A 144,179-nucleotide genomic window follows, 5' to 3' on the forward strand; every position below is an offset into this window, starting at 1 on the left:
ATGCCCTCAGGTCTTAGTCCAGCACTCTAACCCCTACACCACATGGTCTGAGAGTTGAATGTACTGTTCTAAACTGAGGGCAGAACTAGACATGACAAATGGCACAGGGCTGCTACTGAAAGTCGTACAGTGACTAGATCCCCTTGGGATCCAGTGTGGAATTCTTTGTTCAGCAGACAGGCAAACAAACACCTGGCCACTTTTTTGAGAGGCAGGTGTTTCTCCTCCCTAGTTATTTGGCAACCCCACACCACAGAATTATGAGTTGCAAGGTTCCCCATGGAGAGAGAAAAAGAGAAAAATACTGTTGAACTAATTTAAGGTGTTGTGGATGGTGCACACTTCAGAGCTGGCATGGTACCAACCAATGACAAAACAAAAGACAGAGTGTCTTCCACCAGTTAAATTACCCCTTTATCAGCAACTTTCTAGGAACAATTGCATAGCATTATCCCACCCCAAACAAAAACAGCAACACCCACAAATGTAAATGATTGGTTAGAGATTAAACAAAAAAACAGAGCATGCACAAGAGAGGGAGGGAGATTCTTCTAAGCTACGCCAGGGATTTTATCTTATGGATTCAAGTTCCCAGTCCACCCACTGCAAATCCATTGGCATGCAAGCCTTTAATGCAGATGGATCTGGCTTGATAAACATATCCAGCTGCAAATGTCTGTACCACAGGTGCTTGGTTTTTTGTAACTCTGAGCTGGCCAAAAGCAGACAGATTTATTGGCCTCGGGGCTGCTTTTCACTGGCACTGGAAGCGGAAGCATGTTGGTAAAAATAGACATGATATCCTGCTTTGCACGTGCGTCTCCATGGATGGTGGGAAGTGTTGCACATAGACAAAGGCAGCCACTGTCAGTACATGAGCAAACGTAGTCAACTCAGCCATTTTTAATCCACAGATAGTGCAACTATCAATTGAAAAGCTATCACAGACATACAGAATTCAGAGTCAAGTTCAGGATCAATTTATGCATTGTTTCTGCTGCATTTACCAGTATATCCTACTTTCCCACCAGTTAGTGATCCACAAAATATTTCACAGTCAATATTCAATAAAATAAAATAAATCTAATATTAGAGTAGACCCATTGAAATAAATGAGTTGTACCCCACTAAGTTCTACTGCGAGAAGACCCAGTGAAATTAACACACCCAAGGTAATAATGTCAATTAATTTCAACACTAAATTCAGTTCAATGGAATTAAGACCATTGCTTTCAGTGAGTTAGTTGGACATCACCTATTGTTATTGATGCGTTGTCTGCAAACAAATTATACTCAGAGTAAACCCATTGAAATTAATGGACCTAAGTTAGTCGTGTCCGTTAATTTTAAAGGGCATGTTCTATGACTGATGTTGATACAAACTGTTATTGATATTGTAATTATTATATTTAGCAGTGCAATCACATGCAGGGCTCTTCTAAGTATCTTATGCTGAAGTGAGAAGAGCTCTTTCTTCCCTTGCTAAATACACAACCCTGTTGTTGTAATGGTTTTATTACATACATGATTGCCATGGAAGGATTTGGAGAATACCAAAAGCAGTGCTAACAGTTAAAGTCTTCTCAGTGTAGGGATTCAAACCCCCCCCCCACAGCATGGTTGAAGGACCTTAAATTGAAATATGGAATCGACAAATGACAGATCCATCATTATTATGTAAAGAAAGCAAATCAGGGATTTACAGCTGAGGACTTGTCTTCTGCTTGTGCATTTATATATGCTAATGGGGAAGGCGATTCTTCGGCGAAGAATTGATGCTTTTGAATTATGGTGCTGGAGGAGACTCTTGAGAGTCCCATGGACTGCTAGAAGATCAAACCTATCCATTCTTAAGGAAATCAGCCCTGAGTGCTCACTGGAAGGACAGATCGTGAAGCTGAGGCTCCAATACTTTGGCCACCTCATGAGAAGAGAATAATTCTTGGAAAAGACCCTGATGTTGGGAAAGATAGAGGGCACTAGGAGAAGGGGACGACAGAGGACGAGATGGTTGGACGGTGTTCTCGAAGCTACGAACATGAGTTTGACCAAACTGTGGGAGGCAATGGAAGACAGGAGTGTCTGGCGTGCTATGGTCCATGGGGTCATGAAGAATCGGACACGACTAAACAACAACAACAGCTAATGAGCCCCCAAATGGTGTGGTTTTCCATTTTGAATTTCAAAATTTAGTGAACTTTTAATTGCCGTCATTTGGATTCGGATTTCAAAATTTTGACCTTGGTCATCCCTGAACTGAAATTTGACCCCCAAATTCAAACTTTGACAATTTTGACTGATTGAGGCTGCAGGCTACTAAAGAAGTGCCATTCATCTCAGTGGAACTGAATAAAGGAGCATAAAATTGTGCTGTAAATAAACAACTGAAGTTAATAATACAAAAAAAAGTACTGAAATCTATTGCAAACCCTACTGCAATCTATCAATTAAATACTGTACTGCCAAAGCTGATAGCTGCTTGCCAGTTTGTGTCAGAAACTAATTACTACTGCAGATCAACTGTCAGAGAATATTCGGGAAACGTTTAGCAGAAAACTCACAGGAAATAACATGAAGGGGCAGTTCATTACAAGTCTGTGGGAAGATGGCCTGCAGAAATAGTAGATCACTGGGGAATATGAAAGTTGATGTGTTGAGTGCTCAACGTCTACAACTCGCAACTTGAAGTCAAGGTCTTCTGCCCCCTGGTCTTGCGATCATCTCCAGACTGCTGTTTCACATTACTGAAAGACACCTTCTAAAACACTATACAGTACATGTCTGTCACAAACTTGACTCTTATAAAGCAGTGATTGCTTAGATCGGCCCTACAATTAGTCAGAGAGAATTGACTGCCTCAGGCAACAAATTTGGGGTGTCAAGGAAAGTCAACAAATTATTAGTTATATAGTTCATTATTGTTGTATTTTCACTGGCAAGGAGGAGAGACGTCTGTATGTTATTTCTCATGTGCCAAAAATAATCAGTGCTATTTTTCGAGGAAAAAAAGGTGCCAGAACTCACCATGAACACCTCTGTCATAATGGCAATGGTGCCCACCTGAGAGGTACAGGAACTAAGTTCCAGCTGAAAAAAAGGCCCTGACTTGTATGGCTTTGGATATCAAGGTTTTTATTAAAGATTTTCGCAAAACAGTAAGATATAGAAAACTAATGTAAATTAAAAAAAACACCAAAGACATCTATAAAAATTACAAATAGAATACCGAGTCCTCACTTAAAGGTAGTTCTTAACCCTTACTACCCCAGAAAGTAGTAGCTCATTCCAGTTTTCACGTGGGATATTTCCTTTGTCCTCCCAGCCGCTCAACCTGGGGGACCGACATTTCCCTGCCTCCCAGCCGCTCAACCTGGGGTCCCTCCATCAACCATCTGCCGCGCCCATGGGTATACAATCCCTGGGCCCCAATCAATGCCCTGAGCAGAGGGCACCAAAGGAGAAAAAGGAGAAAAGAAAAGTATGAGAAAGAAGCAGTAAGGAAAAGAGGAAAAGGGAAAAGAAACAATAAAGGGGGGGGGAGGACTTCCAAATTTCCATAGGCCTGTTACATAAACAAAAGTTCAGCGCATTATAAAATTGAATACTATGTGTGTGAGAGAGAGAGAAAGAAAGAAAAAATGTAGGGAAATACAAAAATGTGTTTGACCAACCTTAGTGTTCATCCCTCTATAACGGGGTGGGGAAATCTCAGACTCCGGAGCCAAATGCAACCCTCCAGGCTACTATATCTTGCTTCGGGATTCTTCCCAGGCCAACCACCCTCCTGTGCTACACCTGTCACCAGTTGTTCTTTGCACCCTCCTTGAGCGATTTTGCCTTGGCTGGAATGTGTCCTTGAACTCTGATAATGACTGGGTGGAGGATCATGAAGAGTGGGGGAGTCCGTAGAGAAAGTAGGCTACTGTACAACGGCAGAATGAACATGTGTTGCTCTGCTCATGACTCTCACCCTGCCCACCCCTGACACACTGCCCTCAGAAGGTTGTTCAGAAAGGAAGGTGATCCTTGGGCTAAAAAAGGGTAAATGGATGTTGGATAAATTTCAGTAAGGGAGAAGTCCTGTGCACAAGAAGTCCCATTCAACCTTGGGACTGCTGCTGCTCTTCCTAAGCCTGGCAATGGGAAAACAAGCCTTGAAATAGTGTTCTACACTGAATTTCCAGGTCACGTGTCTGAGCTGAACCCTCTTAGGATCCAGCCTACATCTCCCTCTATAGCCCTACCTGCATCACACCCCTTTGGGAGAACTTACACTGGTCTCAGCTCAGCCAGCTGTGGCTCGGTCAACTGATCCCCAGCTGAGCCATGTATCTTAAGTTGAGCTGGATTTGGGAACTTAATGCTGCCCAAGGCCAGCTGAGCCATAAATCAGCCAGCTGAGCCAAAGATCCAATGCATCACAAGCTGCCCCACCTGGCAGATCCTTTCCATAGGATTGCCCCCTTAGTGTAGAATGAAACCAAGTAGAATTACTGTATTGAATGGACGGCGCAATATTTGTTATGATTATTTTCTAAGCATCCCCAATGTATCTTAAAAAACTCCAACCAATAACACTACACCAAGATCATCAACACTGACACACCAACATCTCAGCTGAATGGTTTTACAGTGAATTTTATTATGGTTATTTGGTTTGCTTTTGTCCACAACCTCTCCTTTTATTATTGTTTTTAAAACATGTGATTGCCTATAAAATTTGGAGAGTCTTACTCTCAAAATACACTCCTCATTTCAAGGGAAAGGTGAAATGAAAAGCGTGCAACGTTCTAAAGTAGCAATCTGCAATTTGCCAGTCCAAAACCTTGGTAAGGTGCCTGGGGATTCAAAGTTGGTACCAAACTCCATTGAGATTTATCCTGGATGGAGAAGAAAGACCCGAAGGGATGAACAGACTGTGAGATTTAAGTGAACAGACTGTGAGATTTAAGTGGCATTAAGGGAGCAATCTTTTACACGTGGCCGGCATAAAGGAAGCCGGCATAAAGGAAGCTGCTGTAAATTAAGTTGATGGAAAGTTACACCAGATCCAAATCCTGTTCAAAAGTGGGGCTGCTCCTCCTGCTTTGCATAAGCCTGGCAGAAGGAAAAGAAGCTACCAAGGAATTTGCTACCAAGGAGTGTGGTGGAGTCTCCTTCTTTGGAGGTCTTTAAGCAGAGGCTTGACAGCCATATGTCAAGAATGCTTTGATGGTGTTTCCTGCTCAGCAGGGGGTTGGACTGGATGGCCCTTGTGGTCTCTTCCAACTCTATGATTCTATGATTCTAAGCTTTTAAAGTAGTGTTTTATGCCTAGGTTGCCAGGTCACAGGACTGAGATGAATGAGTTTAGAAACCAGCCTAAGTCCACCCTCTGGTCCTGATCCCATCATGGAAAGGCCAGATCCCTTTTGGGAAACTTACACTGCCTGCTTCAGTCAGCTGAGCAAGTCACACCAGCATATCTTGGGCTCAACCAGGGTTGGAGGCATAACACCAGCTGAGCTAAGAATCAGCTGTCTGATCCACAGTTCCATTGTATCCTAAGCTGCTCATCCCTGGGGGGGTCTCACCATAGGATTTCCCCATTATCCATCCATTCCTACCTACTGCAGAAGGATGTTGGGAGACCAGATAAATTGGTGATTTCAAAGCACTTTCCAAGTTAAAAGTGCCAGATAAGCATCTGATAATAGAAAGAGTGCTCTTTGTCAGCAGATGATATGCTCCAGTGGAAGAAGGTGAAGGGGTGAAGAAAGGTTTGCCTGAATAGTTCTCCTTTGATTCAGTGACAGTGTCAAGAAATAATTCTGTTCTCTGTAGGGAAAATTGGTATAATTTGACAATGAGCATTTGGGTCTCCAGAATGTTTAGTTTTCAAGGAGCGAGACAGTCAGTTTTAAAAGCCTCTTTTGACTTAACAAGAAAATTGCATCTTTTTTTTTATTATTTCCTGTAACATTGGCAACTCTTGATATACTCCTAACAAGTAAATTACAGCTGAAGCAGGATTAAAATGTTGTGACATTGCAGTTGGAGATCTGAGCCAATGGAGCTTTTGATGGCAGTGTTCTGGAATACTGATATTTCTGCTGTGTCCTTTACGGTGAAAGAAATGTTGCATTTATCTGTCAACATACAACAAATATTTATTTCCGCTGAAACTTACTTGCCGCAATCCAGCTCAGGAGACACATGTCTACAAATAGGCTTACGCATGTGTGCCACTTCCTGGATTGGGAACAACAACCATAAATGGGTTGTGTATTTAGAAGTACAGATAAATACACACCCGGAGAAGGTTGCCATCTGTCTGTACAGCGCCACTTGGAATGGGTTGCAATTCCTGGTGTGCAATCAAATCTCCATCCTCATGCTTGTGCAGCTAGCCAGGTGGCTAGAGTTGGATCGGGGCCATTAGACATCTAACGATAATCCTCAGGTTTTAATCACACTTGGTCTGATTTTCATTTCTCAAAGCTTCAAAGGGGAGAAGGACTTTATAACGTTTATTGATATAAATAGAAATGGACCTGGGAGACAAGTATATTTGTGACGTGTCACTGAGCCTGCATAACATGCCTTATTGCTGGATATGCTACATTAGCTATCTCTGTGTTTGCCTTGATCTTTGACAATGAAGGCATTCCAGAAAGGCTGGAACTTTTAATTAGAGACCTGCACAGCTTTCCTTCTTACTAGTGTAATCATTAAATTGATTTTTCCAGTCCATCATGTAATTGTTCCAGCGAAGGAATCCTGCTTTCCACTCTCGTTCTGCTTCATCAACATTGCCTGTAAAACATGAAATGGGTGGCATTAATCTAAATTTAAATCTATTTGTACATTAATTGAAAAATAATTCTGATTACCAATGCCATTTCCCTCTAAATACACCACACAGCACTACACCCTCCCCTTTGTCACCTGATTTATTGCAAATTCGAAAGGGCAACATTTTATCTCTAAATCTTGAGATAATCAGTTTAAGTGTATAATTATTCTTATAGATCAATGTACAGTATCATATGGAATTTTGTTTTCAACATTTACACCCCTTTGACATTTACCAAGCAGTGTATAGTTCATGAGGGATAGGCAACTAGTAACTTAGGTCCAGATATTGGCTTCTAATTAGGATGGGGACATTATGGTCTTCCATAATGTATGCTATGTACTCAGCCTTAGTTGTAGGATATGAAATAGGAATAGGGTAAGCATCCATAATATTATCCGGTCAAGAATAGCTCCCTGAGCTGCCTAAACAGGTTGTTACTGTTCTCTGGTAGCTCTGACGTGGTGTTTTAACCTTAGATCACATGAGAGGTATTGAATTGCAAGATCATCTTTGTTCTCATGCTCTGTAGAAGTAAGGACATGTAAATGCCCCTCTCCAGTGAGTGAATACAGCTCCAGGCAAAATGGAAACTGTAAGGAGAGACAAACCTCTGATTTTAGATCTGTTTGGAGTATTTCATATTTTATTTCTAAGATGATGAGCCTGTGCTGGACTCCGCAAGATATTGTATGGAATCATTTGGATGTATCTTTGATGCTTTTGTTCTGCTTTGAAGAAAGTTCGACAAGTAAAGTTTTGAACAATCTAATGGGTCAGGGGTGTTTTGTTTTGTTTTGTTTTGTTTTTGCATCCAGTCACTTCAAGCTGTGCAATATTGATATCTGCAACATTTAGGGAGCAATCCTACGCACAAGAAGCTGGCATAAAGCAAGCCAGTATAGGTTGAGCTGCTATACAGTTACACCAGATCCAAGAACTTTTCAAGAGTAGGACTGCAGTTACTGTTTCACCTTTCATCTTACGTCCCCATTGCTGGATATTATTTTACTGGCCTATTATGTAACACAGAAGCATATCTTACTGATATTGGTTATTTCACAGAACATTTGGTTACATGCAGCACAGTTGCTCGTCAATATCATCCTCCAAACAGATGGTGTCTTCAGTTATGATTTCCGTGAGTAATGTCAGATGATCACAAGGAACATTTTGTCAGATCCACGATATACCCACATCTTGCTTGAAACTGGTCCAGGTTCACACAAAACACACACACAGGGTGCTTGTTTTTGAATGTCTCCCACATCCTACATATGATGGGATGTCATGATGCAAGAGATGATAAAATCTCTCAGACGTCAGATGGAAAACAATGTGTCAGATGAAGATGGCTATGCTCTTTTCCCCACTAGGAAGCCTTACGCATAACAGCTATTTGAAAAACCAACCAACCAAAGCCAGCTTATTTGTTAGCTTTCGCTGTCAGAGATACAGACAATCCCAAACACAACATAAAGATATGACATGCGCCACTTGGCTGAGTATAAGTACACCAGAGAATTCGAGCATACCAAAGAGAAATAAGATGAAGATGTTGCAGCAGCTCTTTCTCACTTTGTATAAAGATCTGGGCCCAGGTATAGGTTGCTGGGAGATTCATTCCCCATCTGCAATCATAGGATTATCATATGACTGTATGTGTTTTGTTCCCACAGAGTGGATGTGATGTAGACAGGATGTTTGTCTTACTGTTGTTCCTAAAGTGGGACTGTTGGCTCCTTTGTTCTTTCTCTTTACTGGCTGTGATGCCAGAGAGAGGGAGCCATAATGTAGAGCTCCCATCTGTTTATATGTAAATAAAGCAGTTAAGCCTTATTTACTGACTCGTGTGTGTTGTTCTTCACCTTTGTGAGAGCAATCGCATATTTGGCCTGTGGGACCAGTTTAGCCCCTGGCCCCTGGGACAGCTTAAATCAGGCATCCCCAAACTGCGGCCCTCCAGATGTTTTGGCCTACAACTCCCATGATTCTTAGCTAACAGGACCAATGGTCGGGGAAGATGGGAATTGTAGTCCAAAACATCTGGAGGGCCGAAGTTTGGGGATGCCTGGCTTAAATGCTGACATTCCCCAAACAGATATGCAATAATGACCACTGCCTCTACTTATGAGGCCCTAACCGGCCTCTCATGGCTAATGTCTAGTAACAGATCTATATCTCACAAATTTGTGTAATTCTTCTTTTTAAAAAAAAACCCAAAATGAAACCTAAGCTTGTGGCCATCATCACTGTTAACTTCTTACCGCTTACTCACTTTTGTAGGCCCAGAGAACTCTTGGAATTGTAGCTCTATGCAGAGAATAGGGGTCTCCAAATAACTCTCTACACTCTTAACAAACTAGAGTTCTCATGACTATTTGGGGGAAGCCATGACTGGTTAAAGTGGTATCATAGTGCTTCGAATGTACAGTGCAGATGGGGCCTTAGCTTCAACCCCGTACAACTGGAGACAGTTCATAACTATCATTACTCATTACTACAACTTCTGTTCGTGCAATGGAATCCTCTGGGGCAGATCTACGGAACTGCAGGAGTGAGGATGTGAGAGGGACAGGAAGTTCCATTGTGTGAACAGAAGGTGTTCTGTGAGCATAATGCCTTCACTGGCTGCAATGACACCCTGTTCTTTATTCTAATGGTTTTTACACCTACCATTGGTGGGTAGATCTTGGATTTCTAGTAGGAAAAAAAACCCTGAAGTAGTCCTGACAAGCCAGAAGTCTGCTCAGCCCATTTTAGAAGGCTTATCATTGCTGCTTCTAAGACTGCACTTCAGCCTAAATTAATTACAAAGCAAAGACTGCAAGTAATTCAGGTTTTGGCTTAATTACTGGAAAAGAAATGACAGATTCCACCCATCTCTGGCTGCAACCTAAGCACCCTTACTAAGATGAAAGTCCTGCTGATCTTAGTAGGGTTTGATTCCAAGGGACTATCACACTTCCATATTTTGCTTTTGAAATGAATGGAATCTGTGTAGGGATGCAGCTGTTCTCTCACCCTTTCATTTCAATGGGGCGCATGGAGCAGATGTTCTCAGCAGACTGTGCTCATGCAATGGACAACAAATCTTATGTGAATGAAGCTGAAGAGAGCATGTGAAACTTGCACAAAACTATATATTACACAAATTGATTGTGTGGGGGGGAGTGTTAGTTAAGTGAAGGAGGTTGTCTTTTTGGAAGGACCTCTGGATTTAATTTTACACAGATAGTTCTTGCTCATAAAAGCCTTGAAATTGAAATTGAAATTAAAATTTAGTAGCAGCAAAGTGACCTTGCATTAACCAATTTACTGTACATACATACATTTGCCACCAAAATTACCTGTCATCTCCAGGAGTTTGGGAAAAAATATATTCCAGAATCGGCACTGCTGGGCACGTAATTTTGTACGAATCTTTGAAGCGTCTGTGCTTAATGTTAAGTATTTTTGTTCAGCAGTGGTGAAGACTGGCCATCTTGTCCCATTAATCTGAGTCGCATTGGGTGTTCTAAAGGATTAAAGAGAAGCATTAGATCCCTCATGGGAAATTACCTGTGCACATCAGTAGTTTAAAATTATACTGCTGAAAAGTTATTTTATTTCAAAGATTGGTAGGGTTGCATGGAATTACACCAGTACTTTTGAAACTAGATAGGAATAAATATCAACATCCCCAAACTTTAAATGGGAATTTGGAAGAAGGAAAAAGTTTAATTAAGAATAGAGGAATATGCATACAGTAATAAAATCACTGCTCATCAGTTCCATGGATGAGCCCAAGAGGTCAGCGAGGAAATGCAATCTCATGGATAACATTAAGCACAATAAATTCACTAGCCTGGATTGCCCAAAGTTCTTAATAAGAATGCTAATGCCTTATTCAAATATGCAAGAATATTATATTTATTTTTTTAAGGTAGACGTTTCTGCAAAGATATGAGCCTATATGGGTGAAATGAATGAAAATTGTATCCTGATTAAAGTATGCTGGAGAAAGAATGAGTTTCCTAATGGGGAAAAAGGCATCTTTCTATGGTTCAAAATGATTAATGTGAGATGATGTGCAGAAATGAAGTGCTGTCATATATTGGAATTGATTATCTTGGACAAGATACAGTAATGTAGGGGTGGGTGATGTTGGGACTTGCAGGATCATTGCATCTGGCGGGGGGGGGGTGGACTGGTTCCTTCTTCTTGTTCCTAGCTAAAGAAAGAAAGTTTCTAGCTAAAGAAATCCTTCCATCCACAGGCATGCACATTAAGGGATCGTTCAGCACTTGAGTGACAATGTAAGAGCAAAAGGTGAATCTATTATGGTGCTAGAGGAGACTCTTGAGAGTCCCATGGACTGCTAGAAGATCAAACCTATCCATTCTGAAGGAAATCAGCCCTGAGTGCTCACTGGAAGGACAGATTGTGAAGCTGAGGCTCCAATACTTTGGCCACCTCATGAGAAGAGAAGACTCCCTGGAAAAGACCCTGATGTTGGGAAAGATGGAGGGCACTAGGAGAAGGGGATGACAGAAGACGAGATGGTTGGACAGTGTTCTTGAAGCTACCAACATGAGTCTGACCAAACTGTGGGAGGCAGTGGAAGACAGGAGTGCCTGGCGGGCTCTGGTCCATGGGGTCACGAAGAGTCGGACACGACTAAACGGCTAAACAACAACAACAACAACGTATAGGGCATGTAGGATCACAGCCCTTAATTATGCATGCTCTCTAGACCAGGACTGGAAAACCAATGAAGCATCCAGATGTTGCAGGACTGCATCTGCCATCATCCTTGACCATTGGCCATGCTGATTAGAGCTGATGGAGGTTGGCTGACCAACAGTATCTAGAGGGCCACAAATTTTTCCCCTCTGCTCTAGACTGTTTGTACCAGCCTTCTTCAACCTGGTGTCTTCCACATGCTGTTGTCTGACAACTCCTGCCAGCTTATTTTCCAAGCTGGCTGAAGCTTGATGGGTGTGTCCAAAGCAAATGGAGGACACCGTGTTGGGGAAGGCTGGGCTGTATAGTGTTGATGTATGTGCAAAAGGAACACATATAGGTTCCATACATGTGTTGAACCAGTCAAGTGAGCAGGCACAAGTGGGAACAGGAATTACTGATGTGATCTGCTGCATGTTTGCTCTATGTAGCTCAGTTGTAGAAGACACATATCACATGCTAACGGCCCCAGGTTTAGTCTCCAGCTAAAATGAGATCAGGTACAAATGTATGCATTTCTATGTATCCTTTGCCTTAAGACTGTAGGTGGATTTTGGTACCCATTAGTAGGCTGGAGAACTGCACTGCAAAATTCTGAGAACTGTGAATTTTGAAGGATAATTGCCTTTCAGTTTGCATATCATTTCAGAGAGTGCAACTTAGATAGTTTTGCGTTACATGACATCTTGGAGAGTTGCTCCCAGTGATAGGGTACCAATAGCCTGATCTGTTTGTTTGTTATTATGTTTGTTTGTTTGTTTGTTATTACATTATTACGAGAAGCCAAGTTACAGGGAAACAGGCAGAGGGCCTTCTCGGTAGTGGCACCTGCCCTCTGGAACGCCCTTCCACCAGATGTCAAACAGAACAACAACTACCAGACTTTTAGAAGACATCTGAAGACAGCCCTGTTTAGGCAAGCTTTTAATGTTTGATGGATTACTCTATATTAATATTTTGTTGGAAGCTGCCCAGAGTGGCTGGGGAAACCCAGCCAGATGGGCGGGTATAAATAAATTGTTGTTGTTGTTGTTGCTGCTGTTGCTGTTGCTGTTTCTGCAAGGAGCTCTTGGTGACTTACACACTACTCCCCCTCTCCATAGATTAGGCTGAAAGATGGCCCAAAGTCATCTGGTAAGCTTTACGGCTGAGTGGGGATTTGAACCCCTGTCTCCCAGACCCTAGTCTAGCACTCTAACCACCACATCAGCACCCTCAATGGGGCAGTTTCCCATCTCATCATCAATTAAGCAGCTGGGTATCAGCATGAATCAATAGGAAGAAGGAGCAGAGTTCTTTTTTGTTGACTTCTATTCATGATTATCAGCCATCTCTCCAGAGAGGGCTCTGTCCAAGCTTGTGCACAGCAAAGAAATCGCAAAGCAAATTCTCCAAAGCAAGGGAAAAGCTACAAAAGCTTTTCTTAAAAGAGGTTTACAAAATGCCATGAATGATTATTTAAACAACACTCAGAGAGGAAGAAGGCAATAAAAGAATTGAAAAGTGCAAGGGCTGAGAAGAGTAATTGGTCCTCCTTTCCCATGGTCTCCAGCCAGGAAAACCAGCGAGGGAAAGCTAACTCTTTCTGAAGACAGTGGGAGTTTCAGTTTGTTTACCACCACTGAAGTAGAGGTCAAGAGTGGCCATTTTAGGAAAGAGTACTGGACTGCAAATGTTTACTTCAGAGTGTGCTTTAGAGGGGGGGGGAATCTCCTAAGTGGCATGGTTGTTAATGTATGCTACGTTCAGCAGCTGGAAGGCCTCGAGGAAAGAGAAGTGGGTTTAAGGTTCATGTTCATCTAAGGAAAAATCACTTTTGCAGGAGGCTGTTGGAAACAGATCGTTCGATTTGTACATGGGCTGGGTAGTCATATTGCTGTTTTAAAACAGCAAAGGATGCTACAGCTAAATGTGTTAAACAGGTAAACAACCAGCCAATGCAAAAATGAAAAGAACACCAGCTGTTCTTGCTACAGGCCACTGGCTGGATGCCTGGAATATCTCAACTCTGTGAAGTGACTACCCAGATGTAGCAATGGGAAGCAACTTTCCTTGCTCCTCCTGCTGTTGCAATCAGTGAAGCTGGTGAATGTCAGGCTGTGGAGGGAGGGCAGGCTCAAGAATAAGTATGCACATATTTTGCCCACCCTAAGACCAATCCCATGTCTTTACACACACACACCCCATCCAAAGTTTGGGTCCCAATCAAAACTGGCATGGACTGTTGCCAGTGCTAACCATTCATCAAATCAAAGAATCATAGAGTTGGAAAGGACCTCCAAGGGTCATCTAGTCCAACCCCCTGCAATGCTGGAATCTCAACAAAAGCATCCAAGACAGATGGCCATTCAACCTCTGCTTTTAAAACCCCAAGGAAGGAAAGTCCACGACCTCCCAAAGGAGACCATTCCACTGTCACATAGCTCTGACAATCAGAAAGTTCTTTCTGATGTTTAGTCAGAATCTCCTTTCTTGTAACTTGAAGTCATTGGTTTGAGTCCTACCCTCCAGAGCAGGAGAAAACAAGCTTGCTCCATCCTCCATATGATAGCCCTAAATATATTTGAAGATGGCTATCATTTCTCTTCTCAGTCTCCTCTTTTACAGGCTAAAGATACCCAGCTCCTTCAACTGTTCCTCATAAGGCTTGGTTTCCAGATCCTTGATCATCTTGGTTGCCCTAATCTACACTCATTCCCTTTGCTAAGCAAAGCTCTACCTGATGGTGAAAGCCACTATGACAAGCATGACTGACAATGGGGTCTCCATTACGATCTTGAACAGCACAGTCACATAGTTTTCATGACTGGACATTTTAATGGGTTGGGTAGGACTTTTTATGCATTTTGTATTGTTCGGTGTTTCAAACTGTTATGGTTCCAAGTTCTTTTTATGTGTTGCGTTTTACCTTGTCAAGTCACTTTGAGACTTTTTGTTGCATAAAGTGACTGATAAATGTAATGGAATTCATGTCTTCTAGTCCAGATAATTACTAGAATCCTCCTCACTTTCATACAGATACACATAGAAGAGAGAGACATGTATGGAGAGAAGGGAGCAGTAACTATAGCAAACTAGCATCAAGGTCCAACTATAACTCATGGGTCGTTTCATAAGCTCTGCTTTTAGTTACTACATTCCGGGCATTTAACTCTTCCTGAAAGCCCACTGGACAGACACTAGTGAAGTCAAGCTTTTAGTCTAAAATATCCCTTAATCTGATCTGGCATGGCAATTCCTAGGTTCCTCAGTTGCCCACTTCTTTGCTAATTCTGCTCTGATTAACTTATGGCACCCATTTAATTGCATGTTTATTTGTGGCTCCTGAGAATAGTGACTTAAGCAGAGCTGACTAGTACTTCAGTTCAAGATCAGGACACTAATAGCACTGTCAGAATTCATTTAAGCACTCCTGCGCTATGAAGCAAGTCATGACATTCCAAATTGTACTTTACAGGTGGGAAGGGGGCTATGCTTGTGGATGCAGATATCACTTTGTAGGAAGTGATTGAAAACATCATGTGTTTAATATAATGCCTTGTCACATGAGACTTTGAGATATATGTATATTACTTGCATTGCTAGAGAATACTTATTACTTTAACAGGAGATACACAGAAATTCCCACTTATCAGATTCACCAAAAACACTGCAGAACTTATAACAGAGCTTTTATGCATGTTCAGTGCAGGCTGGTCTGTTCTAATGGGACAGCAATCTCCCCTCATCCATCCTACACCTGCCTGTCTTCTTACTGATGTCCAGTCCTTCTCAGTCAAGAATACCTGGATACATCTGACATCTGCCTCGATGAATTTAAATGTAGATTTTGCAACTCTAAATGCAACACATTGTCCAAGATTTCGTCTGAATTCCCACCAATATTTATCTTCCATCTGTTCTTTGATTTGCATGTCAATTTATTTACCCTCAGATTTGAGATAGAAATAATCTCAAATCTCATCTGGATGTCATGTTTACAGAGATTAAATATTTTTAGATATGGAGCTATTGAATATATTTTATATTTAGTAATCTCTCCGTATTTGCTGTGCTCCATTCATGCAGGGTCATATTCCATCAAAAGACAAGTCTATCTCTCCAACTTTACAAGTTAGAAAAATCTCAGTTAATAGCATTAGTCTGGCATTATGCTAGTGGGGGATCAATATGAGACCTTTGGGACACTGAAAACTCTGCAGAGGCAGTAAAACTGCCTTTAAAGGTTGCTTTTTAATAAACATTACATTTGTAAGCAATTGCTTATTAGCCACTAATTCCATAAGAAACTGTTTATTGGCAGCTGACTTTCATAGATTTGCTGCTGACAGATAAATACTTTTTGGTCCAACAAAGTAACCTTAGTGGAAATCTTTACTTGGGAAGGAAAACTTCCATAATTATTAATTTTTTTTTTTTTTACCATTATCGTTTTTGCACTAATATGACTAATGCAAACTGGAAGCACATTGTAAGCAGACATTAACTTTTTTTTATTAAAAGCCACATTGTTATAGATAGCTTATCATTCACAGGCAAAAAGGCAGTCAGCTTAATTTTTAATCTCTACAAACAACTTTCACAAGTTTGCAAGTCCTCTTTTTTGTTACAATTCACTGAGAACCCATTTCACCGAGGAAAATGATGTTGACGTAAGTCAGTGTAACATTTAAACCAGGGGGAGCCAATGTTGTGGCCCTTCATATGCTAATCACATCTCTCAACATCCCTGAGCATTGGCCATGCTGTCTGGCGCTGATAAGAGTTGGAGTCCCATACCGTACTGAGGGTACCATATTGCCTACCCTTGAGTTAAGCATGCCATGTGCTTCAGGAGAAAAGTGAAAAGATATAACTACTTTTATTCAATAATAACAATGTTCAAGTACATTGTAGTGCAACACTTGTGTCCAAAAAGCTTCTCCCATAAGGCTCCATCCAAAGAAAACCTGCCCACTAAGCTACCGGCGCAACAGAGAGATATTAATAAACTATAGCGGCGGCATGTTCTTGACACCTTAAGAAAAGGAAGATTACCAGTCCTTGTCACCTTCAGATACAAGCAAGCCATAGACCTTTCCTGGGCACTCCAGACACCAACAGAATAGGTGAACTGTCCTGGAATATATATTTTTTCCATTAAATTTTTATTCACTTTTCTTTTTCTATTATTACATACATCTCATATCAATAACATTTATATTACATCACCTCTTCCCTCCCCTCCTGGGCTTCCCCCAACTTCCATTTCTGGTGTGTTTCCCCCTTATTACATACTGCTGTTTCCTAAAAGTCCACTATATTATTTCCTTATCATTTTAAATGTTATTTGTTAGTAAAGATGTGAATGTTTATTTAAATCCTGCCATCATGTCAATATTCTTCCTTTGTTTCTGCAAGTATATTAGAAATGGTTCCCACTCTTTTTCAAATTCACTGTTGTCTTTTTCTCTGTCCGTCATTTTTGCCAGTTCTGGATAGTTCATCAATTTCTCTTGCCATTGTTCTTTAGTTGGTATTTCTCCAGTCTTCCATTTTTGTACTATCAGAATTCTCGCTGCCGTAGTAGCATACATAAATAGTGTCCTCTTCTCTTTCAGCCGATCTTGACCTAAAATGCCTAACAGGAAGGCTTCTGGTTGTTTAACAAATGTTATTTTCAACATTTTCTTCAATTCATTATATATCATTTCCCAATACAGTTTTACAATTTTGCAATCCCACCACATATGGTAAAAAGTACCTTCAGCCTCACACCTCCAACACTCTTTCTTTACATTTTTATACATTTTTGCCAATTTGACCGGTGATATGTACCATCTATACATCATCTTCATGTAATTCTCTCTCAACAATATACAATCCTTAAATTTCAAATTTACTTCCCACAATTTTATGCAATCTTCAGATTGTATATTGTGGCTTATATCTTGTGTCCATTTAATCATTGCCAATTTTACTTCTTCATCTTTAGTTTTCCACTCCAAAAGGATATTTTATGCCTTTTTTAATAGTTTTGAATTTTCTTCTATCACTTCCTTTTGGAATTTGGAAACCGAATATGAAAAACCTTTCATATTGTCCTCTTTAAATATATCCGTTAGCTGTCTATGGTACAACCAACTTTGAAGATGTTCCTTTATTTCTTCATATTCTTTCAATTTTAATTTTCCTTCTTGTTCTACCAATAAGTCTATATGTTGGCTGTTCTCCCTCCCCCCCCCAATGTTTTAAGTGACAATGCCTCAATAGGTGATAACCACCAAGGTGTCTTAGGTTCTATATATTTTCTATATACTTATCTTTATACTTTTCCCACACTCTGAACAGTGATCTCCCTTATTATATGATTGTGAAACCCTTTGTGTATTTTTTTTTCCATACTATAAATAAGCATGCCATCTGAACCTATTGTCATGTCCTTCCAATTCTGTTATTTCCTCCCTATCTAACTTGATCCAATCCCGGATCCATATTAGGGATGCAGCTTCATAGTACAATATTAAGTCTGGAAGTGAGAATCTGTCTCTTTCCTTCATATTATTTTTTATCCTTGGTTTTTTCCCATTCCAGACAAATCTTGAGATCTCTCTCTGCCATTCTTTGAAGCATGCATTCCCCGTTATTACAGGAATACTTTGAAAGAGAAATAACATCCTTGGAAGTACATTCATTTTTACAGTTGCAATTCTTCCCAATAAAGAGAGTTTCATCCTATTCCATATTTCCAAATTTCTTTTAATTTCCTGCTAAAATCTTTCATAATTATCTTTAAAAATGTTTATATTTTTGCTGTTATCCATACACCCAAATACTTTATTTTTTTTTGTTCTTCTATCCTTGTCATTTCTATTATTTCTTCCCTTTCAGATTCTTTAAGATTTTTTAAAATAGCAATTTAGTTTTGCTTTTATTTAATTTAAATCACAACAAGCACATCAGATGTCCTTATCCATTGTAGCTGGATTTTGCAGTAAACCTTTGTCAGTTCTCTGAGATAGTGAACTTACTTTAGATATAACCATGCATCTTTGTTGAACTGCGCACCACCTTTGCTAGTCTATTGGAGAAGATCGATAAATTGCGCTGTTTATGACTAGAAGTAGAGTCCTCCTTTTTAGACCATGAAGATGCTCCTAATTAGTTTGAAAGCTGGAAGAGCAAAACATGTGTGATTATTCTGCCCCCAAACCATCAAGTTACAGCTAGCTGTGTGTGCAAAGTCATCAATCAATCAGAGAATGGCAAGAAGTATTTGCGGCATTACAAAGACATAACACATCCAGATGTCTCACATAATTTCTAAAGGCCAGGAGGACACACAATCTTAAATGTAGACCTCCTATTCTGTACTTGCAGTGTAACAACCGCAGGGCAAGTAACCATCATGAGCCTTTGTGCAATTCCTGGGAGAGTTAAGAAGTAGAATTCCAGTGACAGAATGCACAACGCTTCCTGCAATTTCCCTGCTCTAAGATGCAGACAGGAAATGAGAGGTACTGAAGATTTACTACTGAGCAGTCTCTTTCTAACCCTCACAAATGGCTTATTTTAGCCCTGAGCTAGTAGGAGAGAAAGGAAAGCTTGTTTGTTTGGAGAGCTGAATCATATTCCTGGGCTGTTACCACCTTATATAAAAGTAAATTGAAGTTGTGCATATGCATGTTTAATTAGCAAGGGAAATCAGCTGTTGCATTGCTGGGATCATTGTTATGTGGTGCAGCTTCTGAGATTGGCCCAGGAATGGCAGCTAGTGCAAAATGCAGCAGCCCGACAGCTCATTGAGGCAGACTATTCATCATGTTACACCGCTGCTGAAAGAATCACACCAGCTGCCAATAAGCTGCCAGGCTAAATCCGAGGTGCAGGTACGAGCATGCAAAGCCTTGTGGAGCTTGGAACCAGGGTACCTTTGCCAGCCAGCCAGCCAGCTCTTACCTATGTGTTTCAATGTTTATGTAGTAATAAACCACCTTGTGATATTTTATATGAAAGTGCCATTGATAAGGCAGTACCTCGGGTTACAAACGCTTTGGGTTACAAATGCTTCAGCTTACAGACTCCGCTAACCTGGAAGTAGTACCTCGGGTTAAAAACTTTACCTCAGGATGAGAACAGAAATCGTGCTGCCGCAGTGTGGCAGCAATGGGAGGCCCCGTTAGCTAAAGTGGTACCTCAGGTTAAGAACAGTTTCAGGTTAAGAACAGACCTCAGGAACGAATTAAGTTCTTAACCAGAGGTACCACTGTATTTATAAATAAAAACATCAATGAATAGCACCTCACACCTTATATCATAGCTGCCAAGTACCCCGTTTTTCCCGGGAAACCCCCGTATTTTCTTACTGTTTCCCGCTGGTCTCCCGAATGGATTTATATCCCGTAAATCCCCTGGAAAGCAGCTCCTGCCCGCGGCCATGTTTTTGGTGCTGCTCTGCCCATGTATGGGCACTGGTGCGTAGAAGCGACTTCCGGTGCCAATCTGCCCAATTCCAAAATGGCCACAGCACCAGAAGCCGCTTCAACACATGTCCGGAAGTGTTTAGAAACGACTTCTGGCGCCGCTCTGCCCATTTCCAAAATGGCCACAGCGCCAGAAGTCGCTTCTGTACATGTCTGGAAGTGCATAGAAGTGACTTCCGGAGCTGCGCCATTGCTGGTCCCAGATTTTTCAATCCGAAACTTGGCAGCTATGCCTTATATATCCAACCCACCACAACACTTTTGAGGAGAGGGTGACCTTGGGCTAGTCACACTTCTCTGAGGTCTCTCAGCCTCACTCACCTCACAGAGTGTTTGTTGTGGGGGAGGAAGGGAAAGGAGAATGTTAGCTGCTTTGAGACTCCTTAAGGGGAGTGAAAGGCGGGATATCAAGTCCAAACTCCTCCTCCTCCTCCTCCTCCTCTTCTTCTTTCTTCTTCTTCTTCTTCTTCTTCTTCTTCTTCTTCTTCTTCTTCTTCTTCTTCTTCTTCTTCTTCTTCTTCTTCCCACCCCATCAGCAGATCTGTATTCATACGTGCAGAGGTTACAGATACTTGGAAAGTGTAGGATTTGTGAGAAATATATCTGCTGCTTTTTCATTGCTTTTTTGGAATAAATGATGCTTTTATTAATTGCTTTTTTATAAAGATCAAAAGGCATCCAAAGCAGCTGTTTTTCAGAATAATAGCGTGTGTAGATTTTTGACAAGAGTTGCAGTTCCTGAGAATGCTGTAACTAATGATATAACCACAAACTGCTCCAGGATGACGGATACACATATCTAGCAAAACTCGTGGTTAAAATGCTCGTAAGTCATATAGGTTGTGGTTGGGACCCAGACACAAAGCCTGGTTGTACATGTGGTACTGGAATAACTGGTGGTAAAAATGTGGTTTGCCCTTTTAGCTTCATAAGATATGAAACTCGCTTATGCTTGCATTTGGAACAAATGGTGATTAACACGTGTAACTAGAACAATCTGTGGTTAGATAAGGCTATACTGCTTACATCAATAGATAAATGTTGGGAGGCTTTGACCAAATACAGTAAGGGCAATAAGGAATGGGTGTTGGGGTTCTGGGAAATGAGTATAATCAGGTCATCTGATAGGCTGTAACCTCTGTGCCGCCCTCCAACCAACTGGAGGACAGGGAAGGGATTTTGCACTCAGGGGAAAGCTAAAGGCTCCTAGGACTTTAGGCCTTAGGAACCAGTGTTTTATATCTCACAGAGAGAAACCATACCTTCCAAAAAAAATTCTTGCAGGACCTTGGTGGCCATTTTGGATGCCACATTCTCCTGCGCTTTTGCACTGTGCTCTCCTTCTCCCCTACCAGCACTCTTTTTTTGGGGGGGGGACAAGAACAAGGCATGGGTCACGTGACTCGCCGGGGAGCACATCCAGGAAGGTGTGCATCCCAGAAAACGTGTGCCCTGGTTTTCCATCAGAAAATGTTGGATGGTATGACATTCTTTTTTCCCATCTTAGCTTCATGGGAAGTAATGGGCCAGCTCAACACATTTGCCTGCCTCAAATGAAGATCAAGAAGAAATTCCTCTCCTCAATTCCACCTGCAGAACTTGAACAGACTGCCATTTGATTCTTACTTCAACAGTGATGGTGGGACAACTTCCTCCCTCGTGCCCAAGGGTAGCATGCTAGTTTAAAGGGTGCAGAGCAGGACATCTTAGGAGACTCTGGGCCAGGCTTCCTCAGCCTCGGCCCTCCAGATGTTTTGAGACTACAATTCCCATCACCCCTGACCACTGGTCCTGCTTACTAGGGATCATGGGAGTCATACACCAAAAACATCTGGGGGGCTAAGGTTGAGGAAGCCTGCTCTAGCCCCCAGAAACTGCTTCCCAAGTTTCATTCTGCCTATTGACAGAACCAGACTCAAATCTTAGGAGGCTGACATTCTGAACTACTCTTAAAATAGCACTTGTTCGGGAAAGAGAATTCCAGCAGGCCAACCAGTGTGTGTGTGTGTGTGTGTGTTTAGAAACTGTGCTGCTTGACAGGTTCGTGAGACACTGAAAATTAACAGGTCCCACTTGACGAAAAACAGTACTTTTTCATACAGCGCATTGTTAAACTATGGAATTCAATCCCACAGGATGTAGTGATGGCTGCAATTAGGATGGCTTTAAAAGGGATGTAAAATGGATCTAGTATTAGAAGCAGTAGACCTTTGAATGCCAGGAGCAGGAAATCAGATTGGGAGACTGCTGTTGTGCTTGCGTCTTCTTTATTGGCTTTTCAGAGGCAACTGGTTGCTCAGTGCTGAACTGCATGGGCCTTTGGTGTGAGATCTAGCAGGACTCCTTTTATATTCCACAGAAAGCACTGATTATTTTGCAAAGTGTACCATCAAAAAAAGTGCCTGCAATCTACATTTAAAGAAAACGCCTGATGGTTATTATTATTTATAATAGATTATTGTACAGTGGTACCTCTACTTACGAATTTAATGCGTTCCGAATGCACATTCGTAAGTCGAAAAAAAATGTAAGTCGAATCCCATAGGAACACATTGGGCAAATGAATTCGTAAGTAGAAGCAACCCTATCTAAAAATTGATAAGTAGAAAAAATCCTATCTAAACCACATCCATGATGGTATTGTTTTCTGAACATTGGCAGTATAGTGGCGGTGAGAAGACGCAAAAGAATGAGAAAAACTATATGCAGTGGGGAGAGGGAGAACAAAGAACTTCTGTGCACAGCCCACAGGGTGGAATTTGCCACCACAAGACATCTTTTAAAAAATGACTGGGTTGTTGACCATAGCAATTGGCTGTGGTGGTTGGCTCTGGAAGTGTGGGTCTCAGGGGCATACTGGGGGAAGAACCTCTCCCTCTGGGGTAATTCCTGGGCTATTAATTAGGATCCTGACCTGGATTTTGGTATTATCATAACTGATCACCTCCCCCCCCCCAATTTCTCTTACCTGGCAGCACTCATCCAGTTCAAAGCTGTCTACCTCCTAAAGACCTAGATGTGCCAATGGAATCTTTGTTGTTTGAACCTAACTCATGGCTAATTCAGTCAGTGATGTGCGGTCCCTTGTCTTTACTACAAAGAAGCAAACCTTGAGACCGCTACGCGAGACAGCTCTCCACATAGCTGCCAAGTTATCCCTTTTTTTAAGGGATTTTCCTTTATGCTGAATAGGCTTCCTCGCGAGAAAAGGGAAAACTTGGCAGCTATGGCTCTCCAGAAGGTGACAGCCAGGAATATGGGTGCATTGCAAATACTTCAGCCAACTGGTGGCTGTAGCCAATTTATATTCCAACCAGCAGATGGCAGCAAAGAGATTCAGCCAATCAGAAGTATAGGCAAGATCCCAGCTACCAGCTCACAAACCTCCCCCCTTTAGCAAGTGATTGCCACAAGGCAGGATGCACTCACATATTAGTGATTTCAACTAATTGGAGCATAGGAGACTTTGTTGAAGAGTTGCACAAATGCCTGCTTCATGCACTCAACTCAACAGTAGATCAGCTGTCAGAGACCTAGTTGCAATTCAGACTAAAAGCAAGCAATCAACCTCTTCATTCCATGGAGAAAAGAATTCATTTCCAGTGTTTATCTCCCTTGCGGGGCAGATTTGCACCTCTGAGCATTCAGCGCTGCTAGTGATTTCTTATTTAATGGGGGTGGTAAGGAGAGTGGGGGGTGGTAAGGGGAGTGGGGGGTGGGAGGCACAGATGTCCCAAGCTGGTAAGCATATTGCAGCAGTTTCGATTCGGTGTTGCAACTCCTACCAACATGGTAAGTGGACTTCTTCACAGCAATGCATCTTGGGTGACTTCCCTTTTTCTCTATCATCTTATGATTCTCTGTGATGCTACATTAACACATGTGTTAATATCCTTCATATACATTTGGTTTACCATATGGAGATCTAGAAGCCTGGAGCCACAGTTTCTACAAATTGATATGCAAATATCTACATACACACAGAGAGAGAAATTCCTTCCAGCAGCATCTTAGAGACCAGCTAAGTCTGTCATTGGTATGAGCTTTTGTGTGCATGCACACTTCTTCAGATACCATGCACACGAAAGCTCATAACAATGACAAACTTAGTTGGTCTCTAAGGTGCTGCTGGAAGGAATTTTTTTATTTTGTTTCGACTACGTCAGACCAACACGGCTACCTACCTGTAAAACACACACACACACACACACACAGAGAGAGAGAGAGAGAGAGAGAGAGAGAGAGAGAGAGAGAGAGATTTTTTTCTTCACCAAAACCACCCTACACTCACATTGATCACAATGCTGGAGAAATATAACTTTCCTATTACAACTACAATATATGCCTGGCCACTTACTTTAGCTACCTTTTCTCTAAACCATCCTCTGTGGCATTCTCCATCTTGCTTTCCTGAACTGTGAGTTCCCAAACTCCTTTCTGTTCAGTCCCTTCTTTCTTTGTCACCATTGTACTTTCCCTCAAGCTGATTAACATTCCTTTGGGAGTCATTTCTCACTCCATTGCCTTGACTTACGAGGAGTACATGTGAAAAGGATCTGGGGGTCTTGGTGGACTACAAGCTTAACATGAGTCAACAGTGTGATGCAGCAGCAGCAGGGAGAAGAAGAAGAAGAAGAAGAAGAAGAAGAAGAAGAAGAAGAAGAAGAAGAAGAAGAAGAAGAAGAAGAAGAAGAAGAAGAAGAAGAAGAAGAAGAAGCTAATTCTATTCTAGGCTGCATCAGTGTCCACATCAAGGGAAGTAATAGTACCACTCTATTCTGCCTTAGTCAGACCACACTTGGAATACTGTGTCCAAATTCTGGGCATCACAATTTAAGAAGGATGTTGACAAGCTGGAATGTGTGCAGAGGAGGGCAACCAAGATGATCAAGGGTCTGGGAACTAAGCCTTATGAGGAACGCTTGCAGGAGCTGGGTATGTTTAGCCTGGAAAAGAGGAGAATAGGAGGAGATATGATAACCACCTTCAAATATCTTAAGGGCTGTCACATGGAGGAGGGAGCATGCTTGTTTTCTCCTGCTCTGGAGAGTAGGACTCAAACCAATGGCTTCAAGTTGCAAGAAAGGAGATTCCAACTAAACATTCAGGGGAAAAAACTTTCCGACAGTAAGAGCTGTTCAGCAGTGGAACAGACTCTCATAAGAAGTGATGGACTCTCAGTTTTTAAACAGAGGTTGGATGGCCATCTGTCATGGATGCTTTAGCTGAGATTCCTGCATTGCAGGGGTTGGACTAGATGACCCTTGGGGGTACCTTCCAACTCTAAGATTCTATGATTCTATGATGCTATGACTTGGGCCTCTTTGCTTCTAGAGCAGCCTTCTTAAAAGTTGGGTCTACAAATGATATTAGGATTACATCCCTCATCAACTCTGACTATTGGCTAAACTGGCAGGGGATAATGGGAACTGTGTTCCAATATCTGAGGATGCCAGAGTCTGCTGTAGGGTACCTGTCCCCCTGCTACCCAACAGGTTCCATGCACCATGCATTCTGAAACCTCTTCTCAATCCCCAGTTTTAACACGAGGCTTTAATCCCAGCCAAACTGACAACATTCCCTTCCCTCTTAGAAGTGCCACTGCTGCTTTTTAGTTGCCTGAGCAGCTGAACATTCCATGCCATCACAGCAGCTCAGTCAATCAGTGTCAGGAAGCTTCACTGATACAACCACAACAGAAGCATGATAATGCAAGATAATATGCAATAGTGGTGCGACCACAAACTGGAACCACCTATATGATGACTTATAAAAAGTGAAGTCCCTCTCCAAAGGTCTCTAATATCAGTTGTCAGATTGTCACAATCCAATATATTTGAAATGATAGGTTTATTGTGCAGAAAAGTTCCCTCTCGGATACACACTGACTTCAAGGGGTGGGTGGGGGGAGAGAATGTGCTATAGGTGCTATGTGAATCGTCCCCTCTGATTTCCTCAAGTTACTAAATGATGTCACTTGAAATAACAGAATTAGAATAAGCTTCACTCCAGAATGAATAAAATGGGAATCTGACACCCTCACTCTTTATGAATGCTCAGTTTCATTTGAAGTCACTTTTGCTGTCATTGGGGCCCATTGATGTGCGATTTGATATAATGAGCTCTCTCTCTAGATTTCTTTTTTAAATTCAGAGCATTTCTCCACTTCAGCTAGTCATTTATCATCTCATCAAATGATGTGAAGGATTCCCTGTGCAATTTCATCATGCCTTATACCTAATTCACAAAAAAAAAGTCTATTCGGGGTTTTCATACCTATAAGCCTAAAATAAAAGGCAAATGACAGAAATATTTCATTTTGCAATTTCAGATTTTATTCATGATGCTAGTTTGCATTGATGAGACTCCAGGGTTTATGATTTGTGGGAAAAGTAGAAGATTGAGCTCACCAACCTCTCTGCTGCCATCTCATTCTTGCCTAGCCCATTTCCATCCATCTGTCTTGTCCATTTAATGTAAGTTCTGTGAATAAAAGGCTGCACCACTACAATGCAATGCTTCCACTCCTTGGAACTAAAGAAATGTTTGATTTCAGTTCCTTTCACCTGAATGGGAAATTATGACTTGATACCATCTAGTCCAGCATTCTGGTCCCATAGAGGCCAAACAGATGCCTATAAGAAGTCCTCATGCAGGACATGAGGGTGAAAGCTTTCTCCCACTTATTTTGTCTAGCAACTGGTAATCTAAGGTAAAGGTAAAAGACCCCTGACAGTTAAGTCCAGTTGCAGACAACTCTGGGGTTGTGGTGCTCATCTCGCTTTACTGGCCGAGGGACCCGGCATTTGTCCACAGACAGTTTTTCCAGGTCATGTGGCCAGCATGACTAAGCCATTTCTGGCAAAACCAGAGCAGCGCATGGAAACGGCATTTACCTTCCTGTCGGAGTGGTACCTATTTATCTACTTGCACTTTGACATGCTTTTGAACTGCTAGGTTGGCAGGAGCTGGGACCGAGCAACGGGAGCTCACCCCATCACGGGGATTTGAACCGCCAACCTTCTGATTGGCAAGCCCAAGAGACCACAGCGCCACCCGTGTCCCCATAATCTAAGGTAGACTGGTGCGAAACTGTTGCCTGGTAAAACTTAAACCCTAAGAAGCTATGCCCCATATCCTGAGATGCCATCAAAACTCAAAATTAGGTGGCTCATATGCCAGAACTATCAGGTTCATAAATGGCTGAATGTGCACCAAGTCCAGTTATCTGTCTAACAGATCTTAAAATTATCATAATTCAAAACAGTCAAACTCACTGTAAGACCAGGACACAGGAAAACAATTTCTCGGAGAAGGAAGCTTTATGATGCGTGGCATCAAAATGTATGCCATGAGTCTATCGCACTGCAAATCACACATTGCCAGGATGAACTAACTTATTTGGTTGCTTGTTACTGTATTATACTTCACCTTTCCTCCCCAAAGAGCCCCACCACCACCACCAAATTGTATATGGTTACAAGATCTGGGAAAAACACAGAACTTTCATCCAAGTTTTTAATGTAGGATTTGATTAGCTAAGTACAGTTTCTGATGGGGTAAATTCACATTCATTGATAAAAGGGTTATCACAGCACTGAGTTTTGCCCAAAGTGACATTTTGAGATGAATTTGCTCTGCTGACCAACCAGTCCGATAATGTTGAAGAGGAGCAACAAGGTTTTCAATAACATTAGGAAACTTTGTGACCTAGTTTAAGACATCTTGAAGGGTTTCACCTAGAGCTCTTTTTAAAAGATCACTTTGGACAAACAATGCATTTGAGAAGAGGAACAAGATTTCTCAAAGAAGTACCAGATGTTAATACGTCCTGGGGGAGTTTTCCAAGTTACATTCAAGTCTGCTTTTTGTTTCCTATGACTAGCACAATAAAACAGAGCCAAATAAGCACATTTATGTAAATGTTTTTAATGTGTGTGATTCATACAGTCTGACACCAGGTGGACTTTTTAGCAAAGAATCAGAGTTACCCTAGTAGAGGTTTTTCTCTGTCTGTACATTGCCTTGACCTATTACTCTTGCTTTCCTAGTTACAGGTAGGTAGCCGTGTTGGTCTGAGTCGAAACAAAATAAAAAAATTCCTTCAGTAGCACCTTAAAGACCAACTTAGTTTTTATTTTGGTATGAGCTTTCGTGTGCATCCACACTTCGTCAGATACACTGAAACAGAAGTAGCTGTTTCAGTGTATCTGACGAAGTGTGCATGCACACGAAAGCTCATACCAAAATAAAAACTTAGTCGGTCTTTAAGGTGCTACTGAAGGAATTTTTTTTATCTTGCTTTCCTGTTATTGTATGAGTAGCCCTAAAGTGAGTTAAACCAACCACTGTACTACTCAAACTTAATGTTATCAGTTCAGGTCATTCACTTTTAACCCAGCCTTTTCCAGCTTGGTGCTATCCAGATGTTTAAATCTACATTTCCCATTGCCCCTGATGGCTGGCAATAATGTCCGGGGCTGATGGGAGTTGGAGTCCAAAATATCTGGATGGCACCAGGTTGGAGAAGACTGCTTTAACCACTGGCAAATATAGTTGTTTGCCAGGAGGAATTTGCAAACAACTGGTGGAGAAATCATGTCTCAGTAAGTTCAAACCCAGTATGCTGAACCTGCTGAATAAGCATACAAATGGCAGAAGAACCAAAATCTAGGTACCCATTGGCATCCAAGCCCACTGCCCCCCTAAAACCCTTGGCCAGCTGACTGGCAAAGGTCAGAAGAAACTAGCTCTGAATCTAGCTCTGAATATATTTCTAATTGATTCCTAGAATATCATTTTGAATCAGGGTTCCGTCCTCCCCCCCCCCCCCTGCTTCTTAACATCTATATGAAGCCGCTGGGAGAGATCATCAGGGGGTTTGGGCTGGGTGTTCATCAGTATGCGGATGACACCCAACTCTAACTCTCTTTTAAATCAGAACCAGTGAAGGCGGTGAAGGTCCTGTGTGAGTGCCTGGAGGCCGTTGGAGGATGGATGGCGGCTAACAGATTGAGGTTGAATCCTCAAAAGAAAAACAAACTGCAATCCCGATAAAGGATATTAAAAGCAAACATTATGCCATCCTCTGATCCCTTGAGAAATGTCTGTGATCCAGTTGGCTCTCATCCTGGCATCCAGAAACTTTAGAAGCCCTTGAGCATCTCAATTTTCTGATGCCTAGACATGCTAAATAAAGTTCGGACCTCTCCATTGACATTCCTACTAGGTGACAGCAATCTTAGCTATAAATTCCTTGGGACACTCAATTCAAAATGACATTTAGAGCAGGAAATGAAGTGGCATCAAGTTGCACATTGAGTGTAGTTGCCTAGGTATGATTTAGCTCTAGTCTGTCCTCTTGTAGGGCAGTCCAACTGTGAAGTTACCAGTGCATGAACCACATGTTAGAGCTGATGCAAGTTGAATCCCCGATCTGAACTGCTTTAGTGAATAGTCTTAAAATAGTTACAAAGAAATGTTACAAAATGCAAAGTAACACATTGCTCTTAAACAGCAAGAAATGTACACCCCTCTTCTTTAGGGAGAGAGATCACCAATGCAACCTATCATCACCACTGAACTTAATCATTACTGCTAATGCTGTTGCGTGCCGAGGTACCGAGATATCCCCCCAATAACTCACACATCACAGAATATTTAAGTTTGAGGTTTTTGGCATTAATTTTGGTCACAACTTTATTTAAATACAACTGAATGTGAGTGGTTGCTTAGACATTGGTTCTTGCCATCTGTCCCCCGCCTGGGACAGATTTGACTCCCACTAGCCTAGTAGGGGAGCCAGTAGGTAAGCACCCTTCCGGGAGAGATCAAAGCAGGGGCCCACGCCCTTGACCTCATCCCTCCGATGCTCCCCGAGGCTCATGCGCGGTCCTGGTCCCTAACAGGGATAAACAGACAAACATGTAGAGCCCCAGGTCTCCTTTAACGGAATACCCCTAAAAGCAGCAGCAACCATGAGGGGAAGGCCCAGCCAAAATCTGTACCCCTCCACCAATTAATTTGAACCAATGCCTAACCGCCAACCTTACAAGTTGTGACTTATTGCAGCGTAGTAGGCAAAAACCACCTGGCACAAGCCAATCAGCCAAGTGGCAAAATTCCTACCAGGCCCCTGATCCAAAACAGGCGACCCCATGAGAGGCGCAGCAAGGTCAAGCGAGAACACCTAAAATTAGAGGCGGGCGGGAGATTCGTTGTGAGGAGCCAAAGTGGAACTGAAAGCTGCTCACTAAGCATATATAGGGTAAAGCTGTTCATCAATCATTTGCTACATGCAATTTTCCCCAGCAACAGCACACCCGCCAATCACACATGTGGTCATCCAAACTGACCCACCTCTCCAACCCTGGGATGTCTTGTTAACCCTTCCGCAACCCATGTTCTCCTCTATGGGGAGAACCTGCTTTGTAGCATCCAATATTATCCTACCACGGAAGTATCCCAGTTAGAAAAATGAGCGTGTTGGTCACTATTCATTTATTATTTGATGCAAACAGCAAAAGTGGGGAAAAGCTGCTTGCTCAACCTATTTAAATGCAGAACCTGTCAATCAATCATTTGCTACATGCTAAATTCCCCAGCAACAGCTCAACCCACCAATCAACCATGTGGCCATCCAAACTGACCCGCCTCTCCAACCCTGGGATATCTTGTTAACCCTTCCACAACCCATGTTCTACTTTAAGGGTAGAACCTGCTTTGGCAAAGGTGCATTGATGTGGGGCACCCATTTCTGACTGAAGGCCCCCTCCATGGTGTAAGGGTAGGGCACATCTGTGTATCCTCTGTGTAAAGAGGCAGGGCTGAGAGTCTGATCACACAGCATTTTCCCCTACACTTCAAATATGTACAATATATTGATGGCAGCAGAGGTAGTTTTAGGGTAATGTGGCTGGTTTAGTTGCACTGGGTGCCATGGTGAAGTGGACACCAAAACAATACTGTAGAACAGAGCACGAGAATGTGGTTCCAAATTTTAGCATCACACAGGGCACCACTGAAATATGACAACCCAAAGTCCACCACTGATGGCAGAAGTTGTACACAGTTGCATTGACCCGAGAACCCAAGCCCTCTTTTTAAACAATGCTCCATTATACCCAGAAATTAAAGAATGCATTGTTCTGATGCCCTCTGTAATGAGTGGCCTCGTTAGAAGCAAACAATTTGCAATAATTCCCAAGGCCAAATGAGTCATTCTCCAATCACATTTATTTCAGGCCAATTCATTAGTCATGGTTAGCCAAGATAAGGAAGAAGGGTAGTTTTATAAGCAGCTACATTGCCTAAGACAGAAATTAACAGGTCTAGGAATTACGCAGAGCAGTTTGAGGCTATTGCCAATTGTTTGTTATGGCAGATGATGGAAGAATGTACAACATCCAGCAGAGAAGACACCTGTTTGTATGTCCTGATAAAATAAAATAAAAATATCTATAGCAGGGAAATGACTAGCACCTGGAGCAATGAATACCAGATCGTGGTTTGAGAATGCCCATAACAAAGTGCTCTCTTGTGTGTGTTCTCTTATATTAGTAGACCCCCTATTCATGGGCTTAACTAGCAGTGGCAATGACTGGCAAGAGTAGTATGAGTTGCTGTGTAAAATTTCACACAATGACCTGGGCCAATGTTACACCACAGGCTTACCTCCCCCCACCCCCCAATATTCTATTCAATTTGGAACCCCTGGTACTGAGACATAAAGCAAAACTTTCTCTACTGTGGCACCCTGGGTGTAGAAATCCTCCCAGAGATTTGATTGTCCTCTGCATTACTGTTTGGTGTCAGGCCAATGGTGCAGAGTTTTTATACAAGCTGTTGAACTGTTTGCAATTTCTCATTCTTAATTTAATTCTGTCTGCCTCTCTCACTATATTGATGTTCTATCTATATTGTTATATGGTTTTTATACATACAGTTGTACCTTGGAAGTCAAACAGCTTAGTTCCCGAATGTTTTGGCTCCTGAACATCACAAACCCAGAAGTGACTGTTTTGGTTTGCAAACTACTTTTTGGAAGCCGAACACCTGACGGGGCTTCCGCAGCTTCTGATTGGCTGCAGGAGCTTCCTGCAGCCAATCAGAAGCCACACTTTGTGTTGTTGTTGTTGTTGTTGTTGTTGTTGTTATTGAACATTTTGGAAGTCGAACGGACTTCCGGAATGGATTCCATTTGACTTCCAAATGTATTTTACATTTCATATGCAGAAGGTCCCAGGATCAATCCTTGGCTTCTCCAGGAAGAGCCTGGATTTCCCTTCCCTGAAATACTGAAAAGTCATTGCCAGTCTATGTGGACAATATTGCGCTAGATGGACTTTTGGACTGACTTGGTGTTAGGCAATTTCCCATGTTGCTATGTAACCCCCCCCCCCATGAATTTTAAATAGGAAGCTGCCATTTGTTGTTTAGTCATTTAGTCGTGTCCGACTCTTCGTGACCCCATGGACCAGAGCATGCCAGGCACTCCTGTCTTCCACTGCCTCCCGCAGCTTGGTCAAACTCATGTTCGTAGCTTCGAGAACACTGTCCAACCATCTCGTCCTCTGTCATCCCCTTCTCCTAGTGCCCTCAATCTTTCTCAACATCAGGGTCTTTTCCAGGGAGTCTTCTCTTCTCACGAGGTGGCCAAAGTGTTGGAGCCTCAGCTTCAGGACCTGTCCTTTCAGTGAGCACTCAGGGCTGATTTCCTTAAGAATGGATAGGTTTGATTTTCTTGCAATCCATGGGACTCTCAAGAGTCTCCTCCAGCACCATAATTCAAAAGCATCAATTCTTTGGCGATCAGCCTTCTTTATGGCCCAGTTCTCACTTCCATACATCACTACTGGGAAAACCATAGCTTTAACTAAGCTGCCATATGGAACATCAAACCATTGTCTCATCTAACTCAGTATTGTCTGGCAGCAGCTTTCCAGAATTTCAGGTCTCTTCCACCTTTATTTGGGGATGCTATTGATTGAACCTGGGGCCTTCTGCATGCAAAGCAGATGCTTGACAGGCATATGTCAAGAATACTTTGATGGTGTTTTCTGCTTGACAGGAGGTTGGACAGGATGGCCCTTGTGGTCTCTTCCAACTCTATTATTCTATGATTCTATGCTCTACCACTGAGCCATGGTGGCCTTACCTTCAAGCCTTGGGTGAAAGGGTAGTATACAAATTAAATCGACAATTTTAAAAAATTATGCTAATATAGAATAACACGAGGGAAAAGCAGAAGTCCTTTGTTGGACGAGCATACAGTTGAAAAAAAAGGGAAGACAATGAACGCAGGGCAGAGGAAGAAAATATAGAAAGAGCCAATAAAAGAGAGAAAGGAGGAGAGAGGAGTCATGACAAAGGGCAAGAAGGGGTTGATGTGAGAAGATGCAGTTCCAGCAATGAGGGTTGCAGTCAGGACTTCAAACCTGTAGGTGGTCAGTCAACTAAGCCAGTTTGACAAGAAAGGTCAGTGCGTAGGTGAACGGCAAAAAGCACTCTGCGTCAAACTGTGGCAATTCTTTGAGGTTATCTGAAATTACTGTGATGAGAAAGAGAGGAGTGGGGTGGTGCATATTAATAAAACTCTATAAGCACTTGAGGTTCCTCAGTGAGGAGAGATTTAAGTCTATGCTTAAGGCTACCATGCTAAACACACTTTCTAGGGAGTAAGTCCCACTGAGCACAGAAAGACCTGCTTTTGGATGAAAACGTGTTTATGCTGCTGCTGCTGCTGCTGCTGCTGCTGCTGCTGCTGCTGCTGCTGCTGCTGCTGCTGCTGCTGCTGCTGCAAATCTCCCATGGAAGCCAATGGGATTTGAAAGTTTTAAACTTATACTCTTTTTATCAAGGAAACCTCTAGGATATCCCCCCCCCCAACTTTTTTCTTGAAATAAAATAAAATGTCTCTGGGCCAAACTAGGTGCTATGCTGCAGATAAGACTATAAGAAGTCGAGCATATGGGAATCTCACAAGCAGAAGCTGAATGCAAGAGTGGTCTCCATACTTACAATTCCCAGCCACTGGGTAGATAAGTGTGCTGTGGGGGTGATTTGGATTGGCAGATAGTGGACCGAGGAGACGGGACTTATCCCTTTCTCCCTCCACCCTTTCACGAATAAGAACTAGTAGGAAAATATTTTTTTATATGCCTGTTGTCTTTGTCCATGGAGTTTTCTTGGCAGGGATACTGGAGTGGCTTGCTAGTTCCTTCTCCAGGTGGATCACGTTTAGTCAGAACTCTCCACTATGACCTGTCCATCTTGGGTGGCCCTGCATGGCATAGCTCATAGCTTCTCTGAGTTATTCATAGCTCATAGCTTCTCTGAGTTATTCAAGCCCCTTCGCCACGACAAGGCATTGATCCACGTGCCTGGTGTGCTATGGTCCATGGGGTCACGAAGAGTCGGACAATACTAAACGACTAAACAACAACAACAGGAAAATATTATGGGTATCTTGCCTACAATTGCAAAGACCAGCTTAGGAACTGAGGGTATTTTCATCAGGGAAACAATTAATACCTCATCCCTGTATCCCGTGGTCCCTATTAAGACCACCAGCTCTGCATCTGCATTTACCAAATAAAGCCAGGGTGTTGTAGTGTAGCCCTCCAATATTGTTGGACTCCCATTTCTATCAACACCAGCCAGCATGTCTAGTGGTCAGGGGCAATGGGAGCTGAAAACTAGCTACATCTGGAGGACCACCAGCCTGCCCCCTCCCTTGTTTTAAGGTGCCAGCGATCAAATCTAGTTTGGTACACCATTCTACATTGGCTCTCTTTAACTTTCTTCCTCTTCTTCCTACTCATCTACCTGGTTGTGAGAAGCTGGCAGGCTTTGTGCTTGTCCAATCCATTACTCTGGTGTCACCAACATCCCCTTTGATGACTGCCTCACAGCAGCCTAGAACTTTCACGAACGAAGAGAGGAAGGTCATCTAAAGGAGCTGAACAATTTGCAGATGCCCGCCCTCCTCCCAGTATCAACAGTCTGGTTCCCAAACTTATTTTGTCAAACAACAGCAGGTTCAAATATGCTTAATTATGAGAGTCTCTGACAGCTTGTCAGTGTGCAAGCCAGAACTTTATAGAATTGTTAAACATTCATCTCCAGTTACGGTGGTTCCCCCCCCCCCTCGTTGAAAACACAAATTTATTGAAACAGCTAAGTGGTTTTTGTTACCATTCCTCAGTATTAATTAGGTGTGGATAGCCATCCTGTTATGATAAGAAAGCCAGTAAATTCCAAGTAAAATGAAGAAAATATTATTTGTAGCAAAATCCAACACCTCTCATTTTCTAGTGTCCCTTCCCCTTTAAATACTCACCATTGTAACTGATCTGAACAATACTGATCGTATTATTATTTTTGTGATAGTGGCAATATATGCTGTGCTGTTTTTATTGTACCTTATCTGTATACTCTCTCTCTCTCTCTGTGTGTGTTCTTTTAACTCTACCGTATCAATATTATTTTTTTATTTTTTATGTTTTAAACTGTTCTTCTTTTTATTTGTAAGCTGCCTTGAGTCTCTGTCATTTTATTATAAAATAATAAAATGACAGAGCCATGTTCAAATATATGAAAGGATGTCATATGGAGGAGGGAGAAATATTGTTTTCTGCTGCTCCAGAGAAGTGGACATGGAGCAATTGATTCAAACTTCAAGAAAGAAGATTCCACCTAAACATTAGGAAGAACTTCCTGACAGTAAGAGCTGTTCGGCAGTGGAATTTGCTACCAAGGAGTGTGGTGGAGTCTCCTTCTTTGGAGGTCTTTAAGCAGAGGCTCGACAGGTATATGTCAAGAATGCTTTGGTGGTGTTTCCTGCTTGGCAGGGGGTTGGACTGGATGGCCCTTGTGGTCTCTTCCAACTCTTCTATGATTCTATGATTCTAAGAAAATTCTAAGGGAATTTCAAAAGTCAGCTTCCTCTGGGCCCCATCCACAACACACCCAGAGAGTGAAAGCAAGGTATATAGCAGGCATGTCCAACAGGTAGATCATGATCTACTGGTAGATCACTGGATGTCTGCAGTAGATCACTGGTAGATCATTGGCTCCCCCCCCCAAAGAAGCTGAACAACTGTGGCTCCCCTAAGAAAAGCTCAACATTTTACCTCCTCCCTGAAAAAACTCAACAACTTTGACCTGAACCCCCAAAAGGGGGGTAGATCACTGCCAGTTTTTAACTCTGTGAGTAGATCGCAGTCTCTTGGGAGTTGGCCACCCCTGGTATATAGAGTCTTTTGCTACTCGTCCTTAGTCCTGTTACTGCTCCCTTGCTTGGGGAGGACAAGTAGCAACAAGGCACACCAGGCAGTGATGTCAGTGGGCCTTGGGATAGGACAGGTGCCTTGACAGGTGCTATTTGGTCAGGGGGCTATCATTCCGATTTTTTAAACTCCAATGACTAAGCGAATCCAAAGCTTAGATAGGCTAAAAGTAGGTCTCTTCACGATGGTCTTTAATAACTCAATGAAAGCCTTTTGGGTGCCTTCACAACAGCAAGCAATGTGAAGATGTCTTAAAATATAAAAGGAGGAATATTTCAAATACTCAGGTCCCAATTAGAGCCTGCAAAGTATTTGTTCCCTAGAATGGAAAGAAAGAAAGAAAGATGGTATTCTGTCAGTTTGTCTAAATGAAGCATTTCCCAAAAGGCCTAGCAATGGTATTTTTGTGAGTTCCCTTCACTTACTTCTTTGCAGCTTTCATTTCATCCGATTTGTCTATCTTTTTGTCAGGGTTTTTTTTTTTTTTTAAACTTCACTCATGTCTGGAAAACGGTACTGAATAAAGATAATGAATAAAGTAATGGAAAAGCCATAACCTAGCAACTTCTAGTGTTGGTTGACAAGCATTTCCTTCCATGATAAATAAAGCTTTGGCTTGCAAGGGTTTAGCGGAGCATACCGCTGACTGTGATTGATCGTACCGGTTAGTGTCACTCATTTACTTCCAAAGGCTTTCTGAAGAACACCAAAAGTCAAGAAGAAAAATGCGGATAAAAATGTAGTTTTAAATAAATAAAAAAGTAACAAAGTTGTCATTGTGAATTTAAACTTAAAATAGATCACATGAGGAAACCACAGACAGAAATAGCCTCGTTCCAAGAAAACATGCCTTGATTAATATTCATATAAGTAACTGCAGAGAAGTTGTACAATCAAAAGTTGTACAGTGGTACTTCGGGTTAATTCTTTCTGGAGGTCCGTTCTTAACTTGAAACTGTTCTTAACCCGAGGTACTATTTCTGGGTTAGCAGAGTCTGTAACCTGAAGCGTCTGTAACCCAAGGTGCCACTGTATTGAGATACTGAGAAACCTTTACAATGGACAAAATAGCTTTATCAGCCCAAAATCATCCCACCACTATGACTGCATACAGGGCTAGTCCAACAGAATTGCTGCCTGAGGCGGAACAACAAATGTCACCCCCCAACACACATTCTAAATCAAGATGGCGCAGTAACTGAGACTAGCCATGATATTTTGCCATCTCAGACAGGAAACCGCCACAGGCTACTCTCTGTGGGGATATAGTTACAACAAAAATATATACGTTAATAAGTCAATATTGTCTCATGGATATTCTGACCCTGTGGAACTCTCCTGACAGCCCTTACGTTTTCAACCAATCAAGAGTAAGTCGTTATTTTGTCCCTCCCTTTTTGCTTTTTGGGGAGCCCCCGTTGCTACCCTCCGAGGCTTAGCTGTCTCCCGAGACTCACTACAAGTTAAATCTCTGACCAATAGCGCATATGGGAATGCTGGTGATGGGGCTTGGCCAGTGTTTCTTGAGTTGAAAATGAGTGTGTTGCTCACCTATCTCATCTAGGAAATGTTGAGTATGTTGATTTCCTAATGGTTGGGTAGAGGAAGTACCTGGTGGCATTGAAAAGGATTTCCTTGTCTTTAACATGGCCCAAGTTGAACACATTAAATGCTGTTCCAAACAGGAGGCACTTGACTGCTTACAAATATGTATCATTGTCCTAGGTTCTGGTTGGAGACTCTGCAGCAAATGAGGTAGCACATCTTGAGGATAGGGTGAGCTAGCCTGTCTTGACTCAACTAACCTCTCAATCTGCAGAGTGGGGTTGTCTGAACCTCTTAATGTCACAGTGGGAACAAGAAGCACGAGGGACTCAGGTTTTCTTCCCCCTCCAACATCAGAAACAGAACCTTTGCATCTCTCAAATTTGGAAAGGAAAGTAGGAATGGCCAGCACCTTGGGTAGCATTCACAGAGGATTAGACAAATTCATGCAAGATAAATCTATCCTTAGCCAGTAGTGTAGCTTGGGTTGTCAGCGCCTGGGGATGCACGGAGGGTGGGGTTGGAAAAAAGGGAAACAGGCGGAGTGTACATGCACCTAACTGCATTCAGGTCACCCAGGAAATCACAGCCACAGAGATAAGAAAAGTACAGTAGAGTCTTGAGATGTCATTTCCTGGTTTTCACGGAGAAGTCATTTTCAATGTAGCCCCATGACAGAAGCACACAGCTGTATTGAGGCAGCACCAAGTGCTGAAATTTTGAGTCCCTAGCAACGTTGTGCTTGGGACACCCCTAAAATGCAATATGCTACTGTACTTTGTCCTGTCTCTACCATCAGCAGTGAAATGCTTTTGAATACCAGTTGCTGGGAATTGCAAAATTGCAGAGTGTTGTTGCACTCAAATCCTGCTTTTGTAAGCTTCTCATGGGCATCTGGTTGACCACTATGAGAACAGGAACCTAGTAGACAGGCCTCTTATGTTCTCATGTAAATGGGGGGGGGAATAAGAAATTGATCTTCCCTCAAACTACTCTGTAAGACAGCTATTTCTCAGTCATGCAGATTCTGGGACAGTCAGAATCTGTGGAACTTGAAACCCTCCGTCCAAATACATTTCCATCTAATGAACTCCAGTTCCATTGACTAAAGGCTAAAGTGACTAATGGAGCAACAGAAACTGGCTATTGGCAAGGCTTTGACGCCCACTCATTGGAATCTTATTTACAGCTTAGAGGTATTTGCTTTCTTCTGCCCTTTAGGGAATGTAATGTCTGAGCTGCAGGAAATCACGTAATTATTGAAAAACCAAGACTCCTGAAGCATACCTAAAGGCCACAAAATAAAAATTAAAAAATTGCACCCTCCAAAGCATGAGAAACACTGAGACAGCTGCAGATCAAGAATGTGTCACATGATATCACTTCCTATCAGCTCTTCATTCATAACCACTTTCCAGGCAGTATTTTTTTCACTGTAATAAAATAAATTCATCAATGAGGCTGATGTCTTATGCTCACCCTGGGAGCACGTCCTATTAAACAGACTGGGTCCTCCAAAAAAAAGCTGTATAGGATTGCACATCTTAAGTGGGGAAGGGCCAGTTATCAATGCATAGAACTTCTGAATTCATCAGGTAATTGCTTTGCTTATATTATAATACAGAAAGGTGATGCAAAATGTCAGAATTAGCAGTATTTGTTTATATCCCAAACTTCTTCCAAGGAATTCTCCCCCCTCTCATTTATCAAACGCATAAAAACTTTTTGTGGTGGTCAAGGGACACAGAGTGAGCTTCATGACTTTGATTTGAACTTGGGTCTGCCCATTCCTAGGCCAACACCATAACCTAACTTCCCACTACCTGGTGGTCTCTAGATGCTTTCAGGCTGCAAATCCCATCTGCAAATCCCCAGTTACTGGGGCCAATGGTCAGGGATTTAACAGAATGAATATAAAAAGAGCCCAGCTGAATCAGAACAAATGCCTATTAGATTCAGCTTCTTGTTTTTCCACAATAGCCAACCAGTTGTATGTATAGGAGGAGCCCACAGCCAGGGCATAAGCATAGTAGCTGCCTCTGGTCCTGGAAGCTGTTCACAGCCTTCATGACTAGGGATGGGGGAGACATTTGATTCAATTCACACTTGTCTGCAAAACTACCTACTTCATAAGAACTAAAACACGGCCTTTGAAATTTTCACTTCATATTTTGCAATGCTATTTTCCAGCTAAGCAATGTGTACCAAAGAAAAGAAAAAGAAAAAAAGAGAAAGATTATAGTAGAGCAAAGGGAGCATGGCTTGGATTTATGGCCTACTTGAAATGAGGCTGCACTTTAAATTTTAATACTGTATTTTAATCTGTATTTTAACTAATTGTTTTTATGTTTTATTGTGGTTCTGTTGGTGTCAGCCACTTATGGCCTACTTGAAATGAGGCTGCACTTTAAATTTTAATACTGTATTTTAATCTGTATTTTAATTAATTGTTTTTATGTTTTATTGTGGTTCTGTTGGTGTCAGCCGCCCTGAGCCCAGTTTTTGACTGGGGAGGGCGGGGTATAAATAAAAATTTATTATTATTATTATTATTATTATTATAACTATGCACATATTCATTAAACTGATATGCATTACATTTGGGGAAATTGCTTTGCAAAAAAAAGTGTATATCAGGCAAAATTGCTTACAAAATGTGTATATGAGGAGAAATTTGCACTAAAATTCTGGTGCTTTTCATGAGGATTTCCCTCCCTCCCCCCCAAAAAAAAATAATTCACAAATTGCTGCAGTAATGTGGAAGACTAAATTTAAGATTGGAAAAATGCAAAACAGAGAAAAATTGAAATTGACAGATTTGTCCATCTTTACTCATTACTAGAAACATTGAATGCCTTTTCCTCCTTTGTCTGTTCTCTTTTTCAGCCCTTCTAAATTTGTGGCCATCGCCACACATTGTGGTTGCAAATTCCATAGTGTGACTTTATGAGAAAAAGAACTTTCTACAGCACAACACACATAGTTATAAACACGGTGTTATCGTCTGTGTTCTTGTGTAAAGAATTTGTGGCCTTCACTGCACGGGATCTCTCCAGGCCAAATGACAGATTCATTCTATTGCCAGATACAAAAGAGTAATTGATTCTATGAACAGCGCTAGAGTAATGTTTTGATGGAGTCATTTGTCTTTTCCATGATGACTTTTTTTGGTCCATTTGTTAATAATATTACTCCAGCTCTTAAGTGGGCATCCTAAAGAATTTCTTTACTTCTTTTTTTCCCCTTTGAACTCTGAGCATCCCAAATTGCATCCTACATGTCAAAATGAAATATCTTCTTCATTAGTCTCAAAGCAGGCAACCACATTTTGAAACAATACAAAAGCATTTCAAAAAATGCATAATGAAAAGTAAGGATTCCCCTTACAGCATTTCCTGGTATTAAGATGAACCAGTTCTAAAAATGCCATAACGAGAAAGAAGCTTTATTTTTCCTGGGAAATACTTGGGCTCTGATGATGTCACAACTCTGCAGAAGGTTTTTTTAAAACAACACATATTTAAATAATTCACACAAAATGTACATATTCCTTTCAGTTTTAAGAATGGCAAGGTCCCCCTCCCCCTAAACACAAGCAACAAACCATATTATGTATTAGGATTCTAAAGTAATCTAGGATGCTTGACAAATTTGTGGATATCAGGTAAGACTGGTCTGATCCACACCTCCTGGACTATGTGAAGCAGAACAAGATTATCCATCATCTTTCATGATGCTAACTTGGCTTTTGACTCAGAAAATATAGAGGCATAAGTTTGTGCTGGTTTGGGCCAATGGCCTATCTAGTCCAACGTCCTGTTCTCACAATGGCCAGCCAAATGCCTTTGAGAAGCTTGCAAGCAGAACATCACTCATAACACTTCTGGTTCTCAGCAACTGGTATTCAAAGGCATATTGTCCCTGATAATGGAAGAGAATATAGTCATAATGGCTATTAGCCACTATCCTCCATGAATTTGTCTAATATCCTTTTAAAGCCATCCAAGTTAGTGGCCATGATGACATCTTGTGAGAGCAAATTCCACCATTTAACTATGTGCTGTGTGGTGTACGTTCTTTTGTCTGTGTCAACATACTTACAAAAATCATATTTGAATAGGAAAAAAAGTTTAGAAATGTATTTGAAGGAAAGGATGTTCCAGTATATATTTCAATGTAAATAGACGTGTAAATAAATAAATCCTAGATCAATGCAGAAACAGGATGGGGTGCATTTAAAGATACCTGCATGTAAAGGAATCTGGAGAATAGATTGATTGATTCACCCATCTCTAATTTAAAACATTAAGAAGTCCAACAATAATATAGGTCTTAATACTACAATTCACATCCAAGTGATTTAGAATTAGTCCAATAACAGATCTTCATAACTGGAACAGCTGGTGAGAAGTTGATTCCTACACTATTAACTTAGCTTTCACAAATCTTGTGCCCTGTGGGTGTTGGTGGACCCCATCTCCCATCATCCCTGACCACTGGCATTGGTGGACTTTGGGCTCTCAGATTTGTACGATGCTAAAATTTGGTGGCCTCACCTCTTGCACTTCAATCTACAGCATTGTTTTGGTGCCCCTCTGCAGAGCGGTGCCCAGTATGACCACACTGTGCCATCCTAAAACCACATTTGCCATTGCCTATGCTAGCTGCCCTGAGTGCTCACTGGAAGGACAGATCGTGAAACTGAGGCTCCAATACTTTGGCCACCTCATGAGAAGAGAAGACTCCCTGGAAAAGACCCTGATGTTGGGAAAGATTGAGGGCACTAGGAGAAGGGGACGACAGAGGACAAGATGGTTGGACAGTGTTCTCGAAGCTACGAACATGAGTTTGACCAAACTGTGGGAGGCAGTGGAAGACAGGAGTGCCTGGTGTGCTCTGGTCCATGGGGTCACGAAGAGTCGGACACGACTAAACGACTAAACAACAACAATGCTAGCTGGAACTGAAAGGAGCTGGAGTCCAACCATTTGGAGAAATCTGCTCTAACTGTAGAGCACAGAAATCTCTATTTAAATGAAGACTGCAGTGAGACGTCACTAAAATGTGAGAAGTGTAGCTAGCATGGTGCCCTCCAGATGCTGTAGCACTCCAAGTCCCATTAGCTCCAACAAGCTTTTAAATTGAATTCAGATTTTTTTAAAGTGTGGGGTTGTTGTTGTTTTTAAAATGGTTCTATTGTATTGGGTCTTCTGCACACCACTTAGAGATGACTGTAAATTAAGCAATATATGCATTGTTGAAACAAATGCATAATAAATAATAAAATCAGAACTTTGCGGAAGGGGCTGGGGAGGCGCTTGACAATTACAGAACCATGAAACATGCCACTATCTTCCACAGTTGATGATCCAAACTTTGACAGCCTATCATCTCAGCTGGGTGCATACTCAAATGTTGGACTCTGCAAGGAAGTAGAAGCTGTGTTTGCAAGGGAAACACAGAACTCCTGAAAGAATGGGAACCTCTTGAGAAATCAAGGTAACCAGAATAGTTTTGCTTTCAGAAAAACACTCAGCAACAATGAACACACCATTTCTTTTACTTTGGAAGTGGCAGCGTGGAACAAAAAGAGAACTTTCTTCATTGTGTAAAGAGGGGCAACAATCCTGTCATTTGCATCTTCTTGACTTGAAGCCAAGTCTTGCCTGCAAATTGACTGTAGGGCTAAGAAATCCCATTTTGCACTACCGCTGCTGTTTCTAAAGGCAGATGAGAGGGGGGGTGAGAATTGTTTTTCTATTGCTCATTTTAAAGTAGCAAACTCTTCCCCCCTGTTTGAATGGCTGTCTTGCAAATAGGCTGCAGTTATCTGTGCTGAAAGTCTAGCATTAACTAGCAGGGCATTGCAAATGTCAGACACTCGCTCCTTTTGCATCCCAGGAAGACAGATAAACACTGTTATTTGAGTTGCCGCTGAATTGGGCCTAGAGCAACATTTTGAGTCAAATGTGGAGGTTCCTGATTGAAACCTCCAAAGAATTCTTCTCTCTCTCTGTGTGTGTGTTTGTGTGTGTGTGTGTGTGTGTGTGTGTGTGTGAGAGAGAGAGAGAGAGAGAGAGAGAGAGAGAGAGAGAGAGAGAGAGAAATGAGCTCTGCCTACTGAGTTCTGCCTAAAGTGAAAATTCAACATAATGTGGATGCTTCTTGGGTGAAATATTGAGGAATTTTGTGCCAAGCAAAAAAGAGTATCAATTTTCTTTCCAAGATGATGTTGCAAATCCCTACTAAAACATTAGGCACATTTTACAAATAGGTTTATACAATTAGGTCAACTGCATAGCTGTCAAGTTCTCCCTTTTTTAAAGGGAAATTCCCTTATGCCGAATAGGCTTCCTCGCGAGAAAAGGGAAAACATGACAGCTATTGACTCAACTGGGGAAGTACTATTACTGGTCCCCCACAGAACAGAACCAGAGCTCATATCAACAAGAAGTCATGGCTTCATTGTTGTGGATTCAAATCTGCTGAGTTTCCTCCCAGTAGAAGTCAGACAGGCACTGTTCCTGATAGGTTTCAGCAGTGGCGGAGCTTCATGCTCCAGCACCGGGGGGCGGAGAGCACGCGGGGGCAGTGCTGGCAAACATCCTGGGGTGCGGCACACCACCCACAGAGGTGTGACACACATCCTGGGTACATTGTCCGCAGGGGCATGGCGCCCAGCGCGGGCGGGGGGCACAGGCGCGATGGCACCCCACTGGGATCGCGCTGCTGGGGGTGGTGCGCTCCCCCCCACTCTTCTTCCTCTGCCAGTAGGTTTCAGATACCTAATTAAAATTGTAATCATTAATTAATGCATAGTTGTATCCCTTCTTTCTTTCCAAAATGGTAACCTCCACAATTAAGAAGAGGAATATCAAAGGTGCCCTTCATGATGCCACCACCAGAATAGATGTACAGTAACGGATTTGGGAAATAAAGCTTAGATTATTTGGGTGCATCTTATTTTACGTTTTATAGACATAGCTTCACCCCTATCCAACATCTATATAATGTGAGAATAGCAATATCAACAGCTAAGTTTGAGAAAATACATGGGGGATTTCTCATCCAATGTTTTCTTTCTCACGTCATGCTTTATGAACACTTCCTGAGCGCTTGCAAGAATGCAAGGTCATATAACCCAGTCATTATATCTGCCTTTGGGAAGAGTGGAGTTAATTTCTCTGTTTGTGTGAGAGAGCCAGAGAGGGTGGCTGTGCCAGGGGTCAGGGGGCTGTAAATAGAATACTTTCTTTGCAACTCAAAACTGTGTCGTTCATTTGCAACAGCTGTTACTGTGATGAAATAAGGTTCCGCTCTCTTGTAAGGTAAGCAACAAATGATCAAGAACGCTGAAACCGTATCCTGTCTTGTTATAAACACATCTGATACTGCCAGCTTCTGGAAATAATAGGAGACATCTTGCTTTGAGAGGCAATGGACACTTCCTTGCAGCCTTTGTGAAAGTGCATAACCAATCATATTGTTATTAAATGTTGCTCCAGCTATCAGTATCATAGCTGCCAAGTTTTCCCTTTTCTCGCGAGGAAGCCTATTCAGCATAAGGGAAAATCCCTTAAAAAAAGGGATAACTTGGCAGCTATGATCAGTATTCGCTACTACTTCCGCCACAACCTGTATCCTCTTTCTCCTGCTCTACTACTAAATGGCCCTGAACAATTTCGTATGATCAGCACACCTGGCCACTTCATTGTTCACCTCTAACTCTAGATCCTTTTTGAATGAGTTAAAAGTCATGGATCCCAATACTATTCCTTGGAGGACTCCACTTTCTATATCTCTCCATTCAGAGAACTGTCAATTTCCCCCTACTCTTTGATTCCTGTTGCTGAACCAAATCTTGATCTAAAGAGGACCTCTCCTCTTCTTCCTTAGCCAGGAGTCTTTGATGAGGTACCTTGTCGAAAGCTTTTTGAAAGTCTAAGTACACTATGTCAGCTGGATGACCACTGTTTGTATGATTGTTCTTAGAAACTCTGATGGGTTCCTGAGACTTCCCCTTGCAGAAGCCCTGAGGGCACTGCTTCAGCAAGACTTCTTCTACATAATACTTGGTTATTTTACCTTTAACAACACTGTGACATTGACCTATGATAGTGCTGGAAGTGAAATAGTTAAATGGGTTACCCAATAAGAACCCAGCGGGGTGGAGTCAGAGGGACTATAAAACCAGCCCTGAGGGGGAGTTCAATTTTGGTGTTGGAGTGGGAGTTGAATTGCAGGGGAGTCTGTGGGTAGGTTGAGTTAGTGTAGCGGAATATAAGCTGAGTCAGTAACAGCTGCTAAGAAGTTCATTAGATAACTGAAGGGTGGAACTGGATGCAGGAAGGAGTTTGGTTTAGGGCAGGGGTTAGGCAACCTCAGGCCCGTGGGCCGGATGCGGCCCAATCGCCTTCTCAATCCAGCCCACAGATGGTCCAGGAATCAGCATGTTTTTACATGAGTAGAATGTGTCATTTTATTTAAAATGCATCTCTGGGTTATTTGTGGGGCCTGCCTGGTGTTTTTACATGAGTAGAATGTGTGCTTTTATTTAAAATGCATCTCTGGGTTATTTGTGGGGCATAGGAATTCATTCTTTCTTTTTTTTCAAAATATACTCTGGCCCACCACATGGTCTGAGGGACAGTGGACCGGCCCATGGCTGAAAAAGGTTGCTGACCCCTGGTTTAGGGAGTGTTAGCAGGTATAGGAAGGTATAGACCGGTATAGGCACCAAGTGTTTATAATTGACTGAAGACCGTTTATGAAACCACACACTTGTTAAACTGCAATAAATAAACAGAAGTTTTATGTTCCAAGTTAACCCTGACTGGACTCAGTATTTTACCAAGTAGAGCCTGGTTGGTGGCAGAGGGAAATAAAGTGGTGACACAGGGATCAATAGACCATGAAATGTCCAGGGACCCTGTGTGATCACCACAAGCACTTCCCACCAGTTTTCCTGAGACAGTTGTTAAGCTAACCGATCTGTAATGTCCAGTATTCCCACAGATTCCCCACCGAATCGCCCTTAAAAATTGGTGTTGCATTGGCTACTTTCCAGTCCTCAGGTATGGAGGCTGTCCTGAGGGACAAGTTACATTTTTTTTTGTTAGAAGAACAACAATGTCACATTCGAATTATTTGAGAACCTTTGGGTGAATGTCATCTGGACCTGGAGGTTTATCAGTTTTTATTTTCTCCGTTAGGCCTAAAACTTCAGCTCTCATCATCACTATCTGCCTCTGTTCCTCAGGTTGTTTTACTGCAAAAGTTAGTTCATGCACTGGGATCTGCCTTTTATATTCTGCTATGAAGACAGATACAAATAATTCATTCAATTTCTCTGTAATCTCCTTATCCTCTTTTGGCACACCTTTGGATCCCTTGTCATCCAAGGGCCTAATCACCTCCCTAGATGGTCTCTTGTTGCTAATGCATTTAAATAACTTCTTGTTGTTGCTCTTAATGTTCTTAGGGATGTGCTCAAGTTCTTTTTAGCATCATTTTTTTATTACATACTGTTTACTGGCACTTTATTTGTTGCTAGAGTTTTTGTTCCGTCATCACTGCCACCATATTAATAGTGGGAATGGAGTAGGAATAATAGGATTCAGAGATTAGCCCCCAACTTCTGCAAGCGAGCACCAGAAAAATACTCAATAGCATGGAGGAATTATTCTGAGTTTTTGTAGGACGAATAACTAGGAAAGAGACTAAGCTGTAAACATAAAAATATTTTTCCCCAAACACCCCCACCTCCACACCCACAACTTACCCAGTTTTAGCAAAACTTGCCCAGTACTTCAGAATAGACCTACTCAGAGTTTCCTCCGCTTTGGTGTAATTAGCTCTTCTTTCTAGAGGTAGTCCAAATACAAATTCTATTTCATAGCCATGTGGTACTCCCATCCACTCTGGCCAAGGTAGTTTAGTAGATCGGTGCTCAAAGAAGTATAAGAAAGCGTTGTTCTGTGCCTCGACAAAATGTTTTACAAACTCCACGGTAGGACATATGAAATTGTAATCTCCAACGATATCATCCATAGCATCACGATAATTGAAAGGGTTCTGCTCTTCCTCCCAGTCCGTATAGTGAAAAGCAATAGATTCCAATCCCACTTCACTTGTTTCTGGGAAGGATAGTGCCAAGCCTGCTCGGAATTCTGTTTCATTGATAAGGCTGTTGTTATCTTTGCTGAAGCCAGGTGCTCCGTAGACAAGGAAAGCTGTACCTTCATCTTTGTTCACCCCCAACAAGATCTGTGTTTGTTTAAATTTCCCATTCTTCAACAAGGTTCCAGGAAGATCGGCAAGAAAATCGCCATCAACCACTGGAGTGAAGTACAGCTCTAAAAGAGCCCTGTATGGTAAAACAGACACTTCATTAGCAAGTATATCCTGGGGATCTTTGCTCTGAAGACAAATAATTATCTCTGTTTCATTGCTACTCGTACAGTGGAGGAGTTTAGCTAGAGCTAGAGTTCTCCGTGTTGCTTCAGAGGGTAGAAGTGCACCCCAAGGGGCATTTCCAGCACCGCTCTGCATGATTGCCCTAGTGAAGAGAGGATGGCTTTGTGGAGAAAGGAGATGGTAGCTGACACCTCCTGCTCCAGCACTCTCTCCAAACAATGTCACACTTTTAGGATTGCCACCGAAAGCTGCTATGTTGTCTTGGACCCACTGAAGTGCCAGCCGTTGATCAAACAACCCTGCATTTCCTGGAGCATCTTCATTCCCTGGCAAAGCCAAGAATCCTAATGCCCCTAACCTATAATTCATTGAAACAACGATGACTCTCTCAACACGGGCCAGGAATCTGCCATCATAGACATTCAAGGAGGAGGTCCCAGTCTGGAAGCCACCACCATAGATCCATACCATGACAGTTGCATTTTTAGGCTTGGGTGAAGGAACCCACACATTGAGGTAGAGGCAATCTTCACTGAGGTTTGTGTTTGGGTTCCACATCTCGGATCCTGAAAATCCAGGGAAAGTATTGTCTATGTTCTGATAGCAAGAGTTTGCATACTTGGTGGCATTCCAGACCCCTCCCCATTCTTCCCGAGGCTGGGGCTTTTTGAATCGAAGTCGCCCAACAGGTGGAGCTCCATAAGGAATCCCGAGGAAGGCTGAAACTGTTCCACCAAGCACAGGCAAAGTCAATCCTTTGACTCTTCCACTCTTAGTAGCAACAACGGTGTCATCTTGAGGGACCACCTTCTTGACGAACATGTACAGCACAAGAAGCCACATGAGAGTGCATGTTCCATTTGGGTATATCATGTTTCCTGAAATGAAATTGGGGGGGGGATATGTTTTCAGTGTAGGAAGGCAAGAGGTGACTGCATTCAGGGGGGAAATGTGCTATAGCCTTAAATCATTAAAAATCACAAAATAGTAGGCATACCCTGGGGAGACCAAGAAATGAGCCTTACACAGTAGCTAACTTGAGGACCTAATACCAAGCTCTCCTAGTGCTTTGAATTACAAATGTAGCCAAACAGGAGTGGAGAAAAATGAAAAGGGATGGGTACACAACCATTGTCCTCATCATAAGACCACAGGAAGTTGTTGTACACAGAGTCATGATATTGGTCTATCTAGCACAATCCTACCTAGAGATGGTGGTGGTGATTGAATTTGGGACTTTGTGAATGCAATGTAGATGTTCTACTTCAGCGATCCTCATCCTCCCTGAATGACCTCATATTGGGGGTTCTGTTGTAGTGGATTTCCTGCATTGGTAGGGCATGTAATGTTTGAGGTCCCTTCCAGCTTAATGAACCAACCATTTTCACTTATTTTATAGTCAACTTCTCCCATTTCTAATTAGTGTTTTCCCCAAGGGTGGCTAGTGCCCATTGAGACTGGTAAGGCAGACCAACACTAGTTGGAGCTTCGGACAGACAGGCAGAGCAAACTAATTCTAGTTTTGCCCAACCTGGTGAGGTCTACAAGGACAATACAGAGACTATGGAAGAGGATGGTTACATGGTTATCACTGCCTCCTGTTAGGATTGCTAAACAAAGGGTCTGCTGGTTTCTCTTTAAGGTTTCCAGACTCAAAAGAGAGCAGGGCAATTAAAGGCACAGAAGTTCTGTCCTCTATTGAGTCTGGCAACCCTACCTCCTGTGGGAAGGAGTTCCATAGTTTAGCTGTGTGGTATGAGGAAGTATTTTCTTGTATCTGCCCAGCTTGATTCAGAGGGACCTGTGGACTGAACCTTTTGGTTACTTCACAGGATCTAAAAGAATTGGTTTGACACCATTTTGAGGCATTTCATGGAGAGCAAAAGGAGAAATATCCATATCTTAAGCCAAACCATATTTTTACACCAAACTCTTTCCTGGAAACTTTGTGTGTGTTTATTCATCACACCACTAATGATTGTGCTTTCTTTCATATCTAGCTTTCTTTCAGGAGTTATGTTTGAGATTCAGGCCTTGATATTGACCTTAGTAAAATCCTCCAAAATGATATTGCAGTAACTTGGGCATTGTGAGTAATTTCTCCTTGAAGAGGGTGAAAAGATATGGGGGAAAGGAAAGAATTCTGTGTCCTCATTACTGTCATTGTAAACAGTCTGTTCTAGGTTATTGAGTAGTACTTCTATCCTTAAAAGGAGCAGAGTTAATTTCTGTGCAAAATACAGCTGTGTGGCTCATTGAGGGCCATTTTGCTGGCTGTCTGCTTACAGTTGAAAGCTGAGAGTGGAAAATAGGAACATTTTTGCTTGAAGTGCTTCCTAAGTATGCGAGAGCATCAAAGGAACAGAAGGAGAGGGGGATTATCAGAGACAATATTTCACAGATTCAGTCGAATGTGAGAGCAAATAAAAAGCCATGGCACACAGGCCGGATACTGAAGGAAAGGATTTAAAGTAATAGTAGACTTTATGTAAAGCCTCTTGGGGCGGTTCATAAAGGACTGTAGAGCATGATAAAGGAGCATTAACCTATCCTTAAACTTTGCTCACCTAAGATCTTACAGGAAACTGCACACCTGTGAACTTTGTGCTTTCCAGGTGCTGGGCGATGACAAAGCTGATCTGGGCTTGCACAAGGTTTTACATGGAGATGCACAGCCCTGTGTGCATGGTATTTTCATGAATATATGCATGTTTTTGTACATATCACTTGACTGGGGAAGATGTTCACTCACTTCTTTGTTCCCCTGGGTGGGCCATGCCATCCCCCTTGCCTTCAGTGTTCCTGAGAGTGTCCTGCTATGCCCATTGACTTCAACATGCCGTCACAACATTCCACCAAAAAAAAAAAAAAAGCTCACAGAGCAGTTTACATATCAATGAAAATATGACTGTCTCTATTCTCAGGCTTCCATTTGAAGATACCTGACACAAAAGGGAAATGGGTTGGGGCAGAGAAGGAGATAAGAAAACTCAAGTGCCAGTTGTCATTTACAAGTCCTTCTAATGACTGGACACAAAACATGATTTAGAGCAGGGGTGGCCAACTCCCAAGAGACTGCAATCTACTCATAGAGTTAAAAACTGACAGTGATCGACCCTCTTTTTGGGGGTAAGTTGTTAAGCTTTTTTTAGGGGATCCAAAGTTGTTGAGCTACTTTGGAGCAAGCCAGTGATCTACCAGTGATCTACCACAGATGTCCAGTGATCTACCGGTAGATCACTACCTACCTGTTGGACATGCCTGATTTAGAGCACATCCACATGGTGTTTTAGATGAATGATGTGTTCACAGAAGTGACCCAAATCAAGATCTGCTTATATTCTCTGTGTAGATGTTACGTTAAGTAATATGTTTGATTGTTGAATATGTTAGTGTATGTCTAGAGACAATGGATAAAAAAACACCATTAGCTGTACTGAGGGATAATTGTTTAATGGTTATTGTATTTACAGTTGTTTTTAAAACCAATAAAAATTATTTTAAAAAGACAAAAGCAGTGACATAGAAGTCAGTGGGTACAGTATCACATACAGTACTCACAGGAGTCAATAGGCATGGCATGGCATGCCCACAGGAACGTTATGGTCAGAGCATGGGTGGCCAGGCATGTGCATGGTTAGAGGCACTCATTTTATGAATTTTACTTTACAAATACACTGTCCCTTTCTACAGCAGATTGGAGCTCATTCCAGGGTAAATGTGTTTAGCATCAGGGCAGGAAACACAAATATTTTCCATTCCTAAGTGGGGGAAATTATGGTGAAATACCGAGGTGGGGAAAATAATGGTAAAATATATTATTTTGTTGTCCTGCAAATGCTTGAGAGGAGGAAGCAGGGGTAGCATGACACACACACAGTAGTAATGTGGCTATGCTGGTGAAATTCTGTTTCTTGTTTTTCTGTTTATAAATTGGTACTTTTAAGAAATTATAATGTGCATATGAGGGAGAGAAACAGGCGGCTCTCAGCCTTTTCAACATAGCTGACAAAAGACTGAGTGATTGATGGGGCTTTTTATGACTCGAGAAGAAAGCAAGCTGATTCCTAAGCCTATCAGATTTCAGCTTGCAGATTTCAGCCTGCCTACACCCCACCAGCTTCTTCAGTGAGGCTGCAGTCCTAACCCAACTTATTTGGGAGTAAACTATATTGAATTCAATGGGACTTCCTTTACTTCCAGAATGTTGATTTAATGTGGAGGAATCATCAAAAAAATCTATCAAGAATCTTGCCTGGTTTTGAGATCTCTCTCTCTCTCTCTCTCTCTCTCTCTCTCTCTCTCTCTCTCTCTGTCTCTCTCTCTCTGTCTCTCTCTCTCTCTCTCTCTCTCTCTCTCTGTGTGTGTGTGTGTGTGTGTGTAGAGAGAGAGAGAGAGAGAGACAGAGAGAGCATGTGATAAGAGAGCCTTGGTTTCAGTTCAAGAGGGGAAGATAGGTGTAAAATGAACAAGATTACCCGGCTCAAAGGTTGGGCTTTGGTTTCAAACTGCAGAAAGTACAACCGGCAATTTGATTCAAGAATTGATTTGCAAGTTAATTATTAACAGTACAAATACAAGAGCACTGTGGAGGCTGTCTTCTGAGCAAGATAAGGAGATAAAAAAGTGAAGAATCAGAAAAGGAGGAAAGGAGATTGTGAGAGGGGGGTATGGAGAACTTTGCACCGTATCCAATGCACATGTACTCAGAAGTCAAACCTATCCAGTTCGATCCTATTTATTTGCTAGCAAAGCATGCCTATGATTTGTGGGCTGTTTCACCTTGACTTCTTCCAGTCTTCCTGTGGCAAATAATATATACAAGATTTTTAAAAAAGAAAGCAACAATATATCCGGGCAACTCACCCCTCCACACACACTTCTTTTCACAAAGTGGACATGATCCTGTTAAAACTAACTAAAGCAGTGTGTTGTGATGACTTCACATTGCACACACCTCAAAACACATTTCAATGTCCCTGTGGGAATGCAAATGGATGGTGATGATGGGCAATTAACAGCCTAACAGCTACACAACTTCCAAATAGTTCTCTGAAGAATCCAAGGCAATGATTTCTGCAAATGGTGAGAACTGATCAAGCAGACAAGTTTTCGCAAACAATTTTGCGGTCAAATCGAATAGGCCATAGCAAATTGCAATTCATTTTCCTTTCTTTCTTTTTGCATTAGTCAGTGATTGCAAATCTCGTGCCAACAAGGAAGGACCATTGAGGTCAATGGGTTTCTTCTCAAGTAGGCGCAATGAAGCAACCCAATTCAGTTCAAATTCTACCAAATTTGCACTTCCTAAAACCACAGGCATCATTCAAAATCCGCAGTTCTCCGAATTTTGCAATGCAATTCTCCAACCAAGTATTGGATACAAAAGGCCATGTACTAGTGAAATGGGTATAAAATGTGTGTGTCAATGAAAATAACATTAAAATGCATTATATTAAGGGAAATTGCTTATAAACATGCATATAGCATGCAGAAACTCACACTAAAATGCTGAAGAATTTTCATGAGGACTTCATGTGGAATTCATGTGGAAATGTAAAGAGCTGAGTTTAAGATTGGAAAATAAGAAACTGGAAGAAATCAAAACTAAAAGGCTTGTCCATACCTATTCCCAAGTAAAGGCAAAGGAAGCTGCATCCTAATGGTATTCTAGAACAGTGTTTCCCAACCTTGTGCCTCCAGATGTTTTGGGACTACAACTCCCATCATCCCTAGCTAGCAAAACCAGTGGTCAGGAATGATGGGAATTGTAGTCCGAAAACAGCTGGAGGCACAAGGTTGGGAAACACTGTTCTAGAACACCATTAAATATACTTTAGTCTAATTAATTTCCACATGACGCAAGTACATAAAACAATGTGCTGGCTTGCAGCCAAGTGTCAGCTATTAAATATGCACACTGGAACTACACATAATATTGTTCATGCCACAATTATCCCCTATAACAGCTTGTGTGTGATGGAGCAAAGCACTGAAGAGCAGGTACTGTACAAATTCCCTTTCAAATATTTTCCAAAAGCCAACTCTCAACTAAAAGTTAAACTGCCATTGTTTGGTATGAAATATTTGATCCTGTGCTTAGGTTAACGTGAAACAGACTGAAGAAAATAAAACTCTATTACTTCCAGAACAAAAGATTCTTTTAGGCTGTCAGCCAAATGGAGATACATTGGTAGATGCATTTACTATACTACTACTTCTTTTTTAAGTTTATTTCCATTAGTCTTTATCCATGAAAGTTCAACAGAACATACTTCGGTATTCTCATTCAGTGAAGCAATAGAATTTATTCCAATGATTGTTTCCTCTCCTTGCCAATCTTTAGCCAACCAAGAAATCTATACACAAGGCTGTGTAATCTCTATTTAAATTCAGCAGATAGTTGAATTAATAAATGATTTTTTTTTTTAGTTCAGTTTAATTTACTTAGCCCAGAATCCATTGAATAATACTATGGTTCGATACACATGCCTGCTTATTTGTTCCATCAGTTCCATTTGCAGAATAGACTTTGTATTCCCAGCAGAGCAACAAATGGACAGAGCATAACGTTTTAGTAGACTGCAATTCCCATACAAATCGAGCTTAACTATAACTTATGCTGATAGAGATCAACGTAAATAGAGAATCTCTTACCCCGTTTCGTATTACAGAGATGCCAAAGTGTTTTTTTTTTTTTAAGATCCAAGATCTTTAATACTTCAGCAAAAGGCAGTGTTCAGCTGCTTCTTTAATGCTTGCAAATTGGACTGTGCTGACATTATAATGAACTGTTTAAGAGAAAGCTCGCGAGACTTGGCAACAGCAATTTGATCTGAAGGCAGGCGGTCTTAATATCTGACATCTGCTCAAAGGAGAATGCCATCGTTGTTGAAAGACTTTGCAGTTAAGTCAAGTAGGGAATTGGAGCATTCCAACTTTCAGGATTTCGTCAGGGACGGGGAAAATGAAGGAAGTGCCTGCATATTTAGAAGAGCCAGTCCATTGGAAGTACAAAATATAAAAGCAATGCAGCTTTTTTCATGCATTTTTCCATGTTTAGTAACATTCACATGCAGGTCTAAAGGAATCATTGTTATCATATGAGTGGTCTTCATTCAGCTGGCTGGTGGGACTTGAGACTTTGTTTGGCCCCATCACCAGTATGGGGTGGGGGGAAGGAAGTGAGAGACAATAAGAATGCAGAAGAGAAATAAATTTAAATTAAATTCAAAATAAAACACTACAGTTTTGTTTTGTTTTAGATTATTTTTATACTGCCCTTCATAGAAGCCCCAGGATGGTTTACAACAAAGTCAAACAAGCTAAAGATAATACATAAAATCCCAGGTGTGCAACCTGATATGTGGACCACCTAGCAGAGATTTATTTAGATTCCCCACCACCACCATGGTGTTTTTTTCCATCTCTTGGGTATGAAGGCTATCATTAAAATCCCCCACAATGCCCCAAAGCAACATTATGTAGGGGCAATTGTGAGGAATTAAAAAGGGAGCTGCGAGCCACCTAGTGCCAATTTCAGCACTGCTGTTGTTCATCACGGCTACCGCTGCCACTGAAATTCTTGCGACCCACCAGAGGCACTTTGCTGAGTTGTGGAGCAGACCCTACCCAAATGCTTTTCAGGAATGCTCTTATTTATAAGCCGCTTACATGTGCCTTTTTTGTATGTGTAAAAAGTGCAAGGCAGCATACAAAAGCACGAAAGGCATACAAGACATCATAAAGCATTATTAAAACAGCATAAAATACAATTCAACAGATTCACAAAGTGTGTTCACGTGTTACAGTCATTGAGTGTGCCATCTTTGTATCTGTGCACACATGGAGTTGATCCTTAAACTCATAGAACCATAGAGTTGGAAGGGACAACCAAGGTCATCTTGTCTAACCCCCTGCAATCAAGGTATCTCAGCTAAAGCATCCGAGAGCGATGGCCACCCAACCTCTTCTTAAAAACCTCCAAGAAAGAAGATGCTGGTTTGGCTGGTGTCGGCTGTGACATCATGTGTGTGTGAGAGAGGGGGGAGGGATTTGCAGATTGGAGGAGATGGAGGCAGGAAAGTATTTGATTGGATGCAGCTTTCAGCAGCTGTTCAAGTTGCACTCTATAAAACAGTCTTCTGGCTTAAATGAGTGTCTGTTTCTCTTCACTCATTGTGTGTGGGAGGACTACTCTCAATCTGAATTTAAACTTGTAAATTCAAGTCAGGAGAATGAATGTCAGGGAGGAAGAACGGCACAGTCCAAATAATACTGTGCCATCTTGGAACAAAGATGTCAACATTCTGGACCTTTTTAATTTGCATAAATCTGACAATTGTTGGAGTGACATCATTGTGTGCACGCAGTATAGATTTTTAAAAAAGTATTTCCTTCTTTCTCGTTAAAACAGCCTGTGCTCCTGCTTCTGTCACTTTAATTGGTCAAGGTGAAGACAGTTTAATCGGGTTTACTCAAAGCTGTTGACAAGGTATTCTTTTTAGATCCGTCCTTTTCTCCCTCTCTCTTTAGCTCCTAGTTTGTACAAAATTATGCCAGTGCTGTGGAGAAGTGAAAAGTTTGCACTTAAAACACTTTTTTAGCCTCTAGCTGAGTCTTTATATTTTCTTTGCTGCTCTCGGTGCATCTTTAGTGCATTTAAAAACTCTCCAATGAGTAGTTTAACACTTCCATGCTCCCATGAATGCAAATGATGCTGGAGATAATGTTTTACCTGAATAAAAGTAGTAAATGTAAATGCTTGGGAAGGGAGATTGGAACCCACAGTGGGGACTAAGTTGCAATTATTGTTGTGATTATTACTTATTCCTTTGAGCCCAGTAGTGCTGAGAATGGTGGAACCTACGCTTACAGAAACATCCTCCCAGGGATGGGAGTCTGTGGGCCAACTTTGACAGCTGTTAAAGTTCAAAGGGGTTCACTGTAACCACCAATCATAGAATCATAGTGAAATATACTCGGAGTCGAGAGTGAATTTCATGCTCTTTATTCAGCTCATAGTCATCAAGGAGAAGAAGAGAAGAATCGCTCTTTCCCCAAAACCATCTGCTTATATACATTATTTACACAATGGGCCTTGTGTGATTGGCTACTTCAGGGCTACACCTGTGGGCCAATCAGGTTGTGGATTGACTTCTGCCGGCAGCCTGATTGGCTGCTCCTACAGGCCAATCAGGTTGCAGATTCACTTCTGCCAGCCTCCTGATTGGCTGCTCCTGCAGGCCAATCAGGTTGCGGATTCACTTCCACCTGGAGTTGGATTGGGTAGCTCCTGCGGACCAATCAGACTGCTGATTCTGAATCCTATTGTTCTAGGATTCAGCTCAGTACATAACACATAGAATCATAGAATTGTAGAACTGGAAGGGACCCTGAGGATCATCTAGTCCAGCCCCCTGCAATGTAGGAATATGCACAGCTGTCCCACATGGGGATTGAACTTGTGACCTTGGTGTTATGAGAACCATGCTGGAACCAACTGAGCTACCATCTGAAGAAGGAAAATATCTGTTTGCCTCAGAGTTCAAAGGCATCAACGAGTTCCACTTGCAAAGCAAAATTTGGGGCCTTCCTTTGTTCCTCTGTAGCCATGTCTTTACTTGTCCCACACTTGATGTAGGACAGGTGGGTGGCATGGAAAATGGCCTCACGGGTCAAATTGAGACCTGTGCCAGGAACCCGCGGGCCAGATGTCCCCCACCACTACAATAAAATAACATAGTGATTGCGCCAAAGGCAAGGTTAATATGGTCTAAAATACTTAGGCAGAGCTATAGACTTTTTGGGGGGGGGGGTACTACATGAAAATTCCCCAATAATTTTCTCACAATGAAAAGGTGAAATAGATATGTGTTTCTGTAGAATAACTTTCCAATATTAGGAAAGTTCGCGCTACTTACCTGCTCATTTCAGCAAATGGGAATATCTTAAACTATATTACAACCAGTGAAAGACTTCTTTTTTATATATGTCAGTATATCACGCAGAGCTATAATTTTCTCTTTATTGCTCTAATTATAGCTTGTTGTAAAAAATATATTCATTAGTAAAATTGTAAGTTGCTAGTTTACAGAAAAAATCAGGAAAAAACTGTAGATGAAAAAAAAAACCCGCTTCTTGGTATAGTTCTTGTCATAACTAGGTATTTCTTATGAATATATTTTTCTGGTATATTTATTGCACATAAATAAATGTATTATTTTGCTGTTTACTGGGCACTTCTAAAAAGCTTCCTGGTTCGCCTGCATAGTCTTAAAATGTACCATAAACGAACAAAGCAACTTCAGAGTACAAATTCCTTTCGGAACAGAAGGCTCTGTCAGTCTGTGAAAATGCAATTGGTGTGTGATCATGAAGATCTCATTATAAACATCTGTGAAAAATTTCCAGGAATATGTCACGATTTCTGCATACTGTGTAAGTATATCACGGTACCATCTGCTTAGAAGACATGGCTTGTCAGAAGGGTGTGTTAGTGGGAAAATATAGTAAATGTCTTCAAGTATGCAGATATATTTGATACATAAAGCTTGTCACTGAAAATGACTTCAAAACAGGTTGGTGGTAGCGGAGAGCAAAACATCAACCAACCCAGTGAGGACATAAATAGCAGATATGGTAAGATCTTTGAAAATCTCCCTTCAGTGATGGTGGCCTGGTGTCCCGTAGTGACTACCTGTGCAATCTGAGTCTTGCCTTCTCAGAAGTACCGTAAATCCAAATTAGTTTAATGGGTCTTAGAAGGGCCTTTTCTTCTTCTTCTAGAAAAAGAGTTGTCGGAACTTGTTGACCTTTTAGGGGAGCACCCCGCCAATCAGAATGCACCAAAGAGGTGAGTTCTGGTTGTAAAAAAAGCCCTGGGTCTTAGTCTCATGTATGTACTAATACTGTGGCCTGTAATCCTATATACACTATCAGGGCCGTCTTAAGACTATCCAACGCCATGGTTCACAGATCCCTCCGGCACCCCGCCCCCCCTTTCCCAGCCGGAAAGCCGGAACCACACGCTGCTTTGGGGACGCACACACACACATGCTTCGTTCGAGCAACTGCGCCGTGCAAGGCGCCAGACCTGTTGCCTTGCTTTCGCATGCTTTCGCAGAGCGGTGGGTGAACGCAGGGCTGGCTCTGGTGTCTGCGGTGCTTCTCTCCCCGCAGAGGTGGCTGGCGCTGCCCTATAGCTCACCCTTCGCAGAGCCACACCCTTCCTCACCCTTCGCAGAGCCACAGCAGAGAGCCGAGGCGGGCTGAGCAGCTCCCTCAAGGAGTGAGGCCAAAGCGCCCGCCAGCTGCAGGGGAGGCGCCGCCGTTGCGTGCGCACGGGAGAAGGCCGCACGCACGAGGTAGTGAGCAGCCAGGAGTAATTGGTGGGGTTGTCACAGCCACCACCGCCTCTCCTCCTGCTGCTACCGCTGCCACAGCCTTAGGCAGCCACTGGGCTCATCTCCAGCCTCTGCCTGGCTGCTGCTGAGCACCAGGCTTCAGCAAGCCGAACCCCAGCGGCCTCGACAAGGCACTGAAGATGTCCTTGCAGAGGAAAACCAAGATCCACTCGGCGAATGAGGGCAGTGAGCCAATGCCAGAAGGTGCCATGTCTAGCCTCCGCCTCTTCCCAGGTGCCCTCTAGAACTGGGCGCGAACTTGCCTCTATGGGCAAGACGCCCCTGCACACTCAGGTGCTGTTGTTGGCATCCATCTGTCTTGAGAGACAATGGAGTGTGCCTCCAGGAGTGAAGTCAAACTGCTGTGGTCCTGTGTGTATGGAGTGTGTATGGAGGTCCTGTGTTGCGAGTCAAGACCCCCAGAAAAATTTCCCCAATAACTCAGACAGACACATTATTTTAGGGGTTTTTTTGGGGGGGGGGCATAATTTTGGCCACAACTTTATTCAAAAATTACAAATTAATTTGAGTGTTGGCCTTAGGCTTTGGTTAATCTTCTGCCCCACGGTGGGACAGGACCAGCTCTGACTTCCTACAGTAGGAAAGTCAAGTAAAAAACCCCATGGTGGAGGAGATAGCTGAGACCAGGCCATTTCCCCCACCAGAAATGTTCCCCAAGGCTTGTGCTCTGTATTGGCCCCAGCCCCGCACCATTGTGGGGGTGTAAGGACTAGAGCCCCGGAGCCCCAGGATTCCTTTAATGGAATACTTCTATAAGAGCAGCACTGAGGGGCATGCACCTCCATGCGATGCCCCTCCCAAACTCATCAACCAAAGCCTAACCTGCCAACCTAACAAGTTGTGACTATTGCTAAGCAGTAGGCAAAAAACCAGATGGCAACAGCCAATCAGCCAAATGGAAAAAAATTCCTACTGGCCCCTGAATACAGGCAGCACCATAGCAAGGTCATTCTAAACCTGCAAAGAAAAAGGAGGTGGGTGGGAGGGAGATTGAAATCACTAGCAGGAATGAGCTCAACCCCAAAACACTGAGTATTTATGCACTCACCCTGTCAATCAAGAATTGGATACATGCAACCTTCCCCAGCAACACTCTGCCCTCCAATCAACTTCTCTCTTTGTGCTTAGACCCACCCCTCACACACACACAGTCTTTTCTGCTGGGTCCGGCCGCAACCCCCATTATTCCCTATGGGGTTAATGAGCTCTGTCCAGACAACAAGACAACCACCCCGCAGCTTTGCTTAAAGCTTGTAGCAGTAATAAGTTTAGCCAGCCTTCTTTATTTGATTTTTATACTATCCTTCACCACAAGATCCCAAGGTGGTTCACAAGATCACGTGATCCGTGATCACAGATATCTCAAGACTACAAAGTGTGCATTAGTATGTGACAACGGTAAAGCCATCCTAGTACACAATGGATGTGTAGGGAGGTTCATCAAAATCAAAGCAGATTCCCAAACTACCACAAAATTTTAAGGAGAAAATAGGAATATGCCAGAATAGCCATATTTGTCCTGCATTATAGTGGTCTCAAATTTCAGTGGCCAGGGAATAGGTTGCAGAAAATGTAGGCTTAGCTTTGTGAGAAACTTGCATTCTGATGTGAATTAACAATAAGATATTGCCATGAAAATCCCTCTTGTCGTAATAATATGTGAAATGAATTGCTGGACACCTCAGCTCATCTGCCTCGGGCATTTGACATTACACACACACTTCTTTTTATTTTGTCACTTCATAGGTTGGAGCTGTTAACAGGGGGGTTCCTGACATTACATATCAAGTTGGTAATAGCTATGGAGCCGTTAACAAGCGGGTCTGTTTGTCATGAAGCCCTGCGCCAATGTGAGCTATGGAGCTATTAACACATCTGCCTTTGACAGGGGACCTTTTAACAACATCTTCACAAGTCACCTGATATAATACATGTGTCAATCCATTCTACAAAACGGCGAAATGGGTCTTTGAAGCAATGCAGGGGTGCAAGGACAGCGACTGCCACGAGGTAACCTCTCGTTAATGAATCCCTGACACAACAGGTGTTGCGGCCTCAATAACTGTGAAATAATGATAAAAGTGGGGAATGACCAAATCATAGATGAGGCAATAAGAAAAGATCAAATCACAAAGAAGGGCAGACGGGTGGATTAAGGTCTTCTTAACTCTCATCCTGTTATATCCAGAACAAGATGAGACAAGTCATTTATAATAAGTGGTAAGATATTCTTTTCCTTTCCTCAAAAGATTACCCATTACTTTTCTTCACTCCTTAAGGAGGGGACAGAAGTGCAGTTCAGAGGAAATGATTCAGGGAAAGGGTTAAATCTGCCCCTCCCCCCGGCTGCTGCTATTTCCCTCTGGATCACTTGATCCTACTGGCTATGCTCCCCTGACTCTGATGGCTCCAACCTGATGGTCATGTCTGAACCAGGGATATTTACGTTTCCCATACCTATGCATTTAGGCACCTTGATCATGCAAGGGTCAAATCACATGGGGAGCCTAGGCATGCTACAGGTGACTCCCAATTTCAGACCTTCACCAGTAGCATATGGACTGCTGTGTGACAGGGCCACTGGGAATGTGAAGGAGGTGGAAAAGCCTTGCAAAATGCAATGCTTCCTTTAAATGCCCGATGTGATATGAAGGTCTTCATCAGGTGCCTGAAGTTCCACAGGGAGGAAGTTCCAAGAATCAGCAATGCACTCTATGTGGGGCTACATTTGAAGGTGACTCAGAAACAACCAATCGAGAATGTGGAAGCTAGACTGGTGACTGGGAGCAGTCACTGGGACCATATAGAACTGCATTGGCTCCCAGTACATTTCCAAGCACAAGTCAAAGTGTTGGTGCTGACCTTTAAAGCCCTAAATGTCTTTTGCCCTATATACTTGAAGGAGTGTATCCACTCCCATTGTTCAGCCCAGACACTGAGAACCAGCTCCAAGGGCCTTCTGGTGGTTCCCTCATTGTGAGATGTGAGGTTACAGGGAACCAGGCAGAGGGACTTCTTGGTAGCGGTGCCCACCCTGTGGATCGTCCTCCCAGCAGATGTCAAACAGATAAACAGCTATGTGATGGTTAAAAGACATCTGAAGGCAGTTCTGTTTTAGTATGTGATGTTGTATTGTGCTTTTATAATTTTTTGTTGGGTGCTGCCCAGAGTGGCTGGGCAACTGACTAGGTGGGTGGCATATAAATTGTTGTTGTTGTTGTCATCTGGTGGATATGAGCCATGAGTTATCACTACAGTATATAAAAAAACCTCCCTAGGAGATCTCAGTGATTCAGGCAGGGATCTTATAAATCAGGCAGCTCTTAATGCCTGAATAGTCCTTGCAACTCTGGTACTTTTCATACTGCTGTGGCAACCGGTTTTACACTTTCTTTTTGCCTTTCAGCATTGTACACCCACATGGACATCAGTCCCTGGCCAGACTGGCAGATGCCTGGAGCTGGTATGTCAATTTGTCACTGCATAATTCATAGCGCATAATGCTACAATACCAAATGGTGTCAAAAATTCGGAGGAGGTGAGGACTATAGGATTTAGTCTGTTTGCAATAAAGGTGTCCACACTCCTACAAACTCTGGAAGAAAGTTTAACAGCACAGAACCTCATGTTGACTCATTGTCTTAAACCTGACAGACATTAACACTGTCAGGTTGGTAATTATTGTTGTCTCTGTCGATGCTAGAGTAAGAGAAGTTCTTCGGAGGGAACAGAAATAGAATAGAATAATTAATACATACTACCTAAAAAGGAAGCATATACTGAATGATCTCAGCAAGACTCAGAGAGAGAAGCATAACATCAAATTGAAAATGCATACACTTATCCAAACATAACAATTAGTCTGGAACCAGACTTACTTATTCTCATTCATTTAACTAAATGTATATATTGCTTGAATGAGGCAAAACCTCTAAGTGGTTTACAAACAAATACAGTCATACCTCGGTTTAAGTACGCTTCGGTTTGAGTACTTTCAGTTTAAGTACTCCGCGAACTCGTCTGGAACGGATTAATCCACTTTCCATTACTTTCAATGGGAAAGTTCGCTTCAGGTTAAGTACGCTTCAGGTTAAGTTCAGACTTCCGGAACCAATTGTGTACTTAAACAGAGGTACCACTGTACTAACATTATCAATAAAAAGATTGATTTTGTACAAATCTAAAATGAGTATTATTGTGGCTCTGAAACATTGCCAGCTCCATAGATTGAAGCAGTCAAGGGAGGACATACAGGGCAAGTCGATTACACAGACAGATCACCACCCACAGACAGAAAGAAACCTTCCATCCATGCAAGGCTTTCGATCCAGTGGAGGGGTTGTACTGGCAGAGAGCAGGGGTGACTTTTGTTGATTCTTTTTTACTTCTCCTGTCTCCACAGCCACTTCCCACACTGTTCTGCATAGTATCCCAAGCCAAGGGTTGTGGCGGGCACTGGGGTGTGTTATTGCCCTCCACCGCTAGAATGTCCTAGTGGATCTCAACTCAGATGATGCTCTCATGCAGCTCTGTGGGAGGGAAGAGGGCTCTCCTAGCAACTCTCAGTACTGTAAACAAGCTACACTTCACAGGATTTTGTGTGTGTGCAGGGGAACTATATCTGGTATATAAGTGGTATGATACCACTTAAATGTAGAGGGCAGATGGGGCCCAATGCAGAACGAGCTCCTGGAACACACAAATACACAGAGGAAAAACCCCTTGCCCCAAATCATGATTGCTGAATAAATACATACAAATGTTCCAATAGACAAATAATTTTGCTTGATCCTGTTCCCCCCACCATTCACAGAAAGAGCACTGTCACAATCTTCTCTGGCCTTGCCCTGATTCTAACATAGCTGTTGGGGCCAAAAAACCTCCTCCCACCCCACCTGTCAGACTACTGCCACCGACTCCCGGCTGGTTGCCCAGGAACGTACAAAGGCAAGGGAATGTTTCTTACCGTCCACTTTTAATTCAGTATTTACAGAGAGGCTATAGAACCCATATATAATGCCGTTATCCACCACCATCCCCATCTCTCCCACTTCCTCATTCATGATTCTCGTTGCCTCTTCTACAGGTGCTGCAACACACCCTCTGTCTTTCAGCTCTTTGCTCTCCTACTTTCAAGGCTTGCCGGGTTCTGGGAGGGGAGGATCTGGAATGCTTTCTAAAGACACTTTGTCCCTCAGCTGTCGCCCCCCTGGTGCTTCCTCCTCCTCCTCCTCTCCCATGATTTCCCAGCTTCCCCCCTCATCTGCCTCTGAGCTACGACCTCCCTCAACCCCCATTGTCAATCTAAACTGCCTTTCTCTTCCTCCTCCCTGGAAGGGTCAGGCTGGGGAGGCAGTCTCCACCATTCCTCCTCTGCCCAGTCCCTGACACCACCTTGCTTTCAGTATCATGTAGCATTACTGGCAGGTAGCAACTATACTAGAAATAAAAAATGAAGAAAAAGGTTAAAAAGAGAGAGAGAGAGAGTAAAATACCCTAGGATGGCTAAGTCCAATCAAAGGTGACTATGGGGTGCAGTGCTCGTCTCGCTTTCAGGCCGAGGGAGATGGTGTTTGCCATCAGACAGCTTTCCAGGTCATGTGCTCAGCATGACTAAACTGCTTCTGGTGCAATGCAACACCGTGGCGGAATCCAGAGTGCACAGAAACGCTGTTTACCTTCCCTCTGCAGCAGTACTTATTTATCTACTTGCACTGGTGTGCTTTCAAACTCTTAGGTTGGCAGGAGCTGGGACAGAGCAATGGAGCTCACCCCGTCATGAGGATTCGAACTGCCAGCCTTCCGATCAGCAAGCCCAGGAGGCTCAGTGGTTTTACAAAGAAAAAAGAAACAGCTGGCACGCATTTCATTCCGCTACCACCACATTGCTTGCAGGTGCATTTCGATCAGCCGCACAAGTCATCTAACACCAAGCAAAATAGAAAATCCAGTTAATTGTTTTTGAAAATCCCTTCAGAGCCCCATTTCTTTCCATTGTTCCATTCCAAAAACACAATCCAAGACCTGGCAGATACCCCAAAAAAGCAGAAGAAAGAGGAGGGGGGAAATCATATTTATTTTCTGTTCTGTTTGAATTTTTTTTTAGCCTATGCAAACTGCTCGTCTTCCGTTTCATTATGACATATAGAATCTAGCAAGATAAACTGGTGCTTTCTCCCACTAACCACTTTGAACATTTTTACCCCTTAATGTATTTTATAACTTATTGCAACATTTTCATGCTAGTCAGCTGCCTCTGGCAAATTGATTGGAACAAAGCAGAGCTCCAAACACATCCAGTCCCCCCAACACAGAATGCAATTGGCTACAGCTACAAGTCTATGGATCATTTAAAAAGGATGAGGTCTTTTTAATCAAACTCAACATTGTTCAGTGGACAAACTGCCTTAAAAATAAATGAGAAAACACAGCCCCCCACCCCCATTCTCCTACAGGATGTTTGGACTCCCAATGAAGTAGCCCAGTGTCCTACAACGGATTTAATTAAAAGCAGTTCTTTTCAGCCAGCTGCAAACAAATAGTGGCTAATAAATTTAAAAGACATGTTCCCCTTATTGATACATGATAATCAGATACCACCAGGTTGTGCTGTTGCACTTATGCACCATAAATATATACAATGGTAGAACTATGTTACCATGTTTCTCTGATGTTGACATTTGTCTCTGGGAAGGAACTTAAGCATCGGAGCACAGAGGCAAGGAATTATTCATTTTCTCCTTAGTTTAACTGCTTAGCATTCTCCTGGAGAGCTTTGGCTCCATCATTCAAGCACCAGCAGTGTTCACTGGCTGTGAACTGTGAACATACGCCACAGGAAACAAATAACTCACCTGGAAAAGCATATGATGCAAAGCTGCTCTAAAGATGGGCAACTACAAAGCTAACATAAACATGTCAAGTCAGAAGAAAGCTGCATTGAGTTCAATGGGTGTTTATCTCAGGTATATATTGGAGGAATGTAGTCTTAGGAGTCCATTCATCTTGCAGGACACCATTCATTGATTAAGACTAGTATTGCAACCAATGTTCTTTGAATACAAGAGGTGGTCATGGCTACCATCTTAAGTGACTTTTAACAAAAAAGATTGGACAAATTTATGAGGGACATGGCTATCAATGGCCAGTAGCCAGGCCCATCTATTCTCCCTCCACTGTTGGAAGGAATAATAATAATAATAATAATAATAATAATAATAATAATAATTTATATATACACCGCCCATCTGGCTGGGTTTCCGCAGCCACTCTGGGCGGCTTCCTACTGAATATTAAAAACAATACAGCATCAAACATTAAAAACTTCCCTAAACAGGGCCGCCTTCAGTTGTCTTTTAAAAGTAAAATAGTTGCTTATTGCCTTGACATCTGCTGGGAGGGCGTTCCACAGGGCGGGTGCCACTACCGAGAAGGCCCTCTGCCTGGTTCCCTGTAACCTCAATTCTCACAATGAGGGAATCGCCAGAAGGCCCTTGGTGCTGGATCTCAGTGTCCAGGCTGAATGATGGGGAACATGGGAGTTGCTGAGAGTCACAAATGTGGAGAGTGGAGGGGGCACAGAACATTATACCCCAAGAGTGTCTCTCATTGACCCTCTCAGAGCTTCAGCAAACTTGGCTCCAATGCAGCAGTCTGTCATGGCTCCTGGTCCTTTGGTGCAGCGTCCTCCAGACAGCACTACAATGATCTGCCTACTTCATCCTCCTTATTCCCAGAACACCTTTAGATTTCAAAAAAGACATATTTTTTCCCGTGACATCACTTTGGCAACCCAGGAATTTATTGCCTGGCACAGTTCTGCAGCTTGTATTCTCCTTCCATATCCCAAATACTATCTAAATACCAACATTTGTTAACTTCTACCATTCACTAAGAGACTCTGTACCTCAGATCTATGACAGTACAGTGATAGCTTTATGTCGCGGTCACCCTGACCTGCGCAGCACCCCCGGACGTTTTACGGTCTATTGATAATGCGCCAACGACAAAATAAATATCTGCTGTCACTCAAAACACTTCAGACCAGGATAAGGTGAAAGTAAAAAGATGTTGCTTTATTGTGCGTACATAAGCGTAATGGTTTCAGTATAAATCTTAGAATGTTCCAAATTTCAGATGTTTCCTATACCGGCCTATTACCTCTAATTAATACTATTACCGGCCTATTACCGCTAAAGACAACTAAATATATATATTTGTAAATAAGCTCACAAACTCTCTATCCTGTCTGATTATAATCCACCATCTATGCTTCACCACAATGTTTAAAACAGTTCTCTCTCTATTAATAACCAACCAACTACCTCACGAACTCTCACAAACTGACTACCAACTAACTCCCTCACAAAACTGACTAACTGACTCCAGGGGTGGGGTTTTTATACTCAGCCAGAGCCCTCCCCCTTGGGTTCTAACAGTTCTATTTTATTTAACCCTTAGTAACCTGGCTTAACTTTAGGCTGATTGCCACACTTGGGTAACAAGCGCTTCGGGTTACAAGCGCTTCGGGTTACAAATGCTTCGGGTTACAAACTCCGCTAACCCGGAAGTAGTACCTCTGGTTGAGGACTTTGGCCCAGGATGAGAACTGAAATCATGTGCTGGCGGCATGGCGGCAGCGGGAGGCCCCTTTAGTGAAATTACACCTCAGGTTAAGAACAGTTTTGGGTTAAGAATGGACCTCTGGAACAAATTAAGTTCATAACCCAAGGCACCACTGTATATTCATTCCAGAGAAAATGTATAAGCTTTTTAGAAGTTAACCAAGTTACATGTTTGTGTCACAAACTATCTCCCTGCCCCCTCCCCTGTGTGTGTGTGTGTGTGTGTGCGTTCGCGCGCGCGCGCCATTTTAAAATTAGGAATCTCAACTGACTTTCATGGTACTTTTCTTCCTCATCCAGGTATACACCAGAATGGGATCTGCTTCTTTGTAAAAAATATAGAAGCATCAAATGTCCTCCAGCTATTTTCATATTTACCTTGTGTCCTCAAATTTTCCATTATCCAACATAATAACTTTTAAAAGTCTACAAGGGTTGCTGAGCATGATATTTAGATGCCACTACCAGAAAAGGTTCTTAAGTTTAAACCTAGGAGATATATTTCTTATTGCTCAAAGACATAATTAAGGGAGAGTTATAGCTCCTAGAAGATTACAAGAGAATTGGTAAAAACCAGCAAAATTTTCACGAGGAAAATAAAAGCTGTGCCTAACCAGTACACATTCTGTAAAAGATAAAACCATGCAGAGTGCAATTTGAGCAAATTATTTATACTTTTCAAAGGCTCCTGATAAAAATCTATCACAAGATGTTATTACAGGAACTCAGTAACCACAGGGTAAAAGGTAAATGTCTGTACCATGGATTTAAAAAGTGGTTAAAAATACAGAGGGAAGAGAGGATGAGTACAAATGGCTAATTCTCAGCATAGAAAGAGGTTAATAGAGAAATGCCCTGAGGATCAGTAATGGCCGTGGTCTGCCTAAGTATAACATATGGACATGGTCAGGAAGCTTGCCCTGATTTAGTTAAATGATCTTTCTGTATTTCACATTATATTAACCTGCTTTAGTGACTCACATGTTTTTACTATTCAGTTTTGATTAAACTGCCTGAGTCATAGAATCATAGAGTTGGAAGAGACCACAAGGGCCATCCAGTCCAACCCCCTGCCAAGCAGGAAACACCATCAAAGCATTCCTGACAGATGGCTGTCACGCCTCCACTTAAAGACCTCCAAAGAAGGAGACTCCACCCCACTCCTTGGCAGAAAATCCCACTGTCGAACAGCTCTTACTGTCAGGAAGTTCTTCCTAATGTTGAGGTGGAATCTTCTTTCTTGTAGCTTGAATCCATTGCTCCGTGTCCGCTTCTCTGGAGCAGCAGAAAACAACCGTTCACCCTCTTCTATATGACATCCTTTTATATATTTGAACATGGCTGTCATATCACCCCTTAACCTTCTCTTCTCCAGGCTAAACATACCCAGCTCCTTAAGCCATTCCTCATAAGGCATCATTTCCAGGCCTTTGACCATTTTGGTTGCCCTCCTCTGGAGTCCCTTCTGTTCATTCTTGTTTAGCCATTTAAGAGTCAGAGGGACACATGTGTGTGATGTGGCAAATCTTCTGAATCTTGACAGCTCAACACATTGGAAGGTGAGGCAAAGTTTATTGCAATTTCATAGCTGGTGTAGCCAAGGGACTCAAACGCTGGGTGATTGCCATAATCTGCAGGGATGGGGATCCAGGGGATCCAAACCCACCAGTTCCCTGCCCCCAAATGCCACATTTTCAGAGCTGCTAAATAGCAGTTGCTGGGAATCACAGGTGAAGAGAGACTGTTTTTCTCAAGTCCTCCTTGTGCGCGTCCCATACGTATCTGGTTGGCCATGGTGAAAACAACACGCTCGAGTAGATAGGCCTTTGGTATGATACAGCAAGCTCTTCTTGTGTTCCTGCCATCAGGGAGAAACTCGGACTACCATGTTTCTCCGAAAATAAGCCATGTCCCGAAAATAAGCTGTAAGGGGAAGAAAGTACAGAGAACCTCCCCCTTGCATCAGAAGCAGCTCCTCCCCAAGCAGTGATGGAAGCGAGGGCTCTGAGGAGGCCAGTCAGGAAGTAGAGAGAGGGTGCCAGGGCTCTGGCAGCATGGGAGAGCCCCAACGACACAGGATGGAGGGAAGAGAGGGAGAGAATGGGGCAAAGGAAAGCATGGAGCGTAGACCCTTTCCTCCGGTTCCGGAATTACGCAGGAGAAAGAAAGGGAGGAGATTCACTGTCCCGAGACTCCTATATTGGAGAAGATCACGTGGGGGGGGGGCAGTGCCAGATAGACTGCACTAATAAAAACTGTTTAAAGACAAGCATGTGGAGCGTCATTGCTCTAGAGTAGTCGCGAGAACCTCTGACATAAGCCATACCCTGAAAATAAGCCATAGTGATAGGCAGTTTAATCTTGTAGGTTAAACTGTACCATACTTAATAAAATAATAATAATAAGGCATCCCCTGAAAATAAGCCACCGTGTTTTTTTTTTTTGAGGAAAAATAAATATAAGACGGTGTCTTATTTTTGGAGAAACATGGTAGTACTATGGCAGAGTCCCCTCAAATGGCGGTGCCAACAGAGACTGGAGGAAGGGCCAGTATGCACAATCTTACACTTCTTCACCAGTCCCCAGACCGCAACATCTAAGGAGGTGTTAGGAGTGCTCTCAAAAACTGGAAATTTGTCACATCTGTTGATGTATATGGCCAGAAATTTGTGGGGAGCCAAGTACCAGCCCAGAGTACAACAAAAACACAAACCTCTCTGACTCTGGGGGATTTGATTTGAATGCATTGCTACCGATGGGATCCTGTACCATGTCAGTATTCACAGGATTGGGTGGAAACCAACCACATGCCAAAATCTCCCTGAATATGAATACTTGGCTAGACCAGCGTTTCTCAACTGCTGTTCCGCGGCACACTAGTGTGCGGCGACGTGCGGCGACGAGAAGGGCGATTTGCATTGTCACGTGCCTGGCGGCCGCCAATACCCAGCACTAACCCGCCGGAAAGCAATATTTCTCCTACTCTTTCCCAAAGCTCAGTGCAAACGATATTTGGCAAGTGTTTCTTACAGTCATAATTACAATATAGGGCGGCACAGAGTTAAAGTTTTAAACTTTTTTAATGGTGGTGTGCCTCGTGATTTTTTTCACGGAACAAGTGTGCCGTGGCCCAAAAAAGGTTGAGAAACACTGGGCTAGACCTTTCCCAACATGTAAACTCTGCATAGGATGGTGATTTTGATGTGGGTGTGTTTTTGAGACACTGATCCCTCAGTGAAAGGGCTATTGGCATATCTGAGTAGGTCCTCACTCCAACAAGATACTTGATATGGTGAGCGTTTTGCTGAAATGGAGAAGAAGAAAAAGATCTTGTCTCTTGAGGCAAAGATCAGAAATTTGGTAGCAGCAGAAAGACTGTAGCAATGGATGCTTGTAAATTCGAATATGAAATGACAAGTTTTGTGCACCTCTTAAACCACTGTGTGGGAGAAAAACATGGCTATCTACCATGTTTCATACTTCTCCAACTATTGCAATATTTGGTTAGAATTTGTATTGTTACAGATTGAATTCAGAGCTAGTGCTAAGCATCAGACTCGGACTAGGCAGAATCTGGTTCAAATCTCCACTCAGCTATGAAGCTTGGGCCAGTCACTACCTGTCAGCCTAACAAAACAGCCTAAAGGGTTGTGGTGAGGCTACAATGGGTGCAGTAAGGATGTGCCCTACCTGAGCAGCTTGGAGGAAGAGTGGGAATAAAATGTAATAAATAAATAATTGATGGATACATCTTATTGAAAATTGTTGATTTTCTGTGGTATGTGCTATACATTTGATATGCTTAAAGAAGGACTGGAACAATCCCATGGAGGGCATCATCATCATCATGTAGGTCTATCTACATGATCTATCTTCCTTAGATGGTGTCCAAGCTTTCCATCACTATGGATGCCCCCTCAGTGGTTCTCTGCTAGCAAGGAGGGACATGGGGCAAGGAGGTGTGTCAGTGGCTTAGAGTGGCCAGTCTTTTGGGTATCCACAGGATCCTAAAAGGTAAAGGGCCCCCTGACAATCAGGTCCAGTCGTGTCCGACTCTGGGGTTGCAGCGCTCATCTCGCTCTATAGGCCGAGGGAGCCGGCGTTTGTCCGCAGACAGCTTCCGGATCATGTGGCCAACATGACAAAGCTGCTTCTGGCGGACCAGAGCAGTGCACGGAAATGCCGTTTACCTTCCCGCCGGAGTGGTACCTATTTATCTACTTGCACTTTGATATGCTTTCGAACTGCTAGGTTGGCAGGAGCTGGGACCGAGCAATGGGAGCTCACCCCTGTTGCAGGGATTCGAACTGCCAACCTTCTGATCAGCAAGTCCTAGACTCTGTGGTTTAACCCACAGCGCCACCTGGGTCCCTTCCCACAGGATCCTAGATGCCTTCATCTTCGTGACCCCCCCCCCCACCTTGCCCCACAAAAAGAGAAAGCCAGTAACTGCCTCAATCCGAGAACTGGATTTTTTTTATTTCCCTCCCATTGGAGGATGTGGGAACGAACAAAAGAAGGTCATTATAACCTTTTGCAGGGCTTCGGAAGTATGGCACAAACTCCCACCACCACACACACACCTCGCACGTGTGCGCCATTAAAGATATTAGGATTTAGGAGATGTACAAATCGAACAACCACTAATATAGAAGTGTGCAGGGCACTGTTGTTCATGTGGAGCTCTCTGTACATATCAGAGCCCTGCTTATTATGGGATCTCAGCAGCAGCAGCAGCAACAACAACAATAAAAGTACAGGTATGCCAAAGCAGCTGCTGTGAATTTACACTCTCTCTTGGAGGGCCTGTTGAAATATCTCACATCTTTTAATTACAGGACTGGAAGTTTTCCCAGACTAAAGAATGCATCTGGACACTGAGAAGTTTTAAAAAGAATAATTAGAATGGAGCTAGTAACCAGATTATTTAAAAAAAAGATTGCATAAGGAATGCTGTCACTTTTCCCCACCACACTTTCTGAAAATATAAGGAACAACTCTTGAATTGTGCAGTCATACAAAGCGTGTTCTATGTTCTGATCATAGCTGCCAAGTTTTCCCTTTTCTCGCGAGGAAGCCTATTCAGCATAAGGGAAAATCCCTTTAAAAAAGGGATAACTTGGCAGCTATGGTTCTGATCCAGGCAGTATCCAACACAAGCATACATCCAAATACCACCTATCTGTTATGGACCTTATCACCTTTGCAACAGTTGATCATTTTTTTCTTTAAAATGTCAATTTCATTTGAATATCTGTCATGAAATTTGGATGGCACACATTGCCTGATAGGTTTAAACTGAGATGGATGTTGTATTATTAATGTAAGCTGATGTTTTACCTTTTTCTCACTTTTTTTTTTTGGTTAAACTTGCTTTAAAAATAAATAAATGACACACTTTCCTGAGAAGTGCAATTTCACACATCCATCTGAATTGCAAATGTTGCTGTCCTTTGCATCTTCTCACCTCCTACACCTGACTAAATGCCACAACTCTGTTTTTACAGTATTAATTCATTAAGAAGTAGAACAAATGCCAGCATCTCCCACTGTTCTACTGAGCTGGCTTTGGTTCTGTTAAGCTGACCCATGCCTGCCCTGAAAACAGAGCAGACTGGAAGGGGGTAATGTCAGCCTTCTTTGTTCCACCCTCCTCAAAGTAATCAAGCATAAAACAGGGCAAGCAAGCAGGTGAGTCAAATGAGGACTTAATGGATGACCAGAGAGATAAGCTGACTTACCTGCAACTTTAAATAAAACTTCTCTGTTTACTAAAGCATCATCATCAACAACAGCATCAGCATCATGTACCAGTGGGTGGTGATTTAAGTAGCTGTACTGCCGAACGTTTTGATTCCTGGATATGAAACAGGTGTAAGAATGTTGTAAATGTTTCCAGTGGAACCCCAAAGAAGACAGGTGGGGAAAATGGGAACTGGATGCAGAAGTTCATACTCTCTCATTTAGAAAGCGGGTTCCCTACCAACTCTTCTGAAGATCACAGTACATCTCACAATGGGGTTTAATCTACAAAGGGATGTATTTCCCAGTAGGGACCACGATGCGACTTTCAGGCAGTTTCAAGTATTAACCTGCATCTATGTCCCTAGATGGATGTGTTAGTGGACCTTTGAGTTACATACCGCTCTGGATACGTAACTTTCAGGTTGCGATCACGGCAAACTCGGAAGTGTATACTTCAGGGGTTCACCACATGCACATAAATGTTCTGTGTGCTGCATGCATGCGCAGAAGCACTCTGCGCAATGCGCATGTGCACAAAGCGCTCTATCGCACCGTGCGTGTGCGCAGAAGCGGCGTGTCCCGTTACAGACTTTTCAGGTTAATTCATATCCGAAGGATCCACTGTACAATATGGCTTTATTCAGATCATAACATCCATCCATCCATATCTCTCACTGGAGCCTAGAGATCAGTTTCCCAATGGGAAGCATGCTGTGGGTTTTAGTCAACAGCAGATTTGTAAAATGCATGCAGGTTGCCCATTTATTTATTTGTTTATTTTAACGTTGCTTAGAATCTTGTTTTCCAGTGAGGAACATGATGTGGCCACACTTTGAGAGCGATACAAACAAACTAGAATGGGCGCAGAGGAGGACAACCAAGGTGGGCAGCGATATGGAAAACAAATTATATAGAAAATGGCTGCAAATGATTTTCAAATCTTATCTAAAACAAAACAGGGTATTTTGGGGTGGGGTGGGGGAGATAAGAAAAGTAAATACTGTCTAAGTAACCAGTATTATACAGACGAAGTGTGCATGCACACGAAAGCTCATACCAAAATAAAAACTTAGTTGGTCTTTAAGGTGCTACTGAAGGAATTTTTATTTTATTTTGCACAGACAAGAAAGTTTCTGTTGTTGTTTGCTTGTATAAGGATGTGATTGAGATTGCCTGGGAAATGATGGAAACTTAACAGGTATGAGGCTGGGTAGGATACTGTGAAGGAAACAAAACACAAGCTGAGCAAATGCCAGCAAACTTCACCGAAGTCTTTCTGAGAGACAGTGTACACTTGCTGCATTTTAAGGCTTCACCACCCCTTCCTTCAAGCACTGTGATTGGAGAGCGTTGACTGAGATTCTAGGCCTGGATTGGAATCTAGAACTTTCAATGAGCAAAGTTCAGGTCCCCTTGTCCCCCTCTCCTTACAAAGTGATTTAATTAATAATTGAAACATTTTGGAGACAGTCTGTCTGGCTTTAGAGAGATCATTTTTTTTAGTTCCAGATCAGTACACATTGTCACAGAGCAATTCAGGTCCATTTGACCCAATCTGTAACAATTTGTAGCTACCTCGACCTGATCTGGATACGGCACAAATTGGCCCACTTTGGTTTAGGATTTGGACAGGTCAGTTTTCATCAATACAGACAGTTTCTCTATTAGGTCCAACCCCCACCCCATTTATATTTACAATGTAACATTTTAGTTAACCTGGAATCTAGAGCAAGGTACCTGTATCTAGATTTTTGTCAAGAAAGTTTAATTAGTTTGCTTAGGTTGTGTTCCTGAACAAACTTTGATCTGAATTAAATGTGATTTTCAAACATTGACCCTCTCTATGAAATAATTTAGAGGCATTGTGTGGTTATTGCATCATTTTTAGCAAGGTACTTAAAAGAGGAAAATGACCTCTCCAGATAGATGGCCAGGACATATTTATATATAGAAATGAATAAGTGATCTGTGGTCTATGATACTCAAGTGCTCTAATAACACTGATATATGATGGAACCATGGCAATTAATCTCTTCTAAAGCAGCACACCTGATGATAAAGAAGTGTGCTTGCGATCTGCCTTAAAATCTACAAGTTTTAAGAGCAAAAAAATAAATAAATTTTATCAGCTAAAAAGCTGGAGACATGACATGAATGCAGGTTTGAGAAGGAAAAAGGGAGGATTGGCTATGTTGTGTGATTTATAGTACAGTGGTACCTCGAGTTACAGACACTTCAGGTTACAGACGCTTCAGGTTACAGACTCCGCTAACCCAGAAATAGTACTTTGGGTTAAGAACTTTGCTTCAGGATGAGAACAGAAATCGTGCGGCGGTGGGGCAGTGGCAGCAGGAGGCTCCATTAGCTAAAGCGGTACCTCGGGTTAAGAACAGTTTCAGGTTAAGAACGGACCTCCGGAACGAATTAAGTTCTTAACCCAAGGTACCACTGTATCTGCCTGAAAGGAAAGCATGCTTCCTAACTGATGTAGGGCCTTTTTTGTAATAGATCTGATTGATTTAAATGTATTGGGTTATATCTATCGATTATTAATTTCATTTGTACTCTACCTTTCTACCCAAAGGAATCCAGGGTAAGAAACACTTGAGGAGGTGGTTCAGAGAAAGGGTGTGCTCTTCCTGGTGTGCCTCAAAAACATCCACTTTGGAAAGGGGAGCAGGGATGCCCCTGAACTCCTGGCAGAGAGTCTCAGTGGTCACTGGGGAAAGTAAAGGTAAAGGACCCCTGGACACTTAAGTCCAGTCAAAGGATCCAGCATCTGTCCACAGACAGCTTTCTGGGTCATGTGGCCAGCATGACTAAACCGTTTCTGGCGCAACGGAACACCATGACAGAAACCAGAGCGCACAGAAATACCTTTTACCTTCCTGCCGCAGCAATACCTATTTAGCCTGGTATGCTTTCAAATTGCTAGGTTGCCAGGAGCTGGGACAGAGCAACAGGAGTTCACCCTGTCACGGGGATTCGAACTGCCAACCTTCTGATTGGCAAGCCCCAAAGGCTCAGTGGTTTAGACCACAGCGCCACCCGCAAAATGATACAAGTAGCATGGCAGTAGACAATATGTGCATCAAAAGGACCAAGTTGGTTCTCAATTCCCCCCCCCCCAAAAAAAACCCCAAACACCCCACTATCACATTGGATCCTGCAAAAGGATTGAATAATGAAGGAGAATGCTGAAATTAAATAAGCCTGGTGGCTTTTATTTATTTTGATGTTTATTGTAAATATATTTCAAGTCTCAATATGAGTTGTGTCCCTCCCTTCTTCTTCTTTTTAACTATAAAAAGGAAGTAAAACAACAGTTTATTGTGGCAATGCTTCATACTGCCCTACTTCTGTAAATTGTCTCGAAGCTCTAGGGTAAATACAAGAACATTCATGTTTTTAAATTGGATACAAAAGCGCTTTCTCTGCTGCCGCATAAATTGCTACATGGCTATCAGATATGTCTGAATATATTGCTGTTCAGCAAATTGCAAACCATGTTGAGCTTTGCTTTAACTTTGGTAGACACCCTCTGTGCTATTATCTATCTATCTATCTATCTATATCTATCTATCTATCTATCTATCTATCTATCTATCTATCTATCTATCTATCTATCTAAAATATGTGCTGGGTTCTAAGACAAATCAGTGCAAGAGTTCCCTGCTGCCAGCTATGAGGCCCTTGCTTGAAAACATCAGGGCAATGAAGCAGAAGACATGGGTGCCACAAATGGATTGTCTGCCATGTTCTCTCACTTGGCGGTCATTCTTTGCTCGCACTGTAGGAAAGGGAAGATGTTGCAGTAGAGGCAGGGGTGGGCAATTCCGTCAGTTTCAGTTTCTCAGATTTCCAATCTTAAGTTCTGTTCTCCACATTTTGACTTCTGTCTGATCAGCGTTCCAGGGGAAATTTATCCTAATATACATGGAATGGGAGAGGGGGTCCTCTTGTCCTCTGTTCCAGGTAGCAAAACAGCTTCGTCCAGCTCCACCCCAAAGAAGGCTGCTGGATCAAATTCACTATTAAAGTTCATCTCAAGCCATTTTATGTGACACACGGGATCATTTAAACATCAGTCTACTCTCAAGCTGAATTTCGTACAAGCTAGGAAAAGCTGTACCACATAGTTTTCTACTTTAATAGATTGCCTCTTATTCTGACAGGGGGCAGAGAATATTCCACACCACAACATATATTCTTATTTTGACCTGATTTGAGCTTGGTTTTTCCCTTTTTTTTCCTTGGTTGTTCTCTAGTTTAGGTTCAACATGCATGCTCGGGTTCTCTTGCAACACTGGAAAATGAAATATGAATACATATTATGGTTCAGGCCCTGGCTCAATTTGTCTTTCTGCTGAAAGTCTCTAATATTTATTCAGAAAAGGATACTCTTATTAATTTTTCCCTGAGATCTGTTATTAACCAATATCCTGTCCATGTTCTGTTAATGAAATTGTGGGACTGTAAAGGACTGGAAATAACTGTAATAGGCATCAGTAATCCCATTGCCATGAGATGCATTATTATTGGATTGAATACAATAAAACCCCTTTTGCTTGCAAGACCTATCACTGAGCAAAAGACAAATAATGCCTTTGGAGATTTGTAAAAATGCTAATCAGGGGAAAAAATGGAAACAAATTAAGCTTTGCCACGGATGAGGGGAAACAATACCTTTATGTAAAGACATTTTGAAAAATAGCTGCATTTCAAAAAATATAACCTATCCATTAACTTTGAGCTGGAAAGTGATGGAAAACTTGAAGAATGCTTTAATTTGCCTTTTCATAGCAGGAAATAGGTGCAGAACACTAACATTAAAAGACAATACTTTACCCTTGTGTTCCAAACTAGGTGTTCTGATTGAAGTTTGACTGAGAGGAAGGACTTTGGCAGAAGTATAATTCTCATGGAAACAGAGAGGGAGAGCTGTTCCTCCATTATGCTCCACAATTAAACATGTGGAGCCCTGAATTTATTGTGATAGGAAGAATAATAGTCTTCATAGCTCCTTTCCCCGCCCTGCCTTAAAAGGAACTGATAAACATGCCCATCAATCGCTGAAGAAGTTCTGGTGACATTGAAAACATGTTGCAGGTTTTGAAGATGCAGGAATACATTTTAGAACTATTGGACGAAAATTAAATTCTGAGTGTGCATGAGTTCCCACACACAGCTGTTGAGATCTGCTGAATGGGAGCCAATCTTGGAGGGTCACATGACACATGCGTATACCATATTGGCCTGAATATAAGCCACACTCGAATAGAAGCCGCACCTTTAAAATTCAGGGGGGGAGACAATACCTGAAAATAAGCCGCTCCCTTAAAATTCTGCAGGCACTCAAACCAGTTCCATTTTACTGTATGTCTGTTTTAGCAGTGATATCGTAAAAGCCAATTTTTGTAAGGTTGCGAATTTAAGCCACACTAACTTTTCATGGTCAGAATTTGGAGGGAAAAAGTGAGGCTTATATTCAGGCCAATACAATATATTTTTTCCCTAAACAAAATGCTATTGGTAGCCACTGTGTGTGAATGAATCACAGCATTTGGGGTTGGGGGTGTTGACTGTATTTGTCTGTTTATTTATTTCTTATTACTAGATAATATACTACTCCAGCTGTGCTAATGGCCTGGTTTGGGATAAGTGAAGATGAGTTGACTGTATTTGTTTTTATTATATTAATAGCATATCTTTCTTTCAAAAAGCTCAAGTTGTCTTACACTGCTATTCCTCTTCCTAACAACCTTGTGATGTGCATTAGATGGAGAGAGAATAACTGTTGCAAGGTCACACCATGAACTTCATGGTTGAGTGGTGACTTGGACACTGGTCTCCCAATGTCCCGGTCCTCTATAACCTCTATACCACATTGGATCTCATTTGTTTTATTTCCACTTCAGAAGCTTTCAAGAGAGATTACAAAACACTATTCAAATGCCAACAGTACAAGAAACTCAAACACTAATTAAATGCAGTCACAGCTAACATCTGTGTTCTCGAGCAGGGTAGACTTGACCTGGCATCTGAAACGTAACAATGATGGTGCCAGGTTAAAATGTCCAGGGAGAGAGTTTCCATGACGGGCACCATTACAGAAAAAGTTCCTCTCTCCAGTTGCCATCTGCCTAATCTATGTTGGCTGTTCATATTGATGCAAAATCCGTACGACCAAACCTTTGAGGCAATCAGCAGCATAATGGCCCTCTTCAAACATTCAATAAATGTAAGCAGGAGAAGGAACAACAGGCTATTCTTCCAACCTGCATGAATTCATCAAGTGGAGCTCCATGCACACAGATGAAGTAGGGAGGGCTCTAGATAAAAGATCAGGAGCTCTGCACACACAGGGGTGCCATTCTGATGCCCACAGGCGAACTAATATCAGTGTACTGGAAGAAGCAAAGATCACAGTGTTGAAGCAATGATTCTTCAACATCAACTTCGTTGGATTGGTCATGTTGTGCGGATGCCTGATGATCGTCTTCCAAAGCAACTACTCCATTCCGAACTTAAAAATGGAAAGCGTAATGCTGATGGTCAACAAAAGAGGTTTAAAGACTGTCTCAAGGCAAATCTTTAAAAAATGCAGTATAAACACTGACAACTGGGAAACACTTGCCTGCCGAGCTCTCCAATTGGAGAACAGCCTTTACCAATGGTGTCATGGGCTTTGAAGACACTCGAACTCAGAACACAAGGGAGAAACATGCTAAGAGGAAGGCAGGCATGGCAAATCCACACGGTGATCAACTCCCACCTGGAAACCAATGTCCCCACTGCTGAAGGATGTGTGGATCCAGAATTGGACTCCACAGTCACTTACGGACCCTTTGTTAAAATCATGTTTATGGAAGACCATCTTACTCGGCTACGAGTGATCGCCGAAGAAGAAGAAGAAGAAGAAGAAGAAGAAGAAGAAGAAGAGACATTGAGTAGGTTGAGATTAGTGTCTACCTCCATGATCTCCCCCACCAACATATTTAATGACCATGTTTTTGAAGGTTCTGAAAAGGACAAAACTCTCCAAAGATATCAAATAATAATAATAATAATAATAATAATAATAATAATAATAATAATAATACATTAATTGTGCCCAACCCATCAGACTGGGTTGCTCCAGGCACTTTCAAACGATCTTGAAATTGATCTTGAAATTGAATCCTCCCTAATATAATGCATATTTGTGCATTATTTTCACTAATACATGGCTTTATGTGCATATCGCTCCAGTGTTTGTCATTTTGTACACATTACATGGCTGGTGAACTGCATTGCAAAATCTGGAGGAGTGTGAATGTCAAAGGTTCAGTTCTTATATTGCTCCAGAAAATAGAAATTATGCAGGTTCGCTTTTAAATGTGAACAGACTTGAAATTCTCCACCATCACACACACCTGACCTCCAGAAATATAAAAGGCAGCTCCCTGTGTTCCTAATCAGACCATGGCTCCATCTAGCTCAGAGCTGTTTGCACTGACTGCCAATGGATCCCAGTATTCCAGACTGGGTCATGGGTGTAGCTGGGGGGGGCAGGGGGCAGCTGCCCTTTCAAATCAATAAAACAATACAAATCTGATGTTCTGCACCACTGACAAAAGCCTGCAACCCCCAACAAAATTCCTGGCTCTGCCCATGGTACATTTCCAGCCCTACCAGGAGATTCTGGCAATTAAATCTGAGACCTTATGCATCAAAGCTTAGCTACAGCCTTTCCTCAATATAACATCTGCAGGTGACCCAATGCATGCCATGTTTTTGATAGTCTTTTATCTCTTTTGTAAAAAAAATATATGGTTATACAAAATCCCATGGCAGTGTATGATGGTTTATAAATATATACATAAATAAATGTGCACAGGGCTCTCTTCATGTGATCAGGACCTCTCATTTTTCAAGGTCATTCAACTGAACACATGTAGGTTTGACACATGTAAACCCACTTTCACCTCCCTGGAGATTTAGATGAGCAGAAAACTCAGTGCATTGAAGAGGTGTGGAGAGATGCATTGTGTGTCTGGATCATGCCTTTCCTGTAAACCTTGGCCTTTTACATATAATGGTTTGAAAATAAATGGTAACAACATTTTAAAAAAGAAAATCTCAACCATCGTTAGTATGCATAACAGCAATTTGTTTTGGAAGGAGAGGAGGCAGGAAATGAAGGGATCTTCCAGTTAAGCTCTGAGAATGAGAGATAGGTTTCCATTTCTCGCTTCCAATTCTGTTACCAAGCTCAGCTCCTTTTGATTGGCATTGTGATTGTCCCCATCTGATGCTTCTCTCTGGGTTTATATTGGAAAAAGTAGCCCTTCATTTATCTCATCTCTCCACTGCAATGCCTTTGAATTTGCCAAATGAGAATCCCGTCAATTCACCAAAATTGTTTTCTCAATCTAGGATGAGCGATGCCATATCTCTGACGTGTTTCTTACCTTATTTTTTTCTCCACCATATGTTCTTCCCTTGTAGCCAACAGCATCCTAACCAGGGGATAGCTCTGTGAAAAATGTGACAATATATCACCCAGCGGTGAATTTCTGAAGTGCCCATGCATCATTTTTAAAGTTGCAATGAATCCTTTGATCCCATCTTATCTTATCAGTAGGCATAAGAAGTGCATTAGAATTTGGACAGCAGAACTGCAGGATGTCAAAGGTAACACACTATATTTGGCGTGTGCATGCTTTTGTGTGTGTGTGAGAGAGAGAGGGAGGAAGGGAGGAAGAGGGAGAGAGAGGGAGAGAGAAGTCACCTCCAAATTCTCAAGACCTCCTGGGAATGCAGGTTTATGCAATTAAAGCAGATTAAAGCACTCTGTCACCCTAACACGACAAATCTACTTTAAAGGAAATGCTTTTGTTTTTGTTGTTTTCCCGTTAGGAACATGGCAGGGAAGCTCACTGAAAAGTGTGAGATGAGCAAATGGTTATTGGGAAGATGTGTAAACACCATGCAAAACTAATCAGGATGAACGATCATTGTTGTATAACCACCCGGTTATACAAATCACAGTGAATGCTCAATAAAGACCAGACACAGTTAAAACCTCTGTGTAAGCTTTGCTCAAGCAAATCAGGATGAATGCTCAATAAAGAGGGGATCTGGAGAGAGGTAATATTTACAGTAAAACATTCAAAGTGACTCTCAGGTTGTAGATTAGAGGTGGCCTCCTGCTGTGTTACTTAAGGAGCAATAAATATTTTCAGCTTTGTCATTCTTATTTGTGTGTCCTGATTGCATGGAGCGCTTGTATGTAGGGCTCTGTGCGATCGGTGTATCCACACAATCAGGGACCTCAGTTGCCTAGAACTTTTAATAATGAGTCGCAGCTGCTCTACTCCATCCACAGGTATACCCTGCAAGCATGTAATGCATTCTTCAAGCTTCTTCTTCTTCTTCAGCGATCACTCATTATAGTCAAGTAAGATTGTCCCCCATAAACACATTTTTAACAATGAGGCCGTATGTGACTGTGGAGTCCAATTCTGCATCCACACGTCCTTCCACAGCGGGGACATTGGTTTCCAGGTGGGAGTTGATCACGGTGTGGATTTGCCAAGTGTGCCTTCCTCTTAGCACGTTTCTCCCTTGCGTCCTGAGTTCAAGTGTCTTCAAAGCCCATGAATCCTTTGGTAAGCTCACAGGCAAGTGTTTCCCAATTGTTGGTGTTTATACTACATTTTTAAAAATTTGCCTGGAGAAAGTCTTTAAACCTCTTTTGTTGACCACCAGCATTACGCTTTCCATTTTTCATAAAAGTGCGTGGTCCAAACTAGTGCACCAAAAACTCATTTCCTGCGGACTCCATACACAACAGCTCCTTATGATGGGCCAAAACAATGCAAAAAGGCTAATTGTACAGCGCCTAAAAGACCTTGGGCAACAGAACAACCTGGCCATCATAAAGAAATCCTGCCCCTGGTTTACCTTCTTTTCCCCCTCCCAGCTGGAACCCCTGTCACGATATCTGTATAAACTAACCATCTCAAAATTCAGACGTGCTTTTACCCTAGCCAGATTGGATGTGCTCCCCTCTGCCGTACTCAAGGGCAGATTTCAAAAGATTCCAGCAGAAAAACGACTCTGTCCCTGTGGAATCGGCAACACAGAAACAGTGGCTCACATCCTTCTGTCATGTCCTCTCTACAAAGACTTGCGGCTTGATCTCATTATACCCCTACTTCTAACTATCCCAGGCCGCCCAACTGAGGCCACGTTGTTCTTTCTTCTATCAGATTAAAATGACCTGAGAACAACAAAAGTTGCCAGATTTATCAAGAGTGCAATGAGACTAAGGGTTACCTTTTAAAGACAACCATAGTCATATGATCCTTTTATCCTTGTTTTTAATTCTATATTGTATGTATTTTGTTGCTATGGCTGTTGGCTATGCAAATAAAGTTTATTGATTGATTGATTTCCATTTTTATGTTTGGAATAGACTAGTTGCTTTGGAAGACGATCATCAGGCATCCGCACTACATGACCAGTCCAACGAAGTTGATGTTGAAGAATCATTGCTTCAGCACTGGTGATCTTTGCTTCTTCCATTACACTGATATTAGTTCGCCTGTCTTCCCAAGTGATGTGTAAAACTTTTCGGAGACACTGTTGATGGAATCTTTCGAGGAATTGGATAGGCGTTTATAAGTGGTCCATGTTTCACAAGCATGCAGTAATTTTGGTAGTATGATAGTTTTGTAAACAAGCATTTTGGTTTTTCTGCGAATGTCCCGGTCCTCAAACACATTGCCTGAAGCCATAGAGAGCCACTGCCCATCCGTGTAGGCCATATGGAGCAAGATGGACCCTAATAATAATAATAATAATAATAATAATAATAATAATAATAATAATTCTTTGAGCTAAAGAAGCAATGCCATGGCTGCATTTTTGAATGCAAATGCTATCAGTCCTACATGCCTTTGAACTTGAGAGCTGAACTGCATATTGCCACTGACATATGGCAACAGCTTTATAGATTTTACTATTGTTTTTCTATTCTGCCTTTCTCCAAAGTGGAATACAGAGTTCCCCCCTTAATGCAAAATGGAGAGACACCCAGACTGAAAGTTTCACCTACCTTTACAGTGTACCCATGTACATCTTCCCACTGCATTCTGGTCCCAGAAGGAAAATCAGGCTGAAAAGCTCAGAGAGAGATTTGCAATAGTTACAGCTGACTTTGGAAGCCTTTAAAAAATGCAGAAGCAAAGAAAAAAAAAATCCACCACATCACCTTATTTCTTCCCCCTCCCTGAAAAAAAAAATATTCAGTGAAATTTACCCCTTCCAAAGGGGCTGGAACTCCACATCCATTTTGGCCCAAATTTACTACAATATGCTCAACAAATCTCTGTGGCATCCTTATAAAATTGGGTTTCACTATTTAAAGTAATAAAGTGAAATGTGTTCCAAAAATTGTGATCTACATAAACTGCACAGGCCTTGTCTTTATTATGTTTTATTCAAAATTCCTGAACACAAAGTCAATTTTAATTTATTCAGTAAAATTGGGAAATTAATATTTTATAGAGACCATTGTGTATTCTGGAAGTGTTTCATTTTATGACCTATGCTATTTGTAATTATAAAAAACGCTACATTTTATACATCTTTAATGTTGCAATGCTGTTACAATTTGCCGGTCGCTTATGGTTCCTCCCACAAAATCCTGCCTTTAACTTGGAACATTTGACACATCCATTTCGTATTCTGTAGACTGATTTTTAAATGCAGGGAAACGTGTCCAGACCAGGAGGTTGGGGAACCCATCACAGCTGAACCAGGAATGAGCACTCACCACTATATGGTGGGTGCCTTTTGCGAGATCGCGTGCGGTGCTACAGTTCCTAGGGAACTTGCTAGTAGAAGGGGGCTGGCCTGCTTCTCAGTGTATTATTCAGAGGTTCATGCCCAGCCTCAGCTTTAAGTTTCATTTCTGGGAAGTGGGGCCAGACCCATTATAAATAGGGAGAGGAGTCAGTATTAGACAGGCAGACGGCTCTGGAGATTCACCTTCCCTACCCTCCCTTTGTTTACAGGTTGACTTTTTCTTCCTGTTTAGCGAGCGGTCTTTGACTGGTTGCTGTTGAAGGACTGGGAAGAAATTTTCCTGCACTGGCAGGTTTTGTCTTCCCTGTAGCAATTCCCTGTAGCAATTCGTCACAACTTTGGAGGTTTTGGCCTTGGGTGGAATCCTTTAGTCTTTTCTTCCCTATATGGTGTGTGTGTGTGTGTGTGTGTGTGTGTGAAGTGGTGACTCACCCCTCTGCAGCCAGGGCCATCGAAAGCGGGTCGGGCGCCCTGGCGTCATGGTGCGCGGATGGCTCCGCGCCCCCGCCCCGCCCCGTTTCTTCCCGCGGCTGGTGGGTGGGCACAGCGCACAGCGTGGTTTCCGTGCGGCTTCTCCGTGCAATGCCCCCCTGCCGACCCGGCGCCCCGGTGCCCCACGCCACCCAGCCTACCCCTAGAGCCGGCCCTGTCTGCAGCGGTGATTCCAGGGTCCCCTCTTAAGGGGTTACATAAATGGCTGTCACTGGCCATACACTGAAAGGTTGTCAGTGAACTACCCTGTGTGCAGGGATATGGGCTCAGCTGCCTGCCTACACTTACATCTCACAGAGCACCCCCATATCCCATTTACCCTGATGTGCCCCAGTTCCCTGGCTGGGGGACTGAGAGGGATACACACCCAAGGCCTAAGCCAAGGTCTTCCTACATTCGGAAGTTTAATAAAGTTGTGGCCTGATTTTAATTCCATAACGTTGTCAGAGCCTTTATTTCCTTTCCCACGTTCCATGAGGGCTGGGGCTGTTGTGCCTGGTCACACAAACAATATTTTAAGCTCAGACTAGAAGATAGTATATGAAATTGTGGTCTGAGTGTGGACAGCATGACAAGAAGCAATGGCCTGCTAGCCTCAACAACTGAGAACTGTTCCTACCCCTGCAGCTATTTAGATCATTTAAGCTGCTTTCTGTCACATCACCACATAGCCAAATCTGATGTTCCAAATAGTGCTCTGCACAGGTGGGTTTAGGGCAAAGCAAATGGGCACACAGTGTGCTGAGCTGAGAGGCTGCCTTCCTGCCTCCTTGCCTCTTTCCCAAAGCCCAATAAGCACTTGCTTTGGGAAGCAGGCATCAGGGATCTGGTAGGGTTCTAGAGTCCTCCTGTCTCCTTCCCAAAGCCTAGTTAGTGTTTGCCAAGCTAGACTTTGGGAAGGAGACAGGCAGACTCTAGGATCTTGCCAGAGCCTCATGCCTCATCCCCAAAGCCCAGTGTCTCCCGTACCCAGCTGTCGAAAGGCAGCTTTGGGCTGGGAGCAGGACATTTGGCCTCCCACAGGGGCTCATATTACCAAGGACTGCCTCTGTCTAGAATCACTCAAGAAGGAATGACATAAACAGGTATCCAAGCTTGAAACAGCTGTCAACAGCCATGAAATAGCTAGTTCCACCACCACCACCACCACCCTGCAACACACTTCAGAGTGAAAATTGTTCTCTTATAATGGCAATGGTGTCCACCTGAGAAGTGCCAGAACTGTGTTCTGTCTGACAAAAAGTTCTATCTGACAAAAAGTATCTGAAGAAGTGTGCATGCACATGAAAGCTCATACCAATAACAAACTTAGTTGGTCTCTAAGGTACCACTGGAAGGAATTTTTTATTTTGTTTCGAAAAAGTCCTGGGTTTCACATTCCCATTTATTGAATGTCTAAAGTATACAGTAACACGATGTTTCATCACCTACATGGTGAATTCAGACTTGGTTCAGATGTGAGACATCCACCACTGGAAAAAAAGGTAAAGGATCACCATTTGATTGGCAGACTCTATTCCCCACCAACAGGCTTTGTTTGCTGCTTGGGTCAGAGTGTTCATACAAATGTCTACTATGACAAAATTAAAATCGCCCTGAGCTGGTGGCTTCACTGCTTCCCTTGCCACTCCAGAGGCTTGTCTGAACTCACCTTCCATCTTAAGATGACAAGATCCATATTTTAAAACACCCTATTTGAATGCAAACTACAGACCTGCTGCCGTTCTGCCAGGAATAGAAAACTTTTCTGCTTGCAGAAGCTTTCCCCAGTAGCTGAGTAGATGATGTCTTGGATGGTAAACTGCTGAGGTTGTTCTCTGGGATCGTGATAGTTGACCATTGCTGCTATTATTGCCTCTCTTCAAGAAAAGGGTATTGTTGGAATTATAAATGGACTCGGGCTTTAGGCCTTAAGTCAGGCATCCCCAAACTGCGGCCCTCCAGGTGTTTTGTCCTACAACTCCCATGATCCCTAGCTAAGAGGGCCAGTGGTCAGGGATGATGGGAATTATAGTCCAAAGCATCTGGAGGGCCGAAGTTTGGGGATGCCTGCCTTAAGTCATAGGGAAAGCCTTGTTCATAGTACAAACCAGTATTTTTTTGGCGAGGGGGTGCTAGTTGCCCAGATTTTCATGGAGGAAGGGATCAAGGAACAGACAGTCTGTCCCTTCTACAACTTCCTCTATAAAAATTTGCATACAGCCTCCATATCCAGCTTCAGTGTGATTTCCAGAAGATTGTCCCATTCCCAGACTGATTTCTCCCACATTTATGAGGCTGAGGACATACTACACAATGCACACAGATACATGCATCCAAATTCCATGGGCCACATTGGATTTCGTTTTGTGCTTGCAAGTGCAATGTGCAGCCAAGAAATGAGAACCCTCACGGAACCATTTGCAAAAACAACAACAACAACAAACAAACAAAAAACTAGCAATGTTTAATATAAAGTCACACTATTGAATTATAGCAATTTCCTTTTGTCATTCTCTCAGAAATTTTTCATCACTTTGAATGCCAATCTGTTATTTCCCTCAGCCATCAGGAGCCTTTTATTTATGTGCTATTATTATTGGCTGGCAATAAAAGCACAATGTATTTTAATCACATATGCCATAATAGTGAAATTATGATTGGAACACCTGGACTGCATAAAAACTAAAGCAATACAAAGGCGTGTCGGGAAGAACAGCCTGCTAGCCCTAAGTGGTATTTAGAAGAGAGCTTTGATAAAGAAAAATACCTTTTAACGGCCCTCAGGCCTGCTTCTGAAACTACTAGCGTTATGGACCATTTAGGTATTGATTCCATTTTTTTGTGATTTACTCAACCTTTTCTTCCCAGGAAGACTTTCATATCCTTCTCCTATCTGTCAAAATCTATTATTCTTCTGATGACGGAATGCGTATGTGTTTTACAGTTGGTGGGGTATCTTGTAGAATGCTAACACTATTTTTTAACAATGTTGGTTGGAATTTATATTGCGTCCCTTTCTAGTAGTTAACTTATCTGTGCTGCAACAGGCAGAGCAATCTGTATCCTTTTACATTTGTTGTTTAGTCGTGTCCGACTCTTCGTGACCCCATGGACCATAGCACGCCAGGCACTCCTGTCTTCCACTGCCTCCCGCAGTTTGGTCAAACTCATGTTCGTAGCTTCGAGAACACTGTCCAACCATCTCGTCCTCTGTCGTCCCCTTCTCCTAGTGCCCTCCATCTTTCCCAACATCAAGGTCTTTTCCAAGGATTCTTCTCTTCTCATGAGGTGGCCAAAGTATTGGAGCCTCAGCTTCACGATCTGTCCTTCCAGTGAGCACTCAGGGCTGATTTCCTTAAGAATGGATAGGTTTGATCGCCTTGCAGTCCATGGGACTCTCAAGAGTCTCCTCCAGCACCATAATTCAAAAGCATCAATTCTTCGGCGATCAGCCTTCTTTATGGTCCAGCTCTCACTTCCATACATTACTACTGGGAAAACCATAGCTTTAACTATATGGACCTTTGTAGGCAAGGTGATGTCTCTGCTTTTTAAGATGCTGTCTAGGTTTGTCATTGCTTTTCATGCAGGGGACATTCCCAGCCCTACCTGGAGATACTGGGGATTGAAGCTGGAACCTTCTGGACCTGGAAACTGCATGTTATGTCCTTTACTCAGAGGCATCAAGGCTGTGAATGGGTATTCCTTAAACCTTTGTGGTTGGTGGGCAATGAAAGAAGCCCCTGGCACTTGCCTCAGGCGTTTTGGGACTCAAGGAGTAGTGAATTCAGTGGCCCTTCCTAAGTCTTGGAAAAGGTACATTGAGTTGAGGAGGATGCGGTAACCACACTGCCTCCATCTCTCTCCGCCTGCATCAGGCTTGCTTTCATTTAGATGGCAGGGAAGATCTCCAGGCAGACAATCAATAAAACAACCAGTTACTCACTGAACTGAGCTGGAATGAGGTTCCAGAATATCACTCAAGATGATCCCCTTTTCAGGTAACGCTGATTGCCTTGTGTTCCTTGTTCCCTGAATTGCACATAGGTAACTGCATTATTCCAGCCCTTCAACCTTTGTTGTTTATTTTAGTGTATCCTAGCTCTCACAGCTAATTATCTATCCTCCCTGTTGTTTTTCAAATTACCCATGCCTCTGTGTTGCAGTCTCTTGGCCTCCTTCCTTGTGGAGAACTAAGGGCACCAGGTTAAATTTACTCATGAATGCCTGAATGTGAATTTCCACAACGAATCTGGCCCTCCTATCTTGCACCTGCCCTTTCTTAACCTTGCTAACGGTACATAATGAACCAAAATTTGAAGAGTCTTCTATAAATGCCCTCACTTGACACTTCTGGCTGGCTGGAAGGGTGCCTGTGTGTCTGTATTCATTAACTTCATTTATGTATCCAATACTTGTGCTTCTTCCTGTTGTCCTGTTCCTCATTCTCCATGTCTGTGCTTAGAATTGTAGCAACCTATAATGGCATATGGTTATTTTGTCCCTTGAGAAAGGAAGGGTCAATATATGTAAGGATCAGTGCACCCTGATTTTGCTCAGAATTTGGCATATTGATGTACTAGTGGAGAAGACCAGAGTTCCTTCTCCTTCACAAACTAGAGCTCATTGCATATGAGTGTTGGTTATGGAAGAGGCAGAGCACAGGTTTGGGTGCTATTTCTGAGAGGAATGAACCGCAACATACAAAACTACTGTATATTACCCAGGAGCCAACATGGTGCTTTCTTTCTGCCTTTGATGGAGGCAACTCTGTGACTGCAGCAAAATCTCTAATCCAATTCATGGTGATGTGTCCAAGAATCATAGCTGCCAAGTCTCCCGTTTTTCCCAGGAAACCCCCGTTTTTCCAGCTTTCCCCAGCCGAAAAAACAGTTTTTTTTTTGTTTTTCCCCAGTTTATTCTGGCGCGGTGGCCATTTTGGAACTGAGCAGAGCATGCTCAGAAGCGACTTTTGATGCTGCTCTGCCCAGTTCCAAAATGGCTGCAGCGCGACTTCTGGTGCGGCAGCCATTTTGGAACTGGGCACAGCAGCATCAAAAGTCACTTCTGAGCATGCTTCTCCCAGTTCCAAAATGGCCACCACACTACTTCCGGTATGCTACTTTCGGTCCGGTCCCTTATTTTTCAGAGAGGAACTTGGCAGGTATGCCAAGAATCACAATTACTTGGCATTGTAAAAAGGCAGAAAAGTTCACCATTGCAAACTGGTATGCCAAATCATGACACCTACAAGCTATGGAACAGTTTGCATCCTATATCCGGATGAGGAAAGATGGTGTTTGGCATTGTATTTTATCTTGGTTGAATTTGTTCAGAGTGCTTTGAGACCCAAGACTCTAAGTTTTATGTTTATTTTAAGTAACTTTCTAGCCCTTCCACAAAGAACGTTATGCGACAATATGCACAGGTAGGCTACCTTTTACTTTATGTGAAATGGGATTGATGGTGTAGTGGCTACGTTGTATATTTTTCTTGGTACCAAGGAATGTTCCCTGCTGTAATAAACATGTGTGTGAGAGAAAGAAAGAAAGAAAGAAAGAAAGAAAGAAAGACAGACAGACAGACAGACAGACAGACAGACAGACAGACAGACAGATAAATCAACACTGGGAGCTTCACAACCAGGACCAGCATGATATAGCTAACATCCCCTTGAAAGCATTACATTGCCGGTTGGTTGTCTCTCTAATTGTGTTATGCCACACTCATAATTTGTGCAATTTTGTGTTATGCTCCCGCACCAGCTGTTTTGTGACTGGTGCCACCAGAACTCTTTTAAAATTCAAAATGTGCCCACTGCTCCAAAAAGGTTGGTAACCCCTGTATTGGGCTATTGATTTTTTTATTACATATTATTTATTTTTGTTTTAATTTTTTTAATTGGAATTGTTGCATTGATAGTCTGATTTTATATATAATGTGGCCCACACTGGGATCACTTGTCTGATTAAGCACATGTTAAAATTGGGGCGGGGTGAATAGATATGCATAAAATTGCTACTCCTTGTGTACAAGTGTGTGACACCATCATGCTTCATCAATTCTTCAGTAGAGAACCTTTTTACCCCATGCTCTTTGCAATGAATTACTGTCTAGCAGGACTTCTTAACTACCTTTACTTCCAAAACCTAAAATTTGTCAATCAGATTTACAACGTACAATCTCCCTTTTGTGAATGCATGCTGACTATTCTTAATTAAATCATAACTTTTTAGTTGTTCTCTGGCTTGTTCTGATGAATGTTGCTAGTGGAGATTTCAAGCACCGTAGTCAATCTTTTAAAACCTGGATCTTTCCTAGATTCTCTTTTTAAAGAAACCTTAAATCTTGATCAACGCCTACAGCTCCGTCAGCTTCTCACCAATCTACTGCACCTTCCTGGGATTCCAAAATGATTTAGGGGCCTGTTTTTCACAGCTGGTTTCTAATTCTCATTTATTATTCAACTGCAGTTGTGATTTATATGCTCAAGCATGCTAGCTGATTGTGTCTAAAAATTAGGAATGGTAGCAAGATGGCTTGCCTCCAATTTACATGCCTTCCATAATTATATGGCAAAAATTCAGGTGGGAGAATGAACGTTAAACATCGACTCAGGCATGTTCATCATCAACCAGATTTTAAGAACTTGATGGATATTGTTGAGGAACTTCCTGGTGGAATAGCTCCCATGTGGCCCACTGTGTCAAATGTTTTCGACAAGTCTCAGAAAGTTGGATTTCAGTTCATATTTTTCAACTTCTGAAAATACAAAAGAAGGATCATTGTTGTTAGCTTTGCGACATGGGAGGGAGATGATTCAGTGTGATATTGTCCCATTTTCATCAGGTAAGGTCAGAAGTCCTTGACCATGTGGGAGAAGTTATAATATCTGGGAAGGCCAACATTGGCATTGAACTAACTGTCAGCCCCCCAGAGTGGCTGGGGCAACCCAGTCAGATGGGTGGGGTAGAAATAAGAAAATTGTTGTTGTTGTTGTTATTGTAAAAGCTTTGAGAACGTAGTAGATGTGTGCTTACCCATCCAACCATTTAAGCATTGTTGAGCTTTTCTTTTCTTTTTTCCAAAAACTGGACTCGAAATCCCATCATACCTGACCATTGACGGGAGTTGGAGTGTGTAGTGATTATAGCAATGAAAAGACCAGTCACATAGTATCAGACTAGTTGATTTCTGCATGTGGGATGGAGGAGGGTCCATCTTGTCCTTTTGTCTCAGATGGCAAAATGTATTGGGCTGCGCCTAGTTCTGAACTATGGCTACTCTTTAGTTTCTGCTTTGGCAGTTGCAAAGCCTGTTCTGTTATATTAATATTTTAATAACTAATTATAGATTTGCTATAGCAGAACACCCTCCTGTTGTTGTTTTCAACCAGAACTGTTTATTTTCTTTCTTTCTTTCTTGTAAATCCACTTTTTGTCTTTTTGTTCCCATTTTATCAGAATGTGTCAAATCTATGAACGGCATATTATTTTCTCATATAGCAATCTTCATCAACACTAGGCTTATTGTGGACAAACATTTGCTCTGATATCTTTTAAAGTACTAGTGCCAGGGACAATTTTACCAGTACAGAAAACAGGGGGAGGGGAGCAATGAACTCCCCCCCCCCCGCAGCTTTATGCATGTGGCAAATAATAAATATATTATGTTTTTAAAAGGGAGGGGGGCAGAAGGAGGATAGGGTTCTGCCGGTAGGGGAAATAGCTTTCCCCTATCAATCTCACCTGCCGTTGCACCCAAAGGGTTGACTATATGCCATTCTGACTTTAGGCACAATACCCGGAACGTAACCTACATGTAAGTTGCAGCTTTACTCCATTTTGGGGACTTTGAGGAGCCGCTCTCCTGTGGAACACCATAACCTGCTGGATTTACAATGGATCGACCTATTGAAAGACTTGTGAGAGGGTAATGCTGGCAAGCCTATCCTCCTGGCAATGCCATGCCTGCTGGTGAAGCTGTGCATTCTGTGGTCATGTGAAGTGGCCCTACACATGGAAAGCCATACACATGTAGGGATCTGTTGAATACAGCCTAGTGGCAACTGCTGTCGGCAGTGAGGGCTATATAGAACCTCAAGGTTCATAGTTAGTGTGCCTCTGAAAACTAGTTGTTGGGAGCAACAGTGGGAGAGAGATACTGACATCACACCATACCTCCAAGTTTCCAGGAGACATCTTGTTGACTGTTATGGAAAACACGATGCTGTACTAGATGGGTCTTGGGTAGAAAACAGCAAGTCTCTTCTTTAGCTCACTTTCCCACATTTCCACACCAGTTTGCAGTTTTCTCATTTAAAAAGTCCTCATGAAAATGCACCAGCTTTTTAGTCCAATTTTCTCATAATATAAATAGTTTTGTATGTGATTCTGCCCAATATACACATTTTACAATGCATTTTACGTTACTGTGATACATTTCTGTATATTATCTTCACCAATGCATGCATTTTCGTGCACACTTTACCCTGATATATGCATTTATAGGCATATTAGAGAACTGCATTGCAAACTTCAGATAAGCCCAAATTTTGAACAATGACTCTGTTTCAGTTCACATATTGTTTTGGAGTGTGTGAATTAGGTTGGTTTGCCTTTCAGTGCAAACTGTATTGGCTTCCTCTCTCACACGCCTAGCAGAAGCATGGGAATGTGATAATGCCTTGTCCTGGAGTGTCTGTTTAGTTATATCTGGATATTTGAGAAACCTGCCTCAGGGATGTCAATAATGGACTAATCTGCCTACTGAATCAATTGCATCTGTTAATATACTCATTGTTTAAAAGAAAGGGCTTATGTTCAGCACAATTTGAAAATGAAGGGTGGTATCCAACTAAGTCATACTCAGAGTAGACCTACTTGAAGTCAATGAGCATAAAGTCGCTTAAGTGCATTGCTTTCAGCGGCTCAACTCTGGGTATGACTAACCATTTATATCACCCAGAGTTACTAGCTCAGTTACAGCTACCCCAGGCTCATTAAATTTTCGGCCAGCTCTTTTTACACTGATGCTTCCTGACACAACATGATTGGTACTTGGGAGACGCCACAATCCCAGCAAAGGAGCACTTGCTACAATGCCCTGGAATTAAACTATTAATGGGAAATGTAAGAGGACATAAAAAAGGGGGAATTTTATGTCCGGATTGTAAAGTGTAGGTGTGAACAATGTCCAGATTTGTAAAGGTCCATTGCATCCCATAGCTCAGGGTGAGCTATTTATTGTTGGGATTAGCTGTTAAAGGCTTAATAGAACTATTAATTGAGAGCACAGCACTGAGTAACCGGGAGGTGGGGAACACATGTTTGAGGAAAGCAATGCTAAAATTTTCAACAAATCCAGTCCCCTCTTAGCTGCTGGCTGTGTGTCAATACTGAATGCAAAGGACAAATGAGCCCCTTGGGTTCCTGTTGGTGTACACTTCAATGCAGAGCACACTTGGTCAAAATCTCTTCGGTAACAGTTGGTTTGCTTCTGTATGGGACATTCTTTGCATTTGGTTAACAAGGGAAATAAATCATTGGTTTTCTCTGTATTTCTTCATCACTGCAGGGGACATGGGGGCTGCAAGCTTGCCCTCTGAGCAAGAGAGACATGCTGCAGTGTGGAAAATAAAAGAGAGAGAGAGGAAGGAGGAGGGAGATGATGGAGGAGAAGCCAGTATAGCCTCTCCTCCCACACATGTATTCTGTTGTGAGATCCACAGGCTGCCAGGCCTATCTACAAGGACCAGTTTTCAATTTCAAGGAGCCCCCCACAACTCACTGAAATGTCCTCTGGGGGCACCCTTCTATATTGGTGAGCCCCTGGTTGTGGAGCTCTGTGGTAGGTGTCCACTGTAATTTCGCACAATGTCCCTGATGTAGCACTGCTCCGGGGCATTGTGGGAAGTTAAAATGGTATGCATTGCTTTAGGAACTTATACCAAGTTAAGTGATTGGTCTTATTGTTGGCATCCGTCTGTCTCATGAGACAATGGCTAAAGTCAAACACTTGGAGAGTTACAGCACCTGTTGTGGCTGTAGAGATTGATATGGGAGAGGCATGTTTTGTTGCAAGTGGGGCAGATGAAGGTGTCCAGTTTTGCTTGCACAGGTACACTGTGGCATCTCTTCTCTCTGTATTCCTTCAAGCAATTATTCCTCCTCTGCTCACTGCTATGGATACACGACCTGACTGTCCTTCTCCAGGCACTGCAATCACCTGCAAGAGATTCCCACATGGTGGGGTTAATCAGGGCCATCTCAAGCCGGTCGGGCGCCCTGGCGCGGAGATCGCTCCGGTGCCCCCGCCTTGGTGAGTGGGTGCAGCGCGCAGCATGGCTTCCGCGTGGCTTTGCCGCACAGCGCCCTCCTGCCGGCCCGGTGCTCTGGTGCCCTGGTGCCACCAAGACTACCCCTAGAGCCGGGCCTGGGGTTAATGTTGCCAGATTTCATGTCATATTTGCAGAGTGGGTCTGCCAACATTGCTCTATCTAGCTCCATATTTTATGCACTGACTGGCAGCAGCTCTCCAAGAGTTCAGACAGAGGACATTTTCAGTCCTACCTGGAAATGCTGAAGATTGAACCAAGGGCCTTTTGCATACAAAGCAGTAGCTCTACTGCTGAGCTGTGGCTCTTGTTCCTTGATCCATTCTTCTAGTTTGTATCCTGGCTTCATTAATTCATTTTATTTCTATGCCACTTTTCTACGGACACAAAAAGCATGCCCAAAGGAACAGGGTCTTGGCTACTGGCTTGACCCCATAGCTCTTGGCTCCTGACTTACCTCAGACTGTTGTCTATAGTCCAGCCCTGATGTCAGGTCACCTCAGAAAGGCAAGTAGTTTTCCACTTCTTTTTTCCTATCAACTAAAGAAAACCATTGTGATAAAACATTTCTCACCTTGTCGTTCATGGGAAAACATTTTTCTGCCTTGATCTTTTACTTCATTCAATCGGTTCCTGGGCTTGTTTCCCCCCCTAACGATTGGTTTCTTTGAATTGTTTTTCTGCTATGGGCAATATCTGTCATTGGTATAAAAACTTCAGAGCTTTCAAAGGGCAGCTAATACATATTTTTCATCTTGACTTGGTTTATGCCACATGCCATTATCAGATTGCATTTAAGCTCGCCATGACAGCATGTCATTGTTCAATTAGGGTTTTCGACATCCTTCCTAATTGTAAATATTTCAACTCCTCAGGTGCCTCCTACATTTCCCTTTCACATATTTGTCACTGGGAGCCATTGCTCAAGCAAAGGAAAATGTTCATGTGTTTTTTGAGGGGGAAGAGAGCAAAGAAACCACATTTACTGCTTTAATAAATATTATATATAAGTTTTTGAAGGAACATTTGACAAAGTTGACACAAGTTCTTGGCCTAAACAAAGAGGTTAGATTTCTGGAGCCTTGCAATGGAATCTTACACGATACTGATTTCAGTGGGGCTTACTCCCAGGTAAGTGGTTGCAGTATTGCAGCCTACGCAAACTAGAAGTGCTGTAGCTCACGTTAAGTATCATTGATTGATTGCACACTGAAATGGAGAATGCCCATATGTATATTGCTGAAAGGTTGAACATTTGAAAACTCCATTTGAGTATACTAAGCTGGAAGGAAGCTCCCTAAGCCTCTGAGTTGATAATTAACTGTTGATGTTCTCTGCTAACTTTCACTTGGTGTTTTAGCTTTAGATCATGTGCGGGTTTTCAATTACAAATTTCCATCTTAAAGGCCGTTGCCTGTTAGTCTTTCTCTGTACCCCACAGAGGGGAAAAAAGCATGTGATAATGACTCTCTAGGAGCTTCATAGCCTTAGGCTGGAGAGACAGATATTTGATTTTTACTGTGATCGCAATTATGTTATATATATTTAAGAAGAGCCTATGCTTGGAAAAACTTATGCTTTATGGAATTATCTGAATGCATCATTGGTGGGTGGTTTTTTTACCTGTTTTTAAGAAGTTCTGATTAGTAAAGCTTTGAATCATAATTATGGGCCTGGACAATTTTCATTCCAAAAGAAGTCAACTTTTATGCATCTCATCGCTTCAAGCTGCACAATATTAATATCTGCAATAGCCTTGCGTGCAGAATGTCCCAGGCTCAGTCCTAAATACCTCCAGTACTAGGAAAGACTCCCACCTGAAACCAGAGAATTGCAGCCAATCAGCATTGACAATACTCAGCTAGATGGACTACTTTTTCTGGCTTGGGAGAAGACAGGTTTTATGTTCTTAGACTTCTGTTGCCAGGGAGTTCCAGAGTGTGTTGGCCTGCTACACTAAAGGCTTGGTCCCTGGTAAAACTTCTCAGAGAAATTCTCAGAGAAATTGGGGACAACACAAAGGGCTCCTTCAAAAGACCTGCTGGGAAACTCCAAGGGTTCAAACTCTCTAAGACAGGCATCCCCAAACTTCGGCCCTCCAAATGTTTTGGACTACAATTCCCATCTTCCCCAACCACTGGTCGTGTTAGCTAAGGATCATGGGAGTTGTAGGCCAAAACATCTGGAGGGCCGCAGTTTGGGGATGCCTGCTCTAAGATCTCCCATGCCACGGGGTCCCAGTTCATCTCCCCTTCCCCATGCCTGCAATTTACTTGTAAAAAGTCATTCCTGTAATTGCAAATTTTGTGAATGGTGTCTTACTTAGTTGGGTTTTAAGACTATGGACACTTCTTAAGTACTTTACAGCTCCATTGAGTAAAATTATCATCTACATGTTATTAGTTCCCTTTAAGGCTTCTTCAAACTATCTCCATATTTTGTGGAACCGGGGAATTGTTTTTAGGCTGGAAATCAAAGTGTATATAAGAACAAGAATACATGAGTGTGCTTCTAGAACCTTCATAGATTTATTCAGCACCATGGTGAGGCCTTTTGCGGCAACCACCTGTATGTAGCGGCTCAGCAAAACCAGCCTGAAACACATTACACTTTTCATTTTGCTGCTGAAGCTCTTTCCTGCAAAAGCACTCGGAAGCAATTCATGAGTCTACTGCAGTGGATTTCCAGTCGACATATGGACAACTAATCCCTTCCCAGGGTATTCTGTGTTTACACCAAAAGTTTAACCAAGTACCACTTGGTGACATTCGAAGATTTCTAACTGAGTGCCATTATTTCTACTGTTCTCCTGGAGCGTAGAGCTTTTCTAAAAGAAAAAGAAGAGGACACATTTTCAAAAGCTCAACACGAACATGGAAAGGAAAGAAGAATGGTTTACTGGGTGATTTTATCAGCCTTTGCTACCAGCTCTCCAAGGCTATGGGTTACCGAGTGCTCCCAGCCTAAAATTAAAAATGCCATTCTTGGATAATCTGGCTTCTTCTTCTCGTCTGGTGGAGGAGGCATGGTCTCTGGGCCTCCACCTCCATCTCCATGGGTGCCTTCTCTCACATGAAAGATGCACGTGGAACAAGCAGAGGTTCCAGGAGGTGTCTCCTGTGTGATGGAAGCTCTCTGGTGCCTGCTATGATTTCCTCCTTTCCCCCAAATAAGGTTTTCCTTACCTTGACAGGGGGTAGCAGAGGCAGGAGATGAGCCCCTAAGAGGGAGCTGGTCTTCCTATGAATTTCGGGGTTCATTTGAGGAAGGGAAGGACTGGAATTTCACTTCACTTCTGAGTTCATTTCCAATCTTTGCTAAGCTCTTGTCATTCCATTATTTCAGTTCCTGCAGCTCAAAAGCAGGCCTCTGGGTTACCCACCTGTCGCTCATTAGATTTGCTTGGCCATTTGGTTCAAGGCAAATTGTGTGATGGTAGGAAGAGTTTTGACTGCCAGTCCACATTAGTTCCTTTACGTTGCTTCAGTTCTGGGCACCAACCACATAAAAAGAGTGTGTCATTGAATTTTAATGGGGGGGGGACGACCCAGAATTATTGAAAGCTTGTAGGCAGAGGCACGTGTGGGAGCCTGATCTGGATCAGGATGCAGGAGTGAGAGGGTCTTTAACCTTTTGCACCATGCTGCAGTCTGTATTTGAGCCCCTGCGTGTACAACAATAAAGCCCCCCAATAATGTGTGTGCGTGAAAGAGAGAGGAGGAGGATCCCACTCACCACTGGCATGTGGAGGCCCCCCCATTAACCCCTGAAGAGGAGGGAGGTTCCCACACTCTTACTTTAAATTATCCTTATTTTCTGAAATACAGGCCAATAATCTCTGGAATGTTGTACTATCATAAAACTGGAGTGGCATTTCATGAAGTTCCATTCAGTTCATTTGGTGGTATTAAATATGATCTCTCCTGCATGGGAAAAGCAAATGATTGTTCTCTCTCTCTCCCTCTCTCTCCCTCTCTCTCCCTCTCTCTCTCTCTCTCTCTCTCTCTCTCTCTCTCTCGCCGAGTGTGTAAAATGTACTTCAATAAAATCCAAGAAAATTAATATTCAATGATTTACAGTAAATCTCCTGAGTACAGAAGGCTTGCTCTAAGACAGGAAAGGCAAACACTTGTGGGCTACATTATAATGATGACTTATGCTAATTAAACTGAAGCAGAAATGCTTAATTTATGCCTTACCATCAAATGGATGGTGGGAGGAACACCCTCTTGGTTCAAGCTTTACCTTATTAAGAGGATTTACCTCCTCTTTCCTGTAATAAAAATCTATTTTTGAGTGTAGGCAGAGAAAGCAATGACTCGCAGTGCTTTGCCTCTAGTCGCTGTGCCATTTGGGATCTCAACCTCCATTCAGTGTAGTGGTTGCAATTAGGTTAATTAGAACATTATCTCAAAGTGCACAGCTATTGAGGAGTAAGGAGAAAAGAATGCATTCTCACCATCTCTTGCTGCCTTCTCACAAATAAATGGATTTTTGCTGGAAATTATTTTCTAATTATACCAAATAATCTCTTTCTCCCAGGGTTGGGTGACATTTAAATATAACAACTGAAGATCTCTGCAAAAAGAAGGGTTGTTGGCACAGAAGATCAGTGAGCAGATCACCTCTGATTTTGATCAGATTAACAGTATTAGTGGACGGGCATTTAACTCTTCCTCCCATGCTATTTCTCTGATCTAAATTGCCCCCCGAAGTTACTATGAGAACTACATGCAACAAGATATACAGAACTATAGCCCAAAATGCAGGGGTGTCAACTTGAATAAAATATTGTGGGGTCCCAGGTAAGCCCCACCCCTCATAATAGATCACATGATGCAGTACACACACACACACTATTTGAATGGGAATGCCCATCAACTTTGTGGAGGCCCTGCCCCCTCGAATATTTTATTGTGGGGGCCGAAGCCCCCACGGCCCCTAGGAGTTGGCTCCTATGCCAAAATGTCAGACCCCTTATAAGCCAGTCATATGAGTTGATCTCATCATGATCCACACTGTGAAGTCAATTTTAACCCATTGTCTGATATTGTTATGTTATTGGTTTCTCACCCATGCTCCAGATTATTGGTTGTTGATGGGTGGGGTGGACATTGAACAGTGTCATGTCAGGACATGGGGTGCTTTGTAACGTATAGCAAAAAGCATCCCCATTAGGGTGATGACTTTTTTACAACCTCATTTCCCTGTATCATAATTTGATGAGCTTTAATTAAAGATTAGATAAAATCTTACTTTCAAAGAGATTTGATTTTAAAAAAAGCCTCACGCACAAAATGATTTTAAATTTTTTATCAGTTTTTTGACCATTTTTGAAGTCACTGTAAAATTGAACCCAAGCTTTAGAGTCACATATATACAACATTATATAGGGCCATCAAACACACAAGGAAGCTTTTTTTAGTTGCAGTAGACGCCGCTAGAGGATGATGTTTTGCTACCTCTCCTGTAGGTTCTTTTCCCAGCATACCCGGCAGGGTCTGCTGGCTGAGTTTTGAGGTCCCAAAAAGGAGCTTTTACCTTGCGCAGGTGTGACATTTGTATACCCTATGTTGCTAAGAACACTCCTCATTGTGGAATGTGGCGTTGTGTCCAAATTTGATACGAAATATATTTGATATGAAATATAATATAGAATTGTTAATACAATTTTATGAAATGGTAAAACGGCATACAAAAAAATGTAAAAATGGTTTGTGCGTGACCTTTTAAAAATATTTCAATAGACTATACCATATTTTAGTCATTAATAGGCAAAAGTTCATCCATTTTTTGTGCTACAGGACATAATTTTTGAGAAAAAAATAGAAAAAGTCATCACCCTAATCCCCATGTCTTCACATTATGTTGTTCAGTATACACCACACCCACCACTGATGGCCAATGTTCTGGTGGGGGTAAGGGAGAAAGCAGACTTATGGTGGTGAATCCCATGTTTCACAGATAAAAATGGCAGCAACTACAATGATGTAGTGACTTCAGTTCCTTTGGAAGCATTAATGTTTCAAGGAACTGATAATACAACCTTGACAGAGAACATGGGCTGCAGATAATAAAATAATATTATCAGCAATATTAAACAGCAATAATAAAATCTGTTCTGCCGTAAACTGGATCTTCGCCCTCTCTCTTTCCTAGTTTGCAAAGTGCAATTCAAGCAGGGTGATCTTTCCCAAAGCTATCTGGAGATGCCAACGACTGAACCCGGGACCTTCTACAGACAAAGCAGACTCTCTCTGCCACTGAGCTATGGTCCTCTCCTAAAGTTACACCTTCCTTAACACCACTAGTAGTGTCCGTTCCCCCACCCCCACCCCCATGTGAATTGTGGCACACAAAGGAAGACTTTTTACAGAGATTTGCAGATGGGGAGAGAAGGCTTAAACTTCCCCTCTCCGTATACTTTGGTGTTGTTCTTAGTGTTTTTAAGTGTCAGGTGTAACTTCAGCCTGAACACAGCAGAGTTTGCGCAGGTTTTTCCGGAAGCTTCTGGTGGTAACTTAAATGACTAGACGTCTGGACGCAGAGTAAAACTATATACAGGATTTATTAAAATAAAAGAAAATCCAGAGTTTCTATGTACAGCTTTAGAACTCAAAACAAAGTAAAATAAATCCTTTCCTCTCTGTCTCTCTCTCAACCGATACAGCACCTCTCCTCCTACACTGACCACACTCACCACACCACATCTAGCTTTCTCTGATAACAGGTCTCAGTGCTGATATCAACCAATGAGAGCACAGTTACTATGGCAGAAGCAGACCTTGGCTTTCTGCCCAGTGTTAATTCCTTGTCCTAGAGTTGATTGTGTGAAGAAGTAATCTGATGGTTTCTCACGCTACTAATTTAGCAAAAACCCGAACAGTTGTTGACTATTGCTCCCCACACCTGGTATTTAATTAAAGAACAAACAAACAACAATGGCATTTGGGCCCCGGCACTATTTATATATGTCTCAGAATGTTTGCTCTTTTTTTTGCCTGGCAGCAAAAAAGATCACAACTAGATGCCAATGATACCTCTATGTGCTGAATATTCTTCAGGGAGGGCACACACACACACACACACACACACACACACACACACACACACACCACTTCGGTAGAGCATGAGACTATTAATCCCATGGGTTTGAGCCCCACATTGGGCAAAAGATTCCTGCATTGCAGGGGGTGGGACTAAATGAGCCTCATTTAGTGGGGGAACTCAGGTCCAGGGGAATATGTCCTCCCCGTACCTCTCTATTCGGCTCTTGAGATACTCTCCAGGCCACACCCTCTCCAGCCCTGCCTTGTGCATTCCCTTGAGTGCTTTTACCTGGCTTGAAAGCATCCTTGGTGAGATAAGATTTCAAGGCTTAGGCAGGAAGATCTGACATTGGACGCCTCCTCCCCCCTCCCACCACAGAACCTTCTAAGACATCTGCCCTGCCAAAGTTAAAGCTTTATTATTGGCAAGGTTGCCTGATTTGCCCTTCCTGAAATGCCGTACGAACTGAAACAGTTATGCTTTGAAATTCACTCTTCTCCATAGAGGACTATTGGGCTCAGGTCCTGCTTATGGGCATAAGCAATTCCTTGGCTACTATGAAAAGCAGGATCCAGGATGAGCCACTGCCCTGATCCAGCAGGCTCTTCTTTTGATGTCCTACAAGTCCTCCTCCAATTACACGAGTCTATAATTATTGCATTTTCCTTCCAAGGAGCTGGGAAATATGCCCCCCCTCATTCTGTTCTCACAATAAACACCTCGTGAGGAAGGTTAGGCTAAGATTTGCATCTGGCCACCCAGAAAATTTTAGATTTAAATGGAGATTTGACTATGGGATTCATCCCCAGTCATCAGGGCTGTTTTTACCTGGGGTGCAAGGGGTGTGGGGCACCTGGGCACCAAATTCGCCTAAGCATATTGTATTGAGCTGCACCTTTGACACAGCGGCACCTTTGACACAGCGGCACCTTTGACACAGCTCACCAAAGCTGGGAGAAGGGGGAGTGACAGGAAAGAGGGAAAGACAGCCAGGAAGAGAACATACCTATCTAGCTACGGGAGCACGCACAGGCTCCGGAACCTTCCCAGGAAGAACTCGTATATGCACTGAAGGGCCCTCCCAGTTCCTCTAGAAATAAGGTTGACTCCACAATGAAAGGCTGCCCAAGATGGCTCTCCCACGCATGTGCACAATGCCCGCCCATCTCATCTTTCAGACACCTCCCTACGACCGTAAGCGCATGCGTGGAGTCTTTACACCGACTCCCAATGTGTTCTTTGTCTTCTTTAGAAAAGCTGGTCTTAAACAAAAAACACAAAAAAACCCTCCTTTTGGAGCCGCTGGGCAGATCTTTGCACCCCTGCAGTGCATATGCTAAAGACGGCCCTGCCAGTCATATTCCAATACTCCAGCCATCCCATTGTGCCGACTCTCTAAAAATCTGATGATTGGAAGGGTCAAGCAAGGGAATGCAAATCCACTTCCCATATTGCTTTTGCACTGTGAATAGGACTTTACGGTGATGATTTTGGCTTCTGCACCTGAAATGAAAAAGTATAAGGGCTTATTGTTTGAAATAAATGAAACATCCCTCATGCAAGAGTAAAATGGCGATGGAGATCCAAGCACTCTCAAATTTCAGAACAGTGTAACTGTTTTACTCTTTATCCTATAAACAAGTCAAATGTGACGAGCTATGTAATAGCTTTTTTATGGTAATTATATCGGTTTGTTTGGTCTTTTTACCAGATCATTAAGCTGCTGAGGATGCTGGAGGAGTAGATTTCTTCTTCCAGTGTTTGAAATGGTCCTTCTTTGAGAGTATAGGAATATTTGTTGGGGGGGGGGTTGTTGTTGTAATGATTAAAAGCTTTTTAAACAGCGCGGGGGGGGGGGAGGTGATTTTTGACAGTGTTTTTGTTTCTTTGTTTGTTTGAGTTCTCTGTAGCACCATTTGTTCCTAAATTCCATTCAAGGATTTTCTCGTTTCTCTATTTAAAAATATGACATAAGTACTGCCCTGCTCCCCTACAACACAAAATGGGAAAGGAATCACCTGAAAAAGTGTGAAACCAGCATAAGTTGAGAATTTTCCTAGGGGAAAATTCTGAAAGTATTCCTCCATAATCCAACCCCAAAATGGATTCCTTCCTTAGCAAGTTCTGAAGCAGAAGCTTTACAGTAGCAATGCATGGGAAACATGACCCCCCCAAATCTACAACAGCTCTTCTATTCACACCAGCACTTGTAAATTTGGTTTTTATGCCCTATGTGATTGTAGAGTACTGCGACCAGCATCAGGGGGCAGGGCTTGGTCCAGAGCCTGGAGACGCCAGGGCCGTAAGGCACGCCCCTACGGTGGTCACAGGAGGAGTTCCGGTAGATGTACATCACTGGACTGGACTCCGGAAATCCTTTAATGGATTACATCTCCAATTTGGGCAGTTGATGACGTAACCTGCCCCCTCCTTCATCTTGTTGTTATGCTAATTTCCAACGCCTAACCGCCACTCGAGCCCCCCCCAACCCTCCACCGCGCAGGGGCTGAGCTCGCCGCTCCTACGCGATGGTTCAGTCGGTTCGCCCACAACTCCGCCTCCGTAGAATGCGGAAGCAGCTATTTGTCATGGAACTACACCTTGAGAAGCCCTCAGTTTGTGGTTACCCATGCATTCACAGAACATTCATATATTTTCTCTTTCTGCTTGTTGCTGTTCAGAGCCACACTTTTCAATTTTTCTATAGTCAAGATTTGGTGGTAGCTCTGCTTCAATGGTTTGTTTGTATTGCACATCTGAGTGATGACGTCACACCATGCCTGCTCATTGATATGTTAACACTATAATGATTTTAGAAACACCATCTTCACTGTCTTACTAGTGTAGGAAATGCCGCCGGGAAGGAAGTCCAGATGGTATATTTCGCTTTGGCAAGATTGTGGTAGGCCCGTCATCTTTAAGAGCAGAATATCTTTTTTTCTCAGGAACAGGAAAACTGTTCATCTACCAGCTCATTCAAATTAAATAGCCCCAATTCTAGGGGCTATAATTTGAATTCCAAATGGCTGCTCCTATTGTTACATGCCACATTAACTATATGCACAAGTTAAAGAATAAAACATATTGCAGGCACGGGGGAGGGGGGGGAACGGAACACAAATGGCTTTTTGGTGAAGAGGCTACAATGGAAGAAATCAACGTTGTAATGTGCGGTGTTTAAAACAACAATGCTCCATCAAGAAATCATTTCCAGCCAAGTTTTTAAAAACTTTGAGGATGGCACCACTCCTTGGCTCTTGTTTTCCCACACAGGATCTATCTGAGAAAAAGAGAAATATCACACTCACCATCCATTTCATGCATTCAGCCTGGACACATGAGTAAAAGACACATGTGGGGGTGGGGTGCACATCAGCCCTCCAAAAACATTGCATTTTCAGCAAGAATGTCAATCATTTTTTCCTGAGAATGTTTATTGGTGGTTATATTCAAAAGGGGGACCTAGGTGGCGCTGTGGTTTAAACCACAGAGTCTAGGGCTTGCTGATCAGAAGGTCGGCGGTTCGAATCCCTGCAACAGGGTGAGCTCCCGTTGCTCGGTCCCAGCTCCTGCCCACCTAGCAGTTCGAAAGCACATTAAAGTGCAAGTAGATAAATAGGTACCGCTCTAAGCGTGAAGGTAAACAGCGTTTCCGAGTGCTGCTCTGTTTCGCCAGAAGCGGCTTAGTCATGCTGGCCACATGACCCGGAAGCTGTCTGCAGACAAACGCCGGCTCCCTCGGCCTATAGAGCGAGATGAGCGTGCAACCCCAGAGTCGTCCGCGACTGGACCTAATGGTCAGGGGTCCCTTTACCTTTACCTTTATTCAAAAGGACAGGCTATGAAGAACATGTGGGCAAGCGGTTTCTCCCAATCATAATTTATTCAAACTGAAGAGCTGGGTCGAATTTTATATGATCTGGTAGTTTTCAGACTGGCACTGAAGCATAGAGCTTATTGCACTTGTTTTGCTGAGGAACCAGTGCATTGGTGGCACAGGTGGTAAGGCTGTGTGCTGGAGGCCTGGTCAGGCAGGCTCCAGCAATATTCAATATTGATAGGCAAAGATCTTTCTAATGCCTTACAGGACAAGAACCTGAATGCCTGAGGCCTGTGAGCTGCCTTGGGTTGTTTATGTTCCGAGTCAAAGTCCACTTGAAACATGGGCTTGTATCTCATAGCTGCCAAGTCCGGATCGTAAAGATCCGGGATCGGCAGCGCGCGCATGACCGGAAGTTGCGTGACACAACTTCCGGTGGCGCTTCGCCCTTCTATGGGCACCAGAAAATGGTGGCGCCAGCGCCGGAAGTCACTTCCACGCATGACCGGAAACACGTAAAAGCGACTTCTGGCGCCGGCGCCGCCATTTTCTGATGCCCATAGAAGGGCGAAGCGCCACCGGAAGTCGCGTCACACAACTTCCAGTCATGCGCGGAAGCGACTTCCGGCGCCGGCGCCGCCATTTTCTGGTGCTCATAGAAGGGCAAAGCGGCACCAGAAAAATGGCCGCCAGGAAGAAGCGAATTTAAGGGACAATGCCAGGATTTTTCGCCAAACGGGAGACCGCCGGGAAACGGTGAGAAAAAAGGGGTTTTCCCGGCGGATACGGGATACTTGGCAGCTATGTTGTATCTAGAAGATTCATAATATCTACCAACTGCAGGTATTCATACAAAGGGATCATCTATCTTGGACCTGGTCCTCACCAAAAGGGAGGATCTGATTGGAGAAGTATTGTGAACCTTGGGAGGAAGTGATCATGTCTTCTTGGGTTTCTTGATATTGAGGCAAGGGAAAGCCGAGTGCAGTTGGACATGAACTCTGAACTTTAAGAAGGTTGGTTTCAAAAAGCTTAAGGAACTACTGGATGAGATCTCATGGCCTGAAATACTCAAAGAGAAGAGAGTCCAATATGGATGGGAGTTTCTTAATGGTAAAAATATTGAAGGCAGAAATGCAGACAATTCAAGAAGAAAGAAAATTGGGAGGCCTCTAAAATAACTGCTGCAACTGCATAAGGAACTTACAGGTGAGCTGGGATTTAGGAAGAGCATGTATAAGAAAGGGGGAATCATGAAGGAAGAGTATACACAAGTAGACAACAGTTGCAGGGAGAAGGTCAGGCAGGCTATAGCTCAGAATGAGCTCATGCTTGCAAGAGAGGTTAAAAATAATAATGAAATATGTGTTTTCTGCTATGTTTGAAGCAAGAGGAAGAACAAACAAGTAGTAGGTCTTCTACATGGAGAAGATGGAGAAATGTTATTGGGTGACAGAGAGAAGGCAGAACTGCTCGACACCTACATTGCCTTAGGCTTCACCCAGAAGGAAAGCAGTGCCCAACCTGATGATAACAGAATAAGTGAAATAACAAGGCAGCTGATGCCCAAGATAGGGAAAGAGGTGGTAAGGGAACACCTACAGGTAAACGTAAAGGGGCCCCTGACCATCAGGTCCAGTCGTGTCCGACTCTGGGGTTGAGGCGCTCATCTCGCTCTATAGGCCGAGGGAGCCAGCGTTTGTCCGCAGACAGCTTCCGGGTCATGTGGCCAGCATGACAAAGCTGCTTCTGGCGAACCAGAGCAGCGCACGGAAACGCCGTTTACCTTCCCTCCGGAGCGGTCCCTATTTATCTACTTGCACTTTGATGTGCTTTCGAACTGCTAGGTGGGCAGGAGCTGGGACCGAGCAACGGGAGCTCACCCCATTGCAGGGATTCGAACCGCTGACCTTCTGATCAGCAAGCCCTAAACTCTGTGGTTTAACCCACAGCGCCACCTGGGTCCCTAAGGGAACACCTAGCTACTTTAAATGAATTCAGATCTCCAGCACCTGATGAGCTGCATCCAATGGTACCAAAGGAATTGTGGGAGTAATCTCAGAGCCTCTGTCTATTATTTTTGAGGACTCTTGGAGAACAGGTGAGGTCCCTGCAGATTGGAGGTGGGAAAATGTTGCCCCCACCTTCAAAAGGGGGGAAAGTACTGACCAGTCAGCTTGACATCAATACCAGGAAAGGAGAGGGAAGGAAAGTACCACTGTGCAAGCAAAAATCCTTGTACTAATGAAGCAGTTTTGTTAGGTGCAACCCCCAGAAGAGTCTAGAGATGGTCAATATCAACCTGCAGTTGATAGGTAGTACGAATCTTCTGGATCATCCAGGGTTGCTATAAATCAGGGATGTGGAACCAGTGGCCCCCCAGATGTTGCTGGACTTTTTAACTCATCAGCCCAGCCAGCATAGCCAGCGGTCAGAGATGATAGCAGCTGTAATGCAGCAACATCTGGAACGCTGCAAGTTCCCCATCCCTGGTATCGAAACTGGGATCCTGTCCATTTTGACTTTGCTTGATCATCAGCATAGTGCCATCTGCTTGCTGCACGGAATGCACCCTCAAAACAAAGTCACCGCTGCCCAGCCTGAGATATATTTCTCCACATCTGAAATATGACCTAGAATTTTTCTGAAGCAGTTCCCAGGTCAGCTATGAATGCTGAATTAGTTTGGTTTCTAGAAAAAGGTACATAGAGATACGTGTGTGTTTTTTCTGGGCATGGATATGGAACAACATGGGGAGAACACACTCTAGATGCGAGAATTAAGTTCAGCCAGAAAAAGATAACTGTGGGAGAAGTTAATCCCCTGCCATTCAGCTTCTTTCTTTTTTTTGATATAAGTACGCACTGATTCCCAACCCTGTTAGAAAATATTTTACGCTCATGTAACCCCATTGATTGATTTAATTAAGCCTGTTGGTAAATTAGGATTTTAAAGAGTCACTCATCCAAATAAACAGCAAATTAGCAAAATGGGCAGGCTCCAAGGTCACCTCCTGATTTTCAAGCTGGGCCCAGAATGCATCTTCTAGAAATGTGCCGGATAATGTGATTCATTAGCAAAATCATCTGAGTGGTTGAATTTGTTTTGGGGAAAATGGTGGAAGTTTTAAGTCTGATTTGCTTAATGCCCGAGACATCCTGATGTTGCTTGTGCTGCATTTGCTGGCGAACATTTCCATTTCAAGTTGTAAAACTCTAAATGAAGGCATCTCCGTTTTAGTGAGGTAACAAATTGAAACCTCATATGCTGCGGTATGCTGCGTGTTCCCCTGCTAATAAATTTGATTTGGTAAGCCTTCAAAACGGAGCATCAATTGAAAACAAGTTGTTTTTGCAGGCCTTTTTAATATTCAGTGTGCGCCAATGAGTTTTGCAGATTGTGCTGCAAAACAACGGAAGAAGAATAAACCTTAACTACCCCTCTCAAATGCTGAAGCAGTTAGGCAGAGCCGTAGACACCAAGAGAGGCATAGGAAGCTGCTTTATACCATTGGTCCATCTAGAGCTCAGTATTGTCTACACTCACTAGCAGTTGATTTCCAGGATTTCTGACTGGGTTCTACCTAGAGATGCTGGGAAGTGAAATTTGACCTCCCTCACAAAGCAAATGTTCTACCATTGAGGTGCTTCCCCAACAGGGTCGTCTTAAGCTCCCTCCGGTGCCCCCCTCCGTTTCCCAGAATTTTTTTAAGGGAGTACAGCACTGCCGGCGGGGCTGGAGGAAGCGGGCAGTGGCTGGAAGGCTGCTCCTCCGGCAGGGAAGAGGCAGAGGCTGGACATGGTGCCTCCCGGCTCAGCTGGCTGCTTCGTGCCGCGGTGGCCACGGCAGACGGAGGCTCCGGGCGCAGCACTGCTTTGGCACGGCATGGCAGAGGCAGCCTCTGCCTCTTCCCTGACACCCTCCGGAACTTGGCTCCCCGGCGCCCCGCGCCACTAGCCTCTATGGGTAAGATGCCCCTGTTCCCCAAGCAGGGGTGCCAACTTGAGTAAAATATTGGGGGGGGGACAGGTAAGCCCTGCCCCACATAACTGTGGGGAATATGTAAGCCCACACCTCTCAGATCTGAGAACTTGAAAAACATAACACCTATGCCCTATCAGGATTCAGCTTTGATTTATTGGCCCACGTCCAGATTATCACTATTTCCAAGCACCAGTGTAATACCTGCACAAACTCTCCTGACCTGGATGCAAAAGAGACGGAGAGGGAGAGAGAGAAAGTGTCCACGTATTGATAGCACGTCACTCCAAATCTCCTGTTGACAGCTCCCAGCAGTTTCAAATATTTAAAATTGAACTAAGGGAACAAAACAGGACAACTCATGTATATATAGCCAATTAATATAGCTAATTCAATTATAGTCCTGTCCTTAGGCTGTTTCTTGGTCCTAGATCCCACTAGTTCTTCTACAGGCATATGATTGGCTACTGTGAGATGGGGACGCTGGACTAGATGGGACTTTGGTATGAGGCAGCAGAGCGCTTATTTTCTTAATTCAAATGGGACTTGTTTCTGATAAGTGTTCATAAGATTGCTGCCTTAAGGAAGAGGGGAAAGGTGCTGATAAACTGAGAACATATTTAAGATTAGGATCTGCCTGCTAGACATTGGAAGGTGTGAATTAACCAGAATGTTTCCTCTGAAATCCTTTTATTCTGACATACTTCAGTGTAATGTCTATTGTGTTCCTTTATCTGTTTATCTACTTTACAATTCACAGAGTTGGTAAGTGAAGCAACAAAATCAAAATATCTTTACCACCATTTAAAATAATATTTGTGTGTGTGTGTGTGTGTGTGTGTGTGTACTGTATATATATTTCTCTCTGAAAATAAGCCATACCCTGAAAATAAGCCATAGTGATAGGCAGTTTAACCTTGTAGGTTAAACTGTACCATACATAATAATAATAATAATAATAATAATAATAATAATAATAATAATAAAGACATCCCCTGAAAATAAGCCACCGTGTTGTTGTTGTTTTTTTAGGAAAAATAAATATAAGACGGTGTCTTATTTTTGGAGAAACATGGTAGATATAGATTAGATATAGATATAGATATATGCATGAGAGTGTGTATAGGAATAGTCAGTCTTCTTCATTTTTACATAATCCAAATTGGCAGACATAAAAATCTGAGTTTCTCCCCCTCTACTACAGTAGCTATTTCCAGATAATGTCAGCACTGGAGTCCACGAGCATTTTGAGAATTAATTAAAGTGTCATGAAATCGTTCTTTCATTAGCATATATGTGGTCATAAAAATAATTATAATTATTTCTTAGAGGTGGAAGAGACTTAAATTTGATTGATGGAATTAATGAATATGTAGCCCATTCTGACATATTAAACAGCAGAATTACTGCCCGCCCCCCATTTCTAGAAAGAAAGGGGGAATTAAGTATATTAAATGACTATGAGAAATATGCTAGAGAAATCTTATCAAGTTAAAAAAAAAGTATTGCCCAATATTGTTCATTTATTTGGGAACCTAAAACAAAGACAATTTTAGTCTGTCAGTAATATTATAGGGGCACAGTCATGACCCCACATTAAGAGTGAGTTGGCTGAATCGTGTTCAGCCACTTTAATTACAAACTGCTTCAATGGATTGACTTAAAACATGGCAGTTTAATAGAGGCAAATTTGAGGATGGCCCATGCTGAACTTTGGGTAGAATGGATAATAAATTGATTGTGTTATGGGCAATATTATTCAACAGGATTTTATAAGGGTGCCTGCTAGACATGATGAGTAAGGACTTTTTATTTCTGCTAGTTAAGAGGAGGGACTGGGATGTTAGGTTAAGTGAGAATGAGTGACAGGCGGATGGGGTTAACTGGAAAATGACAGAACCTCTCACAAGTTTGTACTGAACATGTGCAAGGGAAATCCCTCAATGGAATCCCACTGAGTAACGCTGCCCACAAAAATGTCTTCTAGATTAAAAAAACACCTGCAAACATTACACTATCAATGGACAATAGCACATCCTAGATGTTGCCCATGACCTAACACATGGTTTCCCAAAACACATGGCAGAAATTACTTCTGGGAAGGGCATCCCAGCAAAATCTAGGAGAGAAAAAGCCACACCACCAGAAAGCTTCACGAACTCCCTTGCCAAAAGTTTAGCTCATTGAAAGCAATCCATTTCTTATCCTTTCCTCCCTAAAGATCAAGAAATAAAGATGAGAAAAATGCAATACCCAAGCATATTTTTATTGGTTTTTGGCAGGTATGCTTAAGGTATTTTTCCTATTAGCCATATATTTCCCTACTTCAAATTAAGTACTAGAAACTACTTTAAATGCTTTAGATTTCCAGATGCATGCAGCAAGTGCTAGTGCAATGTGATTTTTATTATTATTATGCATAAATTCTCAGCAGAGCATCAGAGGGCACCAGCTGAAACACACAGAGCAGAAACCAGATAAAGTTAAGCACTGTTTAAGTCTCTTTGATTTCACTTAATTTGACTAAATTATTCTCAAAGTTTAGTCACAGCTTCCTGAAGTTGGTTAGCAGCACGTTCAGCAGCCTACCTGATCTCAACAAGATGCCTTATTATTATTATTATTATTATTATTATTATTATTATTATTATTAGAAATTTGGTCGAATATCTTTCCATAAATCATAACACAAAATAATAGAACACAAGAGTTAGGAAAAACACAAATGCCATTCTAGCTAAGGTTTTTTTATTGTTTGTTTGTTTGTTGTCCAAGCTACAGAAAAACAGTAACGCCACTGGCTGAATTGAAAAGGTTTCTGCAGAGACTGGTGTATATTTTTGGGGTCTTAAAAAGAAAAAAACCTGGGAGAAAAGGATGTGATACACTTTATTAGAGCAATAACAAGTCACATGTCCACATTTTTTTTGGTATTTACTTCTACAATTTATATCTTGCCGTTTGATCGTTTAGGTGTCCCCAAAGTGCCTTGTATCATAAAACAACATAAAGACACACACACAAAAAATCAACATTAAAAATTCATTTAAAACCTTAAAAAACAAAAGCAGAAGAGCCCAATCGACACCTTAAGGTAATTGGAAGGGGGGGGAGAACAGACACTGTCGGTTCCTAAAACCTCTGAGCGCACTGAAGTCATCAAAAGTTGGGAGTTGGTTGCATGTCTTAGTTTACTGATTGGCTTGCAGACTGATGGTTAGAAGCCTGTCCACCAACCCTTAGAGGCTTGCTGGCAGCACCCTCTCTTCTAAAATTGTTATAGAACACTTTCCACAAGGATGCCTCACTGACACTAAGGCAACAATCCCTTAAAAAAGAATTAGACAAATTTGCGGTGCATAAGGCTATTCTTCTCCTTTCTTCTTCTTTGGCGATCACTCGTAGCCGAGTAAGATTGTCTTCCATAAACATGGTTTTAAAAGTGAGCCTGTAAGTGACTGTGGAGGCGAATTCTGAATCCACACGCCCTTCCACAGTGGGGACATAGGTTTTTGGGCAGGAGTTGATCATGATGAGGGTTTGTCAAGTGTGCCTTCCTCTTAGCATGTTTCTCCCTTTCGTCCTGAGTTTGAGCGTCTTCAAAGTCCATGACACTGTTGGTAAAAACTGTTCTCCAATTGGAGCACTCGCAGGTCAGTGTTTCCCAATTGTTGGTGTTTATACTACATTTATCTTTAGATTTGCCTTGAGAGAGTCTTTGAACCTCTTTTGTTGACCACCAGCATTACAATTTCCATTTCTAAGTTCGGAATAGAGTAGTTGCTTTGGAAGACGATAATCAGGCATCTGCACAGCATGACCAGTTCAATGAAGTCGATGTTGAAGAATCATTGCTTCGACACTGGTGATCTTTGCTTCTTCCAGTATGCTGGCATTAGTTTGCCTGTCTTCCCAGGTGATGTGTAAAATTTTTCGGAGACACCGTTGAAGGAATCTTTTGAGGGGTTGGAGATGGCGTTTATAAGTGGTCCATGTTTCACAAGCATACAGTAAGTTGGGAGTACAATAGCTTTGTAAACAAGCATTTTGGTTTCCATAAGGGGTTACTAACCTTGATGGCTAGGTCCTACCTCCACCGTTGGAGACAAGATGCTCCTGGAAACCACAGGAGAGTAGTGTTCTGTGGTGCTCAAGTCTTGCACTGTGAGAACAGGATTTTGTGCTAAATGGGCCACTGACCTGAACCAGCAGAGAGCTTCTTATCCTGAAACTGTGCTGCAAAATCCAGAGAAGTTTATAACCTAATTAGGAGTTGCACTCCAAGGCACAAACAAGTTTGAGATTGGGTTAGTCCACTGTATATTTTTCCTCCTCCGTGCTTTTAACTGAATGAAGTCATTCTGCTCTGCTATTCCATTGCTTTCTGCTGTCTTTTGGAGACTTGGTCATTGTTCTATTGCATTTTTCATATGGTTACTTGAAAACAAATTGCTGCCTCAGAATTGTATCCTGAAAAGTAAGGTAGCAATGTTTTAAATTGGGGGGGGGGGTGACTCTGTAGATGCTGTTGAACCATCCTTCATTCTAATTGGGGCTCATGGGAGTTGGGAGTCCAACAATAACTGGAGGCCAACAGTTTTCTAATCCTTGCTTTAACTAACTTGCTTACTTCACCAAACCTTTATTAGGCGTTACAAATATAGGCCATCATAAAATATCCATACATAAAATTTTACAATATATACAAATAAACAGCTTTGTAAAATATGTAATAATGAGGATTTTAATTTTGAATTAACTAATTAAATGTGAAGTTTCACCAGTCTTAGGGACACTTCTGGAACACAGAAACACCACCCACATTTATCTGGATTTTGCTGTAGGTAAAGTTGGGGTTGCAGTTCTAAGCAACAGCATCCATGTCACTTTTATTTTATCCCTGCTACCTGTCTATGCTCTGTGTGTGGTTTATCGCAAGCCTGGAGGAAGGAATAGCTTAATAAATTCTTGTTGGCAGTTACTGCCTGATCCGTCCTTTAAATCTTGTTATCAGATATGAAGCATCTGGATGACCCGATTTAACTGCTGTGATTATACAAAGCAATGCTCTGTAATAGTTTTCAAATGGTAGCTAGGAATTGTAAACTGTATTGTGCATATATATATATATATATATATATATATATATATATATATATATATACAAACAAACAGCATTAAAGGATGTGCAGTAATTAGTGCTGTTCACAAACCAGCTTCCATAGCAACAAGTAACCTAATCTTATTACTGTAGAGTTTGTATGAAAATACCTGTGCTCTGATTTCCCAAAGATATGATGATTGGCAGCTGTTAATCTTAGAAATACAGCTGCTGAGCATTGGTGAAATCAGGCAGGTCCCGCCGAAGCCAACAATTTGCATCTGTCTGGAATCTAAACTGTAATCTTCTGCATTTAATTCATATGAGGATCTTAGCATGGTAAGTTCTGAATTAGAAAGCCTCAACTATGTTATTATTACTGGGCTTGATCCAAATGTTCCTTTCCTATGACAGAAATAGTATTATTATTATTATTATTATTATTATTATTATTATTATTATTATTATTACAACAAAACAACAACAAATAATAATAATAATAATAATAATAATAATAATAATAATAATAGTAATGCACTGTGGAGGGGTTCCTGTTCAGGGTTCCTGTCAACAACCAATGCCTCCCTGCCCAGGATACTCCATTTTGTTCTGGAGCAATGCTACATTAGGTAGATTTTTGGAAAATAAAATAGCATGGCTCCTCTTTCCAAAGTGAACCTTGGTGGAAAGACAAGGTGTGTGTATTGGGGGGGGGGGACAAAGACTGCCCACCTGGTTCCTTCTGAGGGATTTTCCTAGACAGGTGTGGGGACAAGGCATGAGGAAGCAGTTGCGTGCCGAGGTACCAAGATGCCCCCCCCCAATAACTCACACAATACACCATATATTTTGTTTAAGTGTTTTTGGCATTAATTTTGGCCACAACTTTATTAAAATACAAATCAAATGTGAGTGGTTGCTTAGTCATTGGTTCCCCAGCCATCTGTCCCCCGCCTAGGACAGATCTGACCCCTCTAACCTAGTAGAGGAGCCAGTAAGTAAGCATCCCCTGAGAGAGGACGGGGCAGGGGGCACACACCCGTCATATTGACTTCTCCCCAGATGCTCCCCGTGGCTCATGTGCGGCCTGTCCCCTAGCGGGGTTAAACAGACAAACATGTAGAGCCCAGGATTCCTTTAACGGAATACTTCTATATGGTGGAAAGACAAAGGGGGGGGGACAAAGACTGCCCGCCTGCTTCCTTCTGAGGGATTTTCCTAGACAGGTGTGGGAACAAGGCACGAGGAAGCAGTTGCAAGTAACTGTAAATGCAAAGTATGCATTTCAGTAGCTTCCATTTATGTCTATCAGTATTTGCCTTGCTCTAACTAAAGGAAAGATAGAAAACGTTTCATTGGCATGGAGCTAAATCTGAGGGGAAGGTTTGAAGGAAGAACTTGAGTGTTCCTAAGGAGCACTTACTTTTGCTCAGAGTGTTGTATTTACCTCCCCAATGCCATTTCTTTCTTCTTGTGAAGCACCCTGTGTCCAATTACGTTTGCTGCCATGAATCATCATAATCTAGAAAACTCCTGGAGCATTTCCAGAGTCTCGGGTGTGCCTGCTGAAGTCAGGCAGGGTTGCCAACTCTGGGCCTTGAAGAATTAATTTGAGCAGGAGGCCTGAGGAGCAACTGATATCTGCAGCAAGAACTTCTTTCTATTGGCCATTTGAGGCTTATTAAGATTTGACTCTAGGGTTCCCCGGTTCAAATTTATCCCGCCCTGCTTCCACCTTCCTGTGTGAATAGTTGCACGGCACAAGAATATCCAGCTGGTGTAACATCTGCCAAACCTCTTTCTGCCCCAGAGTTATTGCTGATGGTGCCAGAGCGCTAGTCCTGAACTGACAGAAAATTGTGCCTGCACTCCAAGTAGTCGCTAGAATGCTGAACTTACACAGGGAGGCATCAATTAATTCCATGTCTAAATTTAAATAGTATTTTTTCCCTCATCTGTTTCATGAGACAAATCCACTTCATCGGTGTGCTTATTAAGGGCATATCTGTCTGTTGCATTCTGGAGGAAAAACAAAATGTAATAACCACAATTGTAGAATTTGTTGCTACATAAGGCAGTGATGGCTACCAACTTTAAAAGACAATTAGACCATTTCAGTGGCTATGAAGCACCACAACAGTCTAATCTACATTACGGTTAGCCAAGGAAGCTATAATAGGCAACATCTCACCATCCTACAGAATTTCTGTGCAACTGATTTTCTTCTTCTTCTTCTTCTAGAAATGTCAAAACTCAGCCTTTTCTCATTTTATTTTAATGGGATTTTTCTTTCCTAATTTTCTTCCAATCTGTCAGAACCATTTCCTGGTTAAGAGTGCAGAGAGTTCACTGAGGTTCAAAGGACCTCAATTTATTGTCTAAATAAGATTAGCAAATCCTTAATCCTGCTCCAGGTTTTATTGCAAAGCGGAGGCTGCAGTCCCAAGTGCCTTCTTAGGGAGCAAGCTATCACTGAGCTCAATGGGACATACTTCGAAGTTTTGGCTTTTTTTAAAAAAAAGCAATGTTAAAAGTGCACAGCTTGTTCAACAGCAACCAACTATTAAACATGGAATCAAAGTCATTTTACCGTCTATTACGTCTGATGGAATTGCTAGTCTTCAGCCCTTCTACCTGAACTCCTTCCATCTTGAGATGCTGGTGACTTCTCAAGGTTCACCCCTGTTCAGCCCTGCAATCTGAGATATCCTTAGAGCAGCAACAGTGGAGAGCAGGAACCTTGAGAGATCTCCACATTACCAGTGACCCATGCCCCAGGACTAGAGGTAACCACACCAGCTACAGTACCTGGTAGATTCCAGCCACTTTAATCTTCACTAGGCCCACAGGAGCAGAGGAGAGGATGAGCTAGGTAAGGTCTTCAGAACCACCAGAACAGACACATACCTTCCAACTCCCGGTTAGAAAAATCCGGGATCAGCAGCGCCAGCACCAGAAGTCACTTCCAGACATGCGTAGAAGCAACTTCCGGTGCCAGCGCTGCCCGATTTCTGGTGCCCAGACATGGGCAGAGTGGCACCGGAAGTCGCTTCTATGCATGTCCAGACATGCTCAGAAGCGACTTCCGGTGCCGCTCTGCCCAATTTCCGGGGCCCAGACATGGGCAGAGCACCCGAAATTGGTTCTGCACATGTCCAGACATGCGCAGAAGGAGCCTCCCTGGCAGGTACTGAAATCCAGGGGATTTACGGGACTTTTTCCAATCCAGGCTGCCAGCGGGAAACGGTTTAAAATACGGGGGTTTCCCGCGAAAAATGGGAGACTTGGCAGCTATGAACAGACAGGAATACCTGGAAACTTGCTACAGATATCTAAAGCATGTGAGCTATGGCTTGCTCACAGTGGTCTCTTGCAAGTATTGAGTGAGGCATGTCAAATGTACAAATTCCACATCATGTCACATCAGATTCATTGCTTTTCAGTTTAATCATTCAGCAGCACTATATACGGTAAATTGTGTCGTATCCAGCAGAATTCATCTGAGCCTTGAAAAGGACATAAAGCTGAAAGAGGGAGTGGGAAACAGCACCACTCCTTCAATTTCCTCCTTCCCCTCTATGTATTTTTTCAAGGGAGGAAAACAATGCATTTGCCACCTCTTACCCAATGGGGAGAGGGGACGCAGGTGGTGCTGTGGGTTAAACCACAGAGCCTAGGACTTGCCGATCAGAAGGTCGGCGATTCGAATTCCTGCGACAGGGTGAGCTCCCGTTGCTCGGTCCCAGCTCCTGCCAACCTAGCAGTTCAAAAGCACCTCAAAGTGCAAGTAGATAAATAGGTACCGTTACAGCGGGAAGGTAAACGGCATTTCCGTGTGCTGCTCTGGTTTGGCCAGAAGCGGCTTTGTCATGCTGGCCACATGACCTGGAAGCTGTACGCCGGCTCCCTCGGCCAATAATGCGAGATGCATGCCGCAACCCCAGAGTCTGGACCTAATGGTCAGGGTTCCCTTTACCATTACCTTTACCCAATGGGGAAGTAAGGTGGGGCTCAGAGGCTTTGTGGGCACCAAAAGAGTACATCAACAGCCTTATTGCACCCACAGATGCCACACTGGCAAGCCCTGTTTTAGCATAAGGCACATCACTTTGTTTTCCATTGCGTATTTCTATTAAGTTAAACCAAACCAAAAAGAAAACTCTCTCACAGACCTGTCAGTTTGGAAATGTGCAGGTACCTGTAACCCGAGGTATGACTGTACTTGCATCTTTGAAATCCTTTGTTAATATAGCAGAATTTTCAAGGCTAACCTACTTATTTTGTCTTTCCTCCCCACCTACAAAAGTATGGCGGTCCCTTATGGACGTTACAAAATTATCCACACATTTCTAATCAATGTATAAAGTGGGAAAAAAAAATACCCCAACCCATCTCTCTGAAAATGCCAAGGAGCTGGGTGGAGAGGAATTTCCCCCAGCAGACTAAAATTGATAGGACTGCCTTTAAAGGGAATTTTTAAAATACTCAAAATGACTTTTAAAAATAGTTATGCAAATTATTATGCATCTCTGGTGAACAGTTACCTTCTCTTTTATGGATAAAAGGGATGTGCCACAGTGCACTAAATAAAATGTTCTGTATATAACATTATGCTTTCTGTCTCATGTAAAAAAAGAGTAAAATACCATGTTGTATAGAAGCTCCCCTGGTAATACTCCAGTATTAAATATATGTAGGGATATCTTCAGCATTTGATCAAAGGCCCTCTCCAATGCAAAGGGCCCTGATCAAAATGCTTGAGATCAAGATGAGGGAAAATAAAGCACAGCTTTTCTCACAGCCTGTTTCCCACTTCTCCTGCCCCAAAGTGAAATGAACCAACGGCGAGCAGTCCAAGCAAAAGGTAGAGGCAACAGCGATGGCTGCAGGTGCCCCTAGTCCCAAGTGGAGCATCGCTTTCCCCAAGTGGGGATGCAGCTGCCAAGTGACACCATCTACGGTGGGAATATGGCACACACTGTTCCGACTGTCGGAGAATGTCCCCTGAGCCTGCTGCTTTGACAGGAATGCAGCATAGAGTGTTTTCCCATTGGGATCTGACTAGAAATCAAAGGGGTCTTTTCCTTTGGTGGGAATGGTGCGCACAGCATCACTTGGATGGTAGAGAGTCCTGGTTGCATCCTTTGGGAGTCCCAGTTGGGGAATCCCAGGGGAGTCCTGCTTGCATCCTTTGGGAGTCCTAGTTGGGGAATCCCAGCTGCAGCCTGAAGCATTAAACCTTCATCAAGTAACTGGAAGTGCCTACATCCCATTCTGTCTCCACTTGACTGGAGGTTAAGTTTCTTTCACCTTTGGGAACGGGGATGAGAAGAGGTACACATCAATAAAGTCACTTGATTCATTAGTATTTTTAGCAATGTTGCTTCCCTGTTGTGGAATATTATCCAACTATCCCTTGACAGTCTTACTGGGGGGGGGGGGGACATCAATCTAATTGCTCCATTCTTTTTTTCTTTTTGCAAGATTAGAGGTTGAGCATCGAGATTATGTCCATATGTGATCTCACTCAGAACAACGTTAGAAAAATACGGTGGTTTTGTTTGTCAGTCTGCTGAAACCTAGCATTTGGGGGAAGTTGGCATAGCAGTTGTCAGAGCATCAATATCAATAAGAAAGCTGGAAACCAAATAAGTGGCAATAGCAGACGCAGCTGCGTGTGCCCACTTCCACCTGCTACAGCCTACTACTAAGTGCTTTTTTTAGTCAGCATTTTTTTTACAAGATTGGGGAAATATATATCATCTAGTACCACTTATTGCAAACTTTAAATATAGCAGCCATGTCTGCAGAACAGATCTCGAAAGACGTAAGTGGAAAAGATTAATTATTTGAATAACTTGCATAAAGATGAGCAGGAAAAGGATTGGGTGAGGGGGACATGGGAGGCACTTTTCATTTCCAAGGATGTTGTAGCTTTCACCAAGCCATGCTAAGGGAAAGGAGGGCAATGGGTGTCTCTTGGCTCCTCCTCCTCCTCCTCCTCCTCCTCCTCCTCCTCCTCCTCCTCCTCCTCCTCCTCCTCGTTCTTCTGCATGCAATAATTCACTCATACTAGGATGCAAATTTGTGTAGGTGGCATCATTACATTTCAGCAAGTTTAGTATAGTGAATGGATATATTGTCATAGACTGGCTGGATGCAGAGGAATGGTGGGAGGAACCAGCTGGGGAACCACCAAGGGAAGAAGGCTCAGAGCCCAGGGAATGGTGATGGGACAATAATGATTGGTCACAGGGCACAAGACTTAGGACATAACATTCAAATGGAAGACTGGGGGAAATTATGGAAAGTGGACTTAAAATTTACTGGCTGCACATTGTAAAGAGAGAATCATATGAAGGTGATGTATCGATGGTACATTGCACCTGTTAAGATGGGGAAAATGTATAGAACAGGCTCCAATAAGTGTTGGAAGTGTGAAGAAAAAGAAGGCACCTTCTTTCATGTGTGGTGGAATTGTAAAATGATTAAAAAGTACTGGGAAATTATTTATAAAGACCTGGGGAAAAATGTTTAAGATAACCTTTATTCAAAGACCAGAAGCTTTTTTACTAGGCATTTCAGATCAAGATGTGCCAAAAGAGAAGAAAAAATGATTCATGTATGCTACAACTGTGGGTAGGATTTTACTAGTCCAGAGATGGAAAAGTGATGAAATACCAACCAAAGAACAATGTCAAGAAAAAGTGATGGAATATGCTGAAATGGTGAAGCTAACTGAAAGACTTTGAGACAAAGACAATAGAGACTGAGGGAAGTTGAGGGAAGTCATGGGGGGAGGAATGTGAGGAATTAAATTTGACATTATTTGTCATGATGTAATTATGGGGGGGGAAATGTAAAACTCAATAAAAAATTTTTTTTTAAAAAAATGAGTGGTCACGGGGAGAAGAGGGAGAAGACTCAGAAGAGGTGGTGTCAGAAGCTGAAGAGGCAACAGGGCTTAGTGAGCTGAAAGAGTCTACAGAGAGCAGTCCAGAATCAGGGGCAGAAGCTGAAGCAGAAGAGTGGGGGGAAGGAGGCTGAGAGTCACAGAAGGGTCCCTGCTTGTCTCCCAGAACCAGAAGAGGTATGAAGAGGGTGGAGGGGAGATTTGTGATATGCAGACACAGCCTCTGGTTGCTTGGAAAAACCACTGGAGAGGCAGGGACCTAGGCAGCTGTGGGGAGGTGAGGACTTTCAGTCTCAGCAACTGCTTCATAGGGGTTGTCTTGCTGTTCTCACTATGTTCCATTGCATTTTTTATTAACTATTGCAATCTGCCCTGGAAGTTGGGAATGTAAGTGCAAATAAAAATATCTTAAATAAAAATAAACTACATAGCTGTGTGCATAAATAGTGTTCTAGTGCTGAAGTCCTGCTAGCAGGTTTCCCACCGACATCTGGGTGACCACTGCGAGAACCGGATGCTGATACAGCAGGTCTTACTTGTGTTCTTAAGTCAAGCTGCCACATGCGGAGAGCAACAAGGAGCCTCCTCTACTCATCATGTGCAATTTAAAACACTCTGCTATCATGCACCATAATGTTGGCGTGACTTTGACTTTGCTCTACATTCCAAACTCTCAAAAGAATCTTAATTTGCAGGAACTGCAAGCAAGTGAATAATGTCTGTCCGTTGATCCTGCGCAGGAATTCAACAACAAGGATCTGAAAACGGCTATGTCATGCGTCTGCAACCTCCCATGGTTGTTCATATTTTAAATTGATACTGCTGGACAGCGGAACAGAGATGAAATACTGTATCCACTTGCCCCACTCCCTCCATATGCATAAAACCAGGGGTCAGCAAACTTTTTCAGCAGGGGGCCGGTCCACTGTCTCTCAGACCTTGTGGAGGGCCGGACTATATTTTGAAAAAAAATAACGAACAAATTCCTATGCCCCACAAATAACTCAGAGATACATTTTAAATAAAAGGACACATTCTACTCATGTAAAAACATGCTGATTTCTGGACTGTCCGCGGGTCGGATTTAGAAGGTGATTGGGCCGCATCCGGCCCCCGGGCCTTAGTTTGGGGACCCTGCATAAAACCTTTCCTCCCAATGTTTGCTTTAACAAATGCACGGAAACAAATAAATCTGGCTATGAGGAACGAGGCTTGCTTACAGAACCCTGCGCCATGCAATCTTTACAGCCAGGTTTTACAAAGCCGTTTTTCTACAGCAGGAGGCAAGCTGACAGAGCCTTAAACCTGTCACTGCTATCATTTTTGAGAGTACTGAAGCTTCAAATATAAGCCTTCGGTCACTCAAATTGTTCCAAGGTCAAAGAAAGGGAAACGTGCCTTCTTCATTTGTCACATAACCTGTCTCCCTTTCTATGGAATATCACATTAAGGCGGCCGGGGGGGGGGGGGACGACCCATCAATGGGACTTCAGTGGGTCCACACCTTTCATTTTCCAACTCGGAAATGTGTCTTATTTCATGGTATCTAACTTGCCCACCTGCCCAGCAATGCAATAAACTGCTGATAGATACAAAAAACGTGAAATGGGGGGGGGGGTTATGGACACTGATGGTCTGTTCTTCTTATACTCAGGATTGTTTTATGGTCCTCTGCTCTGAGATATATATATATATATACTCCAGATCTTTGATGATGCTGCCATCAGCAGCTTTCAGGACATAAAAGGACAAATGACAGGTACTGTCAGATAGTCAAACGAGAATGGTAGAAATTCACTGAGCATGTAATATGGTAGATTTCAGCAAAGCTAAAAACCCATGGCAGCTCCGACTGACATGATCTTTTTTTAAAAAAAAAAAAACCACAACGGAAAAACCCATGCTATTTGAAGAGCAGGCTCTTGAAATAATGAATTGGATGAAGTCTTACATAACCACTTATTCCCCAGGCTCTCGTCTCCTGCCTCCTTTCAGAAATTGTGCGGATTTTCATGCTAGATCAATGAAGAGCATACAGCAAAATGGAGATGAAAACAACCTGTCCTTGCCCACAAGAAAAATTCTGGTGTTTGTATGCTTCCCCCCCCCATTTGTTTGTTTGTTCTGAAAAAAAAAGCATATCCTTCTTTAGATATATCCCTGGATAGGCTTTCCTTAGGCAGCAAGAGGGAAATGTGTCATTTTGTACAGTGGGAGTTTCTCACTTTGGCGAGGATCATATGCACTGCTGGCTTTAAAATATGACAACACTCTGCGAAGGAGGGAAACTTTTTGGTCAAATCATGGAATTGCAGGAGGTTACATGGACTTCCACACTTCCCAGCAAACATTGGATTTCCTCAGTTTGTCCATGTGTTCTGATCTGTTATTCAGATTATCTTTGGCAGGACCACACGTTCAGTCCTGGTTGCTGTGATCGGGTGTGCCACTGCCTGCCTGCCTGCATCCTCCTCTTCCTTCATCTCAGTGTTGCCCTTGCAGAACTCAGCATGGAGAAAATGGGGACAAAACTAGAACCAGTTGACTCTGCAATTAGCTCTGCTTCCACCTGCCTTCTGCCCTCCCAGTACCAATGAGCGACAGACACAACTGCTGCTGCTGCTTAGCATACAAAATGCAATATTTTGGAGTGCCATGTGGATCCTTTGCATCCCACGGAGCAGGCAGCTGCTGGCTATAATCTTGTCAAAACTATGATGCAGTGAATACCCATGATTTCCATTCATAGCAAAGTCCTGACTATAACAATACATTTCCGAACAGCCCTTGGAGGTCTGCAGGGAGAGGGGAATTAAATTCTGTGGTGCAGAAAATCTCTGGTGCAGCTCATTGCACCGAAAGGGGAGGAATGTGCAAGTCTCAAACAGCAACAGAGTGGTGGACTATGATGTGCATTAATACAGCAGCTGGTGAAATAGATGTGTAAACAGTTGAGAAATAATGTGCATTAGGTATACTGGATGGATCTCCAATAGCTATTCAGTCTGCAGTTTAAATGGCAAACCTTGTTAAACGTTGGTTAGGCCACAGACATCCACAGAACTTGTGTTGGATGAGGGTTCTTTGGAAATGCCCAACCTTTGCTCTGAATGGGAAACATAATGAGCATGAATTAGACTGAATTGAAGACCACCAACTAGCCGGTCATTGATAAGAAATCATGGCAAGAGGGATATCAACCTGGATCCATCCACCAGGCAGTGAACCTGGAGCTTACCCCCACAGAAAGAAAGCCAGAGCTCGGCAAGTGCAGCCTTCTCCTGATTGAAGTGCAGTTTGAGGACCAGGACATTCACAGGGAAACCAAAATGCTTGCTTACAAAGCTATTGTACTCCCAACTTGTGAAACATGGACCACTTATAAACACCATCTCCATCCCCTCGAAAGATTCTATCAATGGTGTCTCCAAAAAATTTTACACATCATTTGGGAAGACAGGCGAACTAATGCCACAAGCAAGACTTGAGCACCACAGAACACTACTCTCCTGTGGTTTCCAGGAGCATATTGTCTCCAACAGTGGAGGTAGGACCTAGCCATCAGGGTTAGTAACCCCTTATGGAAACCAAAATGCTTGTTTACAAAGCTATTGTACTCCCAACTTACTGTATGCTTGTGAAACATGGACCACTTATAAACGCCATCTCCAACCCCTCGAAAGATTCCTTCAACGGTGTCTCCAAAAAAAATTACACATCACCTGGGAAGACAGGCAAACTAATGCCAGCGTACTGGAAGAAGCAAAGATCACCAGTGTCGAAGCAATGATTCTTCAACATCGACTTTATTGAACTGGTCATGCTGTGCAGATGCCTGATTATCATCTTCCAAAGCAACTACTCTATTCTGAACTTAAAAATGGAAATTGTAATGCTGGTGGTCAACAAAAGAGGTTCAAAGACTCTCTCAAGGCAAATCTAAAAAATAAAAAAGTAGAATAAACACCAACAATCGGGAAACACTGGCCTGCAAGTGCTCCAATTGGAGAATAGCCTTTATCAAAGGTGTCATGGACTTTGAAGACGCTCGAACTCAGGGCGAAAGGGAGAAACGTGCTAAGAGGAAGGCACGCTTGGCAAACCCTCACCATGGAAACCTATGTCCCCACTATGGAAGGACGTGTGGATCCAGAATTGGCCTCCACAGTCACTTACGGACTCACTGTTAAAACCATGTTTATGGAAGACAATCTTACTTGGCTATGAGTGTTCGTCAAAGAACCCCCACAGAAAGAACACTTGGCTCTGCAACAGTTGAAGGACAACAGGTGGAGAGTGGTCAAAGCTCAGAGATGGAGCATCTTCTTTGCATAGAGAAGGTCCTAGGTTTACTTCCTGGCATCTCCAGGTAGGGCAGGGAGAGACCCCCCACCTGAAACCCTGCAGAATCTCTGCCCCTATGGACCATTGGAATGAGGCAGCATCCTATGTTTATACTGTAGATTCACATTCTGGCTTTTGCCATCAGCCAAGCAACTAAGGCCTATGCTTCTCAGGAAGAACATTACAGGAAAGAGGAGACCAGTCTGGCTCCATCTACCAGCCCAAGAAGCAGCAACTGCATTGAGCTCCTGTCTACTTCCTATAAAAATGATCCCTGATCATTGCTACACTGTCAGCTTGACACAGAAGCAACTACAGTCTGAATCAGCCAGGAGTCTCCCAGACACATGTGGCAGGAAACATAGATTTAAATGCAGAATCAAATGCAACATATATTGTAAAATTTAATATAGATTTAGACATAGATATTGATCATAGAAGGACTATCATAGAATGATTAGAATCAGTAGTGGTCCTTGTAGTGCAGGCATGGCCAAACTCGGCCCTCCAGCTGTTTGGGGGCTACAATTCCCATCATCCCTGACCACTGCTCCTACTTAACCCGAAGCATGGGTGTAATTGGTTCCAGAAGTCTGTTCATAAACTGAAGCATTCATAAACTGAAGCGAACTTTCCCATTGAAAGTAATGGAAAGTGAATTAATCCGTTCCAGATGGGTCCCGGGCGTTCGTAAACCGAAAATTTGTAAACCAAGGTGTTCGTAAACCGAGGTTCCACTGTACTTGCTACTGGGAAGTGAAAAGGATGTAGTCTTGTAGCATGTAACTGCAAGCACAGCAAAATACTCTCTTGAGGAAAAAGGAAAAGTGGACTTCCTTCCAATGGATATTTCAAAGATGCTTTATAAAATTAATCCAAGCACCCTGCCATTTTCTTAGAAATCTATGAAGTTTTGTAACATAATAAAAAGTGCATAATAAAAAGTGAACATGTGCACAGTAATTGTCTTTAGATCCTAGGCTCTTAGATCTTGTTGCGGCAAATTAAATATTAAGGGACTAAAAAGCAGGGTGATTTTTTGTGTCAGGGAGATAGAAAGAGGTGAAAGGAAATAATTTCTCATTTTCTTCTCTTTTCTTTTTCTTGTTCATTTTCTTCCTATTTTCCCTACCTCTTTCCCCACCCAGCTACATTTATAATTGTGTCTCTATCCAAACTGTTTGCCCTCCTTTCTCCCCCCCCCCCGCTTTGTTCTGTTTAATGGTTTTTTCCCTGTTCCTAAGGCCATTGACTCAGATGTTTAGAAAAATCTTGGCAGTTTTCAGGCATTGATTCTAAAAGCCATTCAGTTCAGGTATCTGCCCTTATTATTATTATTATTATTATTATTATTATTATTATTATTATTACCCAACCTAGTAAAACAATTATATTTCCTCCATATTGCAGCCATTAAAATATCTTTTTGGCAATATTTACAGGTAGGTAGCCGTGTTGGTCTGAGTCGAAGCAAAATAAAAAAATTCCTTCAGTAGCACCTTAAAGACCAACTAAGTTTATATTTTGGTATGAGCTTTCGTGTGCATGCACACTTCTTCAGATACACTAGAAACAGAAGTGTCAGACCCTATATATATATACAGAGGGTGGTGGGGGTGGGTGGGAATGGGAGATGGGCTGATGGGAGTGGTACAGACAGAGAATTTCACCTAAGAGATCTACAGCAAACCTTTTTAGAACTAAAATATCCACCTGATGAAGTTAAACAACAGATCAACAGAGCCAGACTGATACCTAGGGAGAACCTGCTGCAAGACAGACCCAAAAAAGAAAATAACAGAACACCACTAGTCATCACATACAGCTCCCAAGTTAAAACAGTACAACGCATCATCAGAGATCTACAGCCTCTCCTGGACAATGACAGCTCCCTTTCTCAAGCTCTGGGAGGAAGACCTTTCATTGCCTACAGACAGCCACCCAATCTTAAACAACTCCTCACCCACAATAATACAACCACCAGACTTAACATGGACACTGGTGCCAGAGCCTGCAATAAACCCAGATGCCAACTTTGCTGCCACATACACCCGGACAACATCATTACTGGCCCCAACAACATCCAACATACCATCTCAGGACTATTTAATTGCTCATCTTCTAACATTGTGTATGCCATCAAATGCCAACGGTGCCCTTCAGCTCTCTATATTGGACAAACAGGCCAAACCCTACGCCAAAGGATAAATGGACATAAATCTGACATCAGGAACCATAAGACTGAAAAACCAGTAGGAGAACACTTCAATCTCCCAGGACATTCTATACAAGATCTCAAAGCAGCTGTTTTATTACAGAGAAATTTCAGGAACAGACTGGAAAGGGAAGTTGCTGAATTGGAAATCATTACCAAGCTTAAAACCATGGAAGCACCTGGGATGAATAGAGACATTCTTATCTCATTATGCATGATCAAGCTTTCTTTAGCACCTCAGCCCAGGACTAATTGCAGCCATCAGCAGCCATTAACAGCCATCCACAGGCTTACCACTCCCATCAGCCCATCTCCCATTCCCACCCACCCCCACCACCCTCTGTATATATATAAGGGTCTGACACTTCTGTTTCAAGTGTATCTGAAGAAGTGTGCATGCACACGAAAGCTCATACCAAAATATAAACTTAGTTGGTCTTTAAGGTGCTACTGAAGGAATTCTTTTTTGGCAATATTTCATTCATGTGGTTTCCCTTCAGATAGGAGCCATTCTGCATGGATTCCCCCCCCCCCAAAAGGAAGGCAGCAAAAGATAGAGAAGGGCAGGGGAATGCTGCTGGGAGACTTCTAAGCCACATCCACTGGCTACTTGAGCTCAGGGCTCAGATTAACCCTTCCATGCATGCATGTGTGCATCAGTCACATATTACAACATATCAGAGTCCCCAATCCAACTCATGAGGATGCTGGCAGGTTATTGTCATCACACTTTGACTCATATGTCAAACTCTGATTTGCTTTGTTATTTTCCCCACAAACAAGGCCAGTATATACAAGTTAACATAAGACCTAAGCTACTCACGACTGATGAATGTAAAGGGAATTGTGTTTTAGATTATTTATATAACTCAAAATAAAGCTTTCGTATTATTTCTTGATATAACCAAACAAAATTTTATTTTTTGGAAAAATAAATAAAACAAAGCTTATGGGATAAGTGATCCTAGGTAGTACAGAAATTTACATGAATATTCCATGGTTAGCATTGGATGTGAATGGATTTGAGATGTAACATGAATCAGAGGAGAGAGAAAAGGACAAGGGATGTGAATGTTTTGAAATCTCACTCCATTTGCATTGAATATGGGTGATGTGTATACAGAGGACAAATACAATGATGCAGCCTGGGCTGTATTTATTTTACAGTACCAGATGAGGCTGTTATAACATTGTGCAGCAGACTTAAATGTATGGGAACCCTGTACACTGTACAATGTGGAGAATGGGGTGACAGAGATGAAGCCCCCCCCACTCTTGCTATTGGTGAGATACAGTTGAAAAACAGGACTATCAAAATACAGATAGAAGGCACTCAGAATGGGGGTGGGGGAGTTATTTGCACATTGTAGTCATCTGCAGCTGGGTGGGTGAAATTACTAAATATACAATGAATTCACACTGAATAATTAGAAAATCTTTTAATACCACACCCCCGCAAAAGGGGGAAAGGTTCTTAGTTCACCCGAACCAAAATAACAGTTTTAGAAAATGACAATTTTGCCTGGGATTAACATCTGTAAAATTTGAATCATCGCATGCCACTACAAAATTATCCCCCTGCTTCATTAAGGCGAACACTCAAGGAACACAAGCGCCACAACTATTTATGCATCTCTTGCAACCGATGTGCTTTTCCAGATCTCCTGCACTCACACTAGGCAGACCATTGTGTGAGATACATTGTGTGAGATACATTGGCCATCTTCAGATATCTTAAGGGCTGTCACATGGAGGAGGGAGCAAGCTTGTTTTCTCCTGCTCTGGAAGGTAGGACTCGAACCAATGGATTCAAGTTACAAGAAATGAGATTGTGACTGAGCATCAGGTAGTAAGAGCTGCTCAAGTGGAATGGACTTCCTCAAAAGATGGTGTTGGTGGTTTTTAAGCAGAGGTTGGGTGTTCATTTGTCATGGATGCTTTTAAGCTGCAGAGAGTTGGACCAGATGATCCTCAGGGTCTCTTCTAATTCTATGATCCTATGATTCTCAGATTCTTTTCATCATACAGTACAATAAAAAAGCAATCTAAATAAAAACAAAACAAAAAGAAGGAAGGAAGGAAGAGAAAAAGAGCGTAGAAAATATAAAGCCCTCTCTGAAAGGTAGAACTTAATCATTGTCTCGCACAGAAGGGGGTGGTATTCCCAGCTCTTATCCAGAAGCTTCCCTTTCTTCTCCAAGCCTCCTAGCCTGTGATGTGTTCCCTTCCCTGCCTCTCTCACAGGGTCCTTCACCAGCCAGCCATCATCTTCATGGGCGTACAAACCCCCCAAAGTTTTTTCATAACACCTCTAGTCCCATGCCACTTAGTGGTTTCAGGAACAAATCTAATTTTTGCCCAAATATAATAGACCCTCATATTACTGTGTTTGAACGATTAGTAACAAGGGATATAGCCAGACTAGAACAACAGTCTAAACATAATTGGTCTGATTTAACTAGAGATGAACACAGAACCTTGAAGAACCTTTTAGTGGAAAAGGGTATTATTATTAAACCAGCAGATAAGGGTGGCGCTATAGTTGTGATGGATAAAAAGGATTATTGCCAGGAGGTGTTACGCCAATTGAATGATGAAAATTATTATAGGAAACTTGCCTCGGATCCATCGAAACATATTGCAAGACTTATTAATATCATCGTGGAAGAAGCCAAAATAATAGGCATTATTGATTCATCCCTAAAGCAATTTCTTTTGAACAACAATCCACGAACAACCTTATTTTATATTTTGCCTAAGATTCATTAAAAAAAAAAAAGGTTTCCCTCCTCCAGGTAGACCAATAGTATTAGGTACAAACTCAATATTGGAACCTTTATCCAAGTTTTTAGACTCCTTTCTGAGTCCTCGGGTGTCCACATTACATTCCTATTTACATGATGCAAGGGACTTTATCAGGAAAGTTGAGGGCCTAAAAATTTCCCCTATTGCTATCCTAGTTACTATGGACGTCGCTGCATTGTACATGAATATTCCATTAGATGAAGCCCGATCTATCATAGATGATGTCCTTCGAGATAGGGATGACCAGCATCCCCCCACTTTTTTCTGATGGAATTAGTTGATTTGATTTTTAAATATAATTATTTCAAATTTCAACAAGATTTTTATTTACAAATTAGAGGGGTTGCTATGGGTAGTGCATGTGCTCCCAACATAGCCAATCTATTCATGGGCAAACTGGAGGGAGAATTCTTTTATAATCATTTAGTTAATCCTTTTTTTTAGAAATAATATTATATAAAATATTTGTTGATGACTTATTTTTAGTTTTCAGGAATGTCGATAAGGTTGACAGCTTTTTTTGCATGGTAAGGTAAAGGTAAAGGGACCCCTGACCATTAGGTCCAGTCGTGACCGACTCTGGGGTTGCGCGCTCATCTCGCATTATTGGCCGAGGGAGCCGGCGTATAGCTTCCAGGTCATGTGGCCAGCATGACAAAGCCACTTCTGGCGAACCAGAGCAGCACACGGAAACGCCGTTTACCTTCCTGCTGTAGCGGTTCCTATTTATCTACTTGCATTTTGACGTGCCTTCGAACTGCTGGGTTGGCAGGAGCTGGGACCGAGCAACGGGAGCTCACCCCGTCACAGGGATTCAAACTGCTGACCTTCTGATCAGCAAGCCCTAGGCTCAGTGGTTTAACCCACAGCGCCACCTGGGTCCCTTTTTTGCATGGTGCCAGGAGATAAATCCTAATATTAAATTTACCACTCATTACCACAGTCAATACATAACCTTTTTGGACACGGTCGTATATCGGAATAACAGCAATAAACTGGCAATCAGACCCTATAGAAAACCTACAGACAGGCTTTCCTATCTTCATTACAAATCATTTTATCCACCTCATCTTAAATGGAATTTACCATACGGACAATTTTTGAGAATTAAAAAGAATTCGACCACTCTGGAGGATTATACCAAAAACTGTGCCCAAATGGTGGGTGAATTTGCCAATAGAGGCTATCCCCAACAAGTGATAAGAACAGCGCAGTTGAGGGTGAATATTAGGCCTAGATATACAATTTTTGAAGAACGATCCAAACTTGAAGATCACCCCTTAACCTGGTCCTTAGATTTTACTCCCTTATCAAACTCAATAGCCAGAACAATTAGAAAACACTGGCACATTATACAGAACGTTCCAGGTTGTCCATCTCCACCACCACGTTTTGGTTTTCGCAGAACCAAGGATCTTAAGGATATTCTAGTACACGCCGAGATGACTGGAAAAAACCAACCCCAAGCAAGTGATATAAAGGGCCACTTTAAACACGGGGGATGTGCAATATGCAGCCTGACAATCAAACAAAAGGAGTTTTCCATTCCTAGAACCAATAAAGTGATCAAACTAGAAACATTTACTAATTGCAACTCCTGGGGAGTGGTATACGCTATTCAATGTATGGTATATAGATAGTACAATAAGAACTGTCAAGACTAGAATATTGGGGCGCAAGAGCCGCATTTTTAATAAAGTTATAGAGGCCCCGCTTACATCCCACTTCATAGAAGCTAATCACAAAGCTACAGACTTCAGATGGTTCGTGATTTACAAACATAGTATTAATGAACCAAATATGGATATTTTGCAAAAGAAATTATTACAGAAAAAGACATACTGGATTTAGAGATTTGCATCCCTGGCGCCAGCAGGTCTTAATACAAATATGGACTTTAGTTCTTTTTTTGTAAATAAAATCAATTCCTATTAACTCCAAGCATGCCCACGTATGAAGTTTTAGTGTTCTATCTCTCCCGTTGTTCGGTCCCAGCTCCTGCCCAGCTAGAAGTTAGAAAGCACATCAAAAGTGTGCTGCTCTGGTTTGCCAGAAGCAGCTTTGTCATGCTGGCCACATGACCCAGAAGTTGTCTGCGGACAAACGCCGGCTCCCTTGGCCTATAGAGCGATATGAGCGCCGCAACCCCAGAGTCGGACACGACTGGACCTGATGGTCAGGGGCCCCTTTACCCTTTACCTTTAAGGTGCTACTGGAAGAATTAATTTTGTTTCTACTACGGCAGACCAACACGGCTACCTACTTGTAACTAGAACTATGGTGAATAGTTACTTTATCCTCTCCGAAACAGCAGTAAGTGCATATTCTTTTAATATCATCATTATCTCTCAGTGCTTTCTGGATAATGAAACTGTATTAAGTTTTCAGTGCTGGCTGTTCCAAGGGTTCACTATTTCAGACATTGAGAAATTTAATCTAATCATGGCTTTTTTAATCATGGCTTCTTCTTTTTTTGCTTTTTGCTATTTTTTAAAGAAAAACTCATGTCCTGAGATGGGCTTGAATTAATTATCCTACCCTCAGCCTATCAAATTCATACTTAAATATAGTTCCCAGGTAGATTAATCCCAACAGGTGACACGAATAGGGGCATTTGAAATGCAAACTCCCCCACTGAAAAAAATCCGACCCCATTTTGAGTTGGGCCCAAAGCCCTTCAAGTTCTGCCCAACCAAAGTCTGACAGTGGAGGAAGCTGCAACAACCTAGCCAGTATTGTTGACACTAGCTGGCAGCAGACCATTGGGGGGGGGTATTGAGATCAGATCCTTTTCCAGTCCTCCTTGGAGATGCCAGTTTTGGAACCTGAGACTTTTTCTTGCAAAACATGTGCTCTGAGTTGAAGCCTTCCTCCATAGGCTCTTTCCCAGGGGTGCCAACTTCAATAAAATATTGCCGGGTCCCAGGTCAGCCCTGCCCCACATAATCGATTACATGACACAGTGAGCTTCTCAGGGGACTTCTTCTTTGGTGATCACTAAAAGCCGAGTAACATTGTCTTCCATACACATGATTTTAACAATGGGTCCGTAAGTGACTGTGGAGGCCAATTCTGGATCCACACGTCCTTCCACAGTGGGGACATTGGTTTCCAGGCGGGAGTTGATCACGGTGTGGATTTGCCAAGCGTGCCTTCCTCTTAGCACGTTTCTCCCTTGCGTCCTGAGATCGAGTTTCTTCTCAGCCCAAAACATCTTTGGTAAAGGCTGTTCTCCAACTGGAGCGTTTGCATGCCAGGGTTTCCCAGTTGTCAGTGTTTATACTACATTTTTTTAAAGATTTGCCTTGAGACAGTCTTTAAACCTCTTTTGTTGACCACCACCATTACGCTTTCCATTTTTAAGTTCGGAATAGAGTAGTTGCTTTGGAAGACGATCATCAGGCATCCGCACAACTTGACCAGTCCAACGAAGTTGATGTTGAAGAATCATTGCTTCAGCACTGGTGATCTTTGCTTCTTCCAGTACACTGGTATTAGTTCGCCTGTCTTCCCAAGGGATGTGTAAAATTGTTCGAAGACACCGTTGATGGAATCTTTCGAGGAGTTGGAGATGGCGTTTATAAGTGGTCCATGTTTCACAAGCATATAGTACAATTGTTGGTAGTACAATAGCTTTGTAAACAAGCACTAAAGTTTCCCTGTGAATGTCCTGGTCCTCAAACAAAGCCCCCACGGCCCCTAGGAGCTGGCTCCTGTGGCTCTTCGTATCATCGCTCTCCTTGTCAGCTCCCATGCCTTCTCCAGGCCAAAAAGAAAAAAAGAGTGAGAGACTTACATTGGAGAAAGGATGTACTGTACAGTGAGAGCAGCAAGCCTGCTCATTATATAACACCTGAGAGGCTCCCAGAGGCCCCTCTTGAGCTGGAAACAATGCTCAGAGTTTGATTTACTGCAGGAAACCATAGGGTTTGTAGTTTTCCAACTACAAGCCCCATGATTCCCTGTAGGATATGATGTGTTGTGCTGCCTGCCTTGAAATATATGCAGTTACTCACAGATAACAGCTACTGACACTTAAACATTCCCATCCGCACCAGCAGCCCCATCTAGCTGTGCAGCAGGACACACGCAGGCATTGCAATGCAGCCCGGGGTGCAAAATCTAGATGCTTATTTTGGGAGGCACATCTGCAGCTAATGGTCCTGCGCACTCCCACCAAAATTCAAAAACCTTTCTAGATGGTTCAGTGGAGGGGCCACATCATTGCGATACAGATATGGATGCAGCTTTAGTGCATATTTGGAGTTGCATCTGTTCCCCTACAATTGGATGTCTGCTTCCCTACATGGACAGCAGGGGGAAGAAACCGAAGCAAGTGGGAAGGATGAACAAAACACTTTCTCTTAGCATCCATTCCTATCTTCCACCCATAAATATTGAGCACCAATCTGTTGCAAATGCTGATTGTTCCTCAGTATCATTCCCATATCACATTTGGCTCAGTGTGGGTAAGGGAGAAGCCCTCCAAGAGGAAAGGACATCATCCCCCAGTCTCCAAACAATATGTAGCACCAGCACCAGCAATCCAGTTGCTCCTTACGAGGTTACTGACTCCTAATTCAAGCAGGGAACACAGGTGGTGCTGTGGTCTAAACTACTGAGCCTCTTGGGCTTGCCAAGGTGAGCTCCCGTTGCTCTGTCCCAGCTCCTGCCAGCCTAGCAGCTCAAAAGCACACCAGTGCAAGTAGATAAATAGGTACCACTGTGGTGGGAAGTTAAACGGCGTTTCCGTGTGCTCTGGTTTCCGTCACAGTGTTCTGTTGCACCAGAAGGGGTTTAGTCATGCTGGCCACATGACCCGGAAAGCTGCCTGTGGACGAATGCCGGCTCCCTCAGCCTGAAAGCGAGATGAGTGCCACAACCCCATAGTCGCCTTTGACTGGACTTAACTGTCCAGGGGTCCTTTACCTTTTACCTCTACACAGGGCTCTTTCATCATTGAAACCCATTTCAAAGCTCAACCAGGTATCTCAGGAATGACGCACTGTACATCCTGGTTTACTTACTAAAAAAGAATGCGGACAATTGCCCAACTTTCTCAGGAGCTGCCAGTATTATGTTTCATTTACATTTGCAGCCCTATATTATTCCAGCTCAGGGATGGGGAACCTCTTTGACTCCAACTCTCATCGGTTTTGACCACTGGATATTCTGGATGGGGTCAATGTGAATTGGAGTCCAACAATATCTAGAAGGCCAAAGGTTCCCCATGTCCTGTCCTGACTCAATGAACTTTGTGGGACTTACTTCCAAGTCGGGATTTTGCTTTAGTGTAGGCCATTTTGCTTTAATGTAAGCAAGCAAAAATGAAAATGAAAATCAACAATCAACAATATCCCAAACTGTAGCATTCCCCCCCCACACACACAACTCTGATTTTTGCATTTTCATAAAAATAAAATGGGAAGGGAAATATCTTCGTTGGTATTTATGATCACCAGACCATATAAATGGCTGCTGGTTGCCACATGAACAATTACTTTAATTTCCAGTGCCTTCTACTGGAACTTTAATTAATTGAATGATGGTCCTTTTATAATGCATGAGAGCTCTGGAAGTTGTGACTGCAACTTCACTTGAGCAAGTAAAGACACAAAAAGAGCAGGCAGTTGCTTGGACTTTTCAAAAAGCAGCTGTGTGTGCTTTAAAAATTTAGTAGGGATTAGCACTTTGTCATTTCAATATATCACTCAGGAGTAACTTGTAGAATAATGTTCTGAACAGAATGATGCAACATAATGATACGATGCACTGGAAAGATGAAATGACAGATCGCTGTCATAAAATGTGTCCTTGCTTGAACCAGTATAGTGTCTTTCTCTAATAAGCTCATGCACACATCTGTGCAAAACATGATATGGGCTGGGTGTCTCTCTCCTTCCTTATATGCTAGAGAGGAACTGGCCACAAATACAAAGCACTGAACTATACTTGGATGTCTAACTATTATTGTACGTTTTTTTGGCACTTATTGTAAGCTGTTTTGGATGGGTGTTGCCAGGAAACACAAGATATACATATTCAATAGCGGGGCATGAGATGGGGCAGAGCCCGCCCTCCAACACCAGCATCACGGCTGGTTACCTAGACAGGGGCTGAGGTGGCCTGGCAGTAAGTGCACTGTTTGGTAGTGGTGGTCCCGAGGGTGCAAATGTGTGGCTCCAATTGGCTGTTGCTCCACCCTACCATAGGGCAGTTGGGGTGACTTGTGGAAGCAACAAATTTGCCCCAGTGGTGCATTCTCATTGCCCCAATGTTGCCACCTCTCTGTCCCACCCCACCCCATCTTAGCATGTGATAGGGACACTACTGCTGACAAATCAGGTCCTAAGGCTCCTTCTTGTGATAGGCTACGTAGCATTGTGATGTTCCCCCAACCCTTCAGAGCCAGATGCCTCATTAAAAAGGTAAAGGACCCCTGACAGTTAGGTCCAGTCGCAGACGACTCTGGGGTTGTTGCGCTCATCTCGCTTTATAGGCTGAGGGAGTCGGCATTTGTCCACAGACAGTTTTTCTGGGTCATGTGGTCAGCATGACTGAGCCGCTTCTGGTGCAACAGAACACCGAAACCAGAGCAGCGCACGGAAACGCTGTTTACCTTCCCGCCGGAGTGGTACCTATTTATCTACTTGCACTTTTGGCGTGCTTTCGAACAGCTAGGTTGGCAGGAACTGGGACTGAGGAACAGGAGCTCACCCCATCGCGGGGATTCAAACCGCCAACCTTCTGAATGGCAAGCCCAAGAGGCTCAGTGGTTTAGACTACAGCGCCACCCGCATCCTTAGATCCCTCATTAAACCCAAGAAGAGGGAAGCAGCGACCAGTGGCACTAAACAGAACTGGAGGAAGAAGTGAAAAATCACACAATCTGAGACACTAGCCCAAAATATCAAAACTGGAGGATATTTGAGAAAGCTCCACCAAGAAAGAGAAATGTTAAGAGGGAACTATTGTCTAAAGCACACACCCCAAGATAAGTCTCCTAATAGATGTAAGTTTTCTGCCGCTTGAATCCCTCAAGAAGGCAATTAATTCTACAAAGTATCACAAGGTCTACTTATCATGCAGTCAGAAAGCAGGAAAAGGCGCTCTCTCTCCTTTTAATCTAGTGTCAACTCCATTGCATGCATCATTCTCTGGGTTTGTGTGGGTGTACCTTTCTCCTGCACAAAACTCCCAGGACACAAAGGGAGGCATATGAAGGTTTATAAGAAAAATAGGCAAGGCAAACCCATTTATTCTAGCAAAGTGAAGCTTTGAACGAGCTCAAAAGTTTAGTTTTTTTTAAAGTATTCCGTTCTGGTTCTCACGAGGAGGCCATAGGATAAGACAGTGGAGGAAGGTTGGTTGCCGGAGCATTGGGGAGAGATGGAGGTGAACTGAGACCTTCTTTGCCTCCAGTCCACCTCTCCTATGCTCCACTGCTGGAGAACTGCAAAATCCCAAAGGGCCAACCCTCTGGCCTAAAGAAGGCACTTCTTCACTCCGTGGTGTGCTATTTGGGCTGGCAAAGTAATGTGGGAAGAACTCAACTCCCTGGACCCAGAGCAAAGTGCCTGTGAGGATCCTGACTCAGGTTCTACATGCGCTGACAGATCTGGTTTGGCAGGCTCCTGCCTGCCACTCTCAGGTTTATTGGGCTCTGGGTAAACAGCACCAGGCTCAGAGCCAGAAATCTGGTCCAGCTCCTCAGCTGGTGTCAAGGTAGCCTTGGACTCTGTGTCCTGCTCACTCCTAGGTCCCGACACTAATACTTCATGGGACACTTTCAAAATACTTGAAATCTTCGCCCTTGGTTAATATTAAACACAACAATATTAACTATTACTTGATAACTTCAGTACTTTTCCAACTTCTATATTTGGTTGCTCATCTATTTTGGCAAGTGAATTAAAAACGGGAGAATTTGCTTGAGAATTGCGGCACTCATTTTATATAAAACTGGTCATCAACACTCTTGTGTTTCTTTGTGGTTTCTCTGACCGTAATAAATTTGCTTTTGTTTCGTCAGATGGTTCTTTATGATATATTGATTCAATTCGATCCAGATTAACTGGTAAGTTTTGCACGGCATGCAAAATGAGAATTCCTGCTGAAAGTTGTGTTGCCATGATGCCCTTGGCAAGCCCTCACTATGGTTCATAACAGCAGTGGCATGACCTCTGCTGTTCCCTCTTACCTCTCGGTGAAATAGTCTTTTCTATGGCCTTTTACCTTACCTGTCAGACAAATGTGGCAGGAATCACTAGGAAGACTGGAAGATAATAATGATAATAATGAAACTATTTTGATGCTAAAATATTGCCAAATGCCCAGACTCTGTCTCTCTGATCTACAATATAAGGGTTCTCTATAGACAAACATGGGCTTCACTTAGGTGTTGATTAAAAGAATGAGGCAACAGGCAGGAGGCAACAGGCACATCTCTTTAAAGGTAGATGCTATATACAAGGGGCAAACTCAGAGGAATGAAGCTCTCTAAGGATAGTTGAACATGTACACACAGACATGACCTTCAGGTATAAACCAGCTTTTTCTGCCAAGTATTCATTAAGCCCACCTGCCTATACATCAACAGACTCCTCCTCTTATGTTATTTAACCCCTCCTTAGTACATGCCCATCCACAGAATCTGAAAACTTACTTAGAATCCATGTGTTATATATGTGTCCTGTATTCTTTGTGTCAATGACCAACAAAATTCTTGGCCCAATGGCAGGTGAAAAACACACATATAAACACTTGCATGGGCTGTGATTCCTGCACTGCAGACTCGATGAGCCTTGGAGGCCCTTCCAAGCCTATGATTCCATGAGGATCGGAATCTCAAATTCAATAAATCTCCAAAGGCCAGAAAACAAACTAAGCAGACATCTTGCCAGAGGAACTATCACAACATCGTACAATGGGGATGTCGTTTGTCATTAGTATAAACCAAGAGGGACCTAAAACAAAGTGTTGCAGTGTAGAATACTGCTGTTCAGGATTTTAGACAGCTAGCTACGCCCCTCTCTAGGTCACTCCATTCCATTTCCCCTCCCTCAACCACCTGTCTTTCTTTGTCTCTCCAATAGTAAGTAGAATTTCCTGCCCCATCTTTGGAGGAGGGATTCCACCATAGGTATTTTTTGTCATCAATATATATGTGTGTGGGTGTGGGTGTGGGTGCGCGCACCGAAGAATTGATGCTTTTGAATTATGATGCTGGAGGAGACTCTTGAGAGTCCCATGGACTGCAAGAAGATCAAACCTATCCATTCTTAAGGAAATCAGCCCTGAGTGCTCACTGGAAGGACAGATCCTGAAGCTGAGGCTCCAATACTTTGGCCACCTCATAAGGAAGAGAAGACTCCCTGGAAAAGACCCTGATGCTGGGAAAGATGGAGGGCACAAGGAGAGGGGGACGAAAGAGGACGAGTTGCTTGGACAGTGTTCTCAAAGCTACCAACATGAGTCTGACCAAACTGCAGGAGGTAGTGGAAGACAGGAGTGCCTGGCGTGCTCTGGTCCATGGGGTCACGAAGAGTCAGACATGACTAAATGACTAAACAACAGCAACAGTGTGTGTGTGTGTGTGTGTGTGCGCGCGCGCGCGCTCAACAATTTTTCTGTCCTTATTTTCACTGTTTGAATTATGGAAACCCATATATATATATGTTGATAAATATATATTATTAATATATTAATATTAATTAATATTAATATTAATATATATCTACAAACACTGAGGTATCCCTGAGCTTTTTTGTGCTTGGATGGCATTATTTCAGCTGCAAAAAGATCCACAATCAAGAGTATGAGGCTCTTAATATCAGGGTCATAGGTTCAAGCCCCACATCGGGCAAAACATTATTTCTCAGCCTAACCTACCTCACTGGTGCATTGTGAGCATAAAATGGAGTGAGGGAGAAGTGTGTACCCCACCATCAGCTCCTTGGAGAAAAGGGAGGATTTAAATGTATTATATAGCATACGTCCAAAGGGACAGAAGGAGGGAATCATAGAAGACTTCTGGTATCTGAGATCTGAGCAATGTAAGAGTTTCCAGGAGATGTTCCCCTAACACTGCCGGAGAACTGCTATAATGCTGTCTCTTTTCAAGCACAGTGACAGCTTTTGTCAGTTGCTGGAGCAAGAGAAAAGATTAATGGAGGGGCCTGGTCCATTGGCCCAGAAATGAAGGAAGTGCTGGGTCAAAGAAACAATATGAAAGAGCTGCTTGGTTGCATGATGGATATGCAAGACAAACAGACAGACAGACAGAAATAGGGAGAGCTTCCAAACAGAACTGGGAGGCTTGGCAGGCATGTGGATCTCACCAAAGGAACCACTTTTAGTCAATTCTGGAAATTATAATTTATTACCTGAATGCAATCCGTCTCAGCTCATTAAATATAATCACTCCCAGTTCCTGTTTGTTTTCCCTCTTTCGCAGCTCTGTGGCCATTTCTTCCATCCTTTTTCCCCGCCATTAACTAATGTGGCAGGTCAGGTGTGTGTGTGTGTGCAGCTTCTAAATGCTTTTTTCTTTCTTTCTTTAAGCCTGTGAATAAAATGCCTGCTTTTCCAAGCTGAAACTTTTGTAGCAGAGAAAGGAGGCGACCCAAAGCCTTGCTCCTGATAGCTTCCAGGCTGAGCTGGAGGTAAGGGGGGGGGATTTCCATATTGGGAAGGAAGTAGACATAATAGCAGCAAAGGTCTGAGTCTTCCAACCATGCATCTGAAGGAGAACAGGGGCAGGGAAAGTGGGGTGCATGTGTGAGTGTAGCTCCTTCCACTCTGCCAAATTCTGGTTTTGGAGATGAGCTTGGAGAGAGGGATTAGAAATTGCTCAGAGCAGGGACTTCTGTAATATTCTCTGTTTAATGACAAGCATGTCAAAGGAGTTGAATAGGAAATAGTTTTATTAAAGAACTATGCACAACAGGTCTTCTTCCCTTTAGCTTCTTACCCCTTCTGCCTGTAGCCGAAACTAGATAGGGAGGTGGCCTTAAAGGTTATAGTCACATTTATCCTAACAGATTCAGGGCTCCTGACGTGGTCAGGCTTCTAACTGCAGAGAAGGTATTGGCAAATCTCAGTTTTGATTTCTCTCCGTTTCTCATTGTTTCCACTCTCAACTTTAGTTCTCCGCATTTCCACCGAATAGTCCTTGTGAAAATTCATGGGCAATTCAGTGCTGATTCCCCCAAATAT

General features: G+C 42.7%; 1 protein-coding gene, 1 long non-coding RNA gene and 1 pseudogene across 3 annotated transcripts; 2 read left to right on the forward strand and 1 right to left on the reverse strand.

The window, feature by feature from the left end:
• Positions 1 to 4,622: 4,622 nt before the first annotated feature.
• BCHE (butyrylcholinesterase) lies at positions 4,623 to 55,109 on the reverse strand. Of its 2 annotated transcripts, none has more exons than XM_035133209.3 (4): positions 54,930 to 55,109; positions 47,638 to 49,150; positions 10,186 to 10,352; positions 4,623 to 6,795 (listed from the first exon to the last, which is right to left on the reverse strand). In XM_035133209.3, exons 2-4 carry the CDS (start codon positions 49,143 to 49,145, stop codon positions 6,671 to 6,673), a joined length of 1,800 nt encoding a protein of 599 aa, XP_034989100.1. In that variant the 5' UTR covers positions 49,146 to 49,150; positions 54,930 to 55,109; the 3' UTR covers positions 4,623 to 6,670. The 2 variants fall into 2 exon arrangements, 1 of the variants encoding a protein (XP_034989100.1); XR_004693681.3 differs by lacking the exons at positions 4,623 to 6,795; positions 10,186 to 10,352 and adding exons at positions 16,578 to 16,678; positions 18,571 to 18,712 and having other exon boundaries at positions 54,930 to 55,069.
• A 3,949-nt stretch (positions 55,110 to 59,058) lies between these two features.
• On the forward strand, positions 59,059 to 63,538 carry LOC118093669 (uncharacterized). Its single transcript, XR_015950072.1, has 3 exons — positions 59,059 to 59,127; positions 61,587 to 61,708; positions 63,105 to 63,538. It is a non-coding gene; the product is annotated as an uncharacterized LOC118093669 (long non-coding RNA).
• A 69,691-nt stretch (positions 63,539 to 133,229) lies between these two features.
• Positions 133,230 to 134,897, forward strand: LOC148685751 (uncharacterized; annotated as a pseudogene).
• Positions 134,898 to 144,179: the final 9,282 nt, after the last annotated feature.

This window comes from Zootoca vivipara, chromosome 5, assembly GCF_965207765.1.
Source record: "Zootoca vivipara chromosome 5, rZooViv2.hap1.1, whole genome shotgun sequence".
Lineage (NCBI taxonomy): Eukaryota > Metazoa > Chordata > Lepidosauria > Squamata > Lacertidae > Zootoca > Zootoca vivipara.

Coding starts and splice junctions, on each gene's coding strand:
- BCHE (XM_035133209.3), bottom strand. CDS start 49,145: ATGATATACCCAAATGGAACATGCACTCTCATGTGGCTTCTTGTGCTG. Junction 10,353..47,637: donor GCAAGTTTTGCTAAAACTGG/GTAAGTTGTGGG, acceptor TTAATCCTTTAG/AACACCCAATGCGACTCAGA. Junction 6,796..10,185: donor CAAACTCCTGGAGATGACAG/GTAATTTTGGTG, acceptor CATGTTTTACAG/GCAATGTTGATGAAGCAGAA.